General features: G+C 42.3%; 2 protein-coding genes across 2 annotated transcripts; one reads left to right on the top strand and one right to left on the bottom strand.

Moving 5' to 3' along the window:
- Positions 1-20270: 20270 nt before the first annotated feature.
- LOC144687326 (transmembrane protein 60-like) lies at positions 20271-20888 on the top strand. Its single transcript, XM_078553282.1, has one exon. The coding sequence runs from the start codon at positions 20351-20353 to the stop codon at positions 20747-20749; it is 399 nt and encodes a 132-aa protein (XP_078409408.1). The 5' UTR covers positions 20271-20350; the 3' UTR covers positions 20750-20888.
- Positions 20889-28498: 7610 nt separating this feature from the next.
- Positions 28499-107126, bottom strand: LOC144687325 (lysine-specific demethylase RSBN1L-like). Its single transcript, XM_078553281.1, has 7 exons — positions 106220-107126; positions 77147-77769; positions 49447-49584; positions 45930-46072; positions 32832-32999; positions 30650-30758; positions 28499-29745 (listed from the first exon to the last, which is right to left on the bottom strand). Exons 1-7 carry the CDS (start codon positions 106722-106724, stop codon positions 29251-29253), a joined length of 2181 nt encoding a protein of 726 aa, XP_078409407.1. The 5' UTR covers positions 106725-107126; the 3' UTR covers positions 28499-29250.
- Between the last annotated feature and the right edge of the window lie 8009 nt (positions 107127-115135).

Raw genomic sequence — 115135 nt, 5'->3', positions numbered from 1 at the left:
CTTCACTCTGTTTGGCTCTGTTTGACTCAGTTTGGCTCTGTTTGGCTCTGGTTTGCTCTGTTGGGGTCTGCTGGGCTGTTTGGCGATATTTGGCTCTGCCAGGCTCCCTGCCTATGTTCGGCTCTATTTCGCTCTGTTTGGCTCTGTTTTGTTCTGCCAGGCTCTGTTTGGTTCTGTTTGGTTCTGCCAGTCTCATTTTGGCCCTTTTTGCCTCTGCCAGGCACTGTTTGGCTCTGACAGGCTCTGTTTGGCTCTGTTTGGGTCTGCTGGGCTGTTTGGCGATATTTGGCTCTGCCAGGCTCTCTGCCTATGTTTGGCTCTATTTTGCTCTGTTTGGCCCTGTTTGGCTCTGTTTTATTCTGCCAGACTCTGTTTCGCTCTGTTTGGTTCTGCCAGTCTCAGTTTGGCCCTTTTTGCCTCTGCCAGGCTCTGTTTGTACCTGTTAGGCTCTGCCAGGCTCTGTTTGGCTCTGACAGGCTCTGTTTGTGTCTGCCACGCTCTGTTTGGTGATATTTGGCTCTGCCAGGCTGTGTTTGGCTCTGTTTGAAACTGCCAGACTCCGTTTGGCTATGTCTGCCTCTGTTTGGCTCTGACAGGCTCTGGCAGGCTCTGCCAGGCCCTGTTTGGACCTGTCTGGCTCTGTTTGGTGCTGTTTGGATCTGTTTGGTTCCGTTTGGCTCTGCCAGGTTCTCTTTGGCTCTGTATGGCTCCGTTTGGCTCTTATTGGCTTGGTAAGTGCTCTGTTTGTATCTGTTTGGCTCTATTGGGCTCTGCCAGGCTTTGTTTAGCTCTGTTTGTCTCTGTCAGGCTCTGCTTCACTCAGTTTGGCTCTGTTTGGCTCTGGTTTGCTCTGTTTGGCTCTGTCAGGCTCTGATAGGCTCCATTTATCTCTGCCAGCCTCCGCCAGGCTCTGCTTGGCTCCTTTTGGCTCTATTTGGCTTTGTTTGTCTCTGCCAGGCTCTTGTCAGCTCTGTTTGGCTCAGCCTGGCTCTCTTCAGCTCTGTTGGGCTCTGTTTTGATCTATTTGGCGCTATGTCACTCTGTTATACTCTGCCAGGCTATGTTTGGCACTGTTTGGCCCTGTCAGGATCTGTTTCATGCTGTTTGGCTCTGTTTGGCTCTGCCAGTCTCAGTTTGGCCCTTTTTGGAACTGCCAGGCTCTGTTTGGCTCTGAAAGGCTCTGTTTGGCTCTGACAGGCTCTGTTTGGGTCTGCTGGGCTGTTTGGCTCTGTTTGGCTCTGTTTGGCTCTGTTTGGGTCTGTTTGACTCTGGCAGTCTCTGTTTAGCTCTGCCAGGCTCTGCTTCTCCCTGTTAGGCTCTGCCAGGCTCTATTTTGCTCTGATGAGCTCTAGCAGCCTCGGTATGGCTCTTGCAGGGTCTGTTTGGCTATGTTTGACTCTGCCAGGATTTGTTTGCCTCTTCCAATATCTGTTCGGCTCTGGCAGTCTCTGTTTGGCTCTGATTGTCTCTGTATGGACCTGGCTGGCTCTGTTTGGCTCTGTTTCATTCTGCTTGACTCTGCCAGGCTCTCTTTGGCTCTGATTGGCTCTGCAAATGCTCTGTTTGTCTGGCTCTGCCAGCCTCTGCTTTGGTCTGTTTGTCTCTGTTTGGTTCTGCCAGGCTCTGTTTGGCTCTCTCTGGCTCTGGCCAGCTCTGTTTGCCTTTGTTTGGCTCTGCCAGTCTCAGTTTGACTATGTTTGGCTCTGTTTGGCTCTGATTGGCTCTGTTTGTCTCTGTTTGGCTCTGCCAGCCTCTGCTTTGCTCTGTTTGTCTCTGTTTGCTTTGTTAGGTTTTGCCAGGCTCTCTTTGGCTCCCTTTGGCTCTGTCTTGCTCTGTTTAGCTCTGTTTGGCTCTGCCAGGCTGTTTGGCTCTGTTTGGCTCTGCCAGTCTCAGTTTAGCAATCTTTGGCTCTGTCTGGCTCTGTTTGGCTCTGTCTGGCTCTGATTGGCTCTGTTTGGCTCCTTTTGACTCTGCAAAAGCTCTGGCTGGCTCTGTCTGGCTCTGCCAGGATCTGCTTTGCTCTGTTTGGCACTATTTGCTTCCGTTAGCTCTGCTTGGCTCTGTTTGGCTCTGCCATGCTCTATTTTACTCTGTTTAGCTCTGATTGGCTCTGGTTGGCTATGCCAGCCTCTCTTTGGCTCTGCCAGAATCTGTTTCTCCCTGTTAGGCTCTGTTTGGCTCTTTTTGGCTATGTTTTGCATTGCCATGCTCTGATTGGCTCTGTTCGGCTCTGCCAGGCTTTGTTCAGCTCTGTTTGGCTCTGTTTGGCACTGCCAGGCTTTGATTGGTTCTGTTTGGCTCTGCCAGGCTATGTTTGGCTCTGCCAGACTCTGTTTGGCTCTGTATGGCTCTGATTGGCTCTGTTTGGCTCCTCTTTACTCTGCTAAAGCTTTGGCTGGCTCTGTTTGGCTCTGCTTTGCTCTGTTTGGCACTATTTGCTTCTGTTAGCTCTGCTTGGCTCTGTTTGGTTCTGCCAGGCTCTCTTTGGCTCTGATTGGCTCTGCAAATGCTCTGTTTGTCTCTGTTTCTCTCTGCCAGCCTCTGCTTTGCTCTGTTTGTCTCTATTTGGCTTTGTTTGGTTCTGTCAGGCTCTGTTTGGCTTGGTTTGGCTCTGATTGGCTCTGTTTGGCTCTGCCAGGCTCTGTTTGGCTCTGCCAGAATCTGTTTCTCCCTGTTAGGCTCTGTTTGGCTCTTTCTGGCTATGTTTGGCATTGCCATGCTCTGTTTGGCTCTATTCAGCTCTGTTTGGCACTGGCAGGCTCTGATTGGCTCTCTTTGGCTCTGCCAGGCTATGTTTGGCTCTGCCAGACTCTGTATGGCTCTGTATGGCTCCATTTGGATCTGATTGTCTCTGTTTGGCCCAGCCAGGCTCCGTTTAGCTCTGTTTGGCCCTGTTTGGCTGTTTCACTCTGTTTGGCTCTGCCAGGCTCTCTGCCTATGTTTGGCTCTATTTCGCTCTGCTTGGCCCTGTTTGGCTCAGTTTTGTTCTGCCAGGCTCTGTTTGGCTCTGCCAGGCTTTGATTAGCTCTGTTTAGCTCTGTTCGGCTCTGCCAGGCTTTGTTCAGCTCTGTTTGGCTCTGTTCAGCTCTGTTTGGCTCTGCCAGGCTTTGATTGGCACTGCCTGGCTCTGATTGGCTCTGTTTGGCTCTGCCAGGCTATGTTTGGCTCTGCCAGAAACTGTTTGGCTCTGTATGGCTCCATTTGGATCTGATTGTCTCCGTTTGGCCCAGCCAGGCTCTGTTTAGCTCTGTTTGACCCTCCTTGGTTGTTTCGCTCTGTTTGGCTCTGCCAGGCTCTGTTTTCTCTTCCAGGCTCTGTTTGGCTCTGCTTGGACTCTGCCATGCTATGTTTCGCTCTGTTTGGCTCTGCCAGGCTCTGTTTGGCTCTGTTTGGATCAGTTTCGCTCTGCCAGGCTCTGCCAGGCTCTTTTTGCCTCTGCCAGGCTCTCTTTGGCTCTGCCAGGCTCTGCTTAGTTCTGTTTGGCTCTGTTTGGCTCTGTCAGGATCTGTTACACAATGTTTGGCTCTGTTTCGCTCTGCTAGGTTCTGTTTGCATCTGCCAGGCTCTGTTTGGCTCTGTTTGGCTCTGCCAGGCTCTGTTTGGCTCTGCCAGGCTCTGTTTGGGTCTGTTTGCATCTGCCAGGCTCTGTTTGGCTCTGCCAGGCTCTGTTTGGCTCTGCCAGGCTCTGTTTGGGTCTGTTTGACTCTGGCAGTCTCTGTTTAGCTCTGCCAGGCTCTGCCAGGCTCTGCTTCTCCCTGTTAGGCTCTGCCAGGCTCTATTTTGCTCTGACGAGCTCTAGCAGGCTTGGTTTGGCTCTTGCAGGGTCTATTTGGCTATGTTTGACTCTGCCAGGCTTTGTTTGCCTCTTCCAGTATCTGTTTGGCTCTGGCAGTCTCTGTTTGGCTCTGATTGTCTCCGTATGGACCTGGCTGGCTCTGTTTGGCTCCGTTTCACTCTGCTTGGCTCTGTTTGGTTCTGCCAGGCTCTCTTTGGCTCTGATTGGCTCTGCAAATGCTTTGTTTGTCTCTGGCTCTGCCAGCCTCTGCTTTGGTCTGTTTGACTCTGTTTGGCTTTGTTTGGTTCTGCCAGGCTCTCTTTGTCTCTGTTTGGCTCTGCCAGTCTCAGTTTGACTATGTTTGGCTCTGTTTGGCTCTGATTGGCTCTGATTGGCTCTGTTTGGCTCCTTTTGACTCTGCAAAAGCTCTGGCTGGCTCTGTTTGGCTCTGCCAAGCTCTGCGTTGCTCCGTTTGGCACTATTTGCTTCCATTAGCTCTGCTTGGCTCTGTTTGGTTCTGCCCGGCTCTCTTTGGCTCTGATTGGCTCTGCAAATGCTCTGTTTGTCTCTGTTTGGCTCTGCCAGCCTCTGCTTTGCTCTGTTTGTCTCTGTTTGGCTCTGCCAGCCTCTGCTTTGCTCTGTTTGTCTCTGTTTGCTTTGTTTGGTTTTGGCAGGCTCTCTTTGGCTCTAGCAGGCTCTGTTTGGCTCTGTTCGGCTTCTTTTGACTCTGCAAAAGCTCTGGCTGGCTCTGTTTGGCTCTGCCAGGCTCTGCTTTGCTCTGCCAGTCTCAGTTTGATTATGTTTGGCTCTGTTTGGCTCTGATTGGCTCTGTTTGGCTCTGTTTGGCTCCTTTTGACTCTACAAAAGCTCTGGCTGGCTCTGTTTGGCTCTGTCAGGCTCTGCTTGGCACTATTTGCTTCCATTAGCTCTGCTTGGCTCTGTTTGGCTCTGCCTTGCTCTATTTTACTCTGTTTAGCTCTGATTGGCTCTGGTTGGCTATGCCAGCCTCTCTTTGGCTCTGCCAGAATCTGTTTCTCCCTGTTAGGCTCTGTTTGGCTCTTGTGGGCTATGTTTGGCATTGCCATGCTCTGATTGGCTCTGTGCGGCTCTGCCAGGCTTTGTTCAGCTCTGTTTGGCTCTGTTCGGCTCTGTTTGGCACTGCCAGGCTTTGATTGGTTCTGTTTGGCTCTGCCAGGCTATGTTTGGCTCTGCCAGACTCTGTTTGGCTCTGATTGGCTCTGTTTGGCTCCTCTTGACTGCTAAAGCTCTGGCTGGCTCTGTTTGGCTCTGCTTTGCTCTGTTTGGCATTATTTGCTTCCGTTAGCTCTGCTTGGCTCTGTTTGGTTCTGCCAGGCTCTCTTTGGCTCTGCAAAAGCTCTGTTTGTCTCTGCCAGCCTCTGCTTTGCTCTGTTTGTCTCTATTTGGCTTCGTTTGGTTCTGCCAGGCTCTGTTTGGCTCTGATTGGCTCTGTTTGGCTATGTTTGTCTCTGCCAGGCTCTGTTTGGCTCTGCCAGAATCTATTTCTCCCTGTTAGGCTCTGTTTAGCTCTTTCTGGCTATGTTTGGCATTGCCATGCTCTGATTAGCTCTGTTTGGCTCTGCCAGGTTTTGTTCAGCTCTGTTTGGCTCTGACATGCTCTGTTTGGCTCTGTTCGGCTCTTTTTGGCACTGCCAGGCTCTGATTGGCTCTCTTTGGCTCTGCCAGGCTATGTTTGGCTCTGCCAGACTCTGTATGGCTCTGTATGGCTCCATTTGGATCTGATTGTCTCTGTTTGGCTCAGCCAGGCCCCGTTTAGTTCTGTTTGGCCCTGTTTGGCTGTTTCACTCTGTTTGGCTCTGCTAGGCTCTGTTTTCTCTTCCAGGCTCTGTTTGGCTCTGCTTGGCTCTGCCAGGCTATGTTTGGCTCTGCCAGGCTCTGTTTGACCTAGCCAGGGTCTGTTTGGCTCTGTTTGACTTGCCAGGCTCTGTTTGGCTCTATTTGGATCAATCTTGCTCTGCCAGGCTCTTTGTGGCTCTGCCAGGCTCTCTTTGGCTCTGCCAGTCTCTGCTTGGTTCTGTTTGGCTTTGTTTGGTTCTGCCAGGCTCTCTTTGGCGCTCTATGGATCTGTTAGGCTCTGCCAGGCTCTGTTTGGCTCTGTTTGGCTCTGCCAGTCTCAGTTTGGCTATGTTTGGCTCTGCCAGGCTATGTTTGGCTGTGTTTGGCTCCTTTTGACTCTGCAAAAGCTCTGTTTGGCTGTGCCAGCCTCTCTTTGGCTCTGTTTGGCTCTGATTGGCTCTGTTTGGCTCTGCCAGGCTCTGTTTGGCTCTGTTTGGGTTTGTTTGGTTCTGCCAGGCTCTCTTTGGCTCTGTTTGAGTCTGTTTGCCTCTGGCAGTCTCTGTTTGGCTCTGCCAGGCTTTGATTGGCTCTGGTTGGCTATGCCAGGCTCTATTTGGCTCTGAAGAGTTCTGGCAGGCTCGGTTTGGCTCTTGCAGTATATGTTTGGCTATGTTTGACTCTCCCAGGCTTTGTTTGCCTCTTCCAGTATCTGTTTGTCTCTGGCAGTCTCTTTTTGGCTCTGATTGGCTCTGTTTGGATCTGGCTGGCTCTGTTTGACTCTGTTTCATCCTGCTTGGCTCTGTCTGGTGCTGCCAGGCTCTCTTTGGCTCTGTTTGGCTCTGCCAGCCTCTGCTTTGCTCTGTTTGTCTCTGTTTGGCTTTGTTTGGTTCTGTTAGGCTCTCTTTGGCTCTGTTTGGCTCCTGTTGACTCTGCAAAAGTCTGGGTCTGCCAGGCTCTGCTTAGCTCTGTTTGGCACTATTTGCTTCCGTTAGCTCTGCCGGCTCCGTTTGGTTCTGCCAGGCTCTCTTTGGCTCTAATTGGCTATGCAAATGCTCTGTTTCTCTCTGTTTGGCTCTGCCAGCCTCTGCTTTGCTCTCTTTGTCTCTGTTTGGCTTTGTTTGGTTCTGCCAGGCTCTCTTTGGCTCTGTTTGGCTCTGGCAGGCTCTGTTTGGCTCTGCTTTGCTCTGCCAGTCTCAGTTTGGCTATGTTTGGATCTGCCAGCCTCTGTTTGGCTCTGTTTGGCTCTGATTGGCTCTGTTTGGCTCCTTTTGAATCTGCAAAAGCTCTGGCTGGCTCTGTTTTGCTCTGCCAGGCTCTGTTTTGCTCTGTTTGGCACTATTTGCTTCCGTTAGCTCTGCTTGGCTCTGTTTGTTTCTGCCAGGCTCTATTTTACTGTTTAGCTCTGATTGGCTCTGGTTGGCTATACCAGCCTCTGTTTGGCTCTGCCAAAATCTGTTTCTCCCTGTTAGGCTCTGTTTGGCTCTTTTTGGCTATGTTTTGCATTGCCATGCTCTGATTGGCTCTTTTTGGCTCTGTCAGGCTCTGTTTGGCTCTGTATGGCTCCATTTGGATCTGATTGTCTCTGTTTGGCCCAGCCAGGCTCTGTTTAGCTCTGTTTGGCCCTGTTTGGCTGTTTCGCTCTGTTTGACTCTGCCAGGCTCTGTTTTCTCTTCCAGGCTGTTCGGCTCTGCTTGGCTCTGCCAGGCTATGTTTGGCTCTATTTGGCTTTGCCAGGCTCTGTTTGACCTAGCCAGGGTCTGTTTGGCTCTGTTTGACTCTGCCAGGTTCTGTTTGGCTATGTTTGGATCAGTTGCACTCTGCCAGGCTCTTTTTGGCTCTGCCAGGTTCTCTTTGGCTCTGCCAGGCTCTGTTTGGCTCAACCAGTCTCTGTTTGGATCTGCATGGCTCTGTTTGTCTTTGCCAGGCTCTGCTTGGCTCTGTTTGACTCTGATTGGCTCTGTTTGGCTCTGTGAGGCTCTGTTTGACTCTGTGTGGCTCTGCCAGGCTCCACTTGGCTCTGCCATTCTCTGCTTTGCTCTGTTTGACTCTGCCAGGATCTGTTTGGCTCTGCCATGCTCTGTTTGGCTTTGTTTCGCTCTGTTTGGATCTGCCAGGCTCTGTTTGGCTCTGCAGTCTCTGCCAGGCTCTGTTCGGCTGTCTTTGGCTCTGTTTGCTAATTTTTTTTTTGCTGATAAATGATTCCCTCTCATCTCACATTGTTCCCCTCTTTTTAAGCTCTCCACTTATCTCTAACCTCCTCAAATATCATCCTTGATCCTCCTGATTTTGCTATCATGTCAACTCTAAACTTTTTCTTTGCGAGTTCCTCATCACCTCCCAGTTCCATTCCCATCTGTCAAACAAGTGCCTGTTTCAATCCTTCTAATCCAGTTTCTGCACCAGAATGGCCCTGTGATTGTGGCACACTGTCTCTTGTAGTCCTCTTTAATCGCTCTGCAACTTTGAACACAGTTAACTACACCTTTCTCCTACAATATGTTTTATCTGTTGTCCACCTAGGTAAAACTGCCCTTACTTATTTCTACTCTTATTTATCAACATCTCTCTTTCCACCCTACACTGCCATATTTGGAGCAGGACCTCAGTAATTGCGATGACAGAGGTAGGCAGGCCATAATTTCACGCATCCAGCTGGTGTGCCAATTGAGGATACCATCCCACCCCCCGAACCATTTTTCTGGAGGCTAGATTGGAGGTGGAATGGCTACCTCCCCCAAGCAGCGGATAGCTTCATAATCTTATTAAGAGGCTATTTAAGGCCATGTATCAGAGTCAGCTGGAATTCTCCCATTACCCTGTGGGTCCTCCATGTCATTGTCAGCAGAGCAGCTGCCTGGAGGTGGCCTCCCATCACCAGACTATGGGGACCAGTGCTCCAGCAGACTTTGAGGGCTGTTAGAATCATATCTGTCAAGACTGAAGGTTTCTTTTACAAAATGGAAGGATTTGGCATGATCTGGACATGTAGATGCTAGCCTGGGATTTTTTTTTAAAGGCCATAAGCTCACCATGGAACTGTAAACAAGCAGGCCTTTTCCAAGAAATCACCTAACCTATATGGTGTTTGAGAAGGAGTTGTTTGTGTTGAACTGCAAAGCACTTTAATTAATGAGAAGCTGGGAGACAGAAAGGCAATCACATGGGAGAGAGGAAAAAAACTTGAGTTGTGAACCTGCTTGTTTGGAAGGCAGTCTTGTTGGAGACCAAGCTGACGAAGGAAGGCTACCTTGACTGGCTCCCTCTTTCTACCTTGTCTAAAATTGTGTGTGGCTATCAACCTGTAGTCAGAGAACCCTCATCTGAGTGTAACTAATCTGCATTTGGACCTGCAAAGCTGAGACCAGTGGTGAGAACGTCCAGGCATCCACTGGGACCAGCACACGAGAGAACTCCAGGTCAAAAGCGTCGTGACCCTGCGGACTTGATCCTTTATTTTATCACGTCCATCCTCCAAAATCCATCTCTGCAGAGAGACACTATCTGTTTGTCCTTTGTTTGTCTGTGTGTGTGTGTGTGTGTGTGTGTGTGTGCGTTTGTGTGTTTATGCTGGGGGAATTCTTTAGGAAGAGATAGATAGTTATACCTACTGATTACAATTGTGTGTTAACCAATACTGGCAACTTGGTAAAAGAAGTTTTGTTTCAAAATAAATTAATCATTCTGAGTTTTTGAAAGAAGCCTGGTCAGAGTCTCTTTTCTTCTGGGTACTAGAGGTATAGGTACACAGTTGGCCATTTTCGTGAGAAAATTAACCATTTAAATTAATGGTATGGCCTTTGGAGTAGTGGGGCTTGATAATTTGTGCGGTCCTCCCATCCCGGTCATAACAGGGCCTCCTGCCTATTTCACCACAGCTGCAGCCACAGGCTACCCTGTGGAGGGATTTCCTTTCCACAATGGTGACCAGCAGCTGTGGTTGTTTTTTATTTCAGGTTTTTTAAAGTTGATTCTCTCTTCCTTACTTGCAATAGCAGGCTTTAGCTCCTTCCATTCTGGAGGGCCTCCTGTTGACCCTCCAACTTCAAGAGTCTACCCACCATCCTTAATTGGATGGCAGACGCCCTCTGGACATTAATTAGCCAATCAAGGCAAAATTATTGTCACGTGGCTGTTCCCAACACAGAATAGGGTTGGGATTCCCCTTTGACCCCAACATTGGGGTCCCAATACAAAACGTGAAATCCTGCCCTGCAGTCTACCAAAGTACTATCTTTGGACCCCCTACTCTTTCTCAGCTAATGCTACCCCAAAACATCCACAGGCACCAGAACTTCCATAAATATGCCAATGATACCAAGCTCTACCTCTCCAAGACCTCCTTCAACCCCTCCACTGCATCTACTCTATCTATTTGTTTGGATGAATTTCTCCATATAAGTACTGGGGAGACTGAAGCCACTGTCTTTGGCTTCCTCCATAGTTTCTGCACCCTTGATTCTGACATCGACCTCCCAAACCATTGTCCGCTTAACTAGACTCTTCACAACCTTGGAATCCTGTTTGCCTCACAGGTCACGCCCTACTCCCATATCCCCTCCATCACAAAAGCTGCCTACCTCCACACCATAACACCACCAACCTCCACCCCCACCTCCAACCGAAACTCTCATTCATGCCTTTGTCACCACCAGACTTTACTCAATGCCCTTCTAGCATCCATCCCCTTCTCCCCACAAATTCCAGCTCATGCAATATCTGTTACTCATATCCTACCCTGCGCTAATTCCCATTTGCTGATCCCCTCTGTCCTCACTCACCTACATTGACAGTCCAATCCACCAAAAAGTGTATCTTCAGTAGGATGATGTAAGGTGGCTGTGTGTCAATGGCCACCTCTAGGGATGGAATGGTCCAACATCATTAATTTGTACTCTAATTTCTTGTGAGCTACCAAGCTGCATTTGTAGGTCATCGTTATGAGATTAAATTTCCTGGACTCAGAAGCTGAGGTAGCGCTTGAGCTGGTTCCAGTTCCTATTGTACCTGCACTTATTCTCCCTCTGTATCCTTTCTGACCCTCACAGAGTGGACATATCTGTGTTGGTTCTTGACAGTGCAAAACTGTGTGACGCAGGGCATCATGAGACATATCACTTTATCTGCCAGTTGCTCACTTGAATGTCTAGAAAAACAGAAGAACATATTTCAGAATGCTGATAGTAAGACATTCCTTGAGACGGGACTTAAATGGCAAGGCATTATTGTGTAATATGTTGTGGTGTCACAGTGTGTACCAGGCTTGTCCAGGATCTGGCCCACCATACCTCTCTATCCAGCCCACCAAGCATTGTCCAGTATACAAGGAAGAACAGCAGACTTGGATTTGAAAGATGTCGTAGAGCTCCTCAGGCTCTACAAAACAGGTTGTTTCCTTCCTGTATTTGCTGCTGATGCGGGGAGCAAACAGCCTGTGACTGGATGAGCAGCTAGCAGAGGGAAGGTAAGTAGCATCCATCAGTTTTCAGGTTCCAGGGCATGGTAGTGAGTCTGCAGGGGTTGGGCCGGGGGCCGGGAGTGGGGTTGGGCGGGGCCCACTGGAGGCTGAAGAAACATTGGGGTGGGAGTGGGGAGGCCAGAACAGGAGCCTGACAGTATGTGTGTGTCTGGCTCACTCCCAGTCTCAGGGTTCTCATTCACCCTTAGCCCCACACACCAACACACACTTAAACCCACTCACATAGTGGGTGCAGGTGAGGGTGAGTTGGTGGGCAACCCGAGACTGGGAGTAAGCTGGACACACAAACTCTTACCTTCTCACGCTCTAATGGTCGTCTTTATTAATTATTCATTATTGTGTTTTTTAGCTCAGAAAATTGTTTCTTTTCATAAAAGGATTCATGTTTATTGTTGTGCCAAACCCTTTCTTTCCGAAATTTGTTCATTGGCCCTTTGTGTGAGAAAAAAAATTGAAATGTGGTCTATCATGCGAAAAGGTTGAACAATCCTAGGATATACCTTTGTGTGGAAATGAATGAGTGAGTAAATGAATAATTGAGCAATAAGATAAAAAAAATTATGAACAAAGGAGAATACTAGTTAGTGCAAAGCCTCCAACCTCCTGCTGCCCCCAATTACTTTCATATAGTGTGAGCCATTTGGCGGTGGTAGCACTCTCTTTGCTGGCTGGGCCAGCATTTATAGCCCATCCCCAATTGCCCTTGAGAAGATGATGGTGAGCTGCCTTCTTGAACTGCTACAGTCCATGTGGTGTAGGTACACCCACAGTGCTGTTAGGAAGGGAGTTCCAGGATTTTGACCCAGCGACAATGAAGGAACGGCGATATATTTCCAAGTCAGAATGGTGAGTGACTTGGAGGGGAACTTCCAGGTAGTGGTGTTCCCATCTATCTGTTGCCCTTTTCCTTCTAGATGGTAGTGGTCGTGGGTTTGGAATATGCTGTCGAAGGAGCCTTGGTGAATTCCTGCAGTGCATCTTGTAGATGGTACACACTGCTGCTACTGTGCATTGGTGGTGGAGGACGTGAATGTTTGTGGATGTGGTGCCAATCAACTGGGCTGCTTTGTCCTAGATGGTGTCAAGCTTCTTGAGTATTGTGGGAGCTGCACTCATCCAGGCAAGTGGGGAGTATTCTATTAAACTCTTGACTTGTGCCTTGTAGATGGTGGACAGGCTTTGAGGAGTCAGGAGGTGGGTTACTCGTCGCACGATTCCTAGCCTCTGACCTGCTCTTGTAGTCACAATATTTATATGGCTAGACCAGTTCAGTTTCTGGTCAATGGTAACCCCCAGGATGTTGATAGTGGAGGATTCAGTGATGGTAATGCCATTGAACATTAAGGGGCAGTGTTGGATTCTCTCTTGTTGGAGATGGTCATTGCCTGACACTTGTGTGGCGCGAATGTTACTTTCCACTTGTCAGCCCAAGCCTGGATATTGTCCAGGTCTTGCTGCATTTGAACATGGACTTCTTCAGTATCTGAGGAGTCGCAAATGGTGCTGAACATCGTGCAATCTTCAGCGAACATCCCCACTTCTGACCTTATGATAGAAGGAAGGTCATTGATGAAGCAGCTGAAGATGATTGGGCCGAGGACACTACCCTGAGGAACTCCTGCAATGATGTCCTGGAGCTGAGATAACCGACCTCCAACAACTACAACCGTCTTCCTTTGTGTGAGGTATGAGTCCAATCAGTGGAGAGTTTTCCCCCTGATTCCCATTGACTCCAGTTTTGCTAGGGCTCCTTGATGCCACACCCTGTCAAATGCAGCCTTTATGTCAAGGGCAGTCACACTTACCTCACCTTAGAAGTTCAGCTCTTTTGTTCATGTTTGAACCAAGGTTGTAATGAGGTCAGGAGCTGAATGGCCCTGGCAGAACCCAAACTGGGCAGGTTATTGCTAAGCAAGTGCTGCTTGATAGCACTATTGATGACCCCTCCCATTACTTTACTGATGGTCGAGAGTAGACTGATGGGGCGGTAATTGGCCAGGTTGGATTGTCCTGCTTTTTGTGTATACCTGGGCAACTTTCCACATAGCCGGGTAGATGCAAGTGTTGTAGCTGCACTGGAACAGCTTGGTTAGAGGTGCGGCAAGTTCTGGAGCACAAATACTATAGGTGGAATATTGTCAGGATCCATAGCCTTTGCAGTATCCAGTGCCTTCAGCCATTTTTTGATATCACGTGGAGTGAATCAACTTGGCTGAAGACTAGCATCTGCGATGCTGGGGACCTCCAGAGGAGGTCCACTCGGCACTTCTGGCTGAAGATTGTAGCAAATGCTTCAGCCTTATCTTTTGCACTGATGTTCTGGGCTCCTCCATCATTGAGGATGGGGATATTTGTGGAGCCTCCTCCTCCTCCAGTGAGTTGTTTAATTGTCCACCACCATTCACAACTGGATATGGCAGAACTGCAGAGCTTAGATCTGATCCGTTGGTTGTGGGATCACTTAGCCCTGTCTATCACTTGCTGTTTATGCTGTTTGGCATGCAAGTAGTCCTGTGATATAGTTTCACCAGGTTGACACCTCATTTTTAGGTATGCCTGGTGCTGCTCCTGGCATGCCCTCCTGCACTCTTCATTGAACCAGGGTTGATCCCCTCGCTTGATGGTAATGGTAGAATTGGGGATATGCTGGGCCATGAGGTTACAGATTGTGTTCGAGTACAATTCTGCTGCTGCTGATGGCCCACAGTGCCTCATGGATGCCCAGTCTTGAGTTGCTAGATCTGTTCGAAATCTAGCCCATTTAGCATGGTGGTAGTGCCACATAACACGATGGAGGGTATCCTCAATGTGAAAGTAGGATTTCGTCTCACAATGACTGTGCGGTGGTCACTGCTACTGTCATGGACAGATGCATCTGCGGCAGGCAAGTTGGTGAGGATGAGATCAAGTATGTTTTTCCCTCTTGTTGGTTCCCTCACCACCTGCCGCAGGCCCAGTCTAGCTGCTAGTCATTTAGGACTCGACTAGCTCGGTCAGTAATGATGCTACTGAGCCACTCTTGGTGATGGACATTGAAGTCCCCCATCCAGAGTACATTCTGCACCCTTGCCACCCTCAGTGCTTCTTCCAAGTGATGTTCAACATGGAGGAGCACTGATTCACTGAGTTGTAATCAGGAGGTTTCCTTGCCCATGTTTGACCTGATGCCATGAGACTTCATGGGGTCCAGAGTCGATGTTGAGGACACCCAAGGCAACTCCCTCCCGACTGTATACCACTGTGCCACCACCTCTGCTGGGCCTTTCCTGCCGGTGGGACAGGACATACCCAGAGGTGGTGGTGATGGTGATGGTGCCTGGGACAGTATCTGTAAGGTATGATTCTGTGAGGATGACTGTTGCTTAACTATTCTGTGAGACAGCTCCCCCAATTTTGGCACTAGCCCCCAGGTATTAGTAAGGAGGACTTTGCAGGGTCGACAGGGCTGAGATTGCTGTTGTCGTTTCCTGTCGATGCCTAGGTCGATGCCAGGTGGTTTGTCTGGTTTCATTCCTTTTTTGTGACTTTGTAGCTGTTTGTTGCAACTGAGTGGCTTTCAGAGGGCATTTCAGACTTAACCACATTGCTGTGGGTCTGGAGTCACGTGTAGGCTCGACCAGGTAAGGACGACAGATTTCTTTCCCTAAAAGGCATTAGTGAACCAGATGGTTTTTACAACGATCAACAATGGTTTCATGGTCATCATCAGGCTTTCAATTCCAGATTTTTATTGAATACAAATTCCACCATCTGCCTTGGTGGGATTCGAACCCGAGTCCCAGGAGTATTACCCTGGGTCCCTGGATTACTAGTCCAGCGACAATACCACTACGCCATCCCCTCCCCGTGAACGTCCCTTCATGGCTCCCATGTTAGTTGACATTGTTGTTCTGTCACCTCAGGTTCTGTCCCTCCCAGAGTCGTTTAGGGCACAGAAGGAGGCCATTTGACCCATCTGCCAGCTCTCTATAGAGATCTGTCATCACCATCCCTCTCCTCAAAAAACCAACCCTTGACCCTTTGTCCTTGCAAACCTACGACCCCATTGCCAACCTCCCTTTCCTCTCCAAACCTTCGAATGTGTTGTCACCTCCCAAAGTTGTGCCTATCTTTCCTGGAACTCCATGTTTGAATTCCTCCAGTCAGGTTTCTACTCCTGCCACCCTACTGAAAGGGCTCTTTTCAAAGTCACAAATAGCATCCTATGTGATTGTGACAAAGCCAAACTATCCCTCCTCACCCTTTTTGGTTCATCTGCAGCCTACGATTACAAACTATCCTCCTTCAATGCCTCTTTATTGTCATCCAGTTGTGCAGGACTGTAATCACCTGCTTCAATTCTCATCTTTCTAATCATAGCCATAAAATCGCTATCAATGGCTTCTCTTCCTACTCCTTACCTCTGGTGTCACCTAAGGCTCTATCTTTGGTCCCTTCCTATTTCTCATCTACTTGCTGCCCCTCTTCAACATCATCCAAAAACACGTCAATTTCCACATGTGCATTGATGACACTCAGCTCTACCTCACCATCACTATTGATCAGGTAGTGACCAGTGGGGTACCGCAGGGATCGCTGCTGGCACCCCAGCTATTCACAATATATGTTAATGATTTAGATGGGGAACTAAATGTAATAACTCCAAATTTGCAGATGACACAAAGCTGGGTGGGAGGGTGAGCTGTGAGGAGGATGCAGAGATGCTTCAGTGTGATTTGGACAAGCTGAGTGGGTAGATGCACTATAATGTGGATAAATGTGAGGTTATCCACTTTGGTAGCAAAAACAGGAAGGCAGATTATCTGATTGGCTATAAATTGAGAGAGGGGAATGTGCAACGAGACCTGGGTGTCCTCATACACCAGTCGCTGAAGGTAAGCATGCAGGTGCAACAGGCGGTAAAGAAGGCAAATGGTACTTTGGCCTTCATAGCGAGAGGATTCAAGTACAGGAGCAGGGATGCCTTGCTGCAATTATACAGGGCCTTGGTGACACCATACCTGGAACATTGTATGCAGTTTTGGTCTCCTTATCTGAGGAAGGATGTTCTTGATATAGAGGGAGTGCAGCGAAGGTTTACCAGACTGATTCCTGGGATGGTGGGACTGACATATGAGGAGAGATTGAGTCGGTTAGGATTATATTCACTGGAGTTCAGAAGAATGAGGGGGGGATCTCATAGAAACCTATAAAATTCTAACAGGGCTAGACAGGGCAGATGCAGGAAGGATGTTCCTGATAGTGAGGGAGTCCAGAACCAGGAGTCACAGTCTGAGGATACGGGGTAGACCATTTAGGACTGAGATGAGGAGAAATTTCTTCACCTAGAGAGTGGTGAGCCTGTGGAATTTGCTACCACAGAAAGTAGTTGAGGCCAAAACATTTTATGTTTTCAAGAAGGAGTTAGATATAGCTCTTGGGGCGAAAGGGATCAAAGGATATGGGGAAAAAGTGGGAGCAGGCTATTGAGTTGGATGATCAGCCATGATCATAATGAATGGCAGAGCAGGCGCAATTGGCCAAATGGCCTACTCCTGTTCCTATTTTCTATGTTTCTATCACCTCTTTCAACCCCTCCCCTGTTTCTAAATGGTCAGACTACTTATCCAACATCCAGTACTGGATGAGGTGAATTTGTTCGGGTTTGGTTTGCATCACCTGAGAATGTGGTGGAGGCAGGCTCAATTGAAGCATTCAGAAAGGACTGTTATCTTAAAAGGAAGAATGTGCAGGGTTACGGGGAGGAGACAGGGGAATAGCACTAGGTGAGATGCTCATTCAGAGAGCTGGTGCAAGCACGATGGGCCGAATGGCCTCCTGCTGCGCTGTAACAATTCTGTGATTCCTCCAATTAAATTTTGTCACTACATTGTGCTGTCACTAAAACCATGTATTTCAACCTCCATAACATCACTTGTCTCCTCCCCTGCCTCAGCTATTCCGCTGCTGCAACCCTCATCAATGTCTTTGTTACCTCCAACTTGACTATTCCAATGCACCCATCTGGTGCAGGCACCACTGAGTGACTTGTTAGGTGATTTCAGAGGGCCGTTAAAAGTGAACCACATAGCTGTGGGTCTGGAGTCACATGAAAGCCAGGGTGGCAGATTTCTTTCTCTAAAGGGCATTAGTGAACCAGATGGGGTTTTATGACAATCAACAGTAGTTTCATAGTCAGCATTATTGAGACTAGTTTTCAATTCCAGATTTATTAATTAATTTAAATATTTAATTAATTGAATTTAAATTCCAATTCCCATGGTTGGGCTGGAACCCATGTCCCCATGTTTTGCCTGGGCCCCTGGATTACTAGACCAGTAACATTGCCACATCATCATCTCCCCCTCAATTTTAACACTCTCAACCTTCTTTTCAAATCCCTCCTAGCCTCTCCCTATCTCTGTAATCTTCTCTCTCTGAGATATCTGCACTACTCGAATTCGGGCCTCTTGAGTATGCCTGATTTTAATCGGTCCAACATTGATGGCTGTGCCTTCAGTTGCCTGGGCACTAAGCTCTGGAGTTCCCTCCCTAAACCTCTCCACCTCTGAACATCGCTTTGCCCCAGACACCCCTTAAAACTTACCTCTTTAACCAAGTTTTTGGTCATCTACTCTGATATCTCATGTGGCTTCATGTCATATTTTGTTTCATCTCTTGCTCATCCTTTGAGGTGAGTATGACCATGTTCATCATCTGAGGTACTTGGTCGGGTTCTGCTGTATATTTAGGTAACTGCTAAGGGTGATCTGTGTCCAGAAGGTTCTACTGCAAATAGGACAGGATACTTGCCATTTATTAGTCCAAGCCTGAATGTTGTCCAGGTCTAGCTGCATGCAGGCATGGACTGCTTCACTATCTGAAGAGTTGTGAAAGTACGTGACAAATCAAATTTGTGAAAACAATGGTAGGGTCCAGATAACAAATGGGACACAAGGGAGATGACAAAACAGAGATGCACAGCAGCGAAACAACTTTTCAGGTAATGGCATAAAAGCAAAAAACTGCGGTTGCTGGAAATCTAAAACAGAAATAAAAATACCTAGAAAAACTCAGCAGGTCTGACAACATCTCCGGAGAGGAACACAGTTAATGTTTCGAGTCCACACGACTCCTCAACAGAACTAAGCTGTTGAGGAGTCATGCGGACTCGAAACGTTAACTGTGTTCCTCTCCGCAGATGCTGTCAGACCTGCTGAGTTTTTCCAGGTTTTTTTTTTCAGGTAATGGATTGCATCTTTTCTTAAGTGCAATAACTTTATTCCCCATAGTAGGTATATATTTTCTGTCCATCAAATGCATACAGAACACATTTGGTACTTTAATAAAAGCAAAATACTCTGGATGCTGCAAATCTGAAATAAAAACAGAAAGTGCTGGAAATATTCGGCAGGTCAGGCAGCATCTGTAGAGAGAGACCAACAGTTAACGTTTTGAGTCAAATGTGACTTGTCTACAGTAGAAAACTCGAAATGTTATCTCTATTTCTCTCTTCACATTTGACACATTCATCTTTTAAGTCTGCTGTTTCCTCCCTTGACATATCTTACTTGAAGCCCATCTTCCTGATAGCATCATCCTTGCCAGAAGGCTCCCTGTTGCCTTGTAGGATTCCTCTAAGTCTCTCTGTACCCCCTACTACCACCAGGATCAATTATTTGACATGTAATGGGACTGATTTTACCTCTGTGTAACTGAATGAGTTTTGAGTGAGTTAAAATTGGGCTATAAAATTACCACATTTGTCTCTACCTGAACTCTGCAGATACCAATATTTTAGAAAGATAGTGAGATTCAGGTTCTGGTTAAAAGCTACCCTTTCATGCTGATTCGAGAAAATAACATTATGCTTTAACCCTCTTCACAAATTCGAACAGCAATGTAAGTTTCACTGTCTCAGTATCTGCTAATGTCCTTGCATTAAATCAACAAAATAAAACCATCTAGGTACATAACAAAAGGTAAATGGGAAATGTCCATGTGGTCATTATTATCTCCTGGAATTTGTTCTTGATTGCCTTCAGAAATGGGAGGGGGGAGGGGTGTTCTCAAAACTATTTTTAATTGGTTGAGGATATTTTTAAAAATTGGGAAGTGAGTTTTCATCTTTTTGCCTATCCCAGGAAAGTACTTGGCTACTGATAGGAAGTATTCAGGGTTTCAGGGTTATGTTGTTTAGTGGCAACATGACTGAATGGAACAGACTAAGTGGACTAGTTGGTCTTTCTTTGCTCCTCTTTGTATGTTAGATTGTCCAAAGGGAAGGGTTCACGTTCGACTCCAAGGAAGGCTCTATGGGGTGATTGTATATTTCATTCTCTGCCACTCATTGGTAAATTGCCCTTGCCCCATTATAGCAGCATCCTTATCCATTGCAGCTCCCCAGGCACTTCCACCTGAGGAAATATATCACCTAAGCGCATGATTTTACAGCAGTGCCATTGCCAGATATTATCATTTGGATTTCACCAGTCCGATAATCCTGAATAGGTGAGATTATTTTTCGTAAATTCTCAATTATCTCTTCCAGGGGATTATTTTCTGTAATTTCGTTTTTAGAATAATTATTTCTTCCATTTCTCGCCTCCATAAAAGATACTGTAAGTAAAATTATGGAAATTGATTATTGACATGCTATGTAATTACAAAAAGTAAACCCTCTGCATAAAACAGGGTACATACAGTAGCGGAAAAGGTTACTGTTTTAGAGCAGCCTTTGATTCACAGTTCCCGGAAGTGTGACACATGGCTGATTGACAGTGCGACCTCACAATTGCAAACGGAATATATTGAAGAAATAATTTAAAACACCAATTGCCTCACGCTATGGGTGGGACTTTGGGTGAGGTAACGGCTACGTATTGCTTGGCTTTACTCGAAGTAAGGGGTTCGAGAGGGAAAGTGGAAGCAAAGCGAAAGGCCCTGGGCAGCGGCAGGGAAGCATGCGAAGGGGCTTAACGTGCATTTGAGCTGCAGCTTCGCCTGCTGGCCGTGGGGAGGGCTTGTTCGATTCGGACCTTTGTTACGTTGGCCAAGCGGTGACTTGAGTCAACACTCGGGAGTTTACGAAATCGAAGTTAAGTGCCAAAGTATTATGCCTGCATCAAGAATAAAATGGAGAAAACAATGTGCAGATGTTAAATCAAAGAGCGAATAGCACTGACGTAAGAGACTGTTTATGAAAATATGAAATGAAACTTATTTTGTTAACAGTATTACCTCTCTCGAAACATTCGGAGCAAGCATTCGGGAAGCGAGCAGCGGTAACCCTCCGTCTGTTTTAGATGAGAATGTCATTAGCGCAGAGGGTTTTAATGACCTGGCTCTTCACCTTGCTCTTCTTAATTGTATTGGTGCTGAAATTGGACGATAAAGCTCCTTGGAACTGGAACCTTATCTTCATCCCGCTCTGGATTTTTGATACCATCCTTTTAATGATGCTAATCGTGAAGATTATCGGGAGATGCAAATCGGGCTATGACAGGAACGGCAACAATCTCAAGAAGGAAGTCTGGTACCTCTGCGCCATGCTGCTTAAATTCGGCTTTCTGCTAGCGCTATGCGCCAGGCTGGAGCATTTCGCACAAATGAAACTCATATTCGTTTTTATACCTCTTTGGCTCTTACTCATCGGGGCAGTGGTTGATCTGATGTATAATATCTATTCTATGAGACAAGACTGATAGAGTGGACAGATAGTCTTTTGTTGCCATCTTAATTGTTGCTCCAACACCAGGTTTAATGCGGAACTTAACCGAAGTAAAATGTAAGGCACGTTAAAATGGTGTTTTTCATGTTTTTTTTTCAAATCTAAATGAACCCTATCGGATTGTAAATGCAATTTCTTAAAACTGCTTCCTTTGTGCATTATGTGCAGTTATCGTGATATAATCGTGTAAATGTGAAGGTTACTTTAAAATCCTGTAAATGAATGCAAATCATGACAGGGAGTAGTTACACCTGGGGTTTGTTCAAGCAAATACAGTATGCAATTGAAATAATTTTTCAAAATATTTTTATAACAGCCAGTTACTTCACACTGTAGCGCTGTTGGTAACAACGGTACAACACAAAAGGAACGTACTTGTGCTTAACGCTTTATCCTTCCCCAACTATAAAATACTTTCATTTTAAAATTAGGAAAATAGCCATATCCCTGCTATCTGCAACTTCTAATTTATGATAGGGTCAATTCGAGGGCCAAATTTACGAACTTACCAACTGCATATACACCAGTTTTATTGGGCAAGGGCTGCAATACTAACTTGAAACTTATTCAAAACATGCTTTATTTGGCAAAGTGTTAAGGTTGCAACATTTGCAAATCTGCACAAATGTCAAATAGCACGCATACCTTTTTATTCACGATGTATTAAATGTTAACAAATCGTAAAAAAAATTCTTACATTTTGCGGACATATTTCCAAAACAAATGGACATGGATTGGGAAAGATGTGCAAGATACAATGAACAAAGGGGAATTATTGGCAACTGCAGACTAGCGTGCAGCAAGTTTTGCAGGCAGGAACAATGTTATAGTGGTGTTCATTTCTTCCACCTAGAGGATAGTAAAGTCATTCGGGCGGTGGATTATAAGGGGCAGAGATATAAATGTTCCTTTACCTTAAAATTGTCAAGGAAACTGTCATCGACGTTAGTTACGCCCAACTCTACCTCGCCACGACTAGCACTGTTCTCTGTAAACTCGCCCACCAATATAGATTGTACAGCACAGAAACAGGTTATTTAGCGCAGTCTGTACCAGTGTTTATACTCCATATGAGCCCCCTCTAACTCTATTCGCATAGCCTTCCATTCCTTTCTCTCTGGTGTGTGTGTCTAGCTATTACTTGCCTCACCTACTCCTTTATTGCTGAAAAAAGACATGTCTAAGCTTTTTGTCTTGCACTCATCAGGGCACTAAGAGGAAGGCAACAATTTATACTGTATGTGAAGAAAGTGCTGAGTGGTTGGCAAATGGCATTGCTATGGAGAATGCACCACTGACAGTTAACTGCCAAGCATTGTTTGAAATTTAAACTTGACAGCTTGACCCTGATTGGTCAACCCATTGCCCTGAGGAATGAGTCAACAAATGGCTGTAATTTATTTTGTTTAGCTGAAACAAACACAATTTAGGTACAAGTTCTTTCTGTCAGAACAAGGCCGTGTATTAATACACGTAGCTTCCAATGCACTACACTGCGAGCCCAACTGAGGATTATTCATAAAATGTCCAATCATGGATTCACATCTAATATTGGACAGTGTTTTGAGTTTTGCAAGCATGGGCTGGGTGGATACATCTGTAACCTGCCCGTTGGGAACAGTGGTTTGATGCTGTTTGATATGATCTGCCAGTCTACTTTCACTGAATCTTACATCTTCCCATTCTTTGAGTAAATTAAGTTGCGCTTGAATTCCCTATTGGATTTATTAGTGACTATTATGTGGCAGCTTAGTTGGTAGGACTACTCACCTCTCCAGGGCTTGAGCACAAAATTTCAAGGCTGACACTCCAGTGCAACACTTAGGCAGCATTGTGCTGTTGGAGATGCTATATTTCAGATGAGATGTTAAACTGTGGCTTCATCTGCCTGCTGGGGTGGATGTAAAAGCTTCAACTATTCTGATGGCACTATTTTGAAGAGCAGGGGAGTTACCGTTAGTGTCCTGGCCAATATTTATTCCTCAACCAACATCACAAAAAAATTGATTACCAGGTCATTATCACATTGCAACTTGAGAGAGTTTGCTGGGCACAAATTAGCTACCAGGTTTCCTATGTTACAACAGTGACACATCAAAAAGTATTTCATTAGTTGTAAAGCGCTTTTGAGACGTCTGGTGGTCACGAAAAGCACTATATAAATGCAAGCCTTTATTTTATCTTATATTTATGGCCAATAGTTTTGGTTTCCTCAAGCAGAAACATCTTGGCTATTCCTACCATACCAAACTCCCTAATTTAAAAAAGACTTTCATTAGGTCACCCCTTAACTTTTGCTTTTCTAAAGAGCCTGTTCAGCCTTTCCTGACAAGTATATCCTCTGTCCTCAGCTGTCCTGTAAAATAATGGTACCTGTATCTTAACCCATACTGAGTCCTCAACAATCACCCTCTTCCGCACTGGTCCAACAGCATCTGAATTTGGGCATTCTCATCCTATTCAAAATTCCTCCATACATTACCACTCACTTCTTCCAACCTCATCCAGTCCCAACCCAATTTTTTGTTCCTCTGACTCCAACCCCTTTTCCGCCACCGCCTGCCAAAATTGATGTTGAATGGTGAGTCAGTACCATAACCTCATTAATGTTGAGAATGGATAGGGTCAGTCAAACCAGATTGAGTTCCTCAATGTAGTACTGAGCAGTTTATCCAGCTGCACAGCAGTGGTACAGTAGGCTCCATGTTTGAAAAACATACATCCAGTTACTGGGCAAATTTGATGAGAGAGAAAGTTGGTGAAGGTTAGGTGCCAAATAACATTTACATAGTGTATAAGACTGCAACAAGCATAAAGTGCAGGAGGCAGTAGTTGCAAGAGGAATGGGGCAACCAACTGGAAAATTCTCGTCAGCAATGCTTCAAGGGCATCCTTGCACACTTTGCCAGCCATGTCCTCAAGCACCAGCAAACAACAATCTTCCTGTGGGAAGTGGGTGGAAAAAGACAGAAAATGGAAACAAGAGCTTTCCTTCTAGATCAAATAGGGAGATTTTTGTATTTTTCCTATTAAGTATGAACCTAGAATTGGATTCAGATAGTAGTAGGAAAAAAGTTCCTTCACTTCCATGACATGGCATGATTAACATGGAAACGCATTGCAGGATTTAAAAAAATACGTCAAAGAATTTAAAGCTTGAGCAATGTTCAAGTAACTTCAAATGGGTCTTTGAGGGTGGTGACAGTCTGGATGCGCTGCCTGGGAGGGTGGTGGAGACGGGTTGCCTCACATCCTTTAAAAAGTACCTGGATGAGCACTTGGCACGTCATAACATTCAAAGCTATGGTGCTGGTAAATGGGATTAGGTAGGTAGGTCAGGTGTTTCTCACGTGTCGGTGCAGACTCGATGGGCCTCTTCTGCACTGTGTTTCTGTGAAAATATACACACAGGCTGAAGGTACTGAAGATGGCAGCCCGAGGAATGTCATTACTCACTGTCTTTTCCAAACTGACCTGAGGATCCTAGGCCTATTAGTCAAGAGAGCAGCCATTGATTGAGAAGATTCTGTTTAATTCCCCCCCCCACCCACCTCGGTAAAAGCAGTGGGTTGGGGGAGAGGTAGCTAGTTTTAACGACAGGCCTATTGGCAAAACTGACATGGAAGTTAATGCCACTTCCCATAACTGGTTGGGAGCAAAATGACATATGGGTAGTAAGGTTTAATAAAATACTACAAGTTCAGAGCTGTAGTTAGAAAGAAAGGTAATGTTAAAAACAGGTCAGCCAGCCCACAAAACCAAATCATCAAATTTATTATTCAAGACTTAAGTGAGATTGATTGGATCAAATTACATTTGCGTTGACCATTACTCTGTATGTTCAGTTGGTGTCTTGCGAAATAAAATAACAATTTGCCTCTGGACTTGCCTCATGTTTCAGTTTCCTTCAGAACTATTGGAGAAGTGCACAAAATACAATGTCCAGTTCAGATCATGAGTAAATTTAATTGATATCAATTATACTATTGTATAATTATTAGGCAGCGCTGGTCCTCTCCTGAACTCATGATACTCAAACCACTTCTAAGAGCGACCAATACTGCTGTAACTGGAAGAATATTTAAGGCAACCCAATACTTACTCCCAATGGCTTGGTCATTACTTCTTTGAAATGCTGCTACATGCAAATTTGCAGATTGGGGCAACAAATAAATTGTCTTTAGCAGCTAACCTATCTCATGCTATGTTGAGGGGAAGACTGTAAATTATGAGAGATGAAACACGAAAGGCTTTTTTTGGCATAAAGACACTTACATAGTTACTCTATTTTGGTTCAGCACCATCTTCATTTAAGCTCAGTTTCTAGAATTGACACTTGGATTCTGTATGTTGGGGAAGAACACATCTCACGCATGTACAAACATTACATCAGGAAATCTAAGAAAAATCGTTTCCTCCCAAATATTCAGTTCAGATTGTGCAAGAAATATATTCTGAAGGGTAAAAATAATGGCTGTTTAAGTACTTGCAACATTAATTTGCTGCTAGTTATTTTATAAATCAATCTATTCATTTGCTGGAATGCAACGCTGCTAGTGCAGTTTTATGTGAATCTGCTTACAACCTTTAAGCTCACAGTATTGAATTTTTGCAGCACTCAGCATCAGTTGCTGGTTAACCAATCTAAGTACAGTGGCAGAAAGGTACTATGGCTGGCTCCAGAAGAGGAAAAAGTCAGCCAGAATTCCACAGTAGATTAAGCCTGTGGAAAATGCACTTATGAGGAGAGGGAAGGGCAACCAAATTTAGCTATGATATCCTCATAATCAAGTACTCACTGTTTACAGTCACAGACTAAGAAATGCTGAGGCCACTTTTGCAACTGTAGTCCTACAGGAGTCGTGCCTCAAGGAGAAGGCAATAATTGCTGATGATACAAAAATAGATGGTAGGGCATGTTGTGATGAGGACATAAGGGATCTGCAAGGGGATTTAGACAGGTTGAATGAGTGGACAAAAACTTGGCAGATGGAGTTTAATGCAGGAAAGTGTGAGGTCATGCACTTTGGTAGGAAGAATCAAAAGGCAGACTATTATTTAAAGGGAGAGACACTCCAAAAAAAGTGCAGCACAGAGGGATCTGGGTGTTTTTGTGCATGAAATGCAAAAGGTCAGCATGCAGGTGCAGCTAGTAATTAAGAAGGCAAATGGAGTTTTGGCCTGTATTGCCGGGAAGTTGGAGTTTAAAAATAGGGAAGTCTTGTTACAACTGTACAGGGTTGTTGGTGAGGCGGCACCTGGAGTACTTTGTACAGTTTTGGTCCCTGTATTTAAGAAAGGATATACTGGCACTGGGAGCAGTTCAATGGAAATTCACTAGGCTGATTCCTGGGATGAAGGGGTTTACTTATCAAGAACGGCTAAACAGGTTAGGCCTTTATTCATTAGAGTTTAGAAGAATAAAGGGTGATCTTACTGAAATGTACACGATTCTGAGAGAACTTAACAGGATAGATGTTGAGAAGGTGTTTCCACTAGTGGGGGGAATCTCAAACTAGGGGACATAGTTACAGGATAAGGGGACACTCATTTAAAACTGAGATGCGAAGGGATTTCTTCTCAGGGGGTAGTGAATGTCTGAAATTCTCTACCTTAGAGTTGTGGAGGCTAGGTCACTGAAAGTATTTAAAGAGGAGGTGGATAGATTTTTGAAATCTCGGGGAGTTGAGGGCTATGAGGAGCTGGCACGTAAGAGGAGTTGAGGCCTGGGGCAGATCAGCCATGGTCTTATGAAATGGCGGGGCAGACTTGAGGGGCCGAATGGCCTATTCCTGCCCCTATTTCTTATGTTCAAATAAAAAGACACAAATTGCTGGACAAAGAGCTCTACAGAACATGCACAAATATATAAAATCAAAAAAAATCAAAACTTTTGTTTCAAACTAGCAGAAATATTTTTTCCCTCATTCTGTTGAGACTCCCAACAAGTCTCTGCAATCTGGTCCAATTGGCTATGTATAAACCTTTGCAAGTACCAATAAATTACCAGCATGCATAAAGCATTAGAGCTGTGTCCAATCCACTCTTCATTCACCATCCATACCCATTTTTTAATCATAATATAGATCCAGAAAAGTTAATTTTTACTTTATCAATACAATTGTAGTGCCCTTACTACTGGCTCAACTTGAGATGAACTGACTTGACATAAAGCATTAATCAAATTTTGAGTCCTCCTGGTTTGTATGGCCTCGGGACAGACTTTACCCATTATCCGTTGGATTGTCAATAATGAAAATTCTGGCCACAAAGTGTGGTAAATCTTAACGTGCATATTCACATAACATTGCAAACAGTAGAGATTTGGACATGGGAATACCATAACACCACATTTGGAAGAATGGTTATTTGATCTGATGGTTTGATATGCTCTTGATTATTTGTGGGGCAGGATGGAGTGGAAGGAGAGAAAGCAATGGAGCAGGGATTTAAATCCAGCCCAAATTACATGAAAGGCTAGCTCCATAAAGCAACACTAATTCAAGCTGATTTGATAATTTAAAGCATGTCATATTCATCCCAAGATCATGGTCGCTTTCACATGTTACACATCTAGTGCAACTGCAGAAAATTGTATTCAATATTAATGAATTATACAAAGAATGGCCTGGAATTTGTGGTCCTCATGATGGTGAAACTGTCAATACTCAGTCATAACTGTAAAACTGACAGCAAATTCTGGCATCCACACAGGCTGTTAAACACGGAAAAACAGGAATTGTTCTCAGTGATATCCTGCTTCTCCACAATCATCTCAGATACAATTAGCACAAGCAACTCACAGTAAATTGACATGAATGAACATCAATTTTTTACGCACTGTGGTCACTGAAAACGTTAAACCTTGTTTAATCTGGGGCAATTGACAACTAACAGCATTCTAGGTCATTACTACTGCTGAACCACCTTTCTGGCCCTGAAACACTAACTTTACAAGTTTGGAATCTCATTGCCTCAGAAAGACATTTGAAAATTGCATGATTTTTATAAAAACTATTTTAAAATTTATGATATTTCAGCTTCCACCTTAATCCCATGTGTAAGCCCTAGTCTTTATTTTGCTTTCTGTACATTGATTAAAATGTGGATTATAATCTTTGCTTTTTACCTCCTGCTTTGCACGTTGCGAGAATTCTTCAGTCCAACTGGCTGATGGCGCCAAATTCCAGTCAGGATAGAGGAAATTCATGTTCTTAAGCCCAGTAAATCTTTTGATACCAGCTTTCTGAGGTCAGTGGCAAGCACCATCACTGCCATTGACCACAAATTCCGAGGTGCTATGTATGAAAGGTACACCAATATGTGCAGCCTGCATCACAATAGCACAGACTGACAAATTATTTGAAAATGAAATAGTCTTACGTCTGAACTGAATTTATAAACTTGAAGCTGACACCATAGAACATTAATTTGGTCAACCTTACTGCAATAGGGAAATAACTCTGATCCAAAGGCAACTGAGCACTCAAAAACTAACTATACTATGTCATTTTGAGAGGCTGGAATTTTTAAACTCCTTCCTGTCTAACTGATGATGAAAAGGGAAAAAACAGCCCAATTAAAAGGCTCAGCACTGTGCGAGATGTTAGAACTACAATTGATTTAATGAAGACAGTGTTTGCAGAAACTTAGTGAAGAGATGGAGAGCCTTATAAACTAGTTTCCATGGGGTACTGGTACTTCAGTGTCTTAGACAACACCACATAATGAATATCTTTATTTTAAAATCTAGAATATGATCATTTGCACTCAATTCCCTTCTCCTCTCCCCCTGGGAGAGAAATAAGAAAATTCTGATTTGTCTGCACGGTTACACAAACTTTGTCACGTCTACATTAGGTGAAATAAAATAATGTAGGTGTAAAATAGCCAAAGGCTACTACTTTTGGTACTTACGTATATATAAAAAACATTAAAGTACACTGAACCTTTATTAAGTGGTTCAGATTTTAGTTTGAAATCGCACTACATAATTATAATAAAAAATGTATTTACACTACTTTGTTGACACAAATACCAGTATTCAAACTTGCAACTAGGTTGACATAAGCTCTATGGATAAGCTTGAATTTGGAAACAATTTTGGCTCAGCTTACAAAAAAAGTATATGCCGAGGTCAACTCTGCTTCTATCCCTACTACTTTTTTATCTAAAAATAAAAAAGTAATTTTTTAAAACTTTTTTTTTTCCATTTAACCTGCAGTGTGACAGTGCACCTGTCCCTTAAGTGCTGTTATACTTCACAGTTATGGACAGGCACTGAGGAATGTTACAAAGCTACATGTACTTTTCTGTCCTACCATGTAACAGTCTTAAGAACAGTAACAAGCTTGCCCCATAGAACTTACATAAGCAAGAACATATATTGTACGTCACACCATTGTTAAGATACATTTAAAAAAAAATAAAAGCTCCAAAGAATATACACAGATATCAGTGAGAAAAATTCTGTTGCTACTCATGCAAATCTGGGTTTACTGAGGGTAGCTGTTGTTCATCTCCACAGTCAGTTTGGGTATTTGAACACACTAGGTCTTTTGACTCAGTTACAAACTGTGATTCAGTGCTTTTAGACTCCACTTTCATTTTTGGGAGTTCTGTGATATTAAGTTCTATTTTGACTTCTTGATGTCTTGCATCTTCAGAGGTAATGTCACCCCCCTGCTTTTTGTCCTCAGTTTCCAATTTGATAACCGGGCACTTGGTGTCTGGTGGCAATTCTGAACTTTCAGAAGCACATTCTTGAGCAGATGGTTCTCCTGCATCTGGATGATATTGTTTCAACCTCACATGCCATGCTAAGCTGCATACTGCAGAGACAGTCTTGAACTGGTGTACAACATTCCGGGGAATGAAATATACGTCATTGTCATACAACTGAATTCTCGCATAGCGAATGCCTTCTCTTCGTATCTGGTTGAGCTTTGCATCATCTACCCATTGAACACACTAAAAATAAGGTGAGAAAACAGGGCTTAGCAATGAAAAGTGCATACCACATTTACCTCAAAAATAGATTATTTATAAAAATAGTTTCTGGTGCACAGATCATTGCAATCAATGATCTTTGTTTCCCAATCTACTAGTTAGAATTAATTAAATGGTTGCCCATTTGGGTTCACCTTTGAGTTTCACCAGAGGTGTCAGCTGTGGCTCAGTTCATAGCACCCTCGCCTTTGAATCAGAGGGTTGTGGGTTCATGTCCCACTCCCGGAAACCAAGAACTGTGATTGTACTCGAAAGAGTTGCAATCTGTGACTGTTGATAACTCGAAAGAATTTTTGAGTTTCACCAGTTCTCAATTTCTCCACCAGATGGAGTGCACACCTTGCTCTGGCAAAATGTTTTCTATGGACAGGAATCGATAATTGGTCTGGAACACTCTGGCCCACATAATGTCACTCACTTGGCTGGAAAGACTGCATTGCTGACATCAGATTATATAATCCGTGACATTTTCTTCAGGAGTCATTTATTTTTTCTAAAAATATTGATTTTTAATCATTTTCTTTGCCAAATCTCTCTCCTTCTCTCAACGGCATTGCTTACATCTAGTGTACTTTTCAAGCCTTATATTTTCCTCATCCAACATCCATATATATGAATTTTTCACAGGATCATTGACTAATAATCAGGGGTGGAACATTGACAGATTTTGCGCTTCCCATGCCAGGTGTACTGAATATTGCATCACTGTCCCAGCAAGCTCAGCACAAACAAGGGATACAGAACGGATCTGCATTTCACAGCCACAGGGGTAAAAGCCAAGCAAATAAAAGCATACATAATACCATATAGATCAAATTTACAATTAGTTTTAAAATAACTAGCAAGTAGAGTTAACTAGAATTACCTGAGATAATGGTGGTTCATGCAGATCTAACTGTAACCTCTGCACCACCTCTAGGAAGTCTTCTGAATGAAAACAAATCACATCTTTGGTTATACGGGGTTGATCAGACCTGAGAAAAGGGGAAAATTATTAACTGGATTTAATTTAGAAAACAACCTATATTTAAAGCAACTGTTCATTTTATTAGGTACTAAAAAGTGGTTGTTTGCCAGTTAATGCCTGTGCTTTTGCATATGGTGTATGCACAACATCAGCTGCTACTATTGTAGGTAGCAACAAGTGAAATGCTGCACTTCCACACAGAAAAGAGTGGAAGTTTAGAGTGAACACAGGCATTTTTCAAATTGAATGGCTATTAGGCGCAACACACCTAGAGAGAAATCTCACCTATTGGCCTTCTCAACATATCCTTCAAGTTCTCTCTAAAGATACATCCAACTGTTGTTTGTACCCATCTGCACTCTACTTCAATGGCATTTCATGGTCATTCATTCCACCAATCAATTACCCATTTAATGAAAAAGTCCTGCCTGCCATCCCTTCTCATTCCCAAGTCTCTTGTTTTTACGCATGTCCCTGGTCACTCCAGACCATACTGATGCAACATAAGCAGGCAGATTTATAATTTTAATAGGACTAGAGTTGCTTACCTAACCTCTTGGGAGATGGTACAAGGGGCACTGGAAAAATAGGTTTAAAAAGGGAGGTGAGGAAGATATTCTCTACATTAAATACCAGAACAAAAATAAGTGTGAAAAATGAAATTCTACCGTTTCAACTCTTCCCTTCAACTTAACATGTGTAATATGTAATGCTGTTACTCAGCCTAATTAAATCCCCTAAGGGATTGGAGTAACCACAGATATAGCTTCAGTACTTACTTACTCCTGGCCTTCTATAAATAATCATGAAAAACTCCATGGTGTGATCTTACTTTAGTCAATCTACCTGGCTGCATTCTATAGACGATGATCCCAAGATCTGAACAAGGCAGGGCTCAGCGGCCACTATTTAAAAAAATCTAGATCTATAGCTGTTATTATCACATTTAACTCAGATTAATGTTTTTTCCCTCAGTGCCCTTTTTAAAATCACAAACTACAGAACAAACTATTAGAATCATATAAATCATATAGGCCCATGTTATTTTACATAAAAATCAGCAAATTACACATTGAGAATTAATTAATAAACTAGGTCATATCAGCCACAGTAGATCTCCTGCCAATGCTAATGCAATTTGAATACATGCCTACACCCTTTCTTTCTTAACCATTGCCACCGCTACTGTACTTGTTACTTGGGCATGCTGTTTCACCAAACTCTTCCCTCCCTAGAACACGTTTACACAGTAATATAGAATAAAAAGCAATATGGAGCTGTGCAACAATATGACCGGAACTCTTCTCAACATATCTGTGTGGATTAGAGTGCAAAATCCAATTTTAAGCATAAAGCAAAAAATTATTTTTGATAGTGCAAATTATATTTCTCCAACCCACAGCTTCAACTTGTCCAGGGATACGGAAGCCAATTGAAATAACTTGTCAATTAATTCAAATCAGGGATCAGGGACCTTCCTGGTTTTATGTCTTAGTGTTACCTCTACAGTACATTTACCCACTGAAGCAAACCCTTTCTTCTCCATTGATTCTTCCATCACAAAAAACTGCCCGAATCACTAATCTCTGTACGCAAATGTAATTGAAGGAATACTTTTAAAGACCATTGCTGCACTTTTTCCTTCTGAGAAGAGCAAAAAGAAACCAGAGAAACATACAAATGCAGTCTCCCAAAAGTATTTACTCTTAAGGACCAGGGATATGGAGTTTGTGACTAAACGTTGACATAAATGAAATATTAAAAATAATTAGCAACAGGTAAACAGTTTGTCTATGTATTTGTATTCCTTGTAGACTGAATTTGATATGTGTATAAAAATGCTACGCTTTCACTTATAATAAATTTTCAGATCACAAGTAACTTCGCTACCAGTCTTTAAAGTCCTAAAATTTGCATGCCAAATTTCAAAAATGTTTGTTGAAGTAACATTAGGTAGACAGAAATAAAAACAATAGTTCTGCATTTTGGTTAAATCAGTAACTAAAGATACTACATTTTTCTTCAACATTTAAAACTTAACAGCAGACAGATCAGCCAGTCAAATGGCTAGCTCACATACCAATCCCCGCACTGTACAGCTTTCAACACTCCAACAGCTGCTGTGGTCTGACGCTCAAATCCCTGTCCAATATGATCAGCATGGGCTCGTGTCCTATCCTCAAACAGCATTTCACGTGGCTCACTTGCACGAGGTAGATACTGTAAATTTTTTATTTCATTGGTAGTTCTAAAAGAAATGGTTAAAAGTGTAAATACCAATTTTCTATCTTTATGTCTATCCTGTTGGAATTCTGTTATTTACAAAGAAGCTGCTTATATTCAAGGGGGAGCAGAGACAGGAGAGGAAAGAGAAACACATGTACAGCAAGGTTGCACCTTCATTTAATAATGAGATAAGAGACTAAATATATAAATAAATTAGTGCTAAATCCAAAGCACAGTACAAAGCAAAAGTTGGTCATTTGAACTGTATGCATGATATTTCTTCCCACCCCACCACTCCTCTCCAACTATACAAATGTATGCTAATCTGTAACTATGTATTAACTGCACTAATCTATTTGAACCCTATAAAGCACACCTCTCCAGATTCCAACTTTTAGTTGCACAATTCACATGTTTGTATTAATGCAAATACAGATCAACTGTAGTTGAAAAAAAGCCATTTTAAGTAGCACTGCTTTTAAAAGCCAGATCAAATCTCTTGGCTAATGTAAACAAAATAATGTATTTTCAGCATCAAATGCAAATGGCTGCAATTCATATAGGAACATTTAGGCGCATTAACAATGTCAATTACTTGAAACTAAAATGATATGAGGGCTAGCAGCTTCTTGTTGAAACAAAATCACACATCTACTGCATAAAAAACTATCACTTCTAACAAATTTAGGTATTTCTTCTGCAAATAATCACTGTTTACAGGCAAACAGCATTTAGGCTAGTTCAATAATATTAAAAATGGGCTTGTGGAGTTCTCCTTAGTATGCAGGTTTTGCTGAGCTGAAAGCCTGTATTAGTATGGAATGAATTAATGATCAGCGGTCTGTTGTGTCCCATGTATTGCAACAGTCTCAATAACAGAATAATGACACTTGTGATACAGCCTTGCAGTATATTGCAATTCGGACACAAGGGGCAATGACCCTACTTATTTCTTCCATCTTGAAGGGACATAAGTAAAACAACTTAAATATGCTATGACAAGTTTCAATATCAATACTGCACTAAGGAAGGTTTTGCTTTTGCATACTTACTGATGCTGGAAATGATACAGACTATATCAGAAAGTGTAAAAGTGTTAAGAAAACCTTCATGGATAATTTCTCTCCCAAGTATAGCACAAATCAGTTCATGAATAAACCAAGAATAAATCTGTAGACACTTATTGCACATGCTTACACTAACAAGCAACAAAGAAGTAATTTCACTGATGCAGTGAACAATAATATCGAAAACAAAGTGGAAACAATTGAGCCAAGTCAATTTCAATCACGTGTGTAAGCATTATAGTGGAAATTATCCTCACACTGGTGACTGTGGTTACGAAACAAGAAAATCATGCATGGGGAAAACAAAATCTCTTCTTCCGGTTCTGTCATCCAATTTCAGACCTCTACACAGTGATACTATGCAGAAGCATAGTGGCACAAACACATATCCACAAGTTTGTGAAACTTCCATGCAGCTCGCAAGATGATGAGCTTATTCACTCCACAAGAACCCTATATCATCACTTTGGCAACCTGCAACAAGCTGATGACAGTAGTATATTTTCAAAGTGAACCACTTCCAAGTCAGTGTTGATTTCAGTTATCTCCAGAATATTAATGCTGAATTCAGTTACTGGATTGTTGCCAGTTTTAAGTTTACCAATTATTTCCTTCTGGTTCAAAAATGCCTCTTCCCATCCTTGTTAATTTTTTTTGTGTGCACAGTGAGTCCAGCAATCTTATAGCCTCAGGGAATACATGTGTCATCAAGAGAAAGCCTGACAGTCTACCCAACCTAAATAAAACTGAAACATTATTATTTCTACTTTCATCAATACACAGCATCAACATTTTTATAGTTCAATTGTGGCAGCGTAAATTAACAGCATATTTCTAATCCAGATTTCAGAATTCCAGCAGTTTATACAGCATCTTGGGATTCAGCATCACTGAATCACGTTGAAATATTCAGGAGATCTACTAAGTAGCATAGCTATACTGCTTAATTGGTCAGTTTACCTTGGCAACATTAACTTTGGACATTCCCACTTAATTGTGCTTCATCTCATTCCACCATAAGGGCAGCACCTGAAAGTACTATGATAAAAACAAAAAACTACTGCGGATGCTGGAAATCCAAAACAAAAACAGAATTACCTGGAAAAACTCAGCAGGTCTGGCAGCATCGGCGGAGAAGAAAAGAGTTGACGTTTCGAGTCCTCATGACCCTTCAACAGAACTAAGTAAAAATAGGAGAGGGGTGAAATATAAGCTGGTTTAAGGTGTGGGGGGGGGGTGGTTATAGGGACAAGCAAGCAGTGATAGGAGCAGATAATCAAAAGATGTCACAGATAAAGGAACAGAGAGGTGTTGAAGGTGGTGATATTATCTAAGAGAATGTGCTAATTAAGAATGGATGGCAGGACACTCAAGGTACAGCTCTAGTGGGGGTGGGGTGGAAAGACTGACAGGGCATTACAGGTATAGATTTAAAAATAATGGAAATAGGTGGGAAAAGAAAAATATATAAATTATTGGAAAAAACAAAAGGGAGGGGGGGAGAAACGGAAAGGGGGTGGGGATGGACGAGGGAGTTCAACATCTAAAGTTGTTGAATTCAATATTCAGTCCGGAAGGCTGTAAAGTGCCTAGTCGGAAGATGAGGTGCTGTTCCTCCAGTATGCGTTGGGCTTCACTGGAACAATGCAGCAAGCCAAGGACAGACATGTGGGCAAGAGAGCAGGGTGGAGTGTTAAAATGGCAAGCGACAGGGAGGTTTGGGTTTTTCTTGCGGACAGACCACAGGTGTTCTGCAAAGCGGTCGCCCAGTTTACATTTGGTCTCTCCAATGTAGAGGAGACCGCATTGGGAGCAACGAATGCAGTAGACTAAGTTAGGGGAAATGCAAGTGAAATGTTGTTTCACTTGAAAGGAGTGTTTGGGCCCTTGGACGGTGAGGAGAGAGGAAGTGAAGGGGCAGGTGTTGCATCTTCTGCGTGGGCATGGGGAGGTGCCATAGGTGGGGGTTGAGGAGTAGGGGGTGATGGAGGAGTGGACCAGGGTGTCCCGGAGGGAACGATCCCTACGGAATGCCGCCAGGGGGGGTGAAGGGAAGATGTGTTTGGTGGTGGCATCGTGCTGGAGTTGGCGGAAATGGCGGAGGATGATCCTTTGAATGCGGAGGCTGGTGGGGTGATAAGTGAGGACAAGGGGGACCCTATCATGTTTCTGGGAGGGAGGAGAAGGCGTGAGGGCGGATGCGCGGGAGATGGGCCGGACACGGTTGAGGGCCCTGTCAACGACCGTGGGTGGAAAACCTCGGTTAAGGAAGAAGGAGGACATGTCAGAGGAACTGTTTTTGAAGGTGGCATCATCAGAACAGATGCGACGGAGGCGAAGGAACTGAGAGAATGGGATGGAGTCCTTACAGGAAGCGGGGTGTGAGGAGCTGTAGTCGAGGTAGCTGTGGGAGTCGGTAGGCTTGTAATGGATATTGGTGGACAGTCTATCACCAGAAATTGAGACAGAGAGGTCAAGGAAGGGAAGGGAAGTGTCAGAGATGGACCATGTGAAAATGATGGAGGGGTGGAGATTGGAAGCAAAATTAATACATTTTTCCAGGACGATTGCTTCGGTGCTGCTTCATGCTCTCGTCGGGACCTGGAAAAATGTATTAATTTTGCTTCCAATCTCCACCCCTCCATCATTTTCACATGGTCCATCTCTGACACTTCCCTTCCCTTCCTTGACCTCTCTGTCTCAATTTCTGGTGGTAGACTGTCCACCAATATCCATTACAAGCCTACCGACTCCCACAGCTACCTCGACTACAGCTCCTCACACCCCGCTTCCTGTAAGGACTCCATCCCATTCTCTCAGTTCCTTCGCCTCCGTCGCATCTGTTCTGATGATGCCACCTTCAAAAACAGTTCCTCTGACATGTCCTCCTTCTTCCTTAACCGAGGTTTTCCACCCACGGTCGTTGACAGGGCCCTCAACCGTGTCCGGCCCATCTCCCGCGCATCCGCTCTCACGCCTTCTCCTCCCTCCCAGAAACATGATAGGGTCCCCCTTGTCCTCACTTATCACCCCACCAGCCTCCGCATTCAAAGGATCATCCTCCGCCATTTCCGCCAACTCCAGCACGATGCCACCACCAAACACATCTTCCCTTCACCCCCCCCTGGCAGTATTCCGTAGGGATCGTTCCCTCCGGGACACCCTGGTCCACTCCTCCATCACCCCCTACTCCTCAACCCCCACCTATGGCACCTCCCCATGCCCACGCAGAAGATGCAACACCTGCCCCTTCACTTCCTCTCTCCTCACCGTCCAAGGGCCCAAACACTCCTTTCAAGTGAAGCAACATTTCCCCTAACTTAGTCTACTGCATTCGTTGCTCCCAATGCGGTCTCCTCTACATTGGAGAGACCAAATGTAAACTGGGCGACCGCTTTGCAGAACACCTGTGGTCTGTCCGCAAGAAAGACCCAAACCTCCCTGTCGCTTGCCATTTTAACACTCCACCCTGCTCTCTTGCCCACATGTCTGTCCTTGGCTTGCTGCATTGTTCCAGTGAAGCCCAACGCAAACTGGAGGAACAGCACCTCATCTTCCGACTAGGCACTTTACAGCCTTCCGGACTGAATATTGAATTCAACAACTTTAGATGTTGAACTCCCTCGTCCATCCCCACCCCCTTTCCGTTTCTTTCCCCTCCCTTTTGATTTTTCCAATAATTTATATAGATTTTTCTTTTCCCACCTATTTCCATTATTTTTAAATCTATACCTGTAATGCCCTGTCAGTCTTTCCACCCCACCCCCACTAGAGCTGTACCTTGAGTGTCCTGCCATCCATTCTTAATTAGCACATTCTCTTAGATAATATCACCACCTTCAACACCTCTCTGTTCCTTTATCTGTGACATCTTTTGATTATCTGCTCCTATCACTGCTTGCTTGTCCCTACAACTACCAAACCACCCACCCCCCCCACCTTAAACCAGCTTATATTTCACCCCTCTCCTATTTTTACTTAGTTCTGTTGAATGAAAAGTTGAGTTGACGAAGAAAGGTTTTGAAGCAAAGGCAAAAAATGAATGAGATTGAAACACCACACCCAAAACACTGAAACCAAAGTTGTCAACATATCATACTGAGAAATAAGTGAACAAAATTATACCTCCATTTAATTTACTTGTCTACATTTTAATTTATGTTAATTAATTTCATTATAACTGTTCAGAGGTATCCATTAAATTAAAAAAAATGTTGCAACATCAGAAACTTTTGCTGTCTGAACACAATATTTAGTGGTTAGGAGCCACATAATGCAAACAACATTCAGAAACAAGCATCACCAATTTGTATTTCATCATTCAGGAACAACAGACATCTTTCGTACTTGTAAGGTAATTATCTTTAAAAGTTTGCATGCTATATTTTAGGAAGTCTGGAAATTTTTTTTTAAAAGATCTGCTGTCAGTCTTATAGAATGGGATTGATGTCATGTCATGTAGGCATTATAGGAGACACTAGGAACTGTCTGGGAACAAAAAAAAATTAGTAATTGGATTACTTGTAAAAACTGAAGCCGTCCTCATAAGTTAATCAGAATTAATTAGGTCAAACAGCATTGTGGGTGTACCAAACCACATGGACTACAAGCGGTTCAAGGTGGCAACATACCACAACCTTCGAGGGCAATTAGGGATGGAAAATAAATGCTGCTGGTCTAGTGAGCAACGCTCGCATCTCATGAAAGAATTTTAAAAAAAACTGAACAATCAATCTGTACCTCAAACTGCAAATTATCAAGGAAAATGGTTACTGAATCAAAAGTCAGAATTATGCATTTTACAGTCATTACAGACAGTAACAAACATGTAATTTACTCGTGACATGTACAATAGATACTATTAAGATACTAATGCATATTTTTCAAATGGCATGGTAGATGGAACTACATTGCATTGCCATCTGGTGAGGTCCAAATGCTTCACAAATACAATCAAGCATAAGCAGAAACTCATTAATTATTTCTAACTTTCCCAGCTGCCAATGTTATTGTGAAACACTTAGTATCAATCAATTAGATCATTTTCCAGTACAGAATCTGCAGAGCCCACAATTCAACCAAAATCCTCATATCTAGGATCACTTGTGTTACAACGCGAAAACATTCCATTGCTTCGGTCAGATAGGCAGACATTTTTGGGAGTCAGCACCCTCCAAAATTTTGCCCCTCCAAGAAAGCTGAAAGGTAAAAGTGCCATGATTCAATTTCTTTAAATCATAGTTTTCTAGTAACATGCGCAGTAAAAGGCATGTCATATTCATAACTTTAAACATGTACTGTGCTTGTATGGAAGCTTCTGGAACTGCCTATATTTAATTCAAAATGGACATTGATAAACTGTTAAGATCGCTAACAAGGGGATCAGGTGACCTCTGCAACTTCAATACAGACTATCAAGCTTCCAGAAAGTTCTGAGTTGAATCATGTTGGGTAGGGGTCTCTCCCTTTGAATGGGCATGCCTAGACAATACTCCGTTGCGGAATTTACACCTGCCATTGTTCGAAGCTTACTCCAAAGCACAGAGTCAATGGATTCTGTGATTCAGAATCACAGAATCTGATGATTCTGTCTCCAGGTTTGCAATGTAACAAAGGAAAGCTGACGAGAACAGTTATCCACAAGTTAAGTGTGAAGGACCTCCATCTACCTTCTATTGTATATCAATGGCCATTGGCCATGTGGCTGAAACTGGTACTGATACTGAAGTCCTTTTATCCTAAAACTCAGAAGAGACCTGGGTGCAATCTGCAGAATAACGCCAACAAGAGAACAGCTGCAGAGAAAGGTTGTGCCACCTTAGCTGTTTAAGAATAGTAAGGCTTATAAGCCTTTCATAAAAATTCCCAGCCTGATTCCAAAGCTCCAAGTTCACCTGTAAAGAAATTGTACCTCATGACACAACAGCCTCATATGACCGCCTGACTTCATGACCCAAACATTCTTCTCTTCGAAGTAATACTGATATCCTACCCCCAACCATCTGAACGTACCTGAACTCCAATTCAGGAGTGGAAAAAAACTTCTTTCTTCACTGGACGAGCAAAGACACAGGAACGGTTAACTATTCTTTTCGTTTATACACGTAGAAGTGCACTATCTTCTTTAATTGTATCTTTGAGTGTGTGGTGCAAGACTGACGTAGCGTTTAGATCTTTAGATGAACAAATAATCCTCTTTGCTTAGACCCATGAAAGTCTGCTACTGGTACTTTTAAAATTGATCACACACTAACGGGGATGGGAGGACGTTCAGAAATGCACACATCTACCTTCAAAAATAAACTGCTCCGATTACGGACAGAAGGAAAGGGAATTGGGAGTTTCAGTTCATCTCTCCTCCACTGTCCATTAGGTTATTGACTCGGTGTCATTTTTTGTTTTATAATGCTCCTGTGGAGCATTTTGGGACGTTTAATTATGTAAAAGATGCTATAAAAGTTATGGTGGTACTGAGAAGAGGCTGAATTTTCCTCCTTTTATCTTTCCCAAATTGGGCTGGTAGAGTCTACTATGCTGTCTGTGCAAACTGCATACCTTCCCTCCCTTTCCACACCACTATGTATTTTGAACCATTTTCCTTCTGTCTGCCATCATTGCTGACACTCCCCAGGACTGCCTTGTGGAAGGTTGCAATAGGTCCACGTTAGCAACTGTGATGAGCACAATCTCCAGAAATCGAAGGAAAATGCTGACCAGAAACCTCTTTCCCCACCAATCTGTTCCCGAGACATTTATTTTTAATAGGCTTTAAAGCAGCTAGCAGCTATATTTGGAGTTCTTCTGACCCTTTACTGTTTCTTTGGGTGCATCAGCACCTTTCAACATCACTCAGTGACACTGGCAGGCTCTCTCTTGGTGGTGGAATCCTAGCTGGAGCCTGGGCCTGCAAGGGCAAGTTGAATTTGCGACAAAGTTGAGGGATGGTCAGCACCAGAACTCTGCTACAAAAAGGAAAATCCAGCCCAAGTTGCCTAATGAGTTATCATTTTTCTTGGAATCAATTCTCTCTCTAATTAAATACTCTTAGTATTTTTGTTAAATTGCTGTGCCCGTAGCCAAGCTGTTCCAGTACAGCTACAACACAGGCATCTACGCGACAATGTGGAAAATTGCCCATCTCTGTCCTGTACACAAAAAGCAGGACAAGTCCAACCTGGCCAATTAACGCCCCATCAATCTACTCTCATCATCCAAGTGATGGAAGGGGTCATCAACAGTGCTATCAAGCAGCACTTGTTTAGAAATAACATGCTCATTGACGCTCAGTTTGGGTTCCGCCAAGGTCACATCTCTTGACCTCATTGCAGCCTTGGTTCAAACATGGACAAAAAAGCGGAACTCCAGAGATGAGGCAAGAGTGACTGCCCTTGACATCATGGCAGATTTGCCACACATGGCATCAAGGAGCCCTAGGAAACTGGAGTTAATGGGAATCAGGGGGAAAACTTGTCATTGGTTGCAGTTATACCTAGTATAAATGAAGGTGGTTGTGATTGTTGAAGGTCAATCATCTCCAGTTTCAGAGTAAACTTGCAAGGAACATAAAAGGGGACTGTAAAACTTTCTACAAGCATATAAAAAAAGATTAGTGAAGACAAAAGTAGGTCCCCAACAGTCCAAAACGGGAGAATTTATAGTAGAGAACAAGGAAATTGGCAGAGCAATTTGACATCTACTTTAGGTCTGTCTTCACAGACAAAGACACAAATAACTTCCCAGATATGCAAGGGAACCAAGGGTCCAGTGAGGAGGAGGAATTGAAGGAATCTAGTAATATTAAAAAGAAAGTGTTGGAGAAATGGGACTGAAAGCCAATAAATCTCCAGGGCCTAATAACCTACATCCCAGGGTACTAAAGGTGGCGGCCATGGAAATAGTGGATGCGTTGGTTGTCATCTTCCAAAATTCTGTAGATTCTGGAACAGTCCTGGCAGATTGGAGGGAGGCAAATGTAACTCCACTATTTAAAAAAGGAAGGAGGGAGGGAGAAAACAGGGAATTACAGACCAATTAACCTAACATCGGTCGTAAGGAAAATGCTAGAGTCTCTGATGTGATGTCAGGACACTTAGAAAATACCAAAGGGATTAGACAAAGTCAACATGGATTTATGAAAGGGAAATCATGTTTGACAAACCCACTGGAATTTTTTGAAGACGTAATTAGCAGAATAGATAAGGGACAACCAGTGGATGTGATGTATTTGGATTTCCAGAAGACTTTTGATAAAGTTCCACACAAGAGGTTAGTGAGTAAAGTTAAAGCACATGGGATTGTGGGTAATATATTGCCATGGATTGAGAATTGGCTAGCAGACAGGAAACAGAGAGTAGGAACAAATGGGTCTTTTTCAGGGAGGCAGGCGGTGGTGAGTGGCATACTGTACGGATCAGTGCTTGGGTCCCAGCTATTCACAATATATATCAATGATTTGGGTGATGGAACCAAATGTAATATTTCCAATTTTGCTGACGACATGAAACTTGGTGGGAATGTGTGCAATGAGGAGGGTGTTAAGAGCCTTCAAGACGATTTAGACATGTTGAGTGAGTGGGCAAATACATGGCAGGTGCAGTATAACGTGGATAGGTGTGAAGTTATCCACTTTGGTAGGAAAAACAGAATGTCAGAGTATTATTTAAATGGTGATAGATTGGGAAATGTTGACGTTCAAAGGGATCTGGGTGTTTTTGTACACTGATCACTGAAACCACGCATGCAGGTGCAGCAAGCAGTTAAAAGGGCAAATGGTATGTTGACCTTCATTGCGAGAGTACATGAGTACAGGAGCAAGGATGTCTTACTGCAGCTGTACAGGGCCTTGGTGAGGCCATACCTGGCGTATTGTGTGCAGTTCTGGTCTCCTTACCTAAGAAAGGATATACTTGCCATTGAGGGAGTGCAGCAAAGGTTCGCCAGACTGATTCCTGGAATGGCAGGATTGTCGTATGAGGAGAGACTGGGCCAACTAAGCCTTCTAAACTGGAGTTTAGAAGAATGAGAGGGGATCTCATTGAAACGTATAATGTTCTGACAGGGTTGGACGCATGGTGATAATTCTTCTGGCTGGGGTGTTTAGAACAAGGGATCACAGTCTCAGGATATGGGGTAGGCCATTGAGGGCTCAGGTGAGGAGAAACTTCTTCACTCAGAGGGTGGTGAACCTATGGAATTCTCTAACACAGAAGGCTGTGGAGGTCAAGTCGCTGAATATATTTAAGGAAATAGATAGATTTCTGGACTCTAAAGGCATCAAGGGGTATGGGGAGACAGCATGAATACGGCATTGAGATAGAGGATCAGCCATAGTCATACTGATTGGCAGAGCAGGCTCGAAGAGCCAAATGACCTACTCCTGTTCCTATTTTCTATGTTTCTAGGGCATCACTGCAGGAATACCTCAGGGTAGTGACCTAGGCCCAACCACCTTCTGCTGCTATATCAATGACCTTCCCACCATCATAAGGTCAGAAGTGGGGATGTGAGATGATGATTGCGCAATGTTCAGCACCATTCGTGACTTCTCAGGTACTGAAATAGTCCATGTCCAAATGTAGCAACACCTGGACAATATCCAGGCTTGGGCTGACAAGTAGCAAGTAACATTCGTGCCACGCAAGTGCCAGGCAATGACCAGTTCCAACAAGAGAGAATCTAACCATCTCCCCTTGACATCCAATGGCATTACCATCGCTGAATCGCCCCCAACCAACATCTTGGGGTTACCACTGACCAGAAACTGAACTAGTCTTATAAATACTGTGGCTACAAGAAGTCAGAGACTACGAATTCTTCAGCGAGTAATTTACCTGACTCCCCAACGTCTCTCCACCATCTACAAGGCACAAGTCACGAATGTGATGGAACACTCTCCATCTGTCTGAATGAGTGCAGCTCCCACAACACTCAAGAAGCTTGACACCATCCAGGACAAAGCAGCCTGCTTGATAATCCACAAACATGCACTCCCTCCACCACCGATGCACAGTTGCAGCAATGTGTACCATCTACAAGGTGCACTGCAGGAACTCACCAAGCCTTCTTAGACAGCACCTTCCAAACCCACGACTGCTACCATCTAGGAAGACAAGGACAGCAGGTATATGGGAACATCACTACCTGGATGTACCCCTCCAAGCTTTGGAAATACATTGCCATTCCTTCACTGTCACTGGGTCAAAATCCTGGAGCTCCCTCCCTAACAGCACTGTGGGTGTACCTACATCACATGTACTGCAGCAGTTCAAGAAGACAGCTCACCACCGCCTTCTCAAGGTCAATTAGAGATGGGCAATAAATGCTGGCCTAGCCAGTGATGCCCACATCCCATGAATGAAGAAATTAATGTACAATAAAGTACCACCATTCGCAGGGGTTAAGTTCCCGTAAAACCTCACAAATGGCAAAATCATGAATGACAAACATACTTTACAATGGGAGTCAATTAGATAGGGTCCCGCCATGCTTCAATTTTATATGTATAAAGGATCAAAGGCAATAAAAACTATGTTTTTCATAAATTTTAGAGAAATTTACTGGACAAGTTGTTTAATAAACAATAAAGCAAGGAAAATATAGAATTTGTCACACTTACAGTACTTTATAGCGGAGATGGACTGTGATCAGAAATTAAATTGCAACAAGGAACGCTCACGTGCAAACAACGGCAGATGATGCAGGCGCAGTTTCTTCTGCAGGAAATACGTCATGGACACCTTCCACTTATTTTAACTTCATTTAGGTGGTTTTTCTTTTTTGCAGCATTTTCTAAAATTAGCTTCTATTTTTCATTTTTAAAACCGTGGATAAGTGAACATTTGGGCTCACAATGGGTTAACTGGTGTATAAAGACTTTTGCATGGATAAGTAAATTTGCGAAAGAGGAAGTTGTAAATGGCAGAACTTTACTGTATTTCTTATACAAAGGTGTGAATCATTTAAGTTTTTCTCTATCAATCTAGAACCACTCTGGATTTTTGCCATGCAGCTGCTGACTATCACTCAATGCTTTTCGAACAACATTCAGGGATGAGACTTTTTTGATAAAGCATTATCTTTTGTATTGTTTTGCACATCATGTTGACCAATTCCAGCTGTACAATTTTATAGATCCAATGACAAGAAGTGCACAGCACAGAAAATAAACAGGCCATACCTTGTTCAATTTTAGACGTCACCCTATTAAAAATAGAGCTACAAATTCAATCTCAAGTATAAAGAAAATGAACGAGGATGAATGAGGAGGATTAGAGACGCTACGTAATCTTCAAAGAAAGGAGGTCCCAAATTATAAGAAATAGTTTAGATAAGGTAAATATAGAAAATTACTTGAAAGGTGTTGGGACCAGAGGACATAAATTTTAATTGGTGCAAAGTAAATTTATAATATATTATAATGAATTTCTTTATTTAAAAAGTGACGATAAACACAAAGCAATGCCTGGCAGGTAAGCAAAGTCAAAAATATTCAGATCTCTCAAAATACAATTGGGGTCTTAAGATGTCAAAGTTAATTTATTAGAAGAATAAACTTCAATGGAGCAAACCAGCATTTTCTCTGGTTACAAATGCATTATCAGAATATTGTAAAGTAGTTTTGACATTTGTTCCGTAGGATCTATAGTATGTATTAGGATTCCAATATTCAAACTTAACTCTTATAATCTGCAGTATTAGATTTCTGATATTCCAAGCTGGAAGAAAAATGGACATTTTGATGATTGTCAAGGCACGTAAGGAGTATATAGTTTATTCCTGTGCCGAGCAACTGAAAGGAAATTGGTGCAGATGAGTGGTGGAAACTTAACTGCTGGGAGCCAGCAAAGAAAGTTTGGCGAACACAATAAATAAGACGCTGAACTTACCGCCTTCGTTTAAAAGGTGATTTTGGCATGTCTGCTATTGGGATCACCTGCTCTCCTGGGCGAACCCACATAATTGGGCCATCATCACTTTCTTTACGGCACTTGAGTTTGAGACTAGAAAGTGATCCCCACGGTAATGTACGCTATTGGCAGAAAAAATAGAAAGATTTGAACTTATTTTTGACTAGTTATTTGTTTGCAGGCTCATCAAATTTATCTAATTCAGTAGACTGACAAGGTCAACCAAATTCCTGCAGATGTCTTTCAAGATTCAATTATAATTCAATATTACGTGGAAATTTATCTTTATCTAAAAGGACAATTCTACAAATCAAACACTGAAACTAATACTTGAAATAGTTTAGTAAGACAACAAAAAATATAAACCAAGATCTTTTTGCATTGATAGGCAAGTAAATTTGTGCTAATTTATAGTAGGGGCGAACAACGGATTGTTTATTTAGGTAGTGATTTACAAATGTAAGTTCCAAGTAAAAGAATCCAATTTTTCTTTAAATAATAGCCACAAATGTGTCCTGATTTTCTTGCAAGTCAAAACTTTTAAACTATTTAAAACTTTTGTGCACTTTTCAACCATGCTTGTATTCCTATAAATTTGGGCATTTCTGCAATGTTTACAATGCTCCAATAACTTAATCATGCATGCATAAATCAAGCTCTCATTAAATTAATTTGCAAAGTAGGAATAATTTTAAATGCTGAGTGCGTATTGTTTTTGCATTTAGAAAAAGACTACCAATTAGATGGAAAAAATGGTGGACATCAAACACACCCCATATTCATGAGAATCAAATTGCCAAAGGTGTTATTTCCCATTTTCCGTTTTAACATAGTGATGTTTTACAACCCAACCTTCTCTTCCTGCAAAACCCTCCACACCTCCCCCCACCGCTCATCCACGAGATGATTATCCCTGCTTTTCAACTAAACAGTCAACTATCTATCCCAAAACCGAAGTATCTGGCTAAACTACATTAAGTTTTATGTGCAGGTTAACTGATTGCTGATATAACTTACCTTTGCCATGACCGAGCACCTGCACTCAATGTTATCCTTTCTATTGGGCACAAGTTTTTAATTACATTTGAAGTCAAGTAGGCTGCAGATTTTGAATCATCAAAAGAAGCTAGGTGCTTCGTGTGCTAATGAGTAAACATGGATGCTGGCTTAGCATGTAAGGTGTGAAGGGAATTTGCATTTTTAGATAGATGAAGGGGGATTTGGACTTCAAAGTGATTTTAGGTTATTTACAAATAGCCAGTTAAGCAAGGCTAAGGAGTGTCTTTATTTTTCACAAAGGTTACTGGCAATAAATAGTAGCAACATGAAAGTTTTTATTTTTAATTGAATTAATTCAATTCAACTTTTAATCAGGAAAATGCACAAACAAGACGCACACAAATTTTAAATCCACCACCTCGCTGTTCAGCAATCATCATAACTGAACTTTAAACTGTCCTAGTGTCAGAGTGCTGAAATCCAGTCATTTTCCAACAATGTTCTTCATGGCATAATTACTGAATTAAGAGGGAAATTGGACCTCCACTTCACTTTAATCGCAACAGACAAATTTGTAGATGCTCCATAATGTTACAGTTGGATCTGTTCATTTAAACTGATCTTATTTTCTGCTAGTGCGAAAAATGGCTGAATAGAGGATGTTGAATCTCAGCTGGAAAACAGAGTCCTCTCTCTTACTGATCCTTCCAACATACAGGTATTTGGGGCAATGGTGAGTTGGATACTCAGATTAGCTCGGTCTCCATATTATAAAATGGATCTAGAAGCAAGTCTTCATATCTTCTTACTCTCCATTTCCAAAACCCTCTGCCGCACTCGCATGGCTCTGAGCAAGGTAAAACCTGAAAGTTTTTATATTGTGAGGAAAATACAGTTTCAAAGGCATATGAAAATCGAATTTACATATTAAAAAGGAGGGAAACATATATAAAGGAGAATGAGGCTACGCATCAGAGGAAGGCATTGTGAGATCTAATGGGAGTGTGTGAAATAGCCTTAATGAAGCCTCCAGTCTACCGAAAATATAGCTGGAGAAGAAAGCCATTTGAAATTCCACTGTCCAGGGTAGTGTGTTAATTTACTGGATCTGTTTAGAATCTACAATCTATTTTTGGACTGTCGCCTTAAAGGGTATTAACTGGGAGTCAGGTTAATTAGGGATTTTAGGAGTTATTATAGTAGTAATTTGTAGTTATATGTATGTGCTTGAAGTATTTTCCTTTGTTAATTTAGTTTTTAAAAAAATCTCTAAGAGTTATGGTGGACTTACTACTTCTGAATTCAGTGCACGCATCTCGAAATAAATACAAATTGCAAAACCATTGTGATAGCACGATCAAGTTTCCCTTGTGGATTTGATCTGCCTTGCACACATCATCTCTCTCACACACACAGTGTGGTGGCGGTAATGGTGGTAGCCTTCTATTTCGTATGATGGTTGGTGCCATGGTGGTCAATTCAGTGTTATGCAAAGCCTGGTGTGGCTCAGGAGTCCCATTCTGGCATGGAAGTCTATGCTGCATTTGCTATGGAGGAAGACAGTGGGCTGAGAAGGTGTACTATTTGCTGGCCGTTTCTTCCTCCAAGCCTCCTTCTTGGCCAGCTAATCTTTCAGTTTCTGCTCACCTTTTCCAACACCCTTCCAAACAATCAGCCTCCAGAGGTCAGATTATTTACACTATATTCCCTCAAATCTGGAACTCCAAAATACAGTCAACAGCAGTTGTCCGAATTGTTTTTTGGCACACCTGCAACTCCAGGTCTGGCCACTTGTGGCACTGCAACATGGTGCTGGACATCAGTGTTGAAATTCGAAATCAGTTTAAAACAAAGTTAGGTAAAAATAGCAATTTGCTTAAATTATGAGATTCTCAAACAACAGGAATTTTTAAAAAATGTCTGCAATTCCAAAAGCTATCTCTGCAAGTCCATCAGGGGTTGAAACCCACAGTTTGGGAACAGCAATGTAGGGGCAATTTGGATGACAGAGGCTATTGCCACATGGGGCGATTGATAATTCTGTTTCCTGTATTTTCCTGCTATACATTCACTGCAAATGTGCCCCCCCACCCCGCGGCCATCATCCGCCATTTTCGAGACTCAACTTGGTTTGCAGCAGTGCTTTGGAGCAGGGCCAGGACACAGTTTGGTTTATTTGAACCATGGCAGTGAATAATTTTTATACTGCTTTATTATGTTTTGTCACTGTTTTATGTCTCAGATGCATATTTATATCTAGTTCACACATTTGTGATTAGGCTTTCTACCATTACTGGCTTACTCCTGGCTCCTAATTCATACATTCATATGTATGTATTCCAAAATCCAGAAAATTCCAAAATCCAGAAAATTCCAAAATCCAGAAATGCCTTGATGCCAAGTATTTCGGATTTGCGAGGTTACAGCGTACATCAGTTGCTTAGCTTAAATGATACTAAACAATTAACAATATTTATAAGTTGCATTGACTACTTACTTTTAAAAAAGGAGATTCTTCCAGTCTATCAAGGAACTCTGGAAAATAGTCCCCAACTTCTTCATCCACAGCTCCTACCAAGCTGATCTGTCGCATTGGGCCAGCCCTGTATGTACCATGTGAATATGTTCGCCTCACCTATTACCAGGTTAGAAAAAAATGAAGATAAGCAAATGTACGACAGTCACGCTATATGGTAACACACAAAATTATTGAATATGGCTACATAACATGGAACAGAAATAAGTTTATTTTCAAATCCTCAAAGGTCTGTGTTGAGAGACCCATTTCTATTTGATATCAGCATTACGACCTGATGCAGATTAGAGCTTCTCTTTCATTACCAACAGCTTGTCTAAACCACAATCTCAAACACACATTAATCGTAAACATTGGGCCACTATTTGCTGTGCCAGGGCATCCAAGGATGTCTGCCATTAGTTAGATTTGGCTTTGCACGTTCAGGTTTTTATGCAGCTTGCCATGCAAATTTTTTTTTAAAAAGTGAGAGCTGATAACAGTGCAGCATGGGAAACTGGGTACTTGGGACCTGAATGACCAGGGCAACCAATTGTGCATCTCCTTAAACAGATTGAAGAATTATGAAAGTAACAGCACAAGAACTGAAAAGGAAATGCCTGTTAGAGTGGGAGAATTTAACGTCAAATCAGGCACAGAAAAAGGACGAGAGTGAAAGAAAGATTGGATTGAGAGAGAGAAAAAAAGTTAAAGGAAAAACGCACATTTGAACAGTAAGCAGACAGAGCAATGCCATTTTTACAAAGTTAATGGTGTAATGGACAACTTTGGATTTGTACATTTAGCCCCATTTCTTCCCTAGGGTGAAGTTGCTGATGTACTTGCACATAAATAACAGGCAGCATTATTAACCTCATTGCTACCTTGGTAGCAAATTATGGACTTTTAAAAAATTATTAACCAGCACTCTTGATAAATCGAGACTTGTGGAATTATTGATTTTAGTCCCAAAATCTTCTGTTCTTGTGAGATCCCACCAGAGATCAAGAAAGGGAACCCAGTAACTCATCTCTACAAATTTCTTTACGCTGTCAATAAGGCAAACACTTTCAAGAACATCTGGGTTAGGTTTTTAAAAACTATTGACAACTTTGCATAGTATCCCACTTGCATTACTGTACATTTATAATCTTCTGTAATGAATATCCAACAGTAGAATAATCTAATACATCAGGTCTATGTATACATTATTCACCAGGTCTTCTCACTGCCTTACAACAGAACATAAGAAATACAAATCGTACAACAAAAATAAGACTATTGTAATGATCTATTATGACTTTGACATTAAAACGTGGCTTTTGTACAGCATATTCTTTTTCCATCTTCAGAGTTCCCACTCCACCTGGACTCCTCCCTCAGGCCTCTTACCCCCTTTAGATCTTTTTGTGGAATGCATGTGCAACATTGGTTGTCTTAATTTCTCTGCTCACTGAATTTGCAGCACTCTGTACTGTCAGGTCCAACCCCAATATTGTCATCAAACCAGTTGATAAGGGTGGTGCTCTTATCGTTTGGTGCACTGGCCTCAAACAAACAGTGGACAGATGCCAGCTTATTGACACTTCCTTCTAACTTCCCCTGGATCATGACCTCAACATCGAACAGCAAGCCACCATTCCAAGACTGTCACTGACCTCATCTCATGACCCATAACCATATCCCTCCCCAACCCTGAACAGCTCACTTCTACCTCATTCGCAAACAGGTGTGCCCTATTAGATCTATCGTTTCAGCCTGTTCATTTCCCTCTGATGGTTTCCTTCTACCTAACTACATTTCTCCCCTTGTCTAGTCTCTTCCCACATAGGCCATGACATTTGAGATATTCTCTGTCACTTTCACGATTTCCAGTTTCCTGGCCCTAGCCATCTTCTTTTCACAAGGGTGTTCAATCCCTCTGTACCTCCATTCCCCACCATGACAGTTTGAGGGCTCTCTGCTTCTTTCTTGACTGGAGGTCCAATTACTCTCTATTCACCACCACCATCCTCACCTGGCTGAGCTTGTTCGCACGTTGAACAACTTTTCCTTTAAGTCCACTCATTTCCTCCAAATAAAAAGATGCTGCTATGGGAACCCACATGAGTCCCAGCTAGGCATGCCATTTTTTGTAGGATATGTGGAACTCTAGGCCTATTCAGGTCCCTCCCTCACCTCTTTTCTCAGTGCACTGATGACAGTATTGATGCAGTTCCCTGCTCTCGCACTGCACTGGAAAATTTCATCAACTTGGCTTCAAATTTCAACCCTTCCTGTGCTTTTACACGGTCAACCTCAAACTCTTCCCTCCTCTTCCTTGACTTCTCTGATTCCTGGGGAAAGGCTACAATGAATATTCATTAGAAGCCCAGACACACACAGCTACCTTGACTACACTCCCTCACATCCCACTTCCTGTAAGGACTCTATTGCATTCTTCCAGTTTCTTCCCCCTGGTCACATCTGTTCTGACAATGCAATCTTCCATAGTAGCCCTTCCAATATGCCACTTTTCTGCAATCAAAAATTGTCACCCACTTTGGTTGACAGTGCTCTCAACTGTGTTAATTCCATTTCTCACACTTCTGTTCTCACCTCTCTCTCTCTCTCACTCCCAGAGCCATAACGTTCCCCTTGCTCTTAGCTTCCACCCCGGTAGCCTCTGTATTCAACGGATCATCCTGTGCCATTTCCACCATCAAACGTCTTCACCCACTCCCCACCTCCCCAGTCCCTCCGTAACACATTGGTCCACTCCTCAATCAACCCCAATACCCCTCCCACGGCACCTTTTGAAGCAAGTGCAGGGATGCAATACTTGTCCTTTTACCTCCTCCCTTCCTACTGTCCAAAGCCCCAATCACTGCTTTCAGATGAAACAGCATTTTACTTGTACTTCTTTCAATTTAGTATACTGCATTTGTTGCTCAATATGCAGTCTCCTCTACATTGGGGAGAACGCACACAGATTGGGCGCCCACTTTGTATAACATCTCCATTCAGTGCATGAACATGACTCCAAGTAGTGGTCACGCCTGTCATTTTAATTCTCCACCTTGGTCCCTCTCTGCCCTCAGCCTCCTGCAGTGTTCCAATGAAGCTCAATATAAGCTCGAGGAGCAGTACCTCATCTTTTGATTAGGCGCTTTACAGCCTTCTGGACTCAACGGTGATTTTAACAATTTCAGATTGTAACCTTGACCCCCATTGCATTTACTTTTTTGTTGGTTTGGATTTATCTATCTTATTTTTCCTTTCTTTACAAGCTGTTCATGATTCTGAAACTCACATCACCTCTACATACATCTTTCATTTCTTTAACTGTCCTTGCACCATGAACCGTTTTGTCATTTAAGCTTTCCTACCTTCCACCCTATCACAGGCCCTCCCTATTGTTCTTTTTCCCACCACCTCCCCTCTAAATTTTCCCAATTCTGATGAAAGGTCATCGACCTGGAATGCAAACTCGGTTTCTCTCTTCACAGATACTGCCTGGCTTAACTGAGTATTTCCAGCATTTTCAATTTTTATTTCAGATCCTTGGTATATAGTGTTTGTATTAGTGACATTGGTACAATTCTTTTGCTTTCATTTTCAAAAAGTAGTGACTAAAGAACACAAGCATGTTCCAGTTAAGTTTGTGATTGGGCACATAAAAGCATCATTCAGTGCTGAAAACATTAAGATCATGGATGGAAGATGGACACTTTTGGTATTGCTCAAAAAAGAGAGACATCTAAGCTTTTCGTCTTGCACTCATCAGGAGACTTGCAAGAATATCAATATAACGGGGAAAACAACAATTTATACTGTATGTGAAGAGAGTGCTGATTGGTTGGCAAGTGGCATTGCCATGGAGAGTGCATCATTGATGGTGACTGACAGTTAACTGCCAAGCATTGTTTGAAATTTAAACCAGGCAGCTTGACCTTGATTGGTCAAGGCATTGTCCTGAGGAATGAGTCAGCAGATGACTGTCACTTATTTTGTTTAGTTGAAACAGGCGCAGTGTATGTACATGTACTTTTTGTCTGCAAAGAATAGGGCCCTGTGTATTAATATATGTAGCTTCCAATACACGCAAATGCGCCACATTGCGAGTCCGACTGACAATAATTAAATTGGTTATCAGATTGTTTAACAAATGTCGTCCAATCGCAGAATCACATCTAATGTCGAACACTGCTTTGAATTTTGCAAACACAGGCTGGTTGGGTATGCAATGGCTGGGACAGGATGTTTGATACCATCTGCCAGTCTTTGGGATGTACAGCCTACATACTTAGCATCACAATGGCACTGAAATTCATACACCACATTATCATTTGTGTGATAGGCAGAATGTCTTTTTGGCTTGACGGCAGCATCATGTTAGTGGCGAATACCACTCCTGTTGCTACTGCATATTAGCAGCGTGAAACAGCTAGCTTTACCTGTTGCTCAAATTTTTGAGATACCTTGCCCTTCCAGGGTAATTGGAGGTAGACTGGGCATTTTTCAGGGCTGAGTTCATAAGTTCAGTAAATACGTGGATGATACGTTTGCTATATTTAAATCCGTAGCTGCATACAACAATTTTCTTACGTCTTAATGGGCTCCGTCCTGTGCTCAGATTCACCTATGAATTGGAGCAGTCAAATTAACTCTCCTTCCTTGACGTACTAGTTGAGAAATCTGCCAGGGAATTCTTCACCACGGTCTACTGCAAGCCTGCCTTCACTGGTCAATATACGCGTTGGGATTCTTACAGTTTCACACACTGTACAATTGGCAACTTTGGAAACGGGGCCCCGAGCCATTTGCTCACCATGCAAGCTTGATGCTGAAATATGTGCATCAAAGACATCCTGCAGGATTATGGCTACTCTAATCAGATCATTTTGCGCTGTATATCAGGCAAACTCATGAACAGGCCTAAGGCCATCACTTTTGTCCCTGAAAAGTGCCCAGTCTACCTCCGATTACCCTGGAAGAGCAAGGTATCTCAAAAATTTGAGCAACAGGTGAAGCTAGCTGTTTCACGCTGCCTACTATGCAGTAGCAACATGAGTGGTATTCACCACTAACAGGATGCTGCCAACAAGCCAAAAAGACGTTCTGCCTATCAAACAAATGAGTAATGTGGCATTTGAATTTCAGTGCCATTGTGACGTTAGGTATGTATAAACCACACCCAACCAGCCCGGGCTGGTTGCAAAATTCAAAATAGTGTCCGACATTAGGATGTGATTCCACAATTGGATAACATTTGCTAAATAATCCCCAGCGTACTAAGAACTAAGCTGGCAACAAATTTAAGATTGTCAGTCGAGCTTGCAATGTGGCGCATTTGCGTGTATTGGAAGCTACATATATTAATACACAGGGCCCTGTTCTTTGCAGACAGAAAGAACATATACACACATTTAGCCTGTTTCAGCTAAACAAAGTAAGTGACAGCCATTCGCTGACTCATTCCTCAGGGCAATGCCTTGACCAATCAGGGTCAAGCTGCCTGGTTTAAATTTCAAACAATGCTTGGCAGTTAACTGTCAGTTACCATCAGTGGTGCATTCTCCATGGCAATGCCACTTGCCAACCAATCAGCACTTTCTTCACATATAGTATAAATTGTTGTTTTCCCCCTTATACTGATATTCTTGTGAGTCTCCTGATGAGTGCAAGATGAAAAGCTTAGATATGTCTCTTTTTTCAACAATACTCAAATCCTGTACTACCAAACATCACTTTTGGTACTACCATTAATGAAATAAAATTGACCACATGGAAGATCCTTCAAAAATCTCTCAGACAAACATGTCCAGTTTTATTTCCCGATTTAAAAAATAATTTCTCTCTCCCTTAGAAATCATTTTTCAATATAATCTCCTCCAGCTGGGAGCATGAGGTATGTTCATGAGTTTTTTTCTCCATTTCTCCTATCAATTCTACTTTACCACACAAAGAACAACTATTCTACAGCCAGCCAAATGCTTCAATCACCTCTATGCAGGAATCATTCAAAGCGTTTTTGACTGATAAACATGCCTCCAAAACAGTCAAGTTTTAATCCTTAGATGACTGGTGCATCCAGAGAAATTTCAATTTCTTGGGGCAAGCCTAAATAATTTTTCAACTCACTTGAAACAAAGATTATTACAGTGAAGAAAAAGGCTGGGAGAGTGCAAAATTGTGGTCAAAATGTTGCACTTTCATTAAAACTAGCGCACCTCCAGTAGCATTTGTCATGGTGTGTCAGAGAACATCCAGACTTATAACAAAAAGGGATGTTAGGTCATACATTTAGTCGAATTCAGTATTTTTCTTAAACGGAAGATGATTTTAGACTTTTCAAAGTTTTGCAGATCAAAGTGGCTATTTTTCTATATAAAAAACATTTGTGGCTTTGATCATTATTCTATCGTCCTTGTTCTATGAAATCAGGGGGTAATAGATTAGTATGGATAGAGCATTGGTTAATGGTGGGAAGCAGAGAGCAGGGATAAACGGGACATTTTCAAGTCGGCAGGGTGTGACAAGTGGAGTTTTTTATTCATTCTTGGGATGTGGGCATCACCGGCTAGGCCAGCATTTATTGCCCATCCCTAATTGCCCTTGTTCAGAGGGCAATTTAAGAGTCAACCACATTGCTGTGGGTCTGGAGTCACAGGTAGGCCAGACCAGGTAAGGACAGCAGATTAGTGATGGGTTTTTACAACAATTGGCAATGGTCATCAGCAGATGGCCATTTTAATTCCAGATTTTTGTTGAATTCAAATTTTATCATCTGCTGTGATGGGATTTGAACCCGAGTCCCCAAAGCGTTACCCTGGTTCTCTGGAAAACTAGTCAGTGACAATACCACCTCCCCCGTGTGCCACAAGAATCAGTGCTGGGGCCTCAGCTATTAACAATCTACATTCATGACTTAAGGCGAAGAGACAGAATAATGCAAGTTTGCTAATGGTACAAAGCTAGGTGGAAATGTAGGCTGTGAGGACACAGGGGCTGCAACAAAATATAGACAAGTTAAGCGAGTGGGCAACAAGATGGCAGATGGAGTATAATATGGGGAAGTGTGAGGCTATTCAATTTGGTCATAATAGAAAAGCAGAATGATTTTTAAAAGATGTAAAATTTTCAAATGCTTATGTTCAGAGGCACTTGGATGCGCTCGTACAAGGAACATAGAAAGCATTCTGGTGCAACAAGCAATTAGGAAAGCCTTTATTACAAGGGGATTGGGAGTACAAGTAAAAAGGAAGTATTGCTATAATTGTACAGGGCTTAGGTGAGACCACACTTGGAATAATGCGTGTGGTTTTGGTCTCTATATCCAAAGAAGGATATACTTGCCTTAGAGGCAGGACAGCAAAGATTCACTAGATTGAGTCCTGGGATGAGGGTGTTGTCCTATAATGAAAAACTGAGTAACTTGGGACTATACTCTCTGCAGTTTAGTAAAATGAGAGGTGACGTCATTAAAACATACAAAATTCTGAACGGGCATCACAGGGTATATGAGAGGCTGTTTTCCCTGGCTAAGGAATCTCAAACACAAGGCCATAGCCTCAGGGTAAAGGGCCTACTATTTAGGACTGAGGTGAGGAGAATTTTTTTTCACTCAAAGGGCTGTGAATCCTTGGAATTCTCTATTCCATAGGGCTGTGGATGCTCCAAGATTGAATATATTTTAAGGCCAAGATAGTCATATTTTTGGTGTCTCAGGAAATCAAGGGTTTGGGGAGCAGGCAGGAAATTGGAATTGAGGCCAAAGATTCGGAAACGATCATATTGGAGCAGGTTTGACAGGCCATATGGGTTATTGCTGCCCCTACTTCTTATGTCCCTGTGTATTCAATTTTTAATTTCTTCTTTAATACTCCAGTATGCACGGAAAAACAGAAGGAAACACGTAGGAGATTATTGGTGGTACTTAGCAGTAATGGCAAGGGGCAGGTGGGGCTTGTTGAGTTTTGGCAGTGTTTGTGTAACTTCACTTACATTAACAAGAGTGAGGGTACGATTATGGCAGTATTGCAAAGGGAATCAGGGGTTTGGTGACATTGGGGTAGAATGTGGTTTTGGTTTAGTGAACGACCTCTGGGGCCTGTAAGCAGTTGGGACACGGCATCCAGAAGCGGAGCATGCGAGAAATGGAATCTCAATGAGAAAAGTTAGCAGGGTTCATCTATGCAGTTGGAAAAGTGAAGGTATCTGCAAAAGGAGAGGGGGGGGGGGGGGGAGATAGAGAGAGAGAGAGAGAGAGAGAGAGAGAGAGAGAGAGAGAGGGAGAGGAGTGGTCAGTGGGTGGGGCTTTCCAGTAACCATCAGTACTAAGTGACAACAGACCAAGGAAGCATAGAATTAGGTACTTATGGGTAATGGGAGAAAGCGCAACCTGTCAACACCGTGGCCTGGGGGCGGGGGGAAGAGCACTGGGGCCATTTGCAATGGAGGGGAAGCATGGTGCATCTTAGATCCTGTCAGAAATGGGGTGGAGTCAAAGTCCTGCAGTGTGTATGTAGATTGAAAGAAATGGGATGGGGCAAGGACATAGGTTACAGTGGTTCTGCAAACAGCTTTCATTCTGTAAATGACTCCAAAAAATTGGCAAAAACTCAAAAAATGCATTCCTGTTATGTCAGCTGACACTTGCATTTACAAAATCGTGCTGATGCACAACAAGAACTTCAGCAGAGCATCAACTCAACACATTACCCTGAACTAACAATATGATAACTGTTGGTCAAGTATCAGCTTCAAGCCCAGGTCTTTCAAAGGGGTCATTAACGTTGCTGCTGAAAACACAAAATACAACTACGCATGGGAGTTTAGTCACCATGTTAACGTGAAGCATATAATTTTGATTTATATTGTTAGAAAACCTCTAGCCTGTATGCACCAGGCTGAGGGGAAAACAAAAATAGTTTAATTATTTGGGTTCATTTATTTTCTCCATTCTTTAATTGCACATGAGAAAATGCCAAAAAATCAGCATTGATTGCTTTCATAAATCTTTGTAGTTTGCTGGCTGTTTTCCACTCGTTTGAGAGATTGGACATCACTGGCAAGGCCACCCCTGATTGTCAAGGTGGTGGTGAGCTGCGACTTCTCAGTTTTGATTTGCTACTCTTACATCTAGCCAATCAACAAGATGTGGCAGGAAAAGTGCGACATTAACAGAAAGTGTATACTACATACACAAGATTTTTCATAAATTATACAGACTGCTTAGAATTTTTATCTTTGTAAATTAATATTAGCTCTCATTGGTTAGTGCAATTTGAGGTTGAAAACAGTTGTGATAGCAGCTCAACTTGCTGTGTTTAATCTGATCTGTCTCTTCCGAGTCATTGCTCAGCTATGCCCTGTGGTTAAGTGATCCAAAGTGTTATGAATTAAACTAACAGGCAAGTGTTGTTTCTGTCGATTGGCAGCTGTTTATAAATTCCAACACCTTCCTTAAGGAGAGGTCAAGTTAGAATGCCGAGCTCTCTTTTTTTTAAAAGGTTATTCAGTTAAATATCTGATGGATGAATTTTACACTGACCTACATTAATAAAGGCACTTAAATGTCATATGTAGTGTTGTTACAACTGTTATAAACAAAAAAAACAATGTTAAATACTTAGAAAATTCATTTACTATTTCTTCATCCCAATTTTCTCTTTTGTTGATTTATCTTTACATAATTTATGAGCAGTACATCTAATAATCTATTCTACTCACATTTTAAAGTGCATTTTAGAGGCAGATCTCAATAAATAAATAAACAATCTTTAGCCATTTTTTGCAATCAATTAATCTAATAAAATTAGGAGATAACATTCAGACATTAAATTAGTAAGAATGGAAAATAAATGGTTTCATCAAGGTTAATGCAAGTCAGCAAGGAAGTAAACTTGTCTCTACTTTGAATTTTAGATTAATAGAATACTAAATAGCTTTCTACAATTACCTCAGGCTCACTGCTAAGCAACAGGATTTTTTTCCTCCATGCTGCAGGTGTCCACATTTCTCAGGCCAATATGTTTATATTCCAAACATTATTTCATGTGTCAATCTACTTGCTCCAGTCAAATTGCTGTGCAATCAAGTGATGAGATCCAAAAACTTTTCATTTCATTGCATCTGGCCCATCAACAGGGCTGCTTACCCCTTAACAACATAGCTGTTCATATCATCCCATCACTGCTAAAACAATCAATATTGTTTTCACATCTCTGCTTGATTTCGCCAATTGTGGCTCACTACAGGCCTCCATCATGAAAGAATGACATTTCTACATGTACCACCAGCTAACTAGTGGGGCAGGATTAATGTACCCAGCAAAATATATTATTCTTCCTCTTCCAAACAGAGGTCTAGCAAAACCTAACTCAATGGTGGAGATGTGGTCACAAACTGCTAAACCCCACAAACTTTGTAGACTATGCCCTTGCTTAAAAAAAAACATTTAGCAGAACCAAAGATTGAAAAGGACATTTAAAAGCTTAATGCAGCAGTAAAGATATGCAAACGCTTTTATCTTTGACTTAAAAAAAATTGTTCATGGGATTTGGGTGGTGCAGGCAAGGCCAGTATTTATTACCCATCCCCAATTGCCCTCGAGGTGATGGTAAACCACTTTCTGGCACTGCTACAGTCTTTGTGGTTCAGATAATCCTACAAAGCTGTTATGTATGGAGTTCCAGAATTTTCACCCAGCAATGACAAAGGAACGGCAACATGTTTCTGAGTCAGGAAGGTATACGACTCAGAGGGGAACTTGCAGGTGATGGTGATCCCATGTGCCTGTTGGCCGTGTCCTTTTATGCAGCAGAGGTCACAGGTTTGGGAGTTGTTGTTAAAGAGCCTTGATGAGTTGCTGCAGTGCACCTTGTAGACAGTACACACTGCACTGGCATTGTGGGGGAGTGAATGTTCATACCAATCAAGCAGGCCATTTTGTCCTGGATGATGTCAAGCTGCTTGAGTGCCCTTGAAGCAGCAGTCATCCAGGCAAGTGGAGAGTATTCCATTACACTAAAATTAAAGCAAAAAACTGCAGATGCTGGAATTCCAAAGCAAAAACAAAAATACCTGGAAAAACTCAGCAGGTCTGGCAGCATTTGCGGAGACGAACACAGTTAACGTTTCGAGTCCGTATGACTCTTCAACAGAACTAAGTAAAAATAATATTTTTACTTTGTTCTGTTGAAGAGTCAAATGGACTTGAAATGTTAACTATGTTCCTCTCCGCAGATGCTGCCAGACCTGCTGAGTTTTTCCAGGTATTTTTATTTTTGTATTCCATTACGCTCCTGACTTGTGCCTTGGACAGGCTCTCAGGATTTAGGAGGCAAGTCACTCACCTCAGACCTGTTTTTGTCACAACACTTTATGTGGCTGGTCCAGTTGAGTTTCTGGTCAATTGTGACCCACAAAATTGATACAGAATTCAATGATGCTAATGCCATTGTATATCAAGGGTAGATGGTTAGATTCTCTTTTGTTGGAGATTATTTGCCACTTATCAATCTAAGCCTGAATGTTGCCCAGGTCTTGCTGTATGTGGGCACAGACTGCTTCATTATTTCAAGGGCTGTGAATGAAACTAAACACTGCACGATTATCAGTGATCACCCCCATTTCTCACTTTATGATGGAGGGAAGATCACCGAATAAGCAGCTGAATGTGCTTGAACCTGGACACTGCCCTGTCGCACTTCTGTCGCAATGTCTTAAGGGTGAACCAAAGGTAAGCTTTCATGATGTCTCACTGTGTGCGCCTTTGAAGTGTTAAAATTCTCGATGCCTGAGAGTCGGAACGGGAAATAAAGCTCCTACTTCCCCAATTGCTATTCAGTGATCCCTGTTGCTTGCACGAGAAATGCTCAGCCAGCTAATGCACACATGTGGCTACATCATGAAATTTAACATGAGACACACTCCAGAGGGACCATCTAACTATCCTGTTTACATATGCATTAGTGGGAGTCACAGTATTTTGTAATATGTTTGCACATATTACATACAATGCTCTGTAGCATTGCTAACACTGAGCTGCAGGGGGGAGGGGTGCACATTTCTACTAAAAAGAATGTGGAAAGAAATTTGCAAAATCTGCACTTGATTGGATGCTAGAAAATGAATGAATGCTTTTCTTAGTCACCACAAGTATATATATCGATCAATCTCTGCAAGGGATATGGAGGGAACACCTATTTGTCTTTATAGTTCATCTGTGTGGGGTGCGAGGTTTAGAACAAATAACAATAAATATGAAAATTTAAGACTGATTCACAACTTGGCTTCTTTACCAAAGATCTCTCTAGTATTTACCACAATGGCTTCAATACATGTTTCAGCTAGGGCTTCCATTCAAACTTAAATGCTACAGTCTTTCCAGAACTTGATACTGTGCACATTATTTTCTTTCAGTTCACTATAAACAATTAAAAGGTGGCTGCTGTAACCATTTAGAATACATTACAAAATATGAATACTTGCTCCTTCCTGAATAGTCAGTTTTTCCCTTCCCTGCCTCTGCATTTGGTTTTCTTATTGTACTTCCCAACTGCATTTTCAGGATGTCAGCTGGTATATCAAACATTTGTTCAGAAAAAAAAGTGCTCATGTTTTGGCTTTAAAACATATGCGCAACATTTAAAAAAAATACTATAATTGCTTCCAATAATTACTTTCTTAGTGCTTTTTACCTGCAGTAATTTTCTATTGATCCCAGAATGAAGGAAGGAGCAGGACATACAAGCAGAAAATTCTGGAAGTTGTGTGAATAGGTGGACTTACTGTCAATCAATTTCTAGATGTTGGAGGCATGAACCACTGTTGGCTGCTTTGCTATTTAGTTTCTTCAACTGTCAACAATATGCCTTGGAATCAGCACAGACTCGAAGATAAGCCTTCTAATACTAACAGGCCTGAAGGAGGACATTGTTCAATTGATTTCTAATGTGACAATGCCCACAATTTACACCGCGCCACTTATCACAAGTGGCTGACTATAATCGGAAAGGTAGCACTGGCCATTTGCTTAACATGTGTTAAGCTCACTGTCTATTTTGAGCAGGTCAACAAATTCTTTATACCTTGTTAAGCCCATGTATTTATCAATCTACACACCACTTCACAGCACCCCTCTATACCCATGCAATGCTCATTTCTTTATGCTCTGGGGGTTTTTGTCTCAAACTGTTCAGAGTTAAATTGGGATAGTTTAGTCAAATGGATCAAAGAATCACAAAGCTGGCATGTTACAAAAATCCGGTCCTTACATGTAGATGGGAGGACATATCCTGAAATTACTTAATCTTGCTATAACAGGATGCAAGAAGGTGAATGAAATTACTTTAGCATTTTAAAATTTGCCTGCTTTAAACAGTATATGCCCTACTGTTGGTCTTAAACATAAGGCACTGGTGATTGGATTTTATATAATGAATCACCGATTGATTTTACCGTCCGTTGTAATTGTGTTACGCAAACATGTCTGCTGTAAGCTTTGAAGACTATATATAGGTAGTTTAATCATCTTGCATTTAAAACATATTTAACCTTATTTTCAGTAGCAAATGCAAAAAGAATTTTCAAAACATATTTCAGCTTCTTCATAGAGTTGCTTTAATTTATTAGCAGCTGTTGTTGACTGCCCATTTTTGAATCATAATTTTCTTTTTGAAATTGACTTCTGCATTTCAATGCTGTCCATTACTTGGTACTTTCCTTATCGCTAATCAATTGTGATTTGTTACATCAGTATAAATATGAAATTTGATCCTGGTGACAAGTGTGATGGAAATTTGCCAGTTTAATGGACAAAAAAAAAAAGCACATTTATATATATATATCATAACTCTTCACTGGTACTCACTTTTGGGCGCATATTATAAGAGAATGAGTGTGAATGCTGGGGTTTTGAAGTGGGAGCTAAAGGTGAGGAGGTGGGGAATTCACTGATTGTACTTGCAGCCAAGGAAAAAGTACCAAGGAAAATAAGTGGAAATAAATGAATCCACAATTTTTACAAACATTTTTCAGTGTCCTTTTCCTTGAACTCAAATATACAGTCTTAAAGTAAGGTTTCAATAAAAAGACAAACTAGAATGTGTCCAACACGTCAATGTGCTGTGTGGTGTGTCTGGTGTGTGGGTGAAGAGAGTTAGCATGCTTTCTACATGTGTGTGCTAGTTTGTTTAGCATTCTCACCCTACACCACTGGCGAAGAGCAATGCGAAAGAGGGCCAAATGTGTAAGTCTCTCCCTGTCGGTGCGCAGCCTCTTCGCTCATAAATCCTCAGCTGTGCCTCCTTGTGGTGATACATAGAAACTGGGTCGCTTGCCACCCCAGACGAAAGCTCAGCGGAATTCAGAGGAGGTTTGACCTCCAGACATGCAGCGTGCAGGCTCACCGACATGTGGACACACCCTGGCACTCATGAACCAAACGCCCAAGTATGCTCAAATAGCTCCAATGCCTTGTGGATACCTCAGGGAAAGTGAAAGCTAAGGGAATAAGCCCCCGACAAAAGATCTGGTGTGGAACCAAAAGGTGGACTGATGTCTAAATATGACATATTTGCAGGCAACTCCTGCAACCAAGCCGTTGCCAAGTGTAGTTCTTTGCATTCCTGTGGATTCTACCAGGGAGGTCAAGGGGAATCTGGCATTTGGGCAGCCCAGGGTCTCAAATTTTGCCCAGGCTTGCACCCTCGAGAGGACACTCCAGTTTCACATTAACAAAAAAATGGGAGACAGCAGTTAGAAGCAATAAGCCCAACTTGATTTGCGCAAAGATCGGGTGCTTCAAACCAATTCAGACTATGGGAGGGGCCATTATGTCCCACTGGTCAGCCACCGCCCACCTCAAGTCAGGCAGCCTCAGACTAGTAAGAGTGTTGATCCACAACGGTCCATCTGTTTCAATAGGTGCTAGGAGCTTAGAGTCTCTGCTCAACAAGTGGACAGAATCCATTGCACCAGGCAAACAAACAGAATGAAAGAGGATGGTAACTTTGCACATAGTCCTGACGTTCCAGCTTGCCAATTGAATAGGATTTACAGATTATTTGTAGTTTGTCAGTAACACTGTGAAGGAAATGGAACTCGTCAGTCTGAACATTGACATAGCTTCCCAACAACAGACCAGGCTCGCCGAGAGCCAATGAAAGAAAAACATTATATACTCATCTGGCAGCGGAAGAGTTCAGAGGAAGCACATAGACAAGGTGTAGGCTTTGCTTAAAGGAACTTGCTACTCTCGATGATAAAAACCCCCATAAATGGTTCAAAACATATTCTCTCCACCCGCCTCTCAACTCAATCAGGGCCAGTTAACCTCATGAATATCTATGCTCAAACTCTGTGCTCCACTACACAGGAGCTTGACACTGCTATCAGCAGAATCCTTAAGTCAGAACGCCTTTACCTTTACTTGTCACTGGACTAGTAATCCAAAGGCCCAGGCTATTGCTCTGGGGACATGGGTTCAAACCCCACCACAGCAGCTGATAAAATTTTAATTCAATTAATAAATCTGTAGTTAAAAGCTAGTCTTGGTAATACTGACCATGAAACCATTGTTCATTTTCGTAAAAACCTATCTGGTTCATTAATGTCCTTTAGGGAAGGAAATCTACTGTCCTTACCTGATCTGGCCTACATGCAACTCCAGACCCACAGCAACGTGGTTCACTCTTAAATTCTCCCTGAAATGGCCAAGCAAGTCACTCACCTGCAACAAAGTCTAAAAGAAATGAACTGGATGGACCACCTGCGTTGACCTAGGCACCGGAAACAACAACAGTCCATCTAACCCTGTCAACCCTGCAAAGTCCTCCTTACTAACATCTGGAGGCTTGTGCCAAAATTGGGAGAGCTGTCCAACAGGCTAGTCAAGCAACAGCCTGACACAATCATACTCACAAAACAATCATACTTTACAATGTCCCAGATACCAATATTACTACCCCTGGGTATGTTCTGTCCCACTGGCAGCACAGTGGTATACAATCAGGAGGGAGTTGCCCTGGCACAGTCTTCACCATCAACTCTGGACCCCATGAAGTTTCATGGCATCAGGTCAAACATGGGCAAGGAAATCTGCTAATTACCTCCTACCGTACTGCCCCCCCGCCAACAACACCTGCCTCAGTTGATGAATCAGTACTGCTCCATGTCGAACACCACTTGCAAGTAGCACAGGGTGGCACGGGCACAAAATGTACTCTGGGTGGGGGACTTCAATGTCCATCACCAAGAGTGGCTCAGTAGCACCACTACTGACAGAACTGGCTGAGTCCAAAAGGACACAGCTGCTAGACTGGGTCTTTGGCAGGTGGCGAGGGAACCAACAAGACAGAAAAACCTACTTGACCTCTTCCTCACCAATCTACCTGTTGCATGCACCTGTCCATGATAGTATTGGTAAGAGTGACCACTGCACAGTCCTTGTTGAGACAAGTCCTGTCTTCACATTGAGGATGTCCTCCATCGTGTTGTGTGGCACTACACTGTGCTAAATGGGCTAGATTTCGAACAGATCTAACAACTCAAAACTGGGCATCCATGAGGCACTGTAGGCCATCAGCAATAACAGCAGAATTGTATACAACCACAATCTGTAACCTCATAGTCCAGCATACCCCCGAACCTGCCATTTTACCTTCAAGCCAGGGATCAATGCTGGGTCAATGAAGAATAAAGGAGTAGCACCAGGCATACCTAAAAATGAAGTGTCAACATAGTGAAGTTACAACTCAGGGCTACTTGCATGCCAAGCAGCAAAAGCGGCATGTGATAGACAGAACTAAGCAATCCCACAACCACTGGATCAGATCTAAGCTCTGTAGTCCTGAGGCATCCAGTTGTGAATGGTGGTGGACAATTGAACAACTCACTGGAGGAAGAAGTTCCACAAATATCTGCATCCTCAATGATGGGGGAGCCCAGCAATCAGTGCAAACGATAATTGCCGAGTAGATGATCCATCTTGGCCTCCTCCTTAAGTACCCAGCATCACAGATGCCAGTCTTCAGCCAATTTGAAGTCCTTGAAGCCAAGCTGATCCAGTTCAGCCACAACAATGGTACCTGCCCAGCAATGTGGAAAATAGCCCAGCTATGCCCTGTCCACAAAAAAAATGACAAATCCAACCCAGCCAATTACTGCCCCATCAGTCTATCTCGATCATCAGCAAAGTGATGGAAGGTGTCGTTGACAGTGCTATCAAGCAGCACTTACTCAGCAACAGCCTGCTCACTGATGGTCAGTTCGAGTTCCAAAAGGGCCACTCAGCTCCTGGCCTTATTACAGCTTGAACTGGACCATCCATATAAATACCGTGGCTACAAGAGCAGGTCAGAGGCTAGGAATTCTGCAGAGAGTAACACCTCCTGATTCCCAGCAAGGCATAAGTCAGGAGTGTGATGGAATACTCTCCACTTTCCTGGATGAGTGCAGCTTGAACAACACTCAAGAAGCTCAACACCATCTAGGACAAAGCTGTCCACTCGATTGGCACCCCTTCCACCATGTTCAACATTCACTCCCTCCACCACCGACACACTGTGGTAGTATGTACCATCTACAAGATGCACTGCAGCAATCACCAAGGCTCCTTCGACCGCACCTTTCAAATCTGCAACCTCAGCTACCTAGAAGAGCAAGGGCAGCAGATGCATGGGAACACAATCTGCAAGTTCTCCTCCAGGCCATCTGCCATCCCTACTTGGAACTACATCATTGTTCTTTTATTGTTGCTGGGTCAACATCCTGGAACTCCCTTCATAACAGCATTGAGAGTGTACCTACACACATGGACTGCAGCGGTTAAAGGCGGCAGTTCACCACTACCTTCTCAAGGGTAATTAGGAGTGGGCAATAAATGCTGCCAGCCAGCAATGCCCCCTCCCATAAAAAAATAAAAACCTACAGGGGGATTTCAACGCAAGAGTTGGTGCGGACTACAAGGGATGGTCCTCCTGCCATGGACATCATAACCTGGGAATTTAGTAATTAATGAGAACTGACTGCTTGGTTTTAATGACCTGTTTCATCACGGTGATGTTGGCCTCAAACCAGTCAGCATTTTTCCACTCTTGTTCCCATGCGTTGGGAGTGCAATATTGTAGGTGGTGTCTCAAAGTATGTTCCATTCCACCTCTGTACTCTGTGGGAATTCTGTACAGCGCCTGTTCAATTGAGTCACCGAACTCAAGCAGTCAGTTCTCATTAATTAATAAATGAGAACTACTTGAGCTTTGCTGCTACTACGAGCTTTGTGTAGCTAGCACTTTCTTTCGCAACAAACTATGCCACAAGGTGTCCTGGAGCCATCCAAGATCAAGGCATTGGCACCAACTGGACCTGATCATCACCAGACCTGGCTCTCTGAACAGCATTCTCAACACATGCAGCTACCACAGCATTGACTGTGTTACAGGTCACTCTCTGGTGTGCACTAGGGCAAGGACACAACATTTGAAGTGTTTTCATTCAAAGCAGAAATGCCGTCCTCGTATTAAAGTCAGCCATACTACCTACCCAGGTAAAAACTAACAGTTCCATGACTCAATTAAACAGGCGCTGTACAGAATTCCCACAGAGTACAGAGGTGGAATGGAACATACTTTGAGACACCACCTACAATATTGCACTCTCAACACATGGGAACAAGAGTGGAAAAATGCTGACTGGTTCAAGGCCAACATCACCGTGATGAAACAGGTCATTAAAACCAAGCAGTCAGTTCTCATTAATTACAAGAGCGATCCGAGCAATGAGACTCTGCACTAAGAGCCAGTCAAAGTATAGTCCATCAGACTACTAGGCTGTGCTCCAATGTCTACTAGTTACAACTTTGCCAGAATATGTCCCTCAACACAGGGAATGTACGAAGGGATCAACAAAGTAAAAGGTCCATCAGCAAAGAAAACGGCTCCATTGAAAACAAAGCAAGGGTGGTCATCATCATCTGAAATAAACAATTGGAGAGATGGGTGGAACACTACCTTGAGTTGTACTCTCGGTACTGTCACCAAGGAAGTTCTAGACATCAGGTGAAGCCTGCTTGTCATGGCACAGATGGATATCAAACCCACAGTGGAGGAGCTTAGCAAAGCTACAGTCTCACTTGCCATGGGCAAAGCTCCAGATGCTGGTACTATAATGTCTGAACCCAACAATCATAGGAAACCGGCACTCCTCGAGCATCTGCACGAACTTGTGCCTCTGCTGCAGGGAGGGGGCAATGCCCCAGGATGTGTGAGATGCCAAGGTCATGGCACTGCACAAGGACAAGGGCGAATACAGGGATTGCAACAATCAAAGCATCTCCCTGTTGAGCATCATGGGAAAAGTATTGACCAGTCTTGCCCTTGTTGGGGTGCAGATCCTTGCTGAACGCATCTACTCCAAATCCCAGTGTGGTTTCAGAACGGTAAGATCTACAACTGATGTGATCTTCTCAGTCCAGCAGCTGCAAGAGAAATGGCGTGAACAAAGGAGACAACTATATTGCTTTCATCGATCTCACCAAGGCATTCAAGAGGCACCTGTTAGCAGAGGTACTCTATTTAAGCTGCTGCAGAAAATTGGCTGCTCACCAAAGCTGCTTGACGTGATCACCTCTTTCCAAGACAATATAATGGGCAAGGTCAGGTATGACAGGGCAATATCGGAAGCCTTTAAGATTTGCGGTGGGGTCAAATAGGGTTATGTTCTGGCTCCCACACTTTGCTGTCATATGCCTTCACATCATATACAAAGGATGTCTACTTATATACCAGAATCTACAGAAAGCTGGACAGCCATGCTCACCCGAGATCCAAGACAAAGGTGCGCAAAGCCCTCATCAGTGTCCCTCTATGCTAACAATGCCACACTAGACTTCCATACTGAGGAACACCTTCAATCGGCAAATGGACAAATGTTCTCAGACCTGTAAAAAGTTTGGTTTGACCAACAGCATCAGGAAGACAAATGTCACGGTCAAGGACGTTACCATTGTGTCATCCATCGGCATTGGCAATGTGACACTGGAGGCTGTTGATACCTTTACATATCAAGGCTCTACGCTCACCAGCAACCCGTCATTGGATACCGAAATCAATACACTCATAAGTAAAAGCTGAAGCTGTTACATCCAAGCTTAACGAGAGAGAGTGTGGAACAGCAGCAACCTGACATCAAACTGCGAATCTACCAAACCTCATCATCAGCACACTCCTCTACAAAGGTGAGAGCTGGACAACATATGCGAGGCGGAAGGAAAGGCTGAGCAGTTTCCACCTTTGCTGTCTCAGAAGTATCCTCAGTATCTCTTGGCAGGATAAGATCGCCAACTCAGAGGTCCTGGAGCATACCAATTCCTTCAGCACACATTCATTGCTAAGCCAACGATGTTTGCGCCGACTCAGCCATGTTCATCAAGCGGATGACAGCTGTATACACAAAGACCTTTTTTTACGATGAATTGGCCACTGGGTCATATCAGGAAGATATAATAATTCTCAATGTTATTGGAATTTATTGTAAAATAGTGGTGTGTGTGTGTGTGTGTTAATTGGATTAAAGCCAGCTGGTCTGAAGGCTTTGAAGTGAACATGGGGGGAGTTTAGAATGTAAGGTGTAAAAGTACATTTGCATTTTTAAATGAACCAGGCTAGATTGTTTTCAAAGGAGGGGTGAAATGTGTCACCTAGCCAGGTGAAGTTTAGAAACAGTGTTTATTTTTCCCCAAAGATTACTGGTAGAAGTTGGTGCTATGAGAGATTTTTACTTTCAGGAAGGTAACATCCAAAGACACACAGTGAAACAAAGGGTATTTGCATTCAAAGGGGGGAAATATGCATAAAGCAGCAAAGACTGTGTGTAAGGGAAAGCAGCCTAGGGTTCAACAAGTGTGAAATGCCTTCAGCCTGTATGTACTAAACTGCTGCCTCCAGGGGCTGAAGTTAAGAGAACTCACTTTGAATTCGATTGTTCAGGGTATCGTTTACTTTGCCTGGGTCTTTTAAAATCTGTGTTTTACTGTCGCCTTAACAAAGGTGTAACTGGGAATCAGATTAACTAGGGGATGTAACGGTAATTTGTAGACATATGTATGCGCTTACAATCTTTTCTTTTATTAATAAATATTTAATTTAGTTTTATAAAAACCTAAGACTCAGTGGTCTTATTATTACTGAATTCAAAGCCCGCATCTCGAAACATACAAATTGAAAATTAGCTGTGACAGTTGTTTCAAGTTTCCCTCTGGGATTTGAACAGCTCAGCATTTACCATCTGCTGTGTCGTTACATGTCATGACATCCTGAGCATCTATATCTCCACTACAAGAACACCTGAAAGTGGGATACGAAGATACTGGACACGGATACTGACAACTGGGAGATATTCATTGATGGCCATGAGCTCTGGAGGCTGGCTGCTTGGAGGTGCATTGGACGAGGCAAGCAGAAATGCAAAGCTCAGCTGGTCAAGAATTGTGTACCTCATCAACCCACTGTCTTCCTCTGCAGCAAACTCAGCAGAGTGCCAAGCCAGAGTGGGGTTCCTGAACCACACCAGGCGATGCTTAACATGCAGTTGACCATCATGGCAGAAACCATCATCTTATGGAAAGGTATCACCAATGAATTAGACTTTTACACAATAAGAATTAAGCTTATCTACAAAATAGCCTATTGATTCTTTAAATACCCTCAATATAATTTTGACATGGTGTGCCTTGACTGGGAATGTCACCTTCAATCCAGCTTTTGATAAAGGCTAACAATCAATCAACTGTGCCTAAAGGATGTTACAAACTTAGTGTGAAGGATTTCCTGAAATTTGTCAGATTGATTTATTTATTGCAAAAACTGTAAACATTTTTTCTTTAGTCTGTAACAATATCTGTGTCTTTTTGCAATGGTTCAAAAAAGCTGAATAATGAATGGTAGAACCCTTTTTTTGAGGTCACTATTATTATTTTATTTTTCAAATTTCATAATGAAAGACTGCAGGGGAAAGAGAAACACAGATGATTAGAGTATCTGGCCTTTATCTTGTTGGCTCATTTAGAATTTAATAATTTACAAGAAATTTTACTTAACTAGCCAATTTATGTTCCAAATACCACATCAAACCACATGCTTCACTGTGTCTGAGGGAACCTTTTGGAAATTTCCTTCCAAATTTTCACTAGAGATACACGTCCCCTCTTACTTCTATACCCTAACATTGATATGAAAAGTGTAAATAACACTACAATTAACGTATTTGCTTGGGCTTGCTTATACAATAAATTGTCTGAAAGCACTAACTTATAAACTTTCCAAGAATCAGTTGCAAAACACTTCCATGCAAAAATTTACTGGGACCTTCTACAAATTGTTCTTCTTGCATCCACTCCTCCCTCCCAGTGTCACAACTTCCCAAGTTCCACCCAATTGTGATGCCAAACCATAGGATTCAACCCCCTCATGGCCTAACAGTTTTCAATTTACAGGTCATTAAACCAATTAGCTTCCTTGCTATAACTGGAATATTAACTAATTTCTTCCTCCAATCTCTCTTTCTACCCCAACTAAAATATCCTTCAGTTTTGCTAAAGGGTTATACCCAAAATATTAACTTGCTTTTCTCTTTCATATGCAAACTATTTTTGGTCTTCGTGAATTTACAAGATGTGGGCTTTGCTGGCAAGGCCAACATTTATTGCCCATCCTTAATTGGTCTTGAGTAAGTGGCAGCAAGACATTTTCTTGAATATCACCTGGACTGCAGTGGGTCAAGGTGGCAACTTGCCACCCCCTTCTCAAGGGCAATTTGGGATGGGCAAAGCTGGCCTAGCCAGTGACATCTACATCCTATGAATGAAAAGAAATACAACCACATCACTTGCTGGGCCATTTCACAGGATGATTAAGAATCATCCACACTGCTATGGCTCTGGACTCACATATAGGCCAGGCTTGATAAGGACATCAGATTTCCTTCCCTAAAGGACATTTGTGAACTGGATAGATTTTTCCAACGATCAAGTCGATTCATTTCTTTATTTCAGATTTGCTTAATTAATTGAATTTTAAGTTTTTCAGCAGTCAGGTAGGGATTTAAACTTGTGTCTCTGGATTATTAATCCAAGTCTGTGAATGACTACTCCAATAACGTACCCACCATATTTCTGTTCCCTTATGTGCACATAACGGAAAAGTAGACTGCCCGTGGCATTGTCTATTATTTCTTTATCCAGTGTAAAAATGCAACGGAGGCAAGGGACTCTCAGACTTGCTCAAGTGAGTCTCCTAGCCTGCAATGGAATAACAACAGATGCCAGAGCAAAAATGATTGTAAATTGCTGTGTCAATATTTCCCATGGGGAAATGTTGACTTAAGAGTATAACCAAAATTTGCAACAGGAAGGGTAGTGGAAAGAAAGCTGACACCCTACATAAACATTCCTCTTTGCTCCCCAACCTATTCATCCCCCTTCCCCCATGGTCAGTGACCACTGTATCCCACTGACAAAGTACTTCCTACAAGTGAGGGGCACTACTATGTCTCGTCACAGATCAAGAGATCTCAAGGAACAAAAACAGAAAATGCTGGAAAAACTCAGGTCTGACTGGTTTTTCCAGCATTTTCTGTTTTTGTTTCAGATTTTTAGCATCCGCAGCATTTTGCTTTTATAAGAGATCTCAAGGTTTGTTTTCACAATATATCGGTGTGTTGGATTACTGTTCACTTTCAAATGTTCCCACAATGAGCAAACATAACTAACGTGGTAATTTTTTTTAAAGATTGTGATCCATCAGATGCCAGTGGTTTTGTTTGGGGGGAGGGGAAAAGAATGTGTAAAAAAGATAGGATGACATAAATCATTAGTTTTACAGACTGTGTCCATTAACAAGTTTGAAACTCCTGACTGAAATTCTCAATAACCCCAGCAAAAACTTAACAGGTAGAATACAAACATTACTGAACTTGAGAAATTATTTACTGTTGAAACACATGTATATTAAAATGCAGACCTAATTCCAGGTAAGTAGAATGCTATCTACAGAATATTCTGCATACATCTGGTAGCAGATGTGGAAACATCTATGGCCAGGATTGTCCCACATTCCCAATTATGGAAGGAAGAATACAGTAACATTGAATTGTTCTGAACAATATGGGGGAAGAGTCACAGAAGAGGAAGTAATGTTTTATTAGCTTCTATGTCCTAGAACTTGGAACCATATTGTAAAGTATCCAAGCTCTTGGTCACAGAATTTAATTTAATGTTCCTTCTTGAGACATGACCATTGTGGACAAGGCCAGCAATCATTTCCCATTCTTAATTGCTTTGAGGTGGTGATGGTGAGCCGCCTTTTTCAACTGCTGCAGTCCCTGTGGTGTAGGTACACCCACAGTGCTGTTAAGGAGGGAGTTCCAGGATTTTGACCAAGTAACAGTGAAGGAACAGCAATAGAGTTCCAATTCAGGGTGGCGAATGAGTTGGAGGGAAACTTACAGGTGGTGGTGTTTCCATGTATCTGCTGCCCTTGTCCTGCTAGGTGCTAGAGGTTGCAAATTTGGAAGGTGTTCTTGAAGGGGCCCTTGGCAAGTTGCTGCAGTGCATCTTGTATATGGTACACACTGTTGCCACTATGCACTGGTGGTGGAGGGAATGAATGTTTAAGATGACGCAAACAATGCCAAGCAAGCAGGCTACTTCATCTTAAATGGCATCAAGTTCTTACAGCATTGATGGAGTTGCACTCATCCAGGTAAGTGGAGTATTCCAACACACTCATCATTTGTGCCTTGTAGATGGTGTACAGGTTTTGGGGAGTCAGGAGATGAGCGACTTGCTGCAGAATTCCCAACTCTTGGCCTGCTCTTGTTGCCACAGTTTTTATGCTAATCCAATTAAGTTTCTAATCAATAGTAAATTCCAGAATGTTGACGATGGGGGATTCAGCGATGATAGTGCTGTTGAATGTTTAAGGGAGATGGTCAGATTTTCTCTTGTTGGAGATAGCTATTTATGAGTCCAAACCTGAATGTTGTCCAGGTCTTGCTGCCCAGATCGCTTTAGTACCTGGAGTTGTGAATGGTACTGAACATGGCAAACAGCCCCACTTTTGACCATAAATGTTGGAGGGAAGATCACTGGTGAAGGTGGTTGGGCCGCGGACACTACCCTGTGGAACTCCTGAAATGATGTCCTAGGGGCGAGATGATTGACCTCTAGCAGCCACAATCATCTTCCTTTGTGCTAGGTTTTACTCTAACCAATGGAGAATTTTCTCCAGTTCCCATTAATCAATTTTGCTATGATTCCTTGATGCCACACTGAGTCAATTGTTGCCTTGATGTCAAGCGCAAGTCACTCTAACCTCACCTCTGGAATTCAGCTCTTTTGTTCATGTTAGGACCAAGGCTCCAATGGGGTCTAGTGGCCCAGGCCAAATGTAAATGAAGCATCAGTGAGCAGGGTGCTGCTAAATGCCGCTTGATAGCGCATCTTACATCACTGCTGATTATAAAGTAGATTAATGGGGTGGTAATTGCCAGGTTAAATTTGTTCTGCGTTATGTTGTATAGAAGGCTGTGTTGGAGCTGCAGTTGAACAGCTTGGCGAAGGACATGGCTAGTTCTGATCCACAAGTTTTCAGTACGACAGCTAGGATGTTTTCTGGGATGATCCAACGCTTTCAGCATTTTTTGATATCACATGGAGTGAACTGAATTGTCTGAAAGCTGGCATATATGAAGATAGGGACCTCAGGAGGTGGTCGAGATGGATCACCTACTCAGCAGTTATGGCTGAAGGTGGCTGCAAATGCTTTTGGCCTGTCTTTTGCACTTGTGCTGGGCTCCCCCATCACTGAGGATGGGGGTTTCTTTCAGCCACCTCCTCCAGTCAGTTGTTTAATTGTCCACCACCATTCACAACCGGATGTGGTAGGACTGCAGAACTTTGATCTGATCCAATGGTTGCGAGATCACTTAGCACTATCCACAGTATGCTGTTTCCACTGTTTAGCATGCACATCATCAGGTTGTGACCTCATTTCAAGTTATGCCTCGTTCCGCTCCTGGCATGCTCTCTTACAGTCCTCATTGAGCCAGGGTTGGTCCCCTAGATTGATGGTGATGGTAATGGTAGAGTGAGGGATATGCCAAGGCTTTGAGATTACAGATTGTGATTCAATATAATTCTGCTGTTGATGGCTCACAGCACCTCATGGATGCCCAGTTTTGAGCTGCTACATCTGTTTTAAATCTATCCCATTTAGCATGGTGGTAATAACACACAACACGATGAAGGGTATGTTCAGTGTGAAGATGTGACTTTGTCTCCGCAAGGACTGCATGGCAGTCACTCCTACCAATACTGTAATGGATAGATGCATGTGCAACAGGTAGATTTGAGAGGGTGAAGTCAAGAAGGGTTTTTTTTGTCTTTTGGTTCTCTCACCATCTGCCACAGGTCCAGTCTGGTGGATATGTCTTTCAGGATGCAAGAGCCTAAACAGAAGTTTAATTAAGAAAAATATTTTCTCCGTATACTCTCTAAAAAAAGAAAGCAAATCAAATCCTTCAAGACAATTCACAACAAATATTTTGCATAAACTGTTATACTAGATTACAATATAGTTTTATATAATTAGAGTTCATCTGGTCTAATTTTTCGAGATTACCAAGCCACTATCTTCCCAATACAGCATCAGGTCACTTGTTGAGTTGATCCAGTGTCCTGCTTTCTCTTGTTGGCAACCTGTTCATCATCCCTAAATATGCTCTTCACAAAGAAGCTGTGCCAACTCGATCTGTTACCAGGACACATCATTTTAACATAAAACTGCAGGATCAGAATAGACTACTGCAGTCCATCTGGCTGGTCCATCTTAAAGTACAGTTTTAGGTTTAATTTTCATACCTCAAGTTAAACCGTGGGTGTCTCTTTACAAATTGAAGAACCCTTCTATCATATTGCTCCTTATAGCTTTTCACTCTACACTTGAGTCTCACTTCTCTCCTCTGCATTACCTCTAGGATCTCCATGTACTCTTATAGTGTTGTAACCAAGAATTCTAAGCCATGCTCCAGGCTTAGCCTAGCTTTTGGTTGAATTAAAATCCTCAATTTGCTAATATGATTCACATCCTATTTGCTTTGTTTATTCTCACCTCAAGCCATTTAGGCATGGTGGGTACCCTTAGGTTCCTTCTACTTCCCCTTCGGGAAGCTCTATTCCGTCCTGAAGTATACTTGCCTCCCATTTTCACTGTGAATATACACTAACCTGCACTTGTCCATATTAAGCTTAATTTCCCACTGATCAACAGCATCAACATAATATTAATAATAAAGGCAAATAGATAGTTTACAACATTTAATGGTGTACTGAAATATACATTCTATGTTTTCATTTGAAATCCCCTACCATCAGTAAGTATACAACAGTCTTTAGAAGCCATCAATAAAATTCCTTAATTGGACTTGCCAAATTATAATTCAATTGATCAGAAATATGATATGCAAGGCACTTCCTGCTCCCTACCTCCACACAATCTAGCACAGAAGGAAAAAAATATTGTTCAAGAAACCAAATTCATCAATTAATGATTCCTTAACTGAAAGCATAAATACTAGTTCTATTTCCTCAGGTGCCACTAATTACATCGAATTTTGAGAGACACACACACACAAACCTTACCTGAGCATTGAAGTTTGACATGGTAGTTGTCTCTATATCCTTTTTTCCCAAGATCTCCATCTTCACTGGCGCGCTTGGAAAACTATAGGCAAAATACTCAAGGAAGTCTGGTAAGTATGCAGCAGCTCCATGAACAATACCCATAACATAATAGGCTGCAGAGTTATTATTCTCACTAAACGTTAGATTCACAAACTCCTCTGAAAATCTCTCCATCTCCGCAAGAGATAGGGAAGAGAGTTCATCCATGTAGGCATGCACCACTGAAGCTCCTCCATTAGGCTGGTCTTCTATGTGGATAAACCTTCTGAATTCCAACAGATCTAGTCTTGAACCTTTGTTTTTAATAGTGGAATCCTTGCACAAGTTAGGGGTTTCCACTGGCACACATTCAGACACTCCATCTTCTTGGTACAGAATGGTTATCCTATTTCCATCTTCTATTGAAGTCACCTGCTGCTCTTTGATTTCTGAGATTAGCCCTGAACAAATTGTTTGAATGGATTTGCTGCACATTTTGGGCTGTTTCCGTTTTTCACTTTCCTTGTGTTTCTTTTTCTTTTTCTTCTTTATTTTTTTAAACTGGAATTCTTCTGTACTAAGTTTTCTTTTTTCACTGTTACCTGCAAGGAAATGAAAAGAAAACATCTATAGCTTCAATGAATTTGTAACATCAACTTTTTCAACCATTGTGAAATTTCAAGTTTTGACAGAACAGCAGAACCAAATTATCTAATTTCTTGAAGATGCTTCAATTTCAATTGGGTTTACATATGTAGCTTTTCTCAAACTATTTACTATGTCTTGTTATTTGGTTTTGCTTGTTCTTTTGGAAGGTTTTCCTACTTCGGCCCTATTCTACACTTCTTTCTTCTTCACACCCCAGTTAGAACACAAGATTCAACCTGCATACAGAATACTGCCAAGGCTGCTGTTGATCCAGCTGCAAGGAGATGCACAGGAGTGGCCTGAGGTGATATTCTTCAAAGCAATGAAGCCTCTACTTAGAGCTGAGCTCAATGGTTCCATTGCCATAGCAGGGAGCCTACCAATTCTAAATACCAAAAATGTGCCACCACTTTTTCCACCACTTTTTAAACAACGTTAAGTTCATAATCTACAAATGTTAATACTGAAGGAAATACAACACTAGGTTAGGTAGCCTTTTGAAGCCTATAGAAATTCTTTCTAAAAAAAAGGAAATCATCCTCCAGGCGGGACACAGCAAGAATACTGTAAAGGGCTTCATGCACACCCGCGCAAGATGTGCCGCCCTATCACTTGTTGTGAATCGCATTCAAAGAGTTTAACCATTCATTCAACCAGATGTTAACACATTAATGTTGCGCAGAAGCTAAAGAATGCATGTAGTGCAGTTTGAAGCACTGCACCACCAAAGCACTTACTGCTCTAGGCTAAAAATTACTTGCAATGTGATACATCTGGACTTCCAAAAAGCATTTGAAAAGTTCTCTGTAAAAGGACACAATTTAAACTTAAAGTGGAAAGAGATCTCAGTAGTTCTGCTGCTCAACAAACTCACTGTAGAGCTACAATCAATGTTAAAGCAGTACCAAACCAAGTAGCCAAAACAGGTAATTCAAAGAAAGTCAGATTTAAGTCGTACAGAGCTCTACTCACATTACACCTTCAGTACTGTCCAGTTTTAGTTAAAGAGAAAAAAAGGACTCAAATCCTAGATGCAGTGCAGTGGAGAGTCAAGTCTGATTCCTAGTACTAGAGGACTAGGTTATCAGGAAAGGCTGAAAAAAAACTTTTAGACTTGAAGGAATGGTCTAAGGGGAGAAATTAGAAATAAATGACAGTAAATAGTAACAAGGAAAAGAACTTGCATTGACATAGGATTAGGGTTACATAGGATATGCAGCACAGAAACAGGCTATTCAGCCCAACCAGTCCACATCAGAGTTTATGCTCCCATCAAGCCTGTTCCCGCCTTATCTCATCTAAATCTACCATTGTTATCCTCTATTCCTTCCTCCTCCATGTGGTTGTCTAGCTTCCCCTTAAAAACATCTGTACCATTCACTTCAACCAGTTCATGTGGTAGAGAGTTCCACATTCTCACTACTCTTTGACTAAGGAGTTTCTTCTGAATTCTCTATTGGATTTCTTATATTGTCGGCCTCTAGTTATGTTCTTCTCCACAAGAAGAAACATTCTCTCTGTATCCACTCTAAAGCCTTTCATAATTTTGAAGAGCTCTATTAGGACACCCCTCAGCCTTTTTTCAAGTGAAAAGGTACCCAGCCCAACAATCCTTTCCTGATATGTACACCCTTGCATTTCTGTTATCATCCTTGTAAATCTTCTCTGCGCCCTCTCAGTGCCTCTCTAACCTTTTTATAATATTGCAACTGGAACTGCATTCAGTGTGATCTAACCAAGGATGGATACAGGTTTAGCACAGCTTGCTTATTTTTCAATTCTATTCCTCTAGAAATAAAGCTTAGTGCTCGGCTTGCTTTTTTTATGAACCTGTTCACCTGTAGGGCACTTATAGTGACTGATGTATTTGTAATCTGAGATGCCTTTGTTCCATTACTCAACCTAAACTTGCACCTTCCAAGTAATGAAATCTTCCTACAAAAACGTATGAGTCAAGTTTAACTTGTTGAACTTTATTTACCAATTATTTGCCCATTCTGCATGTTTATTAATATCCTCTTGTAATTTGTTGCAATCCTCCTCAGTATTGACTACCCCACCTCTAATTTGGTGTCATCTGTAAATTTAGAAATGGTGTTTTTGATTCCAAAGCCCAAGTTGTAAATTGTGAACATCAGTGGTTTCAGCACTGACCCTTGTGGAACACCATTCCCCACCTTCTACCGCTCCAAATATCTGCCCTCACTCCCACTCTTGTGCTTTGTCTTGAAGCCGGCTAGCAATCAATTCTGCCATTTGTCCCCTGACGCCACATTCTCTGACCCTTTTCATTAGTCTACTATGGGGCACTTTATCTAAGGCATTTTGAAACTCCAGATAAATTAGATTTACTGCATTATCATTGTCTAATCTGTTACCTCCTCAAAAAATTCAATAAGGTTGGTCAAGCAAGATTTTCCCTTTTGAAATCCATGCTGACTATTCATTATTATATTTCTCATTTCTAGATTTTCTTCTATTCTCTCCTTTAGTAAGGATTCCATTGTTTTTCCTATCATTGACACCAAGCTAAGTGGTCAACTATTCCCTGGGCATTTTCTGCCTCCCTTCTTAAATACAGGAATTACATTAGCTATCTGCCAGTCCTCTGGCACTATTCCTTTCTCTAACAAATGATTAAACATGAGTAGCAATGCCTCGGTTATCTCTTCCAGAGATTCTTTTAAAATAAGGGGGTGCAATTCACCTGGGCAAGGGGCTTTATCTTCTTCGATTCTGTTTAATTTATTTTAAATGTACTAATCTCATCACTCATCTCTTCATTCAATGTTTTGTCTACCCATTCTAACTTTCTGGCAAATACCAAGGCAAAATAATTATTTAATATTTCTGCCATCTCCCTATCATTACCTCTGGTATTATCTTGTCTATCCCTTAATGGGCCTATTCTCATCACAGACTCTATTTAAAAAAAATCAATGAACCTTTAAAATATTTTACCATTTTATGTTCCTTGATAATTTAATTTCATTGTTCCTCTTTGCCTTCCTAATTTTTTAAAACTTCTCTCCTAATCTCTTTGTATTCTCTTATCATGCACTCCTCTGCTATCTATGTATTTGATGTATGCCTCTTTCCTAATACTTTGTTCCTTTTTCCTAATCCTCAGTTGTTCCTTTATGTCTTTATTCATCCATTAAGCCCCATTAGTGTTTAGTTAGTTCTTTCCTTTTAGCACCTTCCACAACTTCAGGGTGCCCAAAGTGCTTTACATCCAATTAAATATTTTTGAAATGTAGTCATTGATTTCATATAGGAAACATGACAGTCAATTTGCACACAAACAGCAATTTGACAGCGACCAGTTAATCTATTTTCTAAATAGATGAAAGTGGCAAGGAATAGATATTGGGCAAAACATCGGGAAGAACTCCCATGCTCTTCTTCAAGATAATGCTATGAGATGTGAGGTCTTCTACATCCACCCACGGCAACTGGGGCTTCTGTTTAATATCTCATCCGAAAGACAGCATTCTCTACAGTGCATTATTCCCTTAGGGCAGCACTGAAGTGTCAGCCTAGTTTATGCACTCAAATCTCTAGAATGGACCTGAAGACACAACCACCTGACTCAAAGGCAATAGTGCTCCATTGAGCAAGGGCTGACACCTGATACTTACTGTCTTATATACACAGCGGCTTGCTAGTCATATTTTGCAAAGCCTCCACAGATCTTTCTGCACACTGTCTCAAGTGTGCTGGACAAATTAGGAAGACAAAGGCACTGATCCAATAATCCAGTCACATTACTATTTTTCTAGGCCAATTTTGCTTTCAAATCCTAAAACTGGGCAATGTATATAGGCTTTCCAAAATACAGATGTAAAAAGAGAATTAGGCCACATGACCAAAAACTTGGTCAGAGAAGTAGGTTGCAAGAAATGTCTTAAAAGAGGGAAGTGATATCAGCGGAGACGTGTAGGGAAATAATTCCAGAGCTTGAAGCCCAGGCAACTGAAAACGTGGCTATCAATGGTGGAGCAGATATCTTGATGGTTGTTGGTCTGGAGGACATTACAGAGAGAGGGGAAAAACTAGGGACGGATTAGAAAACCAGATGAGAATTTTAAAAGCGAGATGTTGCTTGACCAGGAGCCAAAAGACTTGCTCTGATTTGAGACACAGGTAGGAGAGTTATAAATGACCTCATGTTTACAGAGGGTAGGAGATGGGAAACCAGCTTGCAGTGCATTGGAATAGTCAAGTCTCGAATAAGACCTTCAGAAGAAGATGAGCTGAGGTAGGGCAAAGTAAGGAGGTGGAAAGAGGCTGTCTTCATGACGGCACGAATAGGAAGTTTGAAGCTCATCTCGGGGTCAAATGTGACACCAAGATTGTGAATAGATTGGTTTAATTTCAGATTGTGCCAGGGAAAGAGGCGGAGTGGGTAGCTAAGCATCGGAGTGTGGAGCGGGGATGAAAAACAATGGCTTTAATCTTCCCAAGTTAGAAATATAACAAAAGGACTCAAATAACAAAGCCTTCTTCTGCTGGCAAAGCTATCATGCATTACTCTACTTATAAGCAACTGGAAATATCGAGAATGATACCTTCCCTTCCATTCATATCAAATATTTTATGTGCAACTGTTATATCATTTCCATAACAATACAAGAAAGTATTACTTTGGGTTTGTGGCTTACGTTCTTACAAGGTCAGTCCTGGAATTACTGTCTATTTATGCTGATTTGAATTATTTTATATGCAGTTCCATTCATAATTTGTTCAACATTCTGGAAGTGTACAAAATATCAAACTTTACAGTCTGCAGCACAAGACCTTATGCTGTAACTCTTAAAGAATAAGTAGCACCAAACATCTCAAAATAAGACTGAATACTTTCCCAACAATAGAAAATGCCTTTTGGTGAAGGTTTTATTTTAATGGCATGCAGGAAAGAGAACCTGTATTAAGTTTCAGCGATTTACAAGATAAAAATAACTGTGCAGTCATACAGCTTTCAAAAAGCTTTCTAGGATTTCCTGTATGAATCAGTACCACACCAAATGACATATTCAACAAGAATCTGCAAATACATTAACTGTAAGCACAGATTTAGCACAATGTATTTACTATTCAACTATCATTTGTGTTTCCCCTTAAAACAAAAGGGGATTTTTAAATAGTGATGTCAACAGGGTCTCAGTAAAATATGATGCTGGACATTTGAAATGCTCATAATGTTTCCCACCTTTAATGTGAAAAGACCTAGCTGTACAACAACAGCTTCTGTTCTCCAAAACTTGAATCATGGCTACAGGCAACATTCAGAGAGCTCAACAACACTAGAGTTAAGTGCTGATGATGGTAGTTAAATGATCACACTGGAGAACTAGCTTAAAAATGCAACATTTTTCCCCACACTATATTGGTATCAATGTACTACATTAGCTTAGCAACAGTCTGCTCACCCAAGCATACATTTGACTGAAACAAGTTTTACATATTTCCCTCAAAACTAAGGCTAATGAAGTCACTAGAAATAATGAGCTGTCAGTTTAACATGAGAAAATTAAGTTGAATACAAAAAATACATAGAATGTATATCATAGGACAAATGGGTTCAACTGGTCTATGCCGGTGCTCTTGCATGACACAACCCTCTTCTCACCCTACTTCACGAAACCCTGTAAGGAGTGTTCCTATTCCTTCATATGTTATGTACTTACCTAGCTTCTTCTTAAATGCACCTATGCTATTCACCTCAACTACTACGTATGGTGACAAATTTCTCTGGGTAAAGAAGTTCTTCCTGGATGCCTAATTGGATTTATTCATGACTACCTTATATTTACAACACCTAGCTCTGGATTCCTCACAAGCAGAAACATTTACTCTACATCTACTCTATCAAACCTTTTATAATTTTAAATACTCCTATTAGGTTACCCCTCAACCTTTTTTTTTAAAAAGAGAGTCCTAACCTATTCAATTTTTCCTGATAGTTCTACCATCACCCCATAATTCTTTGTTGCACCTTTCCATTGTCTCTATATCCTTTGTAATGTGAAGACCAGAACTGTGCACAACTGAGTCTAACCAAGGTTCTGTACAAGTTTAACAAATTCTCTGCTTTCAATTCTATTCTTCTAGTGCATTGTTTGCCTCTTTATGGCCTTATCAATAGTTAATTCCTGTTGAAACATGCTCTGGCACCAGTAGAAAGCCAGCATAATTAATAATTTTGTTTAAATATGTGATCTGTCACATGATACAACCCGGTCACAAGTCTTAAGCTTTACCCATAAAATTCCAAAACGATAAAAGGTCAGAAATCAGATACAGGAAGATCTAAAAATGAGACCATGTTCAGTTTCAACAGAGATAAACATGCTTTCCAGTCCTGCCACACCATCCCCATTCTTCCAAACGGCACTGTGGGTATATGTACACCACATGGACTGCAGCGGTTCAAGGAGGCAGATCGCCACCACCTTCTCAAGGGTAATTAGGGATGGGCAATAAATGCTGGCTCAGTTAGCAATGCCCACATCCCATGAATGAATAAAAAAATTATGCCAGAGGCATTCCCAGTGCAGGGAGACTCTGGGACCTCCTTCCCCAGTACTACCACATATCAAGCACCGCTCCCCACTTTTGACGGATCCTGTGAGCAGCCTCCACCCCACTCAAGGACCTTCTGATTTTATATAACATTTCAGCCCAAATCCAACCAAAGACCAAATATCCTCTTCACAATCCACAGAACTTTCACCCCTGCACTGTCAAACTCCAAAAAATGCTCCTTCAGTGCTTTTCCAAACTCTATCATTCTTCCTTCACAGTGCTAAAAACCTTTAGGAACAAGAACAGGCCACTGGCAAACCACAGCATTATCGCCCACTTTACAGTACCAACCCAGAGCAACCATTGCCACTTAGGTCCAGGAAAACCACCAGACTGCAATGCCTCATCACTTCCACCAAAGGGCCCTCACTCGGTTCTGTCAAATTCCATCACTACTCACAGTGCTAGGAAATTCAGGGGCCCATCCAACCAATTTGGTAAACCCCATAAAGTCTCTTCTCCCTTTGAATGCAGAATGACAGCAGACTATCTTGGGGAAAGCACTTAGAGACTGGTGGCAGGGGATGGCAAAAGAGCAAGGGAGACTGCGGAAGGCCCCCATGTTGATCATGCATGGAGTGAAAAATCACAATTTTAAAAATTATTACAGAGAACTTAAGCATTCTGAATACTGATAGTACAGTATCGACTGTAGCTGCATTACTATTAACAAAAAACACTGCTTAATAGACTGAAAACATCACTTGTCAAACCTCTCTTTCAGTGTCTTGTGTGATAATGTTATAATAGCTACATAGTATGTTATGTAGCTGTGTCCCAATGTCTTAATTAGCATGCTCATAATTCTGTTGTATGAATTGCTCCAAGGCACTGAAATTGTGCTTCTTATTGTTCAAGTCAGAATTGGGACATATTGAATGATTTGTAATGTGGGTGGAAGCACACCTCACTGAGAGAGATGTGTATTAAACATCTCAGGCATTTTCCCTCTACTCTTAACCTTTATTTTCTTGCTACTTTCTCCTTTTGGTATATTTCATGGTGAATCAGAGGACAATGGGGGTGGGGAGGGAGCACATGTGGAGATTTGGCAAGTTAGAGAGAAAGGACATGGCAATAGCACAGGCTAGCAATATGGATAATGATAGCCAGAGTATGACAGAAAGGGACAGAGTATACATAATTAAAAGTACACCAGCTGGGACTGGAATGTTCAAGGGCATTTCGCAATTCAGAAGGGCAGGAAAAAAGGAAAAGGTGATGGGTAGCTCTGTTATTAAAGGATGAGATTAGTACAGTAGTGAGAGATGACCTTGGTTTAGAAGAGCAAGATGTAGAATCAGTTTTGATGGAGAAAAGAAATAGCAACGGGAAGGAATCACTTGTGGGAGTAGTTTATAGGTCCCTTAACAGTGGCTACGCTGTAGGAGGGAAGAAATAAAGGGGGCTTGTAAGAAAGGTACACATTAATTGTGGGCTGTTTTAATCTTCATATAAATTGGATGAATCAAATTGGCAAAGGTAGACTGGAAAGAGTTAATAGTGTGTGTTTGGGACAATTTCTAAGAGCAATACATTCTACAGCCAACCAGGAAACAGGCTATTTTAGACATGGTGATGTGTAATGACAAAGTACCAATCAAGGAGCCCCCAAGCAGCTGTGATCATAACATGACAGAATTTCACATTCAGTTTGACGGTTAGAAATGTGGGTCTTAGACTGGTGTCTTAAGCTTAAAAAAAGGCAATTACAAGGGTATGAAGACAGAATTGGCAAAAGTGGACTGAGAAAATAGGTTAAAAGGTAGGGTGATAGAGAAGCAGTGGCAGACATTTAAGGAGATATTTCATAACTCTCAAAGGTATATTTCATTGAGAAAGAAAGACTGAGAAGAATGCAATCAAGGATAGTATCAAGTTGAAAGAAAATGCATACAAAACTGCAAAAATTAGTGGTAGATCAATAGATTAGATAAATTTTAGAAATCAGCAAAAAATGACTAAAAAATGAGGGAGGAATTAGAATACGAGAGGATAGCTAGAAATATAAAATCAGACAGTAAGAATTTCTACAAGCATATAAAAAGGAAACAAGTAACTAAAGTGAGAGTTGGTCCCTTAGAGGGTGAGGTTGGGGGATTAAGCAGGATCGATGGTATGTTGCCTGCCCAGTGCCAGGGTGAGGGACATCTCTGACCGGCTTGAAAAGATATTGGAGAGGGAGGGGGAGGATCCATTTGTTGTGGTCCACGTCGGGACAAATAATAGGTAAGACTAGGAAAGAGGACCTGTTTGGGGATTATCAGGAACTAGGAACTAAATTGAAGAACAGGTCCTCAAAGGTTATAATCTCCGGATTACTACCCAAGCCACCTGCAAATTGGCATAGGGACGTGAGAATAAGGGAAGTAAACACGTGGCTAAAGGAGTGGTGTGGGAAAGAGGGGTTCCATTTCGTGGGGCACTGGCATCAGTATTGGAACAGGAGGGATCTGTACCGTTGGGACGGTCTCCATCTGAACCGATCTGGGACCAATGTTCTAGCGAAAAGGGTAAATAGGGTGGTCAATAGGACTTTAAACCAGAAAGTTGGGTGCGGGGGGGGGGTAAAACTCCAAGAAGTATGACTAATGGGAAACAAAGCAGCAGGTTAGCGTGTGGGGGGGTGGATTCAACTTCATGGATAATTATGAAAAAACTGAAAAGAAAGGAGAGCCCAGGAGAGGCTATTAAAGTCTTCAGAACACAAAATAGGACAGACTGTTTGGAAAGGGCTAGGAATCTAACTTCAAGCACATCAGATAAAGGGACGACAATGAGAAAGGGGACGGGAAATACAGGACTGTAGGTGTTGTATCTGAATGCACGCAATATACGAAATAAGGTAAATGAGCTTGTGGCGCAGATTGAAATTGGCAGGTATGATGTGGTGGGCATTACGGAGACATGGCTGCAAGGGGATCAGGACTGGGAGCTAAATAACCAAGGATATACATCCTATCGAAAAGATAGGCAGGTTGGCAGAGGGGGTGGGGTTGCTTTGTTAGTAAGAAATGAAATTAAATCGATAGCAAGAAATGATGTAGAGTCAGATGATGTAGAAGCTGTGTGGGTAGAGTTGAAGAACCGCAAAGGTAAAAAAATAATAATGGGAGTTATGTACAGGCCTCCGAACAGTAGTCAGGATGTGGGGCACAAGATACACCAGGAGATAGAAAAGATGTGTAAGAAAGGCAAGGTTACAGTGATCATGGGGGATTTCAATATGCAGGTAGACTGGGAAAATCAGGTTGGTAGTGGCTCCCAAGAAAAGGAATTTGTGGAATGTCTACGAGATGGCTTTTTGGAGCAGCTTGTGGTGGAGCCCACTAGGGAACAGGCAATTCTAGATTTAGTGATGTGTAATGAGGCAGATTTGATAAGGGAACTTAAGGTGAAGGAACCCTTAGGAGGAAGTGACCATAATATGATAGAATTTATCCTGCAGTTTGAGAGGAAAAAGCTGGAATCAGATGTAACGGTATTACAGTTGAATAAAGGCAACTACAGAGGCATGAGGGAGGAGCTGGCCAGAATTGACTGGGAGATGAGCCTAGCAGGAAAGACAGTGGAACAGCAATGGCAGGAGTTTCTGGGAGTAATTTGGGAGACACAGCAAAAATTCATCCCTAGGAAGAAGAAGCATACTAAAGGGAGGACGAGGCAACCATGGCTGACAAGGGAAGTCAGGGACAGCATAAGAGCTAAAGAGAAAGCATACAATGCGGCGAAGAGCAGTGGGAAACCAGGGGATTGGGAAGCCTAAAAAGATCAACAGAGGACAACTAAAAAAGAAATAAGGAGGGAGAAGATTAAATATGAGGGTAAACTAGCCAGTAATATAAAAGAAAATTGCAAGAGTTTTTTTAAATATATAAAGGGTAAGAGAGAGGCAAAAGTGGACATTGGGCCGCTGGAAAATGACACTGGAGAAGTAGTAGTGGGGAACAAAGAAATGGCGGAGGAACTGTATAGGTACTTTGCGTCAGTCTTCACAGTGGAAGACACGAGTGACATCCCCAAAGTTCAAGAGAGTCGGGGGGCAGAGGTGAGTATGGTGGTCATTACCAAGGAGAAGGTGCTAGGAAAACTGAAAGTTCTGAAGGTGGATAAATCACCTGGACCAGATGGATTACATCCCAGAGTTTTGAAGGAGATAGCTGAAGAGATAGTGGAGGCGTTAGTGGCGATCTTTCAGGAATCACTGGAGTCAGGGAGGGCCCCAGAGGACTGGAAAATCGCTAATGTAATCCCCCTGTTTAAGAAGGGAGTGAGGCAAAAGACGGGAAATTACAGGCCGATTAGCCTGACCTCAGTCATTGGTAAGATTTTAGAGTCCATTATTAAGGATGAGATTTCAGAATACTTGGAAGTGCATGGTAAAATCGGGCAAAGTCAGCATGGTTTCATCAAGGGGAGGTCATGCCTGACAAATCCGTTAGCCTTTATTGCAAGGAGAATGAAGAATAAAAGTAGTGAAGTGTTGCTACAGATATGCAGGGCCTTAGTGAGACTGCCTATGGAGTACAGTGTACAGTTTTGGTCTCCTTACTCAAAGAAGGATATAACTACACTGGAAGCACTGGGATGAAGAGGCTGTATTATGAGGAAAGGCAGAGCAGGTTCGGCCTATACTCATTGGAGTTTAGAAGAATGAGAGGATTCTTACTGAAGCATATAAAATTGGGGAGATTCGACAGGGTGGATACTGGGAGGATGTTTCTCCTTAAAGGGGAGTCTAGAACTGATGGGCACAGTTTAAAAATAAGGGATCTCCCATTTAAGATGGAGAGGAGGGAGAATTTATTCTCAGAGGGTCTTTACTCTTTGGAATTCTATATCCCAGAGAGCAGTGGAGTCTGGGTAATTGAATATATTCAAGACTGAGTTAGACAGATTTTTGATTGACAATGGAGTCAAGGGTTATGGGGACAGGTAGGAAAGTGGAGTGATGGCCACAATTAGATCAGCCATTATCTTATTGATTGGCAGAGCAGGCTCTATGGGCCAAATAGCCTACTCCAGCTCTTATTTCTTATGATCTTATGCACTGTTTTATGCTGTGTGTATAGCATGTTGGCATCACTGATTTACATTGACTGAAACAATGGGTATTAATTGAGACTAGTTAGTGTTGTTTTCCATGATGAAAGTATGGACTTGCATTCATTACTGTGTGGAAATTGTAAATCAGTGACTAGGTGATGATTTGTGATTAGTGCCTATAGAAGTTCTGAGTGGGAAAATGGTGATTGGTTAGTGTTGTGAAGACAGTGTGAACTAATTAAGTTAGCATTGTCACGACTCACTGGGATAATGCACTGTTTTAACAAGCTCCACTGTTCCCCAGGCTGCACACTGTTCCAGGACTGCAACATTGTATACATCTCTCATCCTGTCCCAGTGGACAGCCTTTCTTTCAACCTGCAGCCATAGTAATCCTACCATAGTCCAACAGAAAATAAAAAGATATGTTCTTCACAACATACTCCTGGCCAGCCTCCATCTTCCACCCTCCATAAACTCAAGATCATCCAAAGATGCTGCTGCCCGTATCCGACTGCCACAGAAATTCTGCAGGAAAAACTATTGAAGTCAAAATAGCAAAGAGATAGTAAAACAGCCAGGCACACAAAGTTTCATGAAAGTCCCTACAGACCTGACTCAATATATATAAAGATGGATATGTTGCTATTTAGGTTCACGCCCACTCTTACGTGAGCTAATTAAGTTAATGTCTGAAGAATGGAGTACAATTTACATATGGAAATGCAATAAGTGTCAGAGCATTGTGTACTATTTAGGAGGGACATGGTAGGAATAACTTTCCAATGCTGTAAAACCTATCTTGGCATTAAGCAGAAGCTGTGGAGAAGTTTTTGACTTCTCTGGATCCAGTAAAATGAATTAAATCGATCATTGAGGTCTCCACTGATCTGAACCTAATTCATTATTGGGGATCTATGTGGAGGTAAAGCCTGGAGAGGAGTAGTTTTATTGACTGGTTTATACAGCACAAAACATTATCATCTACCATCAAATGGAACTGACTTCAGTCTACACAGGCTGAAATCCTCTAAGGTTACCTAGTACATAATGATCATCTCTACATTTCATGTGGAACAGAAGGCTCTTCAGATGTTCAATGTTCCACTACCAACTCATCTACCATTGGAACCTTCCTATGCAACCGCTGTACAAATCCACTTGCTTCTTCTCGAAGTGTTTAAAGTTCCAAAACATTCCTTTCATGTCATACAGTTAGCCACATATACTTCCTTCACTTGCAATACTGTACTGCTGCTCACAACATGGAGATGACAAAATGCAGTGAGTGTCTACTTTTGAAACAGTCGCCATGCTGTTCACAAAAGCGATCCTGTGACATGTCACTTCATCTTGAGTTCATGTTGCTCTGACCTTTGCTCTAGCCAAATAGCATTTCATCTTTCATCTGGGCACTTGCATCACTTAGTTATCGTTCCATTTTTCTTGACAGGGTCTCCTTTTCATGTTCCACCTGAGCAGCTTCCATCGTGGAGCTGCTTTAGTCACATCAATCTTTTTACTGTCTTTCTACAAGTAACTGCATTCATGTAGTACCTTTAATGTAATAAAAATGTCCCAAGGCATTTCACAGGAGCATTAAACAAAATTTGACATCGAGCCACAAAGAGACATAAGGAAAGGCGGCTGAAAGCTTGGCCAGAGGTAGATTCTAAGGAGAGACTTGAAGAGGAGAGGTGGAAAGACAGAGAACCCCAGTGCTTAGGCCTAAACAGGTGCAGCTGTCAATGGAGGGCAAAGGAAATTGGGAATACCAAAGAAGCCAGAATTAGAGGAATGCAAAGTACAAAGGGTTTTGGGCTGAAAGAGGCGTGAAGCCATGGTGGTATTTGAACAGAAGAATTTTTTTTTTAAATAGAGGTATTGTTGAACTGGGAGTTAAAGGAGGTCACATTTACATCATCAAGCACTTTCCAGCTTTTTAAAAATTCTGTTTCGTGTCTATTAACAGATTGCTTGCCTTGCTGTATTAGTTAATACAATCGAACATTTAATTTCTTCTACTGTCCCAGATTTGTCAGTCAGTCAGTTCCTACAAAGGGTTTTCACCTCTCCCACAATAGTCTATCCAAGGACTCCTAAATCTCTATTACTCAACTAACCCAATGCTTCCCAATAGAAATTGCTGACTAATCACAATTGCAGTTATGGCAATATCATTTTGGCTATAGACCGTTAGTAGTAGACACCTTTTATACACAATACAGAGGAATGTACTTCATATGTATATTTGCTTAAAAAAACACTTCAATAACGAGCAATGATCAAAAAACACTCACACTGCTTTTCATCTTAACATTTTACCAACAAATGCAGAAAAAAGTAAAAGTAGATATGCATATGCCATGTGAAGGAGCGTTGAGATCACAGAACAATAACTTTGCCGCTTACTCACTTTTATTTAGTGATCAGAGGAGAAGGCGGCGTAATGGTTACGTCACTGAACTCGTAATCCAGATGCCCAGGCTAATGTCCCGGGAACATGGATTCAAATTCCACCATAGCAGCTGGTGGAATTTGAATTTAATAAATAAAAATCTGAAATTAAAAGTCAGTCTCAGTAATGGTGCCACGAAAACCTACCTGAATCACTGACTTCCTTAAGGGAAGGAAATCTGCTGTACTTACTTGGTCTGGCCTACATGGCACTCCAGACTCTCAGCAATGTGGTTGACTCTTAACGGCACCTAGTTATACAAAACCACTACAGAAAAGTCGAAAAGAACCACCTAGCATCGGCTTAGGCACCAGAAACGACAACGGCACATCCCACCCTGTCAACCCTGCAAAGTCCTGCTTACACACCTGGTCATACTCAGAAACATGCCTTACAGCCAATGTCTCAGACACCATCATCACTATCCCTAGGTATTTCCTGACCCACCAGCAGGACAGATCCAGAAGAGGCACTGGCATAGTGATAAACAGTCAGGAGGGATTTGTCCTGGGAATCTTCAACATTGACTCTGGGCCTAATGAAGTATCATGGCATCAGGTGAAACACAGGTAAGAAAAACTCCTACCGGTGACCACCAACAGCCCTCCCGCAGCTGAAGAATCAGCACTCTTCCATATTGAACACCACTTAGAAGAAGCACCAAGGATAACAAAGGCACAAAATGTACTCTGGGTGGGGGCCAGTGATGTAGTAACACCGTAACTGGCCAAGCTGGTCGAATCCCAAGGGACATATCTGCCAGACTGGGCCTGTGGCAAGTGGCAAGGAAACAAACAAGGGGAAAAAACCTACGAGACCTTGTTCTCACCCGTCTACCTGCAGCCCATGCATCTGTACATGACCGTAAAGTCCACGACAGAGTGACCACCGTAGAGTCCTTTTGAAGACTAAGTTCCACCCTGGCATTGAGCAGATACTCCATGTTGTGTGGCACCACCACTGTGCCAAATGAGATAGATATAGAATAGATCTAGCAAGTCAAAAATAGGCATCCATGAGGTGATGCCATCGGCAGCAGCAGAATTGCATTCAATCACAATCTGTAACCTCACTCATATCCCTCACTCTACCATTGCCATCAAATCAAGAGATCAACCCTGGTCCAATGAAGAGGACAAGAGGGCATGACAGGAGCAGCACCAGGCATACCTAAAAACTAGCAGCCCGGTGAAGCTAGAACACAGGACTACTTGCATGCCAAATAGCGGGAGCTGCATGCGATAGATTGAGCTAAACTATCTCACAAGAAATGGATCAAATCAAAGCTCTGCAATCCTGCCATGTTCAGTCAGGAATAGTGGACGACAATTAAACAACGAACTAGAGGGGGCAACTCCACAAATAACCCCATCCTCAATGATATGGGAGCCTAGCACTTTAGTGCAAAAGACAAGGCTGAAGCATCTGCAATCATCTTCAGTCAGAAGTGCCAACTGGATGATCCATCTCCGCTTCCTCCTGAGGTCCCCAACTTTCAGATGCCAGTCTTCACCCGAATCGATTCACTCCACATGAAATGGTTAAGGCACTGAATACTGCAAAGGCTCATGACCTTATTACAGCCTTGACCCAAACATGGGCAAAAGAGCTGAAATCCAGAGGTGAGAGTGACTGCCCTTGACATAAAGGGCATTTGACAGTGTGGCATCAATAAGCCCTGACAAAACTGAACTCAATGGGAATCCAATGATTGGCGTCACATCTAGCACAAAGGAAGATGATTTGTCGAGGTCAGTTTTCGCAGTCCCAGGACATTGCTGCAGGAGCAGTTCCTCAGAGTCGTGCCCTAGGCACAACCACCTTCAGCTGATTTATCACTGACCTTCCCTCCATTATAAGATCAGAAGTGGGAATTCATAACTCCTCAGATACAGAAGCGGCCTGTGTCCGTCTGCAGCAGGATGTGGACAACATTCAGGCTTGGGCTGATAAGTAGCAAGTAACATTCACACCACACATTTGCCAGGTAATATGACCATCTCCAACAAGAGAGAATCCAACCATCTCCCCTTGATATTCAATGGCATTACCATTGCTGAATCCCCCACTAACAACATCCTTGGGGGTTACCATGACTAGAAACTGAACTAGTCCAGCCATTTAAATACTGTGGCTACAAGAGCAGTCAAGAGATTGGGAATTCAGGGGCAAGTACCTCATGTCCCGACTCCACAAAGTCTATTTAACATCTACAAGACGAGTGTGATGGAATACTCTCCATTTGCCTGGATGGGCACGGCTCCAACAACACTCGAGAAGCTTGACGCCATCCAGGAGAATGCAGTCCTCTTGATCAGCACCCCACCCAACTTAAACATTCACTTCCTCCACTACCAACAGTGGCAGCAGGGTGTACTATATACAAGATACACTGCAGCAACTCACCAAGGCTCCTTCGACAGCACCGTTCAGACCCATGGCTCTACCATCAAGAAGAACAACGGCAGCAGACACATGGGAACACCACCACCACCTGCAAGCTCCCCTCCAAGCCATACACCATGTGACTTGGAACTATATCTTAATTAAGGGCAATTATGAGGGCATGAAGACAGAGCTGGCTAAAGTAAACTGGGAAATTAGGTTAAGGGATAGGTCAGTAGAGATGCAGTGGCAGACATTTAAGGAGACATTTCAGAATACTCCAAAAGATACATTCCAGTGAGAAAGAAAGGCTAAGGGAAGGGCACCATCCGTGGCTAACTAAAGAAGTTAAAGATAGTATCAAATTGAAAGAAAAAGCGTGTAATTCTACAAAGATGAGTGGCAGGTCAGAAGATTGCACAGAATATAAAGAGCATCAAAGAATGACTAAAAGATTAATGAGGAGGGAGAGAGTACGAGAGAAAGCTAGCTAGAAATATAAAATCATTTTTTATTCATTCTCGGAATGTGGGCATTGCTGGCAAGGCCAGAATTTATTGCCCACCCCTAATTGGCCTTGAGAAGGTGCAGGTGAGCTGCTTTCTTGAACTGCTACAGTCCATGTGGTGTAGCTACACCCACAGTGCTGTTAGGGAGGAAGTTCCAGGGATTTTGACCCAGCGACAGTGAAGGAAAGGCAATACATTTCCAAGTCAGGACAGTGTGTGGCTTGGACAGGAACTTCCAGGCGGTGATGCTCCCATATGTCTGCGCTCTTGTCCTTCTAGGTGATAGTGGTCGTGGGTTTGGAAGGTGCCGTATAAGGAGGCTTGATGAATTCCTGCAGCGCATCTCGTAGATGCTACACACCTGTTGCTACTGTGCATCAGCGGTGGAGGGAGTGAATGTTTGTGGATGTGGTGCTAATCAAGCAGGCTGCTTTGTCTTGGATGGTGTGCAGCTTCTTGAGTGTTGTTGGAGATGCATTCATCCAAGCAAGTGGAGAATATTCCACAACACTCCTGACTTATGCCCTGTAGATGGTGGACAGGCTTTGGGGAGTCAGGTGGTGAGTTACTCGGGTTACTCGCTACAGGATTCCAAGCCTCTGGCCTGCTCTTGTAGACAGTGTTTATGCGGCTAGTCCAGTTCAGTTTCTGGTCAGTGGTAACCCCCAGGATGTTGATATTGGGGATTCAGCGATGGTAATGCCACTGAACATCAAGGGCAATGGTTGCATTCTCTTGTTGGAGATGGTCATTGCCCAGCACTTGTGTGGCACGAATATTACTTGCCGCTTGTCAGCCCAAGCCTGGATACTGTCCATGTCTTGCTGCATTTGGGCATGGACTGCTTCAGTATCTGAGGAGTCATGAATGGTGCTGAACATCCCCACTTCTGACCTTATGATGGAAGGAAGGTAGGAATGTGATTGAAGAAGCAGCTGAAGATGGTCAGGTCTAGGACACTATCCTGAGGAACTCTTGCAGTAATGTCCTGGTACTGAGATGACTGACCTCCAACAACCACAACCATCTTCCTTTGTGCTAGGTATGACTCCAGACAGCGGAGATTCCCCCCAGCACCCCAATTCCCTTTGAGTCCAGTTTTGATAGGGGTCCTTGATGCCAAGCTCAGTCAAATGCTACCATGATGTCAAGGGCAGTCACTTTCACCTCACCTCTCATTTCAGCTCTTTTGTCCATGTTTGAACTAAGTCTGTAATGAGGTCAGGAGCTGAGTGATCCTGGCAGAACCCAAACTGAGCCCCAGTGAGCAGGTTACTACTAAGCAAGTGCCGCTTAATAGCACTGTTGATGACCCCTTTCATCACTTTACTGATGATCGAGAGTAGACTGATGGGGTGGTAATCGGCCGGGTTGGATTTGTCCTGCTGTTTGTGTATATGACATATCTGGGCCATTTTTCACATTGCTGGGTAGATGCCAGTGCTGTAGCTAGACTAGAACAGTTTGGCTAGGGGCGTGGCAAGTTGTGGAGCACCAGTGTATTGTAGGAATATTGTCGGGGCCCATGGCCTTTGCATTATCCAACACCTTCAGCTGTTTCTTGATATCACGTGGGGTGCATCGAATTGACTGAAGACTGGCATCTGTGACACTGGAGGCCTCAGGAGGTCAAGATAGATCATCCACTCAGCCTTCTATCTGAAGATTGTTGCAAATGCTTCAGCCTTATCTTTTGTACTGATATGCTGGGCTCCACCGCCATTGAGGATGCGGATATTTGTGGATCTTCCTCCTCCAGCGAGTTGTTCAATTGTCCACCAGACTGGATGTGGCAGGACCTCAGAGCTTAGATCTGATCTGTAGCTTATGGGATCACTTAGCTGTCTGTCACATGCAGTTAACGCTGTTTAGCATGCAAGTAGTCCCAAGTTGTAGCTTCACCAGGTTGACACCTCACTTTTAGGTATGCCTGCTGCTCCTGGCATACCCTCCTGCATGTTTCAATGAAACAGTGTTGATCCCCTAGCTTGATGGTAATGGTAGAATGGGGGGATATGCCAGGCCATGAGGTTACAGGTTGTGGTCAAGTACAATTCTGCTGCTACTGATGGTCCACAGCGCCTCATGGATGCCCAGTCTCGAGTTGCTAGATCTTTTTGAAACCTATCCTATTTAGCACGGCGGTAGTGCCACAGTTCACGATGGAGGGTATCCTCAATGTGAAGACGGGGGTTCGTCTCCACAAGGACTGTGCAGTAGTCATTCCCACCTATACTGTCATGGGCAGATGCATCTGCAGCAGAGAGATTTGAGAGGATGAGGTCAAGTATGTTTTTCCCTCGTTGGCTCCCTCACCACCTTGGCAATGGACAGTGAAGTCCCCCACCCGGGGACATTCAATGCTTCGTCCAAGTAACATAGAGGAGTGCTGATTCATCAGCTGAGGGGGGCGGTATGTGGTAATCAGCAGGAAGTTTCCTTGCCCATTTTTGACCCAATGCCACAAGACTTCATGGGGTCCGGAGTCAATGATGATGGCTCCAGGGGCAACTCCCTCCCAACTGTATACCACTCTGTCACTATCTCTGCTGGGTCCATCCTGCCAGTGGGACAGCACATACCCGGGGATGGTGATGGTGCCATCTGGGACATTGTAAGGTGCGATTCCGTGAGTGTGACCATGTCAGGCTGTAGAACAGCTCTCCCAATTTTGGCACAAGCCCCCAGATGTTAGCAAGGAGGACTTTGCAGAGTCGACAGGGCTGAGTTTGCTGCTGTCATCTCCGGTGCCTAAGTCGATGCCAAGTGGTCCATTCGGTTCCATTCCTTAATAGACATTGTAGCAGTTTGATACAACCATTTCAGAGGGCATTGAAGAGCCTGGAATCACAGGCAAGGGCAGCATATTTCTTTCTCTAAAGGACATTAGTGAACTAGGTGGGTTTTTACGACAATCGACAATGGTTTCATGGCCATCATCAGACATCTGCCATGGCGGGATTTGAACCCAGGTCCCCAGAGCATTACCCTGGGTCTCTGGACTACTAGTCCAGAGACAATACCACACAGCCACTGCCTCCCCATAGTAAGAGTTACTACAGGTACTTAAAAAGGAAAAGATCAAAATGAGCTTTGGGCCTCTAGAGAGTGAGAATGGGGAAATAATAATGGAAAATAAGGAAATGGCAGATGAACTGAACTGATATTTTGCGTCTGGCTTCATTGTAGAGGCTACAAATAATATCCCAGAAATAATTGTGAATCAAGAGGTGAAAGGGGGGGTGGGGGGGGGCAGAAATTAGAATTAGAAAGACTGCTCCCTAGGATGGGGGTTTATCATACGTGGAAAGGTTGCACTGGCTGGGCCTGTATCCACTGGAGTTTAAAAGATTGAGAGGTGATATTATTAAAACATATAAGTCCTGAGAGGGCTTAACAGGGTGGATGCTGAAAGGACGTTCCCCCTTGTGGAGAGACTAGAACTAGATGACACCGTTTAAAAATAAGGGGTCTCCCATTTAAGACAGAAATAAGAATTTTTCTTTCTGAGGGTTGTGAATTTTTGGTGAGCATGGTGGAGGCAAGATCATTTAATATTTTTTAAAGAGGTAGATAGATTCTTGACTAACGAGGGAATCAAAGATTTTTGGGGGAGGTGGAATGCAGGGTAGAGGCCACAACCAGATCAGCGATGATCTTATTGAATGGCGGAACAAGTTAGAGGGGCCAAATTGCCAACCCCTGCTCCTAGTTCATATATTCATATTTTGCTGTTCCTTCACTATCGCTAGATCAAATCCTGGAAGTCCCTAACAACACTGTGGGATTACTTGGGCCAGATGGACTGTAGTGGTTCAAGGTGGCAGCTCACCACCTTCTTAAGGGCAATTAGGGATAGGCAACACGTTGGCTTTGTTAGCGACACCCATATCCCACGAAAGATTAAGAAAAATCAGAAATGTAATTACCCATATCTGGATTTCCAATTAACTATATCAGTTAAGGGGCTAAATATTGGACAGCGTTAATTTAAACATTTTGAAGAGGTGACCAGGTGTGTAGATGAGGGTAGTGCAGCTGATGTAGTTTATATAGATTTCAGCAAAGCCTTTGACAAGGTCCCACATGGGAGACTTATAAAGAAGGCAAATGCACATGGGATACAGGGTAATTTGATGAGCTGGATTCAGAATTGGCTTAGTTGTAGGAGACAGAGGGTGATGACAGAAGGATGCTTTAGCGACTGGAAGCCAGTGTCCAGTGGCGTACCATAGGGATCTGTGCTCGGTCCCCTATTGTTTGTCATTTATATAAACGACATAGATGACTATGTAGGGGGTAGGGTTAGTAAATTTGCAGATGACACAAAGATTGGCCAGGTGGTTAACAGTGAAGTTGAATGTCTTGGGCTACAAGAAGATAAAGATGGGATGGTCAAATGGGCAGATAAGTGGCAGATGGAATTTAACCCTGAAAAGTGTGAGATGATACACTTTGGAAGGAGTAATTTGACAAGGAAGTATTGAATGAACGGCATGACACTAGGAAGTTCTGAGCAACAAAGGGACCTTGGTGTGTGTGTCCATAGATCTCTGAAGGCAGAGGGGCATGTTAGTGGGGTGGTGAAAAAGGCATTTGGGACACTTGCCTTTATCAATCAAGGCAAAGATTACAAAAGTAGGGAGGTCGTGTTGGAGTTGTATAGAACCTTGGTGAGGCCACAGCTGGACTACTGTGTGCAGTTCTGGTCGCCACATTTTGGGAAGGATGTGATTACACTGGAGGGGGTGCAGAGGAGATTCACCAGGGTGTTGCCTGGGATGAAACATTTAAGTTATGAAGAGAGGTTGGATACACTTGGGTTGTTTTCGTTGGATCAGAGAAGACTGAGGGGCGATCTGATCGAGGTGTACAAGATAATGAGTGGCATGAACAGGGTGGATAGAGAGCAGCTGTTCCCCTTAGTTGAAGGGTCAGTCACAAGGGGGCATAAGTTCAAGGTGAGGGGCAGGAGGTTTAGGGGGGGGGATGTGAGGAAAAAGTTTTTTACCCAGAGGGTGGTGACGGTCTGGAATGCACAGCCTGGGAGGGTGGTGGAGGCGGGTTGCCTCACATCCTTTAAAAAGTACCTGGATGAGCACTTGGCATGTCATAACATTCAAGGCTATGGGCCAAGTGCTGGTAAATGGGATTAGGTAGGTAGGTCAGGTGTTTCTCACGTGTCGGTGCAGACTCGATGGGCCGAAGGGCCTCTTCTGCACTGTGATTCTGTGAAATACAGTCATTTACTCCTCCACCATCTTTTCGACCCCTTTATCACACGTATGATGTCAGACTGCTAATCCAACTTAATCTTGGGAGTGCCACGTGTTCCTCCAGCTGAATATTGAAGAGATTGAAAACATAATCTTCAACACCTATTAAAATCTCCACTCTCTTACCACTGATTCTATTCTCCATCTCATCCATTTAGCCTCAAATGGACACAGCACTTCCTAAACTCTGTATTCCTCTGCCTTTTATGCATTCCCCTTTCTCTGTCCTGTCACGGCTGGTGGTTCTCTCAGACATCTTCATTCTACTTTTTGGAGCTCCCTCCCCAAACCCTCCACTTCTAAAAAAAAACCCCAATATCTATCTCTTTGACTAAGCTTTCAGATGCCATCCTAGTCTGTCCTTTACCAGGTCAACATCAGGTTTTCCTTAAGCTTATTTCTGAAGCACTTTGAGACAATTCTCTATGTTAACAGTCAAATATAAATTCAAACTGTAGTTTCTCAATCCATACACACAATCAATGTCCAGTGATCTTCCCCCAACCTCACAGCGGACCTAAATCCAAGGAATTATAGTGAACCAATCAACTCACTTCTAAAGACAACTTATAAAAGTAAGTTAGAAAACTTTAGGCATATGGAAAGAAAATTTAGCAGTGTAGATAAAAAGTTGATCAACAGACAGGGGACACATTTAAAATCAACGCATGTTGCTCGAGTTGGAGAAGACTGAAATGATGTACCCTAGGTCAATGCTCGAGTCCATTTGGTCTTGATAGATATCGGTAATTTGGATATAGGGAGCAATGCTGAAATTTACCAACAGTAACACTGCAGGAAACCAGGGACAGTAAAAGAGTCTCATTTACGTGACATTATGACGCCTATAAATTTAAAAGAATATCCTGGAGAAATTGTCGACAGCTGGTTACGTATACGTATTTCTCTGCGCATCTAGTATTTCGATCCATGACACGAGTCTGCTAGCAACAAATCTATTCAAAATTAGTTCAACCAAAATCACTGATGGCACGGATCCACAAGTTCTCTAATAGCCTCTTAACAAGACCGACTACAAGTACTGCCAATATGGAAAGTGGAAATGTTTAATTGGTGGAGTAGAGAAGCAAGTGTGGTTGTAACCAATCAGGGAGGAGTGGAAGCAGCTTCACTTCCCTGTCCAATATTACACCATGAAATACTTAATGCTGACATAAGATACCAAGAGAAAGAAAAGCATTTCATTTGTGCTATCACTGACATCTGTCACCTCATGGCAACATTTATTTATAAGGCATATATATCCTCTTTGGTATGGTGCAATGTACTTGCATCTTAGTCTGAGTATACTGTAGTAGCTGTTATTCAATCGTATCCTTCCATTATTACTTAATAAAATGAATTTATAGAATCCAAATATTAGCCATACAAACTGATGCATTTAGTTTCCTGTTAACCACCTTTGTGCATTCTGTAGCTTTTAAGTGTTGCACTTGTTAAGAACATATCAGAAAGAGAATTCTGTTCTGACAAAAGTTATTTCCTACATTATCACAGTGGCCACGCTTAAAAAATAAAGTACTTAATTGGCTATAAAGTATTTTGGGAAGTCCTGAGGTTGTTAAAGGCACTATATAAATGCAAGTCTTTCTTTCATTTGAGCTGGAAGATTAACCCTACTGACCGCTCTCCACATATGCTGTTCGATCACCTGAGTGTTGCCAGCAATTTCTGCTTTTATTTCAGAGCGAGTGTTTTCCCCACAGCGGCACATATGAAAAAGAGACAGCAATGATGTTAGAAAACAGTGTGGTTACAGGGTCAATCTGGATTTGTTTAACTTCTGGACAAAATTGGACAATCAAATAAGCCAAGCACCTTTGGCCAACAATGATCAAACAGTTAGAACATTTTATAGCATCTCTGGCCATTGAATTTCAGATACTATGACTGCATTTACTAATTTCAACTGACTCCTGAACAAAGCTAAAAAAACTATCAAATTAGTAGAGAAAAGAGTGTCCTCCATTATTACAAATTGGAAAGCAGAAACGGCACAATAAAAGTTTATTTTCAAATATATCACAAGAGGAACAGAAGTAGGCCATTCAGCCCCACAAGCCATTCTATTATATCATGGTTAATCTGTATCTCAATCTCATTTACTTGCCTTTTAGATCCTTACCGGTCTTGAAAATTTCAATTGGCAAAGAATCCAGCCTTTTTGGGGGAGAGAATTTCAGATTTCTATTCCAGCACCGAAGAGGAGTCATACGGACTCAAAACATTAACTCTTGTTTTTTTCTCTCTCCACAGATGCTGTTAGACCTGCTGAGTTTTTCCAGCACTTTCAGTTTTTGTTCCAGATTTCTATTGCCCAGTGTACGAAAAAGTGCGTCATGTTTGGACATGATTTGACTGCTGAATGGCTTTGCTTTAATTTTGAGATTACACTCCCTTGTTCTGGACTTCCCTAGAGGAAATACGTTTCTCTTTATCTATCCTATCAAATCCATTTATTATTTTAATCACCCCAATTAAATAATGCCTCAATCTTCTAAATTCAAGGAATACTAGCCAAGCTTATGCAACTGGTCCTCATGATTCAACTCTAACTTCATCATGCTAGTCAAAGAAGAATATAAAGGCATTACACCAATAGGCATTACACCAATATTTTACATTTGTAGAAAATATTTATGATCAGTGGAATGCTTTATTTTCTAGCTATGACAAATCCTTTTTGCCATGTCTTGTCACTTTCTTGTTCTGCTTTCCCTAATTTTAGATTATTTTATATTGTTTTAGATACTCATCCCTGTTTTCCCTGGCCACAGCAGACAGCCTACAGTTGGTTGTGTTTGAGAAAGCCACTGCGTTTGTGGACAAATAAAGTGTGACTTTATTTGCCTGTGGTCAATCGAAAAAGGACATTTAAGAGATCAAGCCTCCCCCTTCCACACAGCATATGGTCTGCCCCATCATGAATGTTATCATTTCAATATAGCTTTTGCTGGATGGTTCTTCCTAGCCTCCAAAGGCACAAGTAAAACTGCAAAATAATCTCAAAATGTTACCATTGAACCCAAACTGGTTGCTACAACAGTTCAAACTGACAGCTCCCAGTAACACAGAAACCATAATATCCCAAAATGTACAGATGGCCAAGGTTATCTTAATAGTGCCCAGGCACTGACTAGGCGATAAAACTTTTAAATCAGCATGGCATTAAATGTTTTTCAGCGCATCTATTCCACACAATCTGTGGGGAGAAGATACATTTCTCTATAACTAGTCTTCTGTGAATCTCATTAGTTCTAAAAATACCGAGCTTCTACTAGGCATGTAGCAACACTTGTCAAAAATCATGCCTTCATAATTTAGCCAACTGTGACTTAAATCTTGTCATACCACTTGGAAAACAGAGCAGATGTATTCCCAATAGTTTAACAAACCCACTGGCATAGGTTCCATTTAGCTCATTGTAACTCGGTGATGTAAATCTATTCATGTCAGGTGGCGTGAGTTTTCAATGAGTCTGCAGCACAGAAACAGGTCATTCGTCCCAACTGGTCAGTGCCAGCATTTATGCTTCACACAAGCCTCCTCCAATCCATCTTCATTTAACCCTGTCAGCATATAAATCTCTTCTTTTCTCCCTAGGATATTTACCTGAACTATTCCTTGTGGTAGTGAATTCTACATTCTTACTACTTTTGGACAAAGGCGTTTCCTCTAAATTCAATATAGGATTTCTTCGTGATTATCTTATAGTTATAATCTCTAGTTTTGAACTCCTCACAAGTGGAAACATTCTCTCTACATCTATCCTATCAATTCTTTACATTATCTTAAAAGACTGATAATCAGGTCACTCATCAGCCTTGTCTTTTCCAGAGAAAAATGCCCCAGCCTGTTCAATCTTTCCTGGTAAGTGTATCCTCTGTAATTAAATCCACGCAGGACAAACTAGTCTTGTTAAATTAATACATCATACAGCTATATGGCACACGAGGCAGCCATTTGGCCCATCCCACCTGTGCTGGCTCTTTGAAAGAGCTAACCAACTCCCTTCTTTTCCCCACGTTCCTGCAATTTATTTTCCTTTTCAAGCACTTATAAAATTTCCTTTGAAAGTTGCCATTGAACTTGCTTTTATCACCCTTTCTGGCAGTGCATTCCAGATCATCATAACTCAGTATATAAAAAAATGTTTATCTAGCTCATTTGTCAATCATCTTAAAACTGTATCTTCTACTGATCTTCCCTCCAGCTTCGCGCTATTTACTCTTATCAAGCCCCTCAATTTTGCATTCCTCTATGAAATTTCTCTCACCCAATGAGAACAATCCAAGCTTCTCTCGCCTCTCCCCAGAACTGGTACTTCACCCGGTGCCATTCCAGTAAATCTCCTCTGTACCTTCCCTAAGGCCTTATCATTGCTTCCTAAAATCCCAGAATTAGACACAATTTAAGCTGATACCTAAGATAGTGGCTTATAAAGGGTTTGCATAACTTCCTTGTTTCTTTTTCCTGTATTGATAAAATCAAGGAACCCATATTTTCAAAAAAACAAAATCAACTTGCCCTTCCAAAGATTTGCATATGTAAACCCCTAGGTGTCTCTGTTCCAGCATCCCTTTTTATATTGTACCAATTAGTTAATACATCATTCGACCTTCCAAAATGCATCATTTCACATTTCTCTGTCAAGTTTCACCTGCCATGTGTCTGCCCATTTCACCAACCTACATCCTCCTAAAGTACCTTGCCATCCTCCAACATTTACTAAATCTCTTCTTTTGCATCATTATGTGGTACTTTAACAACCTTTAAAAGACATCTATGGAGCTTTTATAAGGCTTCTCCAAAGTCCAAAAACTCCATGACAAAGAAAACTTTCACTTCAGAGATGCATACACACTGCAGTGAGAATGAAATTTAGCCATACATCACAATAGTTTTCTGCTGTACCAAATATAACCCTCAGCTTCTCATTGAATATTCACCACTTTTTGAGGCAGTCACAGCTAAATAATAAAGTCGTGCGGTAAATAGGACATAGTATTGGGAACAGAGTTCATTTAAAATGTTCATTCTTTTTCTCAATCTTACTTTAAGCTATAACTTTACGCAAAGAGGAAACAAAATAGAAAATGCAAGTTTTCGCCCCCCACATAAAGATCCAAAGCCTTGGTGCCTTTAATATTAATGTTTGGTTTTTTTTCACCAGCTATATGCCCTTAGGTTTAACCGTAAGTCTGTAGGTTTAATCACAAGTTTGTAGCTTGCCTGTATCATGCACTAAAATTATGCCAACAAACAGCTGTTGAACAACTTAAAAAAAGCATCAGAGATAGCTGATTCACTATGCTTCGGGCTTTTCTGCATCATTCGCAGCCCCATAAGACAGGGCCAAGTCAGACAGCAGCATCCAGGGACCCAATCCTGACAATTATAAATAAACTTACCTTAACATTTTTTTTATTAAAAGCAGTAAGATATGCGCTGCTATTTATTTAGGGCACTCAATATACACATTACTTTTCCTCTATATGGAGAGCTCCCCAAGCTTACTGGTAGTGTCGTGAATTTAAAAATTATGCAACATCAGAAATTTTAGTATATATAAACATTTAACCTCGGTTTTCATCATTACCAACAGATTTGACAACAGCTCACATTTCTAAGAGTTGGGCGGAGGTAACTACGGAGTAGAATTTTAAAAACAAGGACTATAGGGGCAAAGTAGAGGGGCGTGGGCAGAAACATAGTGACTGAATAAGCAACCAGTGGTTCATTAAAAGTAACTTTACAACAAATTAACTTCAATAAAAAGATATGCAAAGTACAGCAAAACATACTAATCTGTTAGTTCGCGTTCTACTTAAAATATAAAACTCACTATACAATATTACTAGCAAAATCTCCAATAATATCTATTACGTCTGCTAGTTAGATTCCGACAATCCTCTATTAAGTTGATGCAGATTTGCCGAACTCTACTTACTACACGGCTGGCGCCAAAAAAAAATCATCTGGGAACAGTACATATAACACAGTAGCTCCATTCAGGTGCAACATTCGCACTTGCTGTCAACAATACAAGCAAAAAATAAAAACACGATACGGCGAGAGGGAACTCAAAAGTAATTTAACTTCAAAATATGCATGACTGTACCTTTCTGAATTAACTTGACGTCACCGTTTTCTTTCTTAGCCCTGTGTTTCTTCTCCTTCTCTTTGCTGCTGTTGTACTTTTCCTTGGAGGGTTTATTGGATTTTGAGTGAAGGTAGAGAGAGGAGTAAACAGGGGGAAGGGGACGAGGAGCAGGAGCAGCCACTGTATATTTAGAGCTAACGCCGAGTTCTGGACAGCGTTTGATACTGTTACCACTGCCCTTCTCCCGGTCTCTGTCCCCATCTTTCCCATCATTAGCTTTCCCCGCCGGTATCAAACTAGTTGGCGGCGGCAGGGCGCCACGCACTTCCACTTTGGGTTTACCGTAACCATCGGGCAATGGCTGCATCTTCCTTTTCTTGGCCGCTGTTTTACTGTGCTCCGAGGAAGAATGCAAAGCCGGGTTCACTTTGAGGATCTCCGCGCTGGGAGTTGACGGCAGGTCAGCCCGCTCGTCGCTGTCGTTTTTCTCCACCACGACGCGTACATAACTCAACTGCGCCATTTTGAACCTTGGGCCAAAAAGAAATCTCTCTCGGCCAACGCTTGTTGGGGTATCGGAGCCAACCTAATCGGAGCAGCTAACGCACTAGCTGATTGGCCGCTTCGCACGTCAATCACATGCCAAATCTCTTCCGTTAACCTTGTGAGCGGAAACAGTAACCTCAGGAAAGAGGCGGGACTTCTGGTATGACGGGAAGTCAGCCACTTCGAAGCTCGGGGCTTGTACAATCCTGAAAGATAACACAAACTGAAAATTTAGGTTACAGGAAATAATATTTAAAATCGCGGAATTGTAATCTCTTTAAATAAATTTTAACGATTGTAATATGCATGTAAATTGAAAGACTGCGACGCTCAAATGGTATGGTTTATAATATATATGTACTTTCCTTTAGGACCTGCAAGGTGTTAAATGTCGAGAGAGTTAGTTCCGGTGTGACGTCAGGATGCCCTCGCGCTGTCGTCACCAGTCGCCAGCGGGCCTAGGCCGCTCTTCAGCAACTCTGGAGATAGGCGCTTGGAACGTATATTGGACACTCCTCAGATTATCGCTCAGAAAAGCTCCGTTATTTGTAGGTGACTGGTTTCCCCTATTTTTCTCCTATCTTCCTGTTTCGTTGGGATGTTCCGAGTGAGCCACGGACGCCTCCGTTATTGAAGATAGCCAGCCGGCTCGGTGGAAACTTCCCCCTTCTCTCCGGGTTCAAGTCCCACTTAAGCGGCTTGAACACATAAATCCAGACAGCCTGACCGAGGGACTGCCGCACTGTCACCGGTACCGACTTTTAAACCGTGGACCAGTCCGCCCTCTCTGAAATTTTAAAGAAGAGTTCTCCTCGCTGGCCTGGCCAGTGTTTATTCTTCAACCAACATCACTGAAAAGAGATTATCTGGACGTTACCTCATTGCTGTTTACTGTGCACAATTGGCTGCCGGGCTTCCTACACCATAGCAGTGGCTACAAGTACTTCATTGGCTGTAAAACGTTTTGGGACATCCTGAGGTTGTAAAAGGTGTTACATAAGTAGAAGTCCATTGACTTTTCTTTTGGTTGCCAGTGACAATCATATGTAAACGTAGTGGAGACTGGGTACTGAACCTGGATTTCCCTGTTTAGAATGCAGCACTACTTGAGTCCCTCCAATCGGGCAAAATGCTTGAAAGCAATTGTGCGGATTTGTCCTGGGTCTGTTTCTAAATTTCCATCTGCATTTTATTTCACAGGCTGAGCCAGGCAATAAAGCTTTTCCTGGCTGTTCTTGCCAGTGCTGCTTAATCAGTCAGACCTTCTATTTCAAAAAATTCTATTTAATTTTCCAACCAAGCTGGATAGCTTCTTGATAAACAAGGGGTGAAACGTTATCAGGGGTAGGTGGGAATGTGGAGTTGAGATTATATTCAGATCAGCCATGATCTTATTGAATGGCACAGCAAGCTTGAGTGGCTTACTTTTGCTCCTAATTCATATGTGCTGTTATGAAGTGAGTTCCAGATTTCTGACCTAGTGACATTGAAGGAACGACGATATAGTTCCAAGTCAGGATGATGTGTGGTTTGGAGGGAAACTTGCAGGTGGTCTGTCTGCTGTCCTTGTCCTTCTAGGTGGTCGTTTGCGGGTTTGGAAGGTGCTGCTGAAAGAGGCTTGGCGAGTTGCTGCAGTGCACCTTGTAAATGGTAAACATTGTTGCCGCTCTGTTGATGCTGGAGGGAGTGAATGTTAAGTATTTGATGGGGTGTCAGTTAAACAAGCAGCTTTGTCCTGGATGGTGTCGAGCTCGTGTTGTTGGCATTGTAGTCATCCTGGCAAGTGGAGAATATTCCATCATATTCCTGACTTGTGCCTCATAGATGGTGGACAGATTTAGCATGCCAGAAGATGAGTTATTCACGACAGAATTTTGAGCCTCAGACCTGCACTTACAGCCACAGCATGTATAAGGGGAAGGTACCATTAGGTTGGAAAATAGCAAACATAACTCCTTTAATCAAAAAGGGAGAAAGACAGAAAGCTGGAAACTACAGACCAGTTAGCCTAACATCTGTCAGAGAAAATGTTAGAAGCTATTAAAAGATGTTATAGAAGGGCACTTATTAAAGTTTAGGGCAATCAGGCAGAGTGAACATGGTTTGTGAAAGGGAAATCATGTTTAACCAATTTATTAGAGTTCTTTGAAGGAGTCACATGCTGTGGATAAAGGGGAACCGGTGGATGTACTGTACTTAGATTTCCAGAAGGCATTTGATAAAGTGCTACATCAAAGGTTATTGTGGAAAATAAAAGCTCATGGTGTAGGGGGTAACATATTAACATTCATGGAAGATTGGCTAACAGGAAACAGAGAGTAGCCATAAATGGGTTTTATTCTGGTTGGCAGGATATAACAAGTGATCTGCCAGAGGGATCAGTGCTGGGACCTCAACTTTTTACAATTTATATAAATGACTTGGATGAAGGGACAGATGGTGTGGTTGCTAAATTTTCCTGATGACACAAAGATAGGTAGGAAAGTAAGTTGTGAATAGGACATCAGAAGGCTACAAAGGGACATAGGTTAAGTGAATGCAAAGACCTGGCAAATGGGGTATAATGTGGGCAAATGTGAAATTGTCCATTTTGGCAGGACGAATAAAAGAGAAACATATTATCTAAATGGTGAGAGATTGCAGAGCTCAGGTTGAGGGATCTGGGTGTCCTAGTGCATAAATCACAAAAGGCTAGTATGTAGGTACAGCAAGTAATTAAGAAAGCTAATAGAATGTTATCATTTATCATGAGGGGAATTGAATACAAAAGTAGGGAGGTTACGCTTCAGTTGTACAGGGCACTGGTGAGACCACATCTGGAGTACTGTGTACAATATTGGTCTCCTTATTTAAGAAAGGATGTAAATGTGCTAGAAGCAGTTCAGAGAAGGTTTACTAGACTCATTGCAGGAATGGGTAGGTCATCTTATGAGGAAAGGTTGGACATGTTAGGCTTGTACCCATTGTAGTTTAGAAGAGTAAGAGGTGACTTCATCAAAAACTTTAAGACCCTGAGGGGTTTTGACAGAGTGGATGTGGAGAGTGTTATGATCCCAGCTGATGTTACCACTGGACAAGCCTCATCCCGGAGTGGAACACAGCTTGATAGATCCTAACTTTTAATTTGTTTATTTAGATATTTGGAGAGTGGCTACTGAACAGAATCAGCTAATAAACTTTTAACAAGAGAATAAAACATTTATTTAATGAGAAAAGATTAACTATATTAAAATATTCCTTCACCCACAACTATACCTTTACAGATATATACAGATTTGTAAGGATAACACAAGTTACAAAAGCTATCTTATACTCTAATGTTCACAGTCAGTACACGGTCCATGTAAACCAATAGGTGACCTGTGGTCAGTCACACCACACTCTGAAACCAAGCAACAAATGCCACCTCAACCAGATGCTATGGATCTCTCATCGACTCCCCCCAAATACTTGTCACACTGTGAGCCAACCAGTCTCACTGCACTCTGTCTTTCACATGAGAGTTTCCAATCTCCACTCTCCAAGACCTCGCCTTGGAAGCTCCTCCCAAACCGACGCTTTCTCTCAGGTGCCTTCCATGAGGGTTTTGAACTCTCTTCCAATATTCCTCTCCCCTGGGTCACCACATGTATTCAAGCTTTCCTCCATGCACTCCTCTCTCTCTCTCACTGACTCAGCTGTCAACAGTACACCACTGCTTCACATGCCCATAGCAAAGAGTTACAGACTGTCAGTTGTCTGTTTGGACCTTCTGACTTTCCCAAGCCTTTATCTCTTTAAGCTTGGACCCTTTCTCTGCTCCTCACTCTTAACTTCACTTAACAGATTCCTGTCTTTCCTTTGACGAGAAGGTGTTTTTGGGACTTTCTCCTGTTCCACTCCCCTGGGTTTGGGGACTTTCTTCTCTGGCTTGGGACTTGCTATCTGTCCCTTTTCCTCCAGTTTTTCTCTGGCAGCTAGTTTCAATCAACTTTAGCTTAGGGCTGGATATCTGTCCCTTTTAGGCTGCTTCTGCTTGGCAGCTGTCTTCAAACAGAACTCAAAACTGCTGTTTCTTTAGTTTGTGTGTGTGGGTGTGGGAGCCTACCTCTCTGGACTCCTGTCACTAGGCAATAGCAGAGTTTTTTTTCTACTCTTTGTTTAACTTCTCTTTAGGAATCATAAAGCACATTAGAGATGCAGACACCTTTTAAAATGAAACTAAATTTTCTTAACACACACAAAGACAGAAATACAAATCAAACATAAACTTTAAAGCTAAACCTCATTCCTAACATTCACAAATACAAATATAAAAACTTAAACTGTCTCTATTCCTGAACCAGAGGATGTTTCCTCGTGAGAGAATCTAGAACTAGGGGTCACCGTTTAAAAATAAAGGGTTGCTCATTTAAGACAGATGAGAAATTTTTTCTGAGGGTCATGAGTCTTTGGAACTCTTCCTCTAAAGGCAGTGGAAGAAGGGTCTTTGAATATTTTTAAGGCAGAGCTAGATAGATTCTTTATTAACAAAGGGGTAAAAGGTTATCGGGGTAGGCGAGAGTTTACAATCAGCCATGATCTTATTGAATGGCGAGCAGGCTTGAAGGGCCAAGTGGCCTACTCCTGCTCCTAGTTCGTATGTAAGGCTGATCTAGTGAAGTTTCTGGTAAATGGCAGCCCCCAAGATGTTTATGGCAGGGAATTCTGCAATGGTAATACCATTGAATGTCAAGGGGAGATAGATTCTCTTTATTTGGAGTTGGTCATTGGCATTTTTGCAGCGCAAATTTCACTTACCACTTATCAGCTCAAGACTGAACATTGACCAGGTTTTCCTGCATGCAGGTACAGATTGCTTCAGTATCTATAGTATACTGTCTTTCCATATTAGTCCTCCCATCGTCCATCACTTCACACTTTTCCACATTGATGGCCATCACGCTCGTTCCCATTTAATCACCCTACCTATACCTATATCATACTGAAGTCTAATAATGTTTTACCCTTGTTTCCTTTCTCTTTCCACTTGGTTAGGAGGCTTTGTGTCCCAAAGGTTCTGGCACTTTTTTTTTGAACTACATCTATAATAATGGAATAGTGTTTCCCAACACAAATTCCCCCTCCTCCTTATTTAGTGGAATAGAAGCATTGTGGGTGTGCCAAGTAGGCCACTTGCCAGTAGCCTCCCTCCCACATTTACAAGCTGATCTATCACATCCATCTTGAAATGACCTTACAGAACTTACTACACAAGCTTCTGGGCCATCTATTGCAAATACATCCTCTGTTAAAATCATGCTTTAGGTGGAAATCTTTAAAATTACAGTTGATTCAAAACAGATTCTGTAGGGATTTTGCAATTCAAAAAGCCTGAACTGAAAAAGAGACTCCAAATTGCGCACACATCTTGGCCCTGGTTTTCTGTGCCAAATTCTTTCAAGGAATAATTGTTTTGAAGACTTAAGTGATTAGACTTATTCAGCAGTGAGAGTTGAGCTCAGTTAACAGTTTGATTCTGGGTTAACCATGAAATTGAGCAGAGTTTAGATAATTTCACTTTTGTTTCTGTTGATCTGGGCTTGTCCAGAATGAAATTAGTCACCTTCCAGCTCCACCATTAATAATTAAAATAAACTAATCCTTTGGTTCAGGTCTAATTCTATTTGAAATACAAATCAAACATAAACTTTAAAGCTAAACCTCATATTCTACTTTCTTTCCATGTTGAGAATATTAGAAAATTTTTTTGGATTTATTTGTAAAATACTTAATTTGTATATAAAAACTTTTATACAAATGCTGGAGAGGAGGAACAACAAATTTAATGTGGGGGAAAAAAGTTTGCTTCACTTAAAAAAACTGAAATGTATAGACAAAATTGCATTATTTGATAATGCGGCATAAATTATTAGCCCAGCAACCATCAGATTTTTCCCACTGGTATCTACCAGAACTTCTAAAATTCTATTTCATTTTATTCTAGTATGTTAAAAATAGCTTACTTTTAACTGTCTCAAAGTCCTGGGTTTTTTAATGATCTTCATCTGTAAAGCAGGTATTTTTATTACCCAAATAGACTTTTCAAAGATTGAAACATATAGATCAAAAATATTAGCAGTCTTTGTTTTACAGTTAACGCCATTTTTATCTCCATGTGGTTATTTTTCTGCCTGTTCAGGCGGATATAAAAGATTCTGGTATTATTTTGAAGAGGAGCAGGGTCGTTGCCCTTCTATCCTGGCCAATATTTATCACTAACATCAGATTATCTGGTCATTATCACATTGTTGTTTATGGGAGTTTGCTGCACGCAAACTCTTTAATTCTGGAATTTCACCCTTTGAAATATTTTTCCGACCTCAGTCTTCCCCTCTCTGTAGTCATGGCAGAAGTGTATTTGAAATATATCACACTGTAACCATTTTAAAAAGAACACAATGTGACTGAGCTTCTGAATGCATCAATAGAAAGTGAACAAACTTGCTATTGCTATTGATTCTGGCAGTATGTGTGTGCAGTGTGTATGCCCTGGCTTCCTGTGCGATGTGTGAACGTGTAGTTTTGTCAGATGTTGTGCCGGATCACGAGCTGCCGGGTGAAGAGGTATTAAATGTGACATATGAATTTCACCAAGCATAGATTCCAGGGATAGTTCCGAGATCGAATGTGGCCCAGAGCACAAGACAGCTGAGTGGGACATCCCCGAGTATAGCTGCTGACTGGAGGAAATCTGGTAGCTGGCAGCTGACTTCCAAAGAACACAGTTCGCAAGCACCATGCAGAGTTACAACTCTGTAGCTTTTATTTCCCCTTTCTTCCTGCTGCTGGCTCCTCTTTCCAGGTCAAGCCTGCTCTGGGCAAACTTTTTTTCTCTCCCCAACAACCCCAGACTCCCTCGAGGCAAGAACCCCCCTTCAGACTGTTGTGCACCTTTGGCTTAAAGGCCTCTCCCTCTCATCGTTGTGTGTTTCAGGGTGGACGACAGTTTTACTGAACTCGTGTGCCAAACTCATTTTGTTTATAAAGCACCACGTAGTCAGCCTTTCCTCCACTTGCCCCCTGATCTCTAAAGCTGCTTGGCTCCAATGAGCAGCAAAGGAAGTTGAACACAACTGCATCATTAAAAATTAGTAAATAACTGCATCGACAGAAGACAGAGCATTTAATATGTAATTTTGTTTTAGCAAACCTTGCAAAATGAGGCAAAAAATTATAGAAACATATTCAAGTTAGTTTGGAGACCGTGGCTGCTGTTATATCTTTGAAGAAATCACTGATTAAAAGTTATGAACTTAACAGCAACTTTTCATTGAAAGGGCTTTGAAGTAACAAAACAAAGGTTCTTCAGGAGCACAATAAATCAATATATAACCAAGCCAAAGGAGGAGATATTAAGTCAAATCATGAAAAGCTTGGTCAAAGAGATAGGTTTTAAAGAATATCTTAAAGGAGGTAGACAGAGGTTAATGGAGGGAATAAGGGCCTGGGCAGCTGAAGGCACATCCACCGATGGTGCAGCAATTAAAATCGGGGATGCTCAATCGGCCAAATTTTAAGAAACACAGCTCAGAGGGTTGTGGAGCTGCAAAGATTATAGGGATGGGTGAGGCCATGGAGGGAATTGAAAACAAGGATAAGAATTTTAAAATGGACATGTTGCTTAACCAGGAGCCAACGTATTCAGCAAGCACAGGAGTTGTGGGTGAACAGAACTTGGTATGGTAATGGGGCAGCAGAGTTTTGGATGACCTCAAGTTTATAGAGGATAGAATGTGGGAGGCCAGCCAGGAGTTAAAATAGTCCAATCTAGAGGTAATAGTGACATGGATGAGAGTTTCAGCAGCAGATGAGACAAGGGTGGAGATGGGCAATGTTACAGAGAAATAGGTAGTCTTGGTGATAGTGCAGATATGTGGATGGAAGCTCATCTTGGGGTCAGAACAGACTATTTCAGCCTCAGAGGGATGAAAGCAGCCCGCTTGATTGGCACCACATCCACAAACATTCACTCCCTCCACCACTGGCACACTGACAGCAGTGTGTACCATCTACAAGATGCACTGCAGGAATTCACCAAGGCTCCGTTGACAGCACGTTCCAAACCCATGGCCACTACCACCTAGAAGGACAAGGGCAGCTGATAATAGGAACACCACCACCTGGAGGTTCCCCTCCAAGTAACTCACCATCCTGACTTGAAAATATATCACTGTTCCTTTACTGTCGCTGTGTCAAAATCCTGGAACTCCCTTCCTAACAGCACTGTGGGTGTAACTACACCACATGGACTGCAGTGGTTCAAGGCGGCAGCTCACCACCACCTCGAGGGCAACTAGAGATGGGCAATAAATGCTGGCCCAGCCCGTGAATGAAAAAAAAAAGTGCGGATACGGAACAAGAGTGTGT

Source organism: Cetorhinus maximus, chromosome 12, assembly GCF_964194155.1.
Source record: "Cetorhinus maximus chromosome 12, sCetMax3.hap1.1, whole genome shotgun sequence".
NCBI lineage: Eukaryota > Metazoa > Chordata > Chondrichthyes > Lamniformes > Cetorhinidae > Cetorhinus > Cetorhinus maximus.
This window is presented reverse-complemented; position numbering and strand designations above follow the sequence as displayed.

Coding starts and splice junctions, on each gene's coding strand:
- LOC144687326 (XM_078553282.1), top strand. CDS start 20,351: ATGAGAATGTCATTAGCGCAGAGGGTTTTAATGACCTGGCTCTTCACC.
- LOC144687325 (XM_078553281.1), bottom strand. CDS start 106,724: ATGGCGCAGTTGAGTTATGTACGCGTCGTGGTGGAGAAAAACGACAGC. Junction 77,770..106,219: donor CGTCAAGTTAATTCAGAAAG/GTACAGTCATGC, acceptor ATTTCCTTGCAG/GTAACAGTGAAAAAAGAAAA. Junction 46,073..49,446: donor AAGAATCTCCTTTTTTAAAA/GTAAGTAGTCAA, acceptor TTCTGCCAATAG/CGTACATTACCGTGGGGATC.